Source organism: Brachypodium distachyon, chromosome 2, assembly GCF_000005505.3.
Source record: "Brachypodium distachyon strain Bd21 chromosome 2, Brachypodium_distachyon_v3.0, whole genome shotgun sequence".
NCBI classification, from domain to species: Eukaryota; Viridiplantae; Streptophyta; class Magnoliopsida; order Poales; family Poaceae; genus Brachypodium; species Brachypodium distachyon.
The window spans coordinates 42873316-43009416 of NC_016132.3; the positions used below are offsets into that span (position 1 = coordinate 42873316).

Here is a 136101-nt window from a genome sequence, read left to right on the forward strand (position 1 = left end):
TAGTATATAGATACGTCCATTTTTAGACAAATTTGAGTCACTTAATATGGGACGGAGGGAGTACTATTCTGATTAATCTCATGATGAGCATGTCCCCTTTTTTTGTACTTATAGTTGCTTGCATCTGGAATCAAATTTCAATTGCTTGCTATATATTTGATAGAATTCCCAGACATTCCCCCAGCTTCTGAAGGAGATGCTCTGCTGCACCGCTGCAGATCGTTCCCCTGCTCCCCTGCTATTTGGATTTGGCCATGGTCGCCATGACCCGTGAGTAAATAATCAAAGGTGCACCATCCTTTCCCCATATTCTTTATTTTTACTGCTTTAGTGGAATGATCGTTCCAAAATTGCCACTCTTCATTCGCTGCTGACTGGCCAAAGCTAAATATGGTATGTTGTTGAAACTACATGTGCTACCTTCAAAACTCCCACAACTCTGCCTGTCAACTTCTAGTGCAAATGTTGTATGAATCGCAGATTACAACCGTTTCACCCTTGATTGCTTTCCTTTGTGTACCTGGTGGAATGTTGTCATCTCCCAGTGAGGATCCCCTTAAAGTTTTTGTTTATATTATGAGTTCTAACTGAAACCATGTCCTTGCCTCTCTCTTTGATCCTTGAAAATCACCAACTTTAATTGATTTTCCTGTGACACTGCTACTTAACTGCTGCTTCCATAATTCCATAGTAACATTCCCTCATCAAATTTTTAAAAGTTCCAGTTTGTTCTGAATATATTGCATCCCCTCCTTTTTGTCCATATTGACTACAACACGCCACTTTCACAAAACGATTCCTTCAGTAGCTCTCAGCCTCCCACACATTTATATTCACATTCAGTTGTGTAAAATTCTAGCATTATGTTAAGGTTGTGACCAAAAGTTCTGTACCTTTTACATTTTAATTTGTATTCAGATTTCAGTGGAGTACTATCTTAAGTATCATTGTATAAATCTAGTCATTCCCTTGTTAATTTGTATGGGCCCAACATCTTTAGTTGAAGCTCTTACGTATATTGATCTTCTTTTCACCCTGAAATTATGTCTCAGTTATAGGTTATCGATACTTTACCTGTCTACCAAAATCACATGTTTTGGATACTTTTTTTGCTGGCTACTAGTCTGTAGCTGAGCAACGTGCAGGGTATCATTAAGTAAATGCAAAGTGCAGACAAAAAAGTCACTTCCCCCCTTCCATAATTCTTGTCGAAATATTACATGTATCTAGACATTTTTTAGAATGGATACATCCATTTTGGGGCAAATTTGAGACGAGAATTATGGAACGGAGGGAGCCGGGAGTACAAGACACAGTTACCTTGATAGCAATGCCGCCAATCTCGAGCATGTCGAGCTGGAGATCCAAGAAGCCGAGCACCTCCAGCCTAGGCGCATGGACAATCTTGATGGGCCTCTGGTCGGAAACGGTGTTGACGACCATGCGCTTCAGGCAGGGAGCATCGTCAATGACAACTTCTTTGATGCTAGATACCCACTCTGCCACGACCCTGAGACCGTGGGACGTGATGTGGAGTCGCGATGGGCAGTAGTACGCCATGGCGAGGAAGAGGATCTCCAGATTCGGGCAATGCGCGAGTAAGGCGTCGAAGTTCCTGTCCTCAATGATGGTGTGGAAAAGGCCGAGCTCGCGGAGATTGGGGAAGGCGGGCGGGCGGGCGGCAGTTTCCGGGAAGCGCCAGACCCCGAGGTAAAGGCGGTTGAGGGAGGTACAGCTGAGGATGTCGTCGGGGAGCGGCATGTCCAACGGCCAAGGGCGGTTGAAGAGGATGAGGTCCTGGACTTTCTTCGCGGCGAGGCTTGCGACGAGGCACCGGAGCGCGTACTCTTGCTCGTAGAAGGAGACGCGGGTGATGCGCACGCTGCGGACGGGGCCCGGGTGAGCGGCCACGCAGCGCGAGATGGCGCGTACGACGGAGATCTCTTTGTACCCGCCAGCTCCCCTGAGGTGGGCATCGTCGACGAGGAGCGGGGTCGCCGCCCAAACGCCGCGCCAGCGCGTGGAGAGGGCCATGGAGCGAGCGGCTTCCTCCGTGGGGAGGCGGGAAATGATGTCGGAGAGCAGATCGTCCGGGAGGCAGCTGATGTGGTCCTCCCCGTCATCCCACGCCGCCGGAAAATAAGTGGACCGATCCGCGGTGTCCTCTTCGGCCTCGGAGTCGGAGGAGGTGAGAGAGAAGTGGTCGTCATCGGAGTCGGAGGCGTCGTTGGCCTCCGGTGAGGGGACGAGGGGTGGCGGGAGGAGGGAGATGAGGAAGGGGACGATGGTATCGATGCGGTCCTGTGCGGACGGGCCCTCCAGAGAGTTGAAGTAGTCCGCGATATCCTGGTAGGTTGCAAATCCTTCGCCGGCGGCGGCCATGGCGGATAGGCGGCGGCGGCGGCGGCGGCGTTGGGGTTTGAGGAGGGGAGGTCTGGTGGATCGGATGGTGAACTGCTGGGAGCCTGGGTTGGACCGTGGGAGGCTGAGGTGAGGGTCAGTTCTGTCAAGTTGCTTAAAAGTGCAACCCATGCATCTCACTGTATCACTATCATGACATGAATTTTCAAATTCAAGACTAATTTGCACACTGAGTTGAAAGAAAGGTACTCGTAAATTTTATTGTGAATACTGAGAGGAGAGAAGAAGATGAATGTCGATTGCATGATAAATTGTTTTACAGTATAGCTATTGGTAAGACAAAGAAATTTTTTCTTTATTTATCAACTTGGAGCCTACGGTGGTAGCAAACTAGCACCGCAATATTAGGTAAGGTTTCAACTTTCCTCGTGAACTCGTGAGGCGTCGTGAATTGCCATAAAAAACCTTCAGATCCATTTGATTTTGTAGCACGAGTAATGTCGTGGTGGTGTCACGGCAGATGCCATAAAATGACTTAACTTGAGGCCGATAGACGAAAGAGGAACCGAAAGAGGGAGAACGTGAAGGGAAACACGCACAGATGCTCAAGCACACACAGATTTACCCAGGTTCGGAGCCCTCTTGCCGAGGTAAGACTCCTACTCCTGCTTTGTTGTATTAGCCGAGATAGGCAAACTCTTACAATAACGCTCCTTGAGCTGTATTCTTGAGGAAGAAGAAGAAGGGGAAAACCCTAAATGCCTAAGTGCTCGCTCCTCTCCAGGGAGGGGTAGTGCTCTATTTATAGGCCGCCCATGTCACACTGACATGCGGGCCGAGTACTAACGTCATCTTCCTTGGGCGTCGCCGGGCACGCGGCTTGGTTCCCTCCGGGTGGTACCGCAGGGGACAAGACAACTTAACTTTCCCTAGCACCCTGCAACAAGTACTGCTATCCTCTGCCGGCTCTCGTCAAAGATTCTCTTTCGGTGCTTCTTTTGTGCAGTCGCCTGGCACCGCTACGTAAGCGGTGACTGCTTTTCCCGTGGTAATGATAACGCTGCTTTACTTTGTGCCACGCGGTCAGGATAAGAACGTTGAGGGATCTCGGCTCTGGCCGATATCAAGGGGCTCGTCCTTATCCTGCAAACTCATAAGATAAGATAGTCGCGCCGGCATACACCCGGTATACCGGCTTAGCGTTAGTTTGGCTTTACGATGCCAGCATACTTGACCATGCCGGCTTGCCCTCGTCATCTCAGCTGGAGCGTGTCGTCATGACCCTACCGGGGGCCATCCCCCCGACACTAGTCCCCGAAGCTGTTGCGGTCCGACAGGGAAGAATGTCGGACCGCGACAGTTTCCCATAGACAAACCATCGAAGCTTACAAGGGCATAGCCGGAAAAGAAGCCGAGATGACCTCGAGTTCTCTTAGTCGAGACCAAGTTATTCTGACATATCGGGTCGGCGCGCTTATTCAGCCCCTGTGCGTGTTCTTCCCGTTGGCCACAGGGATCGTGCGTGCCCCATTACTGCGCCATGGGTATAAGTAAAGGGGGAGGGCGAGGGTAAAAAATCCTTCGCACTCCTCGTCCTCCTCGCCTTCCTTCGCCCCTTTGCTCTCTACACACCTCACCATTGCCGCCAGCTCGAAGCTGTTCCGCCGACGTGGTCCCTAGCTCTCCGCCACCAAGCTTGCCGCCGCAAGCTCTCTCGCGCTCACCATTGTCGCACTTCCTTGCTCGCCCGAGCCTCGCGCGAGCACCTTCTCACCGAAAACACAAACCCTAGATCTGCTCCCAATCCATGGCTTCTTCTTCCCGCAACCCCGCCGTCAACCCTGCTTCTCAGCAGGTCGAAGAGAGGACCGGTTCGGAGGGAGCCGGCTGGGAGGTCTCCGATGTCTCTCCGGCGGACATCGCGTGGCTCCGCCGCTCCTGGCAGATTCCAGAGGACGTGCAGTGCCGGATTCCCAGCGACGAGACTGTGCCGACTCCGGAGCTTGGTGAGCATGTAGTATTCCTTGCTCATTTCGAACGCGGCTTTTCTCTCCCGGCCAGCGACTTCCTTAGGAATTTCTTAGATTTTTTTCGGCCTTCAGCCACACCATCTTCCGGCGAATGCCATCCTCACACTCTCGGCATTCGTCACCTGATGCGAGGGCTATCTCAGCCTCTGGCCTTCCATTAACTTGTGGGCCAGGTACTTCATGTTCCGGCCCCAAGTTCACCCCGACAAAGAGAATCCCGGCGCCGCCACTGTAGTTCCTCGCCTGGGTTCAGTGTTTTCCCGGATTCAAGGTTTTGAGTCCTGTAAAAAGTGGCTCAAGACCTTTTTCTATGTCAAGAACTCCTCCGAAGCCGACAAGATCAACTTGCCGGGATTCGAAGTCGGCCCACCGGAGGAGAAGAGGAACTGGACATACGATCCCAAGGAAACCATCTCGGAGATCAACGAAATCCACGCCGGCATCCTCAAACTCAAGGAGAACAGGATGACAGCTGACGATTTGTTGGCCACCTTTGAATACCGGCGGCTGTGTCCGCTCCAACATCGGGTACACAAGATGTGTTTCTACGGCGGTCAGTTTGACCCGGACCGGGTGTCCACTTTCCGGCTCAACCATGCTAAAGTTCGGCGCCGGGTCAAGGCGATCGCAAAGACGAGCATGCCAGAGCGCTGGACATGGGGCATGCCGGCATACTGCCGAGAACGCCGTGCTCCTCCTGTAAGTTTTTGTTTTCACCTATTTCCTATTCATATCCGACACATGGTTATACCTTCATTTATCCGACAGAGGCTTATCTCAGCACAACCTAGTTTCTTTGTGCAGAGGTTCGCTCTTCAGCGCAACGAGGATGGGAGTTCCCCGGACAAACGCTTCGTGGCCCCGCACAGGACCATCGACGATGAAGATCCGGATTCAGAGGATCACATGCCGATAGCCCATGCCGGCCCTCGTCGTGTCGAATGTATGGATCTCCGACATCTTCTCGTAGTCCTTAGAACATTCATCATCAAGATACTTACACTTGCTCTACCCCGGAAACAGTCGAATCGGACGAGCCTGCTGCTGCCGAGACGTTGGGTACGGCCGCTGCTGAAGCGTCAGGCCGAGAGAGACGCGCCGTCCCGAAGCGCACCACCGAGAAGGATCTTCCGCAGACTGTTAAGCGGAAGTAGACTGCCTGCCATGGACCCAAGCCGAAGCCCTTGATCGCCGGGTAAGGCTAACACTATTTCAATCCTTGACGTCGGTTTTCTTCTTTATTGTCATGACAACGACTAACTTTTATTTCTGCAGGGCGGCTCTGACGGCCACGCAATCTCAGACGTGTATCGCGTCTGAGATCTCGACGGCTCCATCTCCCCGTGCCGAGACTGCGACTCAAGCAAGGGGTGAGACCGAGTCTGCCGTGGACCCGACATCCTCTGTCTGGGATGTCGGCCCGAGCGTCGGCGCTTCGAGCGTCGCCTCAGCCAGGATATCTGCAGCCGGGACCTCGGCTACCGGGACTGCTCCTTCCTCGGCGGCAGCCGAGACATTGATGCAGCCGCAGGCCACGGAGACTCTGCAGCAGCCAGCAACGGGGCCCCAAGAACCCCAAGGACCGCAGCCGACTCTGACAGCTCCATCGTCACCACCGCAGCCGCAAGCCACTCAGCTTGCTCCTGCAAAAACCAAGAAGGCTAAGAGCTCTGCTAACCCGGCAGGATCAGCGCCTCCGAATTCTTCTGGCTCGCAGCCTTCCCGAAGGCACCAGGGAGTTCCCCTCAGGACGGCCAGTGGGCACAGCTGGGGGTCGCTGGGCCAGTTCGTAATGGACTGGAACAGCGCCGACAACTATGAGGTGACCTCCAGCACCCTCCAGTCGGCGCGGCAAAGCCCCCTGCGGCGACTCCAGCGTCGGTGTCGGCTCGGATGTATCAAGCAAGGGTGGCCTTGTTTGAGACTAGCCGAGCTGCAGAGGTACGAAGAATTCCTTAAAAGATTTTTACTTCTAATCCAGTACAGTATCCATACTCCTAGTCCCCGAGGTTTAGGGCGAGTAAGAATTAGTCGGCCTGAAGCTTATCTTACAAAACTTCAAACATTCTGCAACACTTAGAAACCTCAAACACTTATTCCCCAAGATTCAGGCCGGGTTTAGAATAGTCGTCCTGAAGCTTTAGAAACTTCAAACACTTATTCCCCTAGATTCAGGTCGGGTTTAGAATAGTCAGCCTAAAGCTTTGAAACTTCAAACACTTATTCCCCAAGATTCAGGTCGGGTTTAGAATAGTCGGCCTGAAGCTTTAGAAACTTCAAACACTTATTCCCCGAGATTCAGGTCGAGTTTAGAATAGTCGGCCTAAACCTTTGAAACTTCAAACACTTATTCCCCGAGATTCAGGCCGGGTTTAGAATAGTCGGCCTAAACCTTTGAAACTTCAAACACTTATTCCCCGAGATTCAGGCCGGGTTTAGAATAATCAGCCTGAAGCTTTAGAAACTTCAAACACTTAATCCCCGAGATTCAGGTCGGGTTTAGAATAGTCGGCCTGAAGCTTTGAAACTTCAAACACTTATTCCCCGAGATTCAGGCCGGGTTTAGAATAGTCGGCCTGAAGCTTATAGCTGTTGACCTCTTACTTCAATAAACTTATCGGTGAATCATCGTTTTGCAGTCCTGCATGAATAAGCGCACCGCCACCTTCAAGACTTTGCTAGCAAAGTACAAGAAGTTGGAGGTCGAGCACGAGGCTTTGATAGCCGATTGGCAGAGCCAGAGTAAGTATATTTTACTGTCACAGAAACTTTTTCTGAGTATTGATGTGCTGCGAAAGCTAATACGTGCTCTTGTTCACAGCCTGAAGCGACCGCCCCCGTACACGGGTTCGATCTCTGTGCTTTAGTGCTAGTCCCTGAATCGACTCACTAGCACACACAGTTTCAAGATGTAATATCATAAAACAAAAGTCTCAACATTACAACGTATCATCCAGAACTTAAAAGTATTTACAACTCGCATAACCCCACGGGTTAGCTGGAAATAAAACAACTGTTTAGCAACGGAAAGCGAAAGATACAAGGGCACATCAACACCACGGTGAGAGCGTGTTGGAATGTAGGCCCGTAACCCAAACAAGCAGTACGCACATCTTACTCTTCATCGGACTTCCTGCATCATTAAACGATGCAGCCACTAGGGTCAATACATTGAATGTATTGGCAAGATTCACTAGGAGTTATATCAGAACCTACCAAGTATATGCATAATGTGGCAAAGTGGGGTTCAAGGCTATTTGCATAAAAGCTTAGTTGTTTAATCCTATCTTTTCATCAAATAGGATTTTGTCACTATTGGACATGGGGTAGACACACCCATGCTCCTATTAAACTAAGTACATTGAGTAGACACATCAATGCTCCAAAACCCAGTTCAAACCATTCATTTTATTAAGAAATTAGAATCGGTGAGACTTTCCTAAACCTAGTTCAAGCCTTGTCCAGAGTTGTCGTGGTTTTCACACTCTTCGCAACAACAGGGATTACACTCCACACAATCTAAATAAAACAAAGCATACACACAATAAATACAACATTCAATACAAAAACATGCGATGATGCATATGCGATGATGAACCATTGGTTACTTCTAATGTAACAAGTTTCGTTTCTGTTTTGAAAAGTTTTTCAAATGATTTGGACAGATTATACAACATCAAAGAAGTAATTAATATGCATGAACAAGGATAGGTTTTAATTAAAAGATTATATGATTTTTGCAAACATATAGCAATATTTAAACTCATAGGGTCATGCCATTCATAAAATAATTTTCTCTTCTGGTCCTAATGGACAAAACAAGCTTAAATAATTTTACAGCAAGCTAACATGCTCAAAACCATTTTGAAATAATTCATTTGAAATTTAAACCAAACTCAACGATTCTGTATTTTACTTCTGGAAAAATAATTCAAAACTGAAATTGGACTATGCCAAAATATTCTACAAGTTGTGACGATTCCAGAAAGGTGCAGATCATAATTTTTGGACAAGCGGTTTAAAAGTTATGACGCTTTGAAGTTATAGGGACTTTTCTACAAAAGTGCAATTTTAATTTCGGCCGAAAATTAAATTGAAAAGATTTTCCACGTGGCGACTCAGGGTTGGTCGGTCGGGTCGGGTTAGGGTTTGTCGAGGCTCACCGGGGCGGGTGGCCGGCGCTGAGGAAGACGGGCGGTGGCGGCGGGGTCGGAGCTCGGGGGCAGAGGCGGCGGACGGGCGGTGTGGCTCGGCTCATGCTCGGGCTCGGGCGTGGACGGCGCGGTCAGCATGGCCGGCGCGGACGGAGCTCAGACGGCGGATGGCCGACGGCATGGGCGAGCGGCGGCAGCGCTGTGGTCGACCAAAAAACAAATGCGGTCGCGTCAAAAACTGCGGAACGGAGAGGGGAGCAAGCGAAGGGCGGCCGAAGGGCGAAGAACTCACCGGGGCGGCGGCGAATCGCGAAGAACGGCGGCGACCGTAACATACTCCTGCGAGCAATTAATCTCTAAATGAAGTGAAATTGGGCGTGAGGCTTGGGGGAAAAGATAAGAGGAGGCCGAGAGCTTCAAAGTGACGCGCGGGGTTTTGGATATGGTGGTTCGTGCGCGACGGAATCGCGAGAGGAGTCGTGGGGTGGTTTTCGGGCGTGCGTGGTGTGAAAACCGGATGGCAGTTGGGGAAGAAGACACGTGGGGTCCACCTGGCATTGACCGCGGGCTGCTCGAGCGCTGGCTGGGCCGGTCGGTTCGTCCCGGTTCGGTCCGGTTTGGCCGGTTCGGCTCGGTTTTTCTTTTCTTTATTCTATTTTCTGTTTTTGAACCTCAAAATTGATTCAAATCTCCAAATCACTCCAAATAAATTACAACAAACTTGTAAAATCATATCTTCATATGACCTAACTTTTGGAACAAGAATTTTCTCAAAATAAAATATTTAAAAATACTTTTGCATATAGAATAGCCTTTAGGGCCTTATAGAATATCAAAATAAATTGTTTTTCGAAATAATTTCAAAAGCCAACATTTGGGAAAGCTATATATATGCACTAAATCCCTTTTTATGCTAAAACCCTCATGGGTTAAAATGCAAATTATTCAAAAGCAAGATCAAAGCCCAATTTCAAATAAAGGCATTTTTCCAAAAGGGTTTTCTGAGTAAATTTTAGGGTTTTAAAATGTGATCAAATGCAAGGGTGACATGATGCTTATGAAATGCAATGCATATGAAGGGTTTTGAAAATTGGGATGTTACACATCCGGGGATAACGCTCAAGTGGCGGAGCTCCTGAAACGCGTCGCCGAAGTCCAAGGTATCATCTCATCCCTATTTCGAGTTTCGTCCAACTTAAACTCCAGCCTCTGTAATATATGTCTGCCAAACAGATGAGAAGACTCGGCTAGCGGAGTAGCACCGAGAGGACGTGGCTCGGCTGTAGGCGCAAATCGCAGCGCAAGCGGAGGCGAATAAGACCGAGGTGGGTCAACTCACCTCGGCCCTCTCTACCCAGGCCGATGAGAAGATCCGTCTGGAGAGCGAGGTGTAGTAATGCAAGGGTCTGGTTGCCGAGATTGAGACCCGCGCCATTGCCGCCCAAAAGGAGGATGCCGAGAAGACCCGGCTGTTTAAGGTTGTCCGGCATGAGCTCGTCAAGATCGACACCATGCTGACTAGTAAGCTGCCTTGACACAAATTTCTTCATCTGATCACTTGTCCGAGTAATAGTAACAGGATGCCGAGACTCATTACTATCTTCTGTGCTTTTGTCAGAATTTTTTCTAGAATCGATCGAGACCGCCCAAGCTGCCGTGCTCAAGGCGCGCAGGAAGAGGCATCCAGCCGGAACAACCCCCTTCGAATATGACTTAGTGGATTATCTGGTCAGCATTGCTAGCCGGGTAAAGCCTCTAAAGTCGTTCGGGGTTAACATACTGAATGCCGGCATCCGAGCCTTCTGAGCTCTATGGCCAGGAGAAGAGGCTCCGACCGGCATCCCAGAACTGGCAACGCGCCTACTGGAGGTGGAGGATCGCCTCAACGAGTGGCGGGAATCGGCCGTATGTGTCGGCGCCGACGAGGCCTTGTCGTTCATACTGTCTTGGTACGACGGCATCAACCTCGACGTGTTGCAGTCGATGCGTGCCGGCTCCCCCTGCCTCTCGGACCCGGAGCTGATTGCCAAGCGCCAGGAGCGAGCTTACTCCTTCATACAATATGCCGATGTGCATAAGTTTGTGGAGGGCCCGGCATCCGAGGAAAAGGCCGAGATGGCCGACGAAGACGAAGAAGATGCAGTTGACGAGGAAATTGTCGTCGAGTCGGCGTCCACCGCCACGGACGCTCCGAGTTCTGGCGCCAACAACCCCTCTGTTTCTTCTTAGTGATGTTGGAAAAAAGGAACTTTAGAATTATCAGATCCCCGGGATGCCGGGTGCATATGTAACCGGGATAACATACTTTTGTTTGTAAGACATGATGTTCTTAACTTATCTAAGTCTTTTGCTTATCGAATTCCCGATCGAATCCCCGAGTCCATTTTTCCTTTTAGTGAAATTTTATGACCTCGGCTCTTTTGTCTGCATTATCGGCGTTCGACGTATGAATCGCAAAGTCATAGAACCACCTTTTCGGAAAAATAAACTCGACAAATTCGCTTGGCAATACCCGAGTTAAGAAATAAATGCAGGGTTAAGACAATGCGCATCTCGGGTCGCTTCTTTGTTTGTTTCCACAATCGCTTTTCATGTGTTTGGTTATCTCGTACCTGTCTCTAGCTTGCCTTGAAGCCGGGTTGCGGACAGCAGCAAAGTCATAGAGGGGATTTTCAATACCGACACACTACTAAACCGACATAACATTACACAAATAAGCCATGCCAACATACAAAAGATAATTGCAATGCATCACTTAAATAACATGGAAGTCCTCGAGTTCCTTTTGAGAACCCGGCGGATAATTTCATTGTCTCAAAACATTCAACATAAGGAGAAAACGATACAAATACTCATCTCTCAAGTATAGAACGGACGAAGCAAAGCTACATTCCATGGCCTCTTGGTCTCCTCGCCTCACCGGTCCATCCAGTTCGTCTTGGGATCTTGCGCATCTATAAGATAGTAGGAATCGTTGTGAAGCGCTTTGCTCACAATGAAGGGTTCTTCCCATGGGGGTGACAGTTTGTGCATGCCGGATGTGCGCTGCACAAGCCGGAGAACGAGGTCTCCTTATCGAAATAGTCGTGGGTTGACCTTTCGGCTATGATAATGTCTTAGGTGCTGTTGATAGATGGCCGACCGAGATAGAGCTAACTCCCATGCTTCTTCGAGCAGGCCGGCATCATTTTCTCGGGCCTCTTTTACCTCGGCTTCGGTATACATGGTCACTCGCGGGGAGTCATGTTCAATGTCGGCTGGTAAGACGGCTTCCACCCCGTATACGAGGAAGAATGGCGTATAGCCTGTAGAGCGATTGGGAGTCGTCCTGAGACTCCATAGCACAGCTGGGAGTTCGTCCAGCCAGCATCCCGGAGTACGTTCCAAAGGTTCAATCAGTCGAGGTTTTATGCCGGCTAAAACCATACCGTTTGCCCTTTCAACTTGTCCGTTGGACTGAGGGTGTGCTACAGAAGCGTCATCTAGACGGATCTTCTTTTCCGCGCAAAATCGCACGAAAGGTGCCTCCGCAAAGTTCGTTCCATTATCCGTGATAACACTATGCGCGTACCCATATCTCAAGATGATGTCCTTCAGGAATGACACCGCGGTCTTGCCGTCACACTTTCGTATCGGCTTACCTAAATCCATTTGGTGAACTTGTCGACCATGACCAAGATATGTGTCATGCCTCCTTGCGCCCGCTTGAAAGGTCCCACCATATCCAAACACCAAATGGCAAACGGCCAAGTGATTGGAATAGTCTTGAGCTCGGATGCCGGCATATGAATTTTGCTGGCATATCTCTGGCAGCCCTTACACTTCCTGACTATGTCTTCTGCTTCCTGTAGTGCACTCGGTCAGTAGAAACCATGCTGGAATGCCTTGCCCACTAGCGTTCTTGAAGATGCATGATGGCCGCACTCTCCCTGATGAATATCCCGGAGTATCTCTTGCCCTTCTTCCGGCTCGATGCATCGCTGTAGGAGATTAGTGACACTCATCTTGTATAGCTCGCCATTGATGATGGTGTACGCCTTCGCCCTTTTCTGAATTTGCCTTGCCGACACCTCCTCTTCCGGGAGACTCCCGTCTTTGAGGTAGGACATTATCGGTTGTGCCCAAGCCGGCACGGGATGAGTGGTAAAAATCGGTTCATCTGGTACGTCTATCTCCATTGGTTCAACCGTCATCGCTTCTACCGAGTCAAGGCGCTCGGTCCTCGGGTTGCCGGAACCACTGCCACTGTCAATGTCCATGGGGGTGACGTCGGCTTCTGAGCTCGCCGGGATAAAGATCGACTCCGATTCTGGTGATGGCTTGATGGATGGTTTGCGCAAATGCTCCAATGCCACACCAGCTGGAATGGCCTGTCATGTTGAGCCGAGTTTTGACAATGTGTGGGCTGCCTCGTTCTCCGCCCGCAGTACATGGTGAAATTCGCACCCTTCAAAATGGCCACTAATTTTCTGAACATGGAACCGGTATAGCGCCATATTGGCATCCAATGCATCCCAATTGCCGGAAGCTTGCTGGACTACCAGATCAGAATCACCAAAGCATTGAATCTGGCGAACTCCAATTTCTTTCGCCATTTTCAGTCCGTGCACAAGCACCTCATACTCGGCAACATTGTTGGATGCTACAAAGTGAATTTGCAACACGTACTTAAGTTGGTCGCGCTTTGGCGAAGTCAGAACTATGCCGGCACCAAGCCCACTTTTCATCTTAGAGCCGTCAAAGTGCATCTTCCAATAATTAGTTTCTGGGGCGGTGGTTCATACTCCATCTCGGCCCAATCCACCAAGAAATCCGCCAGAGCTCGAGATTTCACGGCATCCCGTCTGTCGTACTGCAGCACATAGGGTGCTAACTCGATAGCCCATTTTGCTATCCGGCCGCTCACGTCTTTGTTATTCATGATTTCCGAGACGGGCGCCTCACATATAACTCGGATCTGATGTGCATCAAAGTAATGCTTCAATTTCTTTGCCGCCATGTAAACGTCGTATGCCATTTCTGGTAGTGGGGATAATTCTGCTTAGACGACAATAACACCTCGCTCAGGTAATATACCGGCCTTTGCACCGATTTGCCGTCTTCATCTCTTTCTACCACGATGACGGCACTGACGACTCGGTTTGTGGCTGCTATGTATAAGAACATCGGTTCTTTCTTCATTGGCGAGGTTAATATCGGTGCCGTAGCAATCATCTTCTATAGCTCTTGAAAAGCCACGTTTGCCTGTTGCATCCACACAAATTTGTCGGTTTTCTTCATCAGCTGGTATAACGACTTAGTGATGCTAGGCATCCAGTGAATTTTTGCACATCTTTGAGGCATTTTGGCAATTTCATTCTTTCTATGGCGGCAATTTTCACATGATTCGTTTCGATACCTCGGCTTGATAGTAGGAACCCAAGCAACTTCCCTGTCGGCACACCGAATGTGCATTTGGCCGGGTTGAGCTTCATCTGAAATCTCCTCAGATTTGCGAATGTTTCCCGGATATCATACAGGAGCGTGGCGCTTTCCTTGGTTTTTATGACGACATCATCAACATATACTTGCACATTTTTGCCGAGTTGGTCGTGCATTCATTTCTGCATGCATCTTTGATAAGTAGCCCCTGCATTTCTCAAACCAAACGGCATAATGTGCTAGCAATAAGCCCCAAACGGGGTGATAAATGATGTCTTTATTTGATCATTAGGGCTCAGCGCTATCTGGTGAAAACCAGAGTACGCGTCTACAAAGGACAGCAACTCACACCCGGCTATGGAATCGATCACTTGATCAATCCGAGGTAACGGAAAAGGATCTTTGGGACATGCCTTGTTTAGGCTGGTGTAGTCGATACACATGCGCCATACCTTGGCAGCAGTTGGGTCGTCTTTCTTCTTATCAACCATGACCAGGTTTGCCAGCCATTCAGGATGCAACACTTCCATGATAAAGCCCGCAGCTAGAAGCCGGGATATCTCTTCCGATATGATTTTCCTTCTATCGTCAGCGAAGCGTTGAAGGGGTTGCTTCACCGGTCTTGTGTCTGGTCTGACATGTAATTAGTGCTCAGCCAGCTCCCTCGGCACACCCGGCAGGTCCTGATTCGACCATGCGAAGATGTCCCGATGCTCACGGAGGAAGCTGGTGAGCTCGCCTTCCTATTTCTCACCCAGGCCGGCACCAATAATGACGGTGCGGTCCGGCAACTCGCTGTCAACTTGTATCATCTTCGTCTCCTTGGCTACTTGGAAAGCAACACTTCCATGGGGATTTGTCATAGCCGGCAGACCAATCTGTGCCGCCTGAGCCATCGCGACAGCCTCCTGTAACTTCTTCTTCTCGCCAGCAATGACTAGTGACTCGGCCAAAGCAGATCCTGCCGCCGCACACTCTATTGAACATTTGTAGTTACCAGTGATGGTGATGGTACCATTTGGTCCCGGCATCTTCATCTTCAGATAGACAATGTGAGTAGTCGCCATGAACTTGGCGAGTGCCGGTCTGCCAAGCAGCGCGTGGTACGGACTGCTAACGTCCACCACCTCGAACACTAGGTTCTCGGTCCGACAGTTCTCCCTGGTGTCGAATAAGATGTCGACTCGGATCTTGCCTATCGGGGCACAAGACACTTCCGGCACAATACCGTGAAAGGTAGTCCGGCCAGGCTCAAGCATGTTATCAGTAATGCCGAGCTTAAGCATCGTGTCCCGGTACAAGATATTTATGCTGCTCCCATTATCAATGAGGACCCGAGTGAATTTGACGTTAATGTCGGACCCGATGAGTGTCGGGTCAACCACTAGAGCATATCCACCAGGGTTGGGCATAACCTTAGGATGGTCTACCCGGTTCAATTTGATCTCCTGCTCCGACCAGTACATGAACTTCAGAACAGCCGGCATTACAGCATTGACCTCCATCTCTTGCCTGCGCTGACTTTGCTTGTTAGTCGACTCACTGATGAAGATCATGTAGCTTTGGTGATGCTCGTTGTATTCATTTCTTACGGCATATCCCGGGATATCTTGGTCTTCCACCTGGTTGACAGCATTGTTTGCCTGAGGGGGTCCCTGGATCTGTGCGTTAGCACCTATAAGCGGTGGAGGAGGAGGTAACCGACTTCAGCTGCATTGCCGCGTTGTGTGATTCGCCGGCTTGTTGGGGTTAGTCGTGTGAAAACGACAAGGCTGATCCAACATCACCTCGAACGTATACTTCGGTTTATCTTGCCAGGGCTTCTTTTGTTCTCCCTTCTTAACCCACTGCTGATTTTCTGTTTTCTGACGTTGGCTGGAGCCGGCATCAGGTTGATCCTGAATACCGGCGACATGGGCTGACCCATATCGGTAATCCGGCCTGTCATCCCTTCTCTTGTTCCGGTGATTTTGATGATCATTCCTTCGGAATGCCCCGGCAGGATTCTATGTCAGCTGCTCCCTTTATGGTTCTGCTAGCATCAGCGATGGCTGAGTCGGATCGTCAAGCGCATACATGTCGGCGATCCTGATCATCTCAGATAGAGTAGCTGGCATCTCTCTTTGCAGCTTTTGCCACAACATGCTGCCGTGCCGGCATCCTTGGGCAAACCATGCTATGGCTTGCGATTCCACTATGCCTTCACAGGAATTGCGGAGATTGTTCCATCTTGTCAGGTAATCCCGGTCATTCTCGTTATCTCTTTGCTTGCACATGGACAACTGCTGAGGGCGATTTGGCCTCTTGTAAGTGCTAGTGAAATTGCTAACAAAAACTTCTTCAAAGTCTATCCAGCAATTAATGCTGCCTTCCGACAAATTGTTCAGCCAGATCCTCGCCGGTCCCACCAGCATTTGGGGTACATAACGTACCGCCCATCTGCGGTTCCCGCCTGCCACGCTTACTGCAGTGACATAATCTTCCAGCTAATCTTCCGGCTTAGTACTGCCGTCATATGTTCTAGTATCCCTGGGCAGCTGGAAACCCGAGGCTGGTCTCTCCCTCATGATCCGATGCGCAAAACAACGCGGTCCCGGAGGGCCGTGTTCCTCCAAAAGCTCAGACAGATGAATTATGTCAAGCCGATGTCGGGCATCCAGGGGCGACACTTGCCTGTTCCCAACTCGGGGTCCGAGCGGGCCGAGATTATCACGCTTTCGCCTGATATAACCCTCGTCACCCATGGCCGAGTATCCATCATCGTAACGGTCATACCGGCGATCTTCACCTCGATACAGGGGGTTGCGCCCGACACCCTGCTGATCTGCAGTAGTATTGGGTGCCAGACCCCGAGGTCGGTGTCCATGATCAAACGAGTAACGTTCTTGCTGGTCTCCGCGATTGTCGCTGGGATGCAGACCACTCTGGCTGTCATCAACCCTCCTGACCATCTGTTTCTTGGCCAAGGCCGGGTCATAATGCTCTAGTTGCTTATCCCGGCCAGAGTTGACACTCTTGTCTCGCTTGCCACCAGGCGAAGATGCTTGTCTGTCAACTCGGCCACCAGCATCTGCTGCCGAGTGAATAACTTGAGAAGCACCGGGCTTGCCGTGCATTCTCATGTACGCCTCATTCTGCTCATTAGCTGTGCGGAGCAGCTCTTTCACGCGCAGCTGCTTCTGCCGGAGTGCCTCTCCTGTAAGATTCGGCAACTCTTCGGCCGCAGCCTCAGCGGCTCTGAGATTCTTGACAGGGGTATTGTATTTCGGCTTCAGTGCCGAGGCAAAACTTGGCAACACTGCTGGCACACCCCTGCCATCTCTAGTCATCTCGGCATTCAAGTTCTTGCCACGGTTAAGCACCTCCCCTACTCGGCTAGGGTTAGTAAACGCAGTAGAACTAAAACCATGGGCTTTGTTATACTCACGGACCGAAATATCAAGTTGTTGCCGAGCGTAAGCGACTCCAACAGCTTCCTTCAGCAGTTTTTGTCGCTCCAAGTCCAACTCCTCCTGCAGCTGGGCTGGGTTAGCATTCGATGCCACCGGCGCAGTCAGCCGTTCGATGGACGCCTGAAGCTGAGTCGGCTTCGGCGGCAGGGCCTATGTGCCGGTTTGAGCAGCGATGTTTTTCGGCTTCTCCAAAGGGAGTTTCGCTGTTCAGCCGGACTTGGTGGGAACCACGCCACTTCCCGCAGCGTCCCTTCCAGCATCGGCACCATGAGCCGTCACCATGACCTCCACACGGTCAGCCGGGCAGTCGACATGCCGGCCGCGAACCGTGCAGACGGCGGGGGGGTCTTCGCCCACCACCACCTACTCTGGGTACCTGCAAGGGCTGTCGGTAGCAACATAAACCTCATGCATCCCGAAGTTGATGAAGCGGCCCGCGTAGGGAAGCGGTGCGTCGTTGAAGCAGCCCGCGTTGTTGTCGATGAAGCCCAGAGAGCCGAATCTCTGGACCAAACCGGAGACCACGCGCTCTCCGGTGGCGAGAAAGTTTCCCGTCCGAATGAAAACTCCAGCCGGCACCGCTGCTGGCCCCACGATGGGCGCCAACTGCGTGGGAGTGTCACGGCAGATGCCATAGGATAGCTTAACTTGTGGCCGATGGACGAAGGAGGAACCGGAGGAGGGAGGACGTGAAGGAAAACACGCACAGATGCTCAAGCACACATAGATTTACCCAGGTTCGGAGCCCTCTTGCCGAGGTAAGACTCCTACTCCTGCTTTGTTGTATTAGCCGAGATAGGCAAGCTCTTACAATGGCGCTCCTTGAGCTGTATTCTTGAGGAAGAAGAAGAAGGGGAAAACCCTAAATGCCTAAGTGCTCTCTCCTCTCCAGGGAGGGGTAGTGCTCTATTTATAAGCCGCCCATGTCACACTGACATGCGGGCCGAGTACTTACGTCACCTTCCTTGGGCGCCACAGGGCACGCGGCTTGGTTCCCTCCGGGTGGCACCGCAGAGGACAAGACAACTTTACTTTCCCTAGCACCCTGCAACAAGTACTGCTATTCTCTGCTGGCTCTCGTCAAAGATTCTCTTTCGGTGCTTCTTTTGTGCAGTCGCCTGGCACCGCTACGTAAGCCGCGACTGCTTTTCTCGTGGTAATGATAGCGCTGCTTTACTTTGCGCCGCGCGGTCAGGATAAGACCGTTGACGGATCTCGGCTCTGGCCGATATCAAAGGGCTCATCCTTATCCTGCAAACTCATAAGATAAGATAGTCGCGCCGGCATACACCCGGTATGCTGGCTTAGCGTTAGTTTGGCTTTACGATGCCGGCATACTTGACCATGCCGGCTTTGCCCTCGTCATCTCGGCTGGAGCGTGTCGTCATGACCCTACCGGGGGCCATCCCCCCGACACTAGTCCGCGAAGCTGTTGCGGTCCGGCAGGGAAGAATGTCGGACCGTGACAGTTTCCCATAGACAAACCATCGAAGCTTACAAGGGCATAGCCGGAAAAGAAGCCGAGATAACCCCGAGTTCTATTAGTCGAGACCAAGTTATTCCGACATATCGGGTCGGCACGCTTAATCAGCCCCTGGCCGAGATTCTTTTCTCCTCCGTGACCGATAGTAGAAAACATACTTCTGGCAACATTGATGCCACCTGTTGCTTGTATTCTGCACTCTTCTAAAATAACGGGAGGATAAGACCCGAGTTATGCCGGTGTGCTTTTTGAGGCGAGCGCGCCGTCCCGTCGGACAGTAAAGCCGACATAGCCATTAAGAGGGGAAGTTCTGTAACATCCCAAAAATTTCAAACTTTTACATGAGCATTACATCCATAAGCATCATGCCACAATTGCATATTTGAATTCAAATTTGAATCTCAAAAGGGCTTTGGAAAGATTTTTGTTTCATTTTAAACCCTAGGGTTTACACCCATTTGAACTTTGGATCTTCAGACCATTAAGGTTTAAGTGTAAAAGGGGTTTATTGCATATAAGCTATCCCATAATTTTTGGTTAATTATTTGGAGTTGAAAAAGTACTATATTCAAATAGATAATAGTCCTAAAGGCATTTATAGGGCAAGTGTATTTTTATATATTTTATTTTGAGGGGAAACTACTCCCAAAAGTTGTATCATGGTAGGACATGATTTTACAAATTTTCTGGTTTTTATTTGGACCAATTTGGAGTTCAAACTCAAAAGATATCAAAGAAATAAGAAAAGCAGAAAAAGAAAAGGCAAAAAGAAAAAAAAAGGGGGTAAACCGGACCGGCCCGGCCACTTTGGGCCGAACCGGCCCAGTCCGACCGCGCCCGACCGCACGCGCCCGGCCCGCACCTGCTGACAGGTGGGGCCCACCTGTCAGGGGGGCTTCGTCATCGCGGGGAAAGCTCCCGCAATCCTCCGCCTGCCATGGACGCCGCCGCGCGCAATCTCCGCCGCCCCGTCTGCTCGGACCTTCCCGAAGTGCTCCTCTCGCGTCCCTTTAGAGCTCTCGCCTCCGCGCTCCTTTCCCCTCTGCTCGCCCCTGCTCGCACGCCGCCAGGCCGCCAGAATCGCTCGCCGGAGTAGCTCCGCGCCAGCCGCCGTCCCGAGCTCGCCGTCACCTGCACGGTACGCCAAGAACGACCGGACCTCCCCCATATTCTTTCTCTCCTCCTCGCGGTTCGTTTGACGCGCTCCTTCTCCATCTTTGTGCCCTGCAGCGCCACCTGAACCGCCGCCCGAAGCTTCGCCGGACCCGCGACCGTGCCGCCGCATCTTCTTCGACCTAGGCGACAACCCGCGCCGCCCGAGCCCCCGCCGACCCCGTCACCGAGCGCGCCGTGCCGCGCCGCGCCTCCCCGTGACTTCCCCGAGCTGCCCGCGACGCCGGAGCACCCCGCGCCGCCCCACCCGTGCCCGCGCCGCCATCTCCTCCAACTCCGGCAGCCCGCGCCGCCCGGTAAAACCCTAGAACTCCCCTCGTCCGTCCGATCTAGATCGATGGCTAGGATTAGATCACTTATAAAACGAACCGGTACGCACTGTGGAGCGTCCGATCTTTATAAGTTAGATCTAACGGCTCGGATTTATTTATAAACCGAACCGGTACCGTCCAATAATAATGCGCCACGTGGCACCTGGTTTTATAAAATAAAAATCTATTTTTAATCCCCCGGAATTAATAAAAGGCACTTTTGCAGATAGGCCCCTGTAACTTCAAATGATCATAACATTAAATCTGTTTGGCCAAATTTAATGATCCACACCTTTTTGGAATCCTTAGGAAGTGTAGAATCTTTTGGCACTGTCCAAATTCAATTTTGAATATTTGAATCACATTCAAATTACAGATTACAGTTTTATGCCATTTCAATCATAACTATTTAACTAGAAGTCCTTTTTGAATGAAACCAGTGCCGAAAATTTTGTTTTATTGTCCTATGTCCAATGGGACAGATAAATAAATATTTTGAATTAAATATTTTGCATATGCAAATAAAACCTCATTTTAGGGTTTAAATCCTAACTTTTGCTTCTTGTTGTTTAAAACTCTAATTGCATGTGCTTAAATTATTTATGCTTTGGATCAGTAGATCACCCAAACAAAATAAACCAAACTCATGTCACATGTTCTGCAATGCATCATGGCATACATAATCTTTTGCTTGTATGGTGTGTTTTATGTATGTGTATGTTTGCTTGATTGTATAGTTTTCTCGGAGAGCGAACTGTGTGACTGTGAAGAGTGTCTGAATACCAACTACTATCAAGGCAAGTTCACTTTGATCATTTACCCATTATTTTATTATGCACTAGATTTTAGTAGTTGCATTGTTAGGATTATTATTATATCTATGCTAGCTATGATCTGTCCTAGTAGTATATGATACCTTTGTCATGACCTTCACCACCAATTGCCATCGTAATAGTAAGATGCTATGCTATGATAATATACGAGGGTGGTATTACTACAATGTGATACTATTGAATTACAAACAGAGTTTTCCTAGTGTATGGCAAAACAAGTAATTCAATGAACCGTCCTGAGTGGGCTGCTTTGAGTATTCGGATGTCGTGACGTTAGGTCCATTTCTATGGGTCCCTCTGAGTCGAGTTCCTGTGGATTCAGGAATGGATCATCCATGGACGTCTCTCCCGTGGATTCGGAGAGCGCCTTCCTCACAATGTGGGATGCCACCCGGGATAACCAGAGACTGGACTAATTTCCTGTTTACTAGCTTCCAGTACAACCACATGGTAATATGGGCTCTGCCTGGATGGAGTAAGAAATGTTTACCCAGATCCGAGGGATTGTACTGAGGTAGGTGGGAGCGCGGGTCCCTCAGGTGGTTTGGGTGAACATGTTCTAAAAATTCTTGAAATCGATGCCGTTGCTACTCCACCCGGAGAACAGCAAGGGATTAACACGTCGAATTCTTGTGGGGAATGTGTACAACCTCTCGAGAGTGTCAAACTAAGTACTTAGCCGTGTCCCCGGTTACGGACAATTATGAGCAACTGGATATTGGGGCTGTAAGGAAAGTCTCACTCATTCTAATTTCCTAATAAAATGAATGGTTTGAACTGGGTAGGAGCATTGATGGTTCTACTCAATGTGCCTAGGTTAATAGGAGCATGGGTGTTTCTACCCCGTGTCCCATAGAATTCAAAACTATTTGTCTAAAAATGATACGATTTGAATAATGATGCTTTTATACAAAATAGCCAAACCCCCTTAGCCAAACTATGCATGTACTTGATAGGTCCTTTATAACTCTAGTGAGCTTGCCAATACATTCAAATGTATTGATCCCGTAGTGGCTGCAATTAACAATGCTGGTGGATCCGACGATGAGTGAGGTTCGTCGTTTTGTCATGGGTCATGTGCTTACATTCCAACATGCTCTCACCTTGGAGTACTGTGGCCCTTATGTTCTACCCTTTTCCGCTGTAGTATTTTGAAACATTGTTTTATGATGTTGAAACAGTACTGTTTTTATGCTGGCCCCAGAGGTCATGCGAGGTTGTAAGTACTATTTAAATTCTGGATGATGCGATGTAATAAAATATTTTTGACCTTTGTTTCTGTATACTTCATCATGAAAGTGTGTGTGCTAGTGAGTCGATCCAGGGACTAGCACAGTAAGCACAGAGATCGAACCCTTGGTGAAGGGGGATTGCTTCAAGTTCGGTTCGCATGTAGACACTTATCTTCCCGGATCTTCTAGGATTCTCGGCGCCACGCCGCGCGGTAACCGAGCGCGTGCGCTTTAATGGGGTTAACGGCCCCAAAATCGTGCGCGTTCTTCCCGTTGGCCACAGGGATGGTGGGCGCGGAGGATCCGCGCCCCATTACTGCGCCACGGGTATAAGTAAAGGGGGAGTGCAAGGGTAAAAAATCCTTCGCACTCCTCGTCCTCCTCGCCTTCCTCTTCCCCTTTGCTCTCTGCGCACCTCGCCCTTTGCCCTCGTCATCTCGGCTGGAGCGTGTTGTCATGACCCTATCCGGGGTCATCCCCCGACAAGGAACAAATTAAAGAGACAATTCAATGACCATAAGTGAATTACAGTGACCAAGTTGGTGTGTGAATACGACCCATTTCCAAGTTGGGGTGTGAATACGACGCGTTTCACGATTCAATACATTTCTTGTCCCTTCTTTTTTTAGTTTTCATGATATGACGCCACTCTAATCCCATCCCATAGGACAATCTATATACACCATGTGAGATTAGCAAGTGAAAGGACAGCTCAAACTTGTGAAGCTAAGAGTTAAATAGTGACTCAAACTTGTGGGCAGTCCATAGGCTAACATTTGTTGTAGATATGATACACAAAGTGAAATAAACGAAATTGGTTGCACAACAAAGTAAAAAAACACATGCGATGTGTGAAAACAGAAATTATGCATGCTTTTTACCCCTTCCTTTGTCATAATGAATATAATAATATTGACTTGACACTACAGTTATTGAAATTATTTGTCTCAACTTATCAAACTTTAGAAAAATATATTTTTGGATGAAAAGATAAGTCTTCTATTTTGCAACGAATGAAGTAGTGCCCACCCAATCCTGGCACCCTTACAAAGAGATACCGACATGCATAATCTCTTTTGATAATGTGGCATATGATAAATGAGGAGACGGAGAAAGGTTAAATGAAAATTAACCAACAAATCATACGCAATCTATAAGATTAGAAAAGTTAGGAAACATTTATTATACTCTTTCTTCTTCTAATTAACGAGTAGATACATCCAATTGAAATAGTGTACTTCCTCCGTCCAACAAAAGATGTCTAAAATTTGAATGTATCTATACATTAAGTCATCAGAAATGCATTTTGGCCAGTACAGTCACTGGCCTGTACTGTACCCGCCGTCCTATTTACAATGTTTGCATCAAGATCCGGGCAGAAATGCACAACAGAAGCAAGAATCAAGCCACGCGCGTAGGGACGTGTATTGAAGTGACGTCTGAAAACCCGCGTCCGCACGTTGCGCATGTCACCCCTGTCTCATCCCCAAATCCCGAATTAGATTCCCCATCCCAGTTCTCATTTCTCGTACCGAGCTAGCCCTTAATCGTTCCTCTTTGCCACCGTAGTCTTCAGTCATGGAATCTGCCAGCCGGAAGCAGACCCCCGGCGGATCCGCCTGCAGATCCAGATCCACCGGCATTGACGACACGCTCACGCCACCGGAGCTTCTCTGCGGCTGCGGGGTACCGGCTTGCAAGATGAATCGCGACTTCTTCTCTTGCGGATCTAAGGTTTCCACGATTCTGTTAACTTTTATGCCCCCCCCCCCCTCTCCTGAATAGATCCGTCGCTCCATGCCTGGGTCTTCTTATTTTTTTTGTTTCTTGATGAAGCAGTGGAGTTGCAAGACCTGGATTTGGGCGGATCTCGTGATGGACTACGTTGATGCAATGGTGGAGTATTGCAGCAGGCCCGTACGCGAGCAGTGGTTGGAGTCACTCGCATCGGCGGAAAGGATGGTCGCCGCAAGGGAACAAGACCTCGAGCGCTTGTCGTTCGAATTGGGCGAGCTCCAGCGCCGGTACGCTCACCAAAAGCTAACTAACAAGCACAGGCAGGTGCGACTGGTGCAGGATCTGCGCAGGAGCAAGAAGATGCGCCAGCTCGCGTTGTTTCTCATTTTGTTGTTGTTAGTCACCCCTGACAGCGTCGTCGCCGGCATCGCGGGGCTGTTGTTTGTTGTAGTAGCAGCGTCCATGTACTTTTCGTGAGGGGCTTGTCCCCCGTTCCCAGGAGGATTAATCCAGATCTCTATTTGCCTTGCATTTAGATTGCTGAAGTCGCCCTGTTTTGATGCGGTGGGAAAGTAGTCATAATCTTCGATTGTCCTGAGGGAGCCACCGCCGGAACGGCCTTGACGACGGCGTTCGCGCCCAGCCACTCGCCTGTTGCGTGACGTGTGTTGGGCGAAGGACACGGAACTTGACGCCCATCACCGCGCAAGTCCCTATCGGACCCACAAGAAAAGTAGGTATGCGACTTTTCTTTGCTGCACGACTCTGTACACGCAACCTCTCCTGGATTCCCAGCGGCAGCTCTGCTTTGGAGGGGTGATAGCTAGCAGCTCAGCGAGTCAGTGACTCGCACCCACCCCCCCTTTATCCTTCAGGTTTGCTTGGACTCTGAGCTCGCCCTCCCCCCAGACGCGCTTCACAAACCTTGCTCTGCCCCTCAACCGGCGCCATGGAGCCTGAAGATGGCGGAGCCGGAAGCACTGTAAGATGTTCTTATCCCTTCCCTTAGGGATGTGTTTCATTTCACTGTAGGATGCGTAGATCCGCCCCACGTTTTGTCCTCACTTTTGGCTTCGGACCTCATCTGTGAACGCTGCTCCCACACGCAGGCACCACGCCGTCCGCCAACCCGGACGTGCCGCTCCATGGCCAGGAGGAAGGCCGTGGCGACGGAAGCTAGCGGCGACAGATCGGGCAGGACGACGGATGCAAGTCGTGACGGCGAGGAGACCGAGCATTCAGGCAGAGGGAAGGGGCGCAAGGCACGCGCACTGCGCGTAGCTCAGCGCGGCATGTCGCAGAAATCATAAACAAGTTTTGCGAGAGGAAGAGAAAGGCCGTCTTGGACATCGGTTTTGGTGGCTGCCTCCATACTCCCAGGATCAATAGGGTAAACCATAGGTACACCGTAGCCGTTCTAAGCAGGATAGATGTGAAGAGCCGGTCCATGAAGATTGGACCGGACGGCTGCATTCACATGCGGGCCGAGCACATCGGCCTGCTGATCAGGGTCCCATCCACCGACAGAACAGTTTGTGGATTCGAACCAGACACCAACGAAGAGAAGACCGACTTCGTCAGGCATGCTATGGATTCTCAGCAATACTGCTCCAACGGCCTCAAGGCAACCGAAGTTGTTGTTCAGAAGGAATGGGGCGAAGGGATCACCACCGAAACCATAGAGGAGTTCCAAATTGCATCCGTGGTGTGGTATGTCGGACGCTTCCTGGCACCGACGGGTAAGCATGGACATGGATCAACCGAGTTCTGGGGTGCATAGTACAAGGCAAGTAAGATAAAGGAGTTCAATTGGGGCCTGTATGTGCTGGAACACATAATTGATGCAGCGTCCAGGGTGCAAGCAGACATCCAGAAAGGCACGATGACGAAATCCGTCACGGGATGCCCGCTCCTTGCGCAGGCACTACACCCCCCCCCCCCCAATCCCCCAAGCAGGAATACTGCCCATTTTTTTCAAACAAAGAGAACAAGTGTCGAAACCTGACCCTCATTGCCATTTTTGATGCAGGTGTACTATCTCGCTAACATCAAGTTGGGCCCCTTGCTGATGCCACACACGGTCTTCCCCCGCATACGGGATTATGCGGACGAGACAACCATCAATAAGATGATCCAGGCCGACAGCAAGGGCGATGCTGGGTACGGAGCCCTCCAGGTTAAAGCTTATGAACATGGAACAGTGTTTCTTGACAGGACTCTATTTTCTGCTTTTATTCGTTTGTTTTCAGGACCTACCTTCTGAAACCAAATCGGCCCTTCATGTACAATGCAGGCCTTGCCATAGGACCAGTCTTGCTACATGTCGTTCGAGCCAAGGATTGAATGTACACCGAGGCAACAAAGCACGCAAAGGGCGCCACTGCCTGCGATCCGCCGCTAGTTCCGAGGTAAGCCAGTTGTGCAGCAGCCAGCTACAACCTCACCTCTCGCTCAAGGGGGCGCTTGCCTCACCTTCCGCGGCAACGAGCTGACTATGTTTCTCAAGGAAAACTATCCAGGGATGTTGGGTCTAGACATCGTCGACGCGCTGAAGTACCACAATGCTCGGTGCATCATGCTGACCCAGATTTTTCAAAACAGAAATAATCGGGGAAAACATGAGGCTCGCTGCAAAACTACTGGACAAGGAGATCCAGCGTGGGGGCTATGCGCCAACACCTAAGCGTGGCCCTGAAGATTTCCTTAGCGGCGGTGAGTCCAAAACCGAAGAGAGACCAAGGAGTTCCAGAAGGGTCGGCTGGAGGCAGCCACAACTGCCTCCCCCGGTCACATTGGACACACAGAATACTCCGGTGGCGACTCAACCAACCCAGGCTGGGGGGAGCAGCAGCATGCAAGGTAACCTTTCGTCATCTTTCAGCCGTTGTACATCTATATAGCCCTGAACACATCCTCCAATGCCTGGAACACCAGACGCCCTCTCATCTTTGCATCTGCCTTTTTCCTGTCGAATTAAGTGTGCAATATGGAGGCCGATGGCACCAGTCCATGCCAACCACTAAGCAAGGAGGGGCCCACCTGCCGATGATGAAGGATCCTTTCACAACTCCTGCCACGAAGACCAGCATCACCGGTAACCCATTCGCTGTGCTCAATACACCTTGCCTACCAACAGCCTGACCAGACGTTGACAAGGATTTGGTTTTGCAGGTGAAGGGCCAACTCCCCAACATGCAGCGTATCAGTTTGTATCGGCACCAAGCAGCGGACATACAGCAGGCAAAACACCATGTAATGTTACACCAAGGGGGACCACAGGTTAGTAATAACATTTTCTGGTCATCGAGCTCAAAAACTAGCATTTTCCGGTGTACCCGCAGTTTTCCTTTAAGCACTAACACACATGGAGACACACAGGCAACCCACTGATCGACAATTGCCCGACATTTGATCTTGTCATAGAGTCACCGGTGAAGGAGGACTATGTCGTGACGAACACCCCCGAGATGCCTGCCTGCCCAAGTGAGGACCACCCACAAAACCCCCCACCCGGGAAGCCAGGGAATGTCACACCCCATTCGCCGCACACGGAAATACAATTTACTCTGAATGTGCTTTAGCTCTGAGGTTGGATCTATCACCAGGGTTCCTCGAGCGGAGCGGCAGGAACTTGGCAGAAGAGTACAGCGACTCTCGGATAGTCAAGCAAGCAGTCAGGCCCGGCCAGTTTGCCAAGTCACCTTGGGCAATCGGATTTTCACATCCAGATAGGGACACGGACACAACCCGAAGCCTAATGGACTGGCTTGCTAGCACCACCTCACCAGAACTAAAAAGGTTAGTGGTGGCCACTCCCCGTCGCACATGCAAAAGCACACTAGCGCCCCAATTCGACTGCGCCTCCTTTATTATTTTTTCCCGTCTTTTTGTTTGTAATTGTGGGTGCTGCCAACCAATCCAGGGCATGGGTGTTCCATGACCACCCGAGGTATATTGAGGTCGATGGACTTACAATTAAATGGGTAATAACGGGTCAAGCTGCCACGGGTAATAACGACGCATAAAGCAGCTCGACAACAAGATGTACCCAAACAGGCTAAGACACATCCGGTGGCGCCACATATTCGAGTCTGACTTCTCGGTACACCCTCCTTGCCGGACCTGACTCCCTGTCATTTTTCTTGCATCTTGTTTGTTGGACTAACGCCAGTTACGTTTATTATTCTCGTGTGAAAAAAAAACAGATTCACGTCATGGCCAATGCATACCCATCTCACAATGTTGCAGTGCGGGACCAGCTCACAGGCCGCTCGGTGAACTATGAGCTGCAGAACGGTCTGAACTACCATCTTGGTCGATGGACACCTCACGATCAGCGCCTGCACCTGTTCATTTCCGCTTTATGCTCAAGATGTTTTGTATGGGAACTCACACCGCAGATCCATTCTGTCAATGCAGGTTGTCCTTCCATTGTTGGCAGCCAGATCATGGTGCGCGTATGCATGGGACATCAAGCGCCGCCACACGACCATCATCGACCCTGCATCTGGCACAAGGACAGCAGGGGATATTCTGAAGGCGCACCGGTCCATCGTTGATAAGCTACAGGCAGCGCTTGCAAGAAGTGTTGGCCTCTTCTTCAATGGCTGGACCCCGGATTGGAATGGGTGGGACGTCTCTGTACTAAGCAACCCCAACCTAACAGCCGAACCGTAAGCACAAAGTCGCCCAGAACACATTTCTTAACTTCTCCTTCGTCACCACAAGACATGACAACTGCATCTCATGTGTTCTTCATCAGGATGAGTTCTGGGATTTACACCCTATTTAGCATCGTCAACTTCGATGGCCACACCCTAGCATCCAAACCAACACCGGTAAGACCGATCAGGACCGTCCTTTTGTCAATTTTATGTTTTCGACAAACAGTTGGTTAACATCAGAAAACAAATTACAGGATGCAATCGATTCCTTCAAGGAGAAGTTTCTGTACGAGGTACTGTCAATGGACGAGAACAAAGGGCAACTGCCTTCCATCTTCGCCCAAACAATAGACGATGACTAGACAGATACCGTGCGAAGGGACTTCGGGAGTGCAACTACCCCCACGCAACACTTGCTTTTCTTCTACATGTCCCAACGCTGTATGAACTTGTCCATTTTGCAACAAACACTTCCGGCCTTGTTAATCACATAGACTACCTCGCAACCTATATAAGTACTCATTCTTAGATGTTGAGCGACATGTATAAGTCTTCTTTCCTAGATGTTGTCCAGCCATGGCGCCAGCTAAACCACGGCAAGCTGGCCTGTCTTAATTTACATGAGAGTTCAAGCATGGCCCCACAGGACATAGTACTACGCACCCCCCGTCCCTTCATCGGCCACAGGCCGAAGTACTACGCACCACCCGTCGCTTTAGTTTGCGGCGCGAGACAGCACCGAATCAATCGAGGCGATCCGGTTTTTTGGCACCTGGACGATGGCGTCACAGTTCGCCCACCCTGGTATGGCTATACTGGCACACCCAGCGGCAGCAGTGAAAGGCAGGACCAGCATGCCGGCTACTGGCCACATGGGCTGCTAGTGCCCACGGGGAGGGGGGGGATATGAAAACGTGTTCCAATTGGGCCCAAGTTTTTGGAAACTGCAAGCGTTCCCCGCGCACCCATCCCGATCCATCCTTTTTAGATCAGAGTCCCGCGACAATTCTCTGAGAGCAAGACTGGCGACACACCCAACACATTCCTACAAGCATCTGCCGCTTACTATGAGTCAGAAAAAAGGATCTGAAGGAGATAACATGCGAAAGATTAACGAGAAGCATCGACAGCATCAAATGTTCAGGACGAACTAACATACTAAAGCTCAAGAGGAGCAACGACAGCATGAAATGCTCTAACAAATTCATCATGCGCCTAGCAAACAAGGTCAACGCACAGCATAGTCGCAAAAATAAACACCAATTGTACTGGTCCCACGCCCATTGGCGAACACGAACATGATGAAATGAATGTTCATGAAGCACCATTCTGCGATCCCCTCAAAAGAGAACTGATGTCGTGCCAGGAAGCCTTGCCCCCGCAACGTACTCCTAGCTTGGGTAGTGTGGTAGGCAGTGTGACAAGAACTCAGGCACATCCCCCTTGTTGTCATCCATCACAAGCATCTGGTACAGCATGTCGGCCCTGGCCAATGCCGTATCATTCTTTGTCCCAACAAAAGCAAAGACTAAGCACTCGATCAAGCACAGACATTCACAGGATGAGGCAAAAAGTTGTCAACAAACCTCAGCCGTAGCATCCGTGAGCTCATCACCATCAAAGTAACGTGCGTAATGCATCGCGTGGACACCCGAGTCGCTTCGCCTGCATAGTTGCAGTCATCATGATTAGCCTGGGAGGGTTGTGCCAAAAAGCAATCGATGGCCCCGATTTGTCGAGCCGAGACACTCTGTGATTTTGTATGAAGAGAATTACATGTGTCAACGCGCCCCCAGCATAATGTGGTGCACATAAGTCCAGCTCAATGGAGCATGCTCCCAGCCCCTGAAGAAGTTGTCTATGCACTCGAACAAGGTGGTGTGCAGAGCTTGCATGGTGTCGTCGTGTGTCCACTGGCTCTGAGTAATAGTTGTGTTCTGCATGGCCAGGTCCATCACGCCCACTTCCCTGCAGAGAAAGTCCCACGTATACACCACCCAGCTCCCATTTTTAGGGAAAGGGGCCAGGAACTTCACGGCCGAAGTTTTGTATCTCGTTATCAGTCCACGACGACACAAAGGTTACAAGGTGAATAAACCAAAAGCTGGATGTAAATTGCGCAACACATGCTCACCATCCTGCAGTTCTCCACGTCGTATCCCAGGTGGTCTCCAATAAACATGTCCTTGAATTTCGCTGAGCCGCGATCCTCGCCATTAACGACACCAACCTGCGAGCACAGAGAGGATCACAGGAGACCATATTCTCCAATAAACATGGTCAGGCAATAGAGGTACACAAACCGCGAACGAAGCTGGGAGGAAGTGCCTCCAGATGTTATCAGGTACACCCACTTCCAGGTACATGTCCCTATCCAGCGCCGTGAAGAGCCTAGACAGAGCATCGACTACATCCACAGAAAACTCGCCGTGCCTCCTGAAGGCAGCATACAACTGGCCTGCTTCAAGCACCAACACATCTGGGGTGTTCTGAACAAACCATGTACTGGAACAACAGACAAGTAGTGTCCAAGAAGCTTCAGTATGACACGACGGAAGAAAAACAGAGCCCAGAAGATAACAAGTTTCGTCGCGCGGCTCACCTATCATGGGCGTACGAGTGCTTCTGCTCTAGAAGTTTCAGTACAGCACGACAAGTTGGCCCCAGCGTGTGTTTGTGCTTCATGCCTGCAGAGAACGGGGTCACCCCAAACCGGGAATGTTCATCCACCATCTTGACATCTGCACCAGGCGGCATTTCTTGGTTGGCTTGGGCATAATGAGCATCCCCAGCATCCAGGCTTCCAAACACAAATGTGGCAGCAGGTCCCGGTGGTACTGTACGGCAGAAGGACAAACATTTTCTAGATAGGTGTCAACAAGAATTGGAGGAATGCGAAAGCCTGGGATCCTCGTACCAAGGGTGGAGTCAAAAATGGGCTCGTCGTCCTCACCCATCACCACTATTGGATCGCCAGGAGTACCAGACGAATCAAACTCCTGCAGAGGAATGCTGTCCGCGACCCCCGGAGGTGTTGTTTGTCCTCCATCTTCGGTTCGAACCGCAGCATCACGACGTGCCGACCATTGCTGGACTCCTCGCCATCGTCGAGCACCTCGTGTTGTGCCTCCGCACCGGCCTGCAGCATCGCCGTGTTGTCTGCTACCTCCTCCTCCGGGCCAGCAGCACCACCAGCGCCCAGGACCTGCGTTACTGAATGCGTTGAGGGCGTCAAAACAAATGAAGGACGATGCTACTACTGGTCAGATAACCGGAAATTAGGAACTAACCAGATCGAGTACCCAGACCTTCGGCCGTCGCCTCTTCTTCTCCCAGACCTTCGGCGTCACTGTCCGCACCGCCACCAAAACCGACGCTTTCCTCACCATCGCCGTCGTAGCCGTTGTCACTGACGCTCGCCTGCACAGAAGTAGCTTCATTAACGCGAATTTCGTTGTTGAATCGACGGTGACTCATGATGCTTTCTTTTCACTGCAGGAAGGCCAACCGGAGCTATCTCGATGGTAGTCTCCGAGACACTAATGACCGAGTCCTGCGACAGGCAGGAGACGGCCGCTTCCGACTCGCCGGAAGCAACGAAATCAGACATTGTGTTTTTGCGATCTAGTTCTCTGCACTCAAGCTACCTCGCCGCTGGCGTCGTTTGGAGGAAGACGATCTCTTATATGCAAGCCATCTGCCCTCCTGTCCAGCACACGACCAACCCGGTGCGGTCGCCCGTTTTTTGAAAATTTGAAATCGAGATGCGGGCCCCAGACGGGTCCTACCGTGCCAGGCTCTCGCTATGTGCTACCACGATATCTTGAACCGAGGTGTGAGGCCCAGCGGACTCCACGCTGGCGCACGACGGGACGGTATGGTTGCTACCCCCTGGCACCGCAAGATCGACACTGCTACATTTCCGGCAAATCACGGCACGCCCTCACCGGCAGAAAGAGATACGATGATTCAGAGTACAGCGGGTGATCAGTTAGACGCATGCTTAGCGATCACAGGACCAAATATGAACGAGAAAAGCCAACACAGGCGGCGTTCCTTCATTGGGACTGCTTCCAAGGAACACAACATGCAGATCGTCTACAAATAAGAAGGTCATTGCCAAAAATACAGGTCAGGCCTTGGGCGGCACCTTAATCTCTCACACAGAGTAATGCTTCGAAGCACATGCCTTACATTTGGTTTTCCACCTGCCAGAAACACTTCACTCTCACAGCACAGGTGGCTGCATTATGCCCCAGCCCTTTGCACCTGCCGCATCTGTTCTGCCGCCGTGCTTTCTTAACGGGGCCACCTTCTGGCTGCTGAGATTCCCGTGCATCGCCTCGACAGGTCGCCGCATTGTGCCCCGGCTTCCTGCACTTCCTGCAGAAAACTGTTTGCTTCGATAGCCCTTCCAGCCGATCAGCTGCAGCAACATTGGCGCAGGTCTTCCTTGGTGCACTGTCGAGGCAAGACTTGTACCTATTTCCCTTGGGCCGACCTCGACGCCTGTTGACCAGCGGCTCCCTGATCGCAACCCCATCGTCCGTGAATGGTCCATGCTCAGCCAGTCCTTTCACCGGGTCGAGTGGCCGTGACATAGGTCTTCTCGATTTCACGCCATCTTCGCACTCACTCGAGTAGTACACGGGTGGCGTCTCCATCTCGGTATTCCTCAATTCACATTTTGCAGCCGTCACGTGTTTCATGACAATACGGGACGCCTCGTCACTTTTGTTTCCCATCTTCAACAGCTCTAAGACAATAACCCGCATCAGATTCTGCATTAAAGATCTCGGAAGGACAGGCCGCAGGTCACCACTGCCGCCATCGAAAAGCACATCCGGCAGGTCCCTTTCATTCTTTGTCCACCTCTTCATGATGTGGCAGTCAGGGACCCTCCTCACACCAAGATGTATCATGAGCTTTTCATAGACATGAAAAGTATACACACAGTCAACGCACGTTCAGTCCCTCATGACATGCAAAAAACAGGTCTTCAATATTGGAAGAAAGTCTTACCCGAATGACATGGCCACAGAGCATACCCGCGTGGGGATACAATCCACACTCGCAATGGTAATGTTCATCGTCCTCAATCCTGACAATAAATGACGAGCGAGACCAGGAGGGCTTATGCTCCGCATACGCGTGCTGAAGATCATAGAGTTTGCCGGCCTCAAGCTCTTTCGGAATGAACGACTGGCCTTTCACAAGCTCATCCTTGAAATGCCTCATAACAGCCCTTGTGTAAATCTTTGATGCATGCCTCTCGATAGGCCACCCTCCCCTAGCGCATCCGGTAGCCTACAAAGACAAACTTGGCAGCGTCAAATTCATTGTGTACTGGTTTAAACCAGCTCCTAGTTAAAAACAGCCCCTGTGTAAAAACACCAGCAGAATAGGACGCCCAGAACCTGATTGTTCATGTGCTCTTATGAATCTTCTGCCTCGTTCCTGTCCTTACGGAGCTTGTCATACTGTGACACAAACTTGTTCATTGATGAGTGCTTTGGCACGTACACCTTCAGCATGTGGTTGGCGCTCTCCACTCGCTGGGTGGAGGTCATCCTCCCGCAATACTTGTCCTTGAAGAATGGCTTCGCCCACTTCTATAGTGCCTCGAAAGCCCTTATCATAAAACTTTTATCCGTGAGGTCGTATGCCTCAACCAGCTCACCCCATGCTTTCTCGAACTCATCTACTCTCAGCATCTCATTTATGGCATTGTTGAACGCCTGCTTGAACCCATTTTTCTTGCTGTCGATCCCGCCAAGCTCCTCTTTCGCCTTGCGAAAGACATGCCATTTGCACCATCGATGTCTCATCCCAGGGAGTGTCATTCCAATCGCTACCTCCATCGCACGGCATTGATCTGCACAAAATAAGGTAGTACCGAATAACTGCACAGGTACAAAATAACGAATTCGAGAGAATCAGATAACAATGGTGCACAAATGTAACCTGTCAGCATTGTCACAGGTGGTTTGCCTCCCATCAGAGAAACGAATTCAGCAAACGCCCAATTGAAACCTTCGATCGTCTCTTCACGCATAAGTATGCCCGCAAAGATAACCGTCTGGTAGTGAATTTTCACGCCCACGAAGAGACCAAATGGCATCGTGTACCGGTTGGTGGTGTAGGTTGTATCAAAAATAACAACATCCCCAAAGCAGCTATACTGGCGCCGGCTGCGTCCACTTGTCCAGATAAGGTTAACAACCCTCCCCTCCTGGTCCAGCTGGAGCCTGAAGGCAAAGTCCGGGTCGGCATCATGCATCTTCCGGAATAGATCAGTCGTCTTCTTCATGTCATCGTCCCTTTGCTCTCTGTTTACTTTCTGGCAGACTATGTGCGGCGCCTTCTTCGTGAATGGAAGAGTATCCATCGACCCGTTCATGCTCCCCAAAATATAGTGCCCTTTGCTAAGGCTGATGTTGTTCTCCATGAAATGCTTCACAGTGTCCTTGGTTGCCTGATCAATCCTCCTAAGGGAATTCCAGTGCATCTTCTCCCCGCAGGTCCCTGACAGGTGGTGGTTGTGGTCAGCTCGGTGCAGCACGACGGACCACCCGTGATCGTCAGACCAATGCATGCGCATGATGGCCGGGCAGGCACACCTAGAGCCCTCGCCCCTTGACTTCTGCGGCGAGCCTTAAGTACTCTCATTCACAGATCAGCAGAAAAGTTGTAAAGATCAGTTATTTTTGTCAGACGTGCCGCCATATATGAAAATTGGCAAGAACAAGAGACCGTACTAACCGCTCACTGGCACACCAGATCTTGCGACGTGTGATAGCCATGCCTATTCGTGTTGTTGTTGCCATACCGAATACCAAAACCGACCTCCCATGAATAGAGATTGTAGAAATCGTATGCCTCGGCCAACGAATCGAACACTGTCCCGATCACAGGCTCGAAAATGTGCTTGCCCAGCCCTATAGCAGGCGCGTTCCTCGAGGCGTTCTCGACCGCTCCAATTTCACGCGGCGATCCAACGCAAGAGTCTGGTCCAGAACGCCCCCTCACCCTGCGTAAAACAGCATTGCCAGGCAGATCAACACAGACTGCCAAAAAAATTCAGAACCTGCATCGTGCACCCACCCCAAAAACCACTGATTTCAGGGCGCAAGAAAAAGGGGATGACAGCAGCAGGTCCATGAAATCAGAACTAGCGTTGTCTAAAACAACTTGCAAGTACACTAAGACGACACCCCCAGTGGGATCATCTGATACTCGTCAAGAATCCGAGCCAAGGAAACATACCTCGCGGCGTATGCCGGGGGCAGCATCGTTGAGCCACCCTCGCCGTCTCCTCCCGTCTGAAATGACCCAGCTCCGTCCCCGGCAACTGTCTCGCACAACGGTCCTTGCTCGTTGCCCACCCTAGAATTCACCAGAACGTCCGCGCCTAAATCGCGCGCCGCTGGTCCAGACGCCGCACCTGCCCCGACAATCTCCACTACCTCGACGCCTAAATCTGGCGCCTCCGGTTCAGACCATGCACCCGTCTCCCAGCCACCGCAACGTCAACTCCGAAATCTGGCGCCGCTGGTCCAGCCCCCGCACCACGGACATCAACCTGTGTATTTTTCCAAAAACATAAATGAGAAGGCGCTCGCGTCGTTGGGGGGACCTCGCAACCGCACGGACATGGTCCGGAACATGAGCATCCATACCTGCTGCATCTCTCTCGGAGTTGCAGCGTAGGGCGGAGAGGAACTACGGCCAGATGCTGGCGAAAGAGAAGCCGTTGTGACAGAAGGGCGGAGAGCGTTGTCGAAAACAGGGGGAAGATGTGGCGCAGAACAGAGCCAGCGTCGTGGAGGGGGACGGCGGCTACTGCTGGATAGTACAGGCCAATGGGTGTACAGGCCAAAAATCCACTCTCATTAAGTGATACATCCAAATTTTGATAAATTTAAGACATATTTTTGTTGAACGGAGGAAGTATTATAGATTGTAAACAGATGAACAACTTTTCTCTTAATATGCAAATTGTTGTCCAAATGAGGTTCAGCAGGGTTTTCTTTCAGGCATGGCGGAAAAAAAATTATTTTCGAAAGTGAACTGTTGGTGGGATACTGTTTGCATCTCTAGTCTCAGTTGTATCGTGTGTTCTTTTTTTCAGTTTCCCAGTAACCACGTGGACGTCCGCTGCCAAGCCAGATGACGTTTAACTGAAACATAGCGTGTTAGCGTAACAAAGTAGATTCCGGACGGTTTAAACGTTGCCTGCGCACCAGATCACACACGCCCGAGCGGCGATGCACCGACGGCACACGGGAAACGTGTCCACACCAGCTGGTCGTCGTAAAGTCAAACAAAACCAGCGTCCCAACATCTATTCCTCTCTCACCGCCACCCCGAGGAGGAGGAGCACCGCCGCTAGCTGCCAGCCAAAACATACCCCCTGGTCCCTGACGTCTGCGCGGAGAACCATGTCATTGATTACCCTGACCGTCCTCTGATCCCCCGATAATTTCCCGTCATCCTCTAATCGAGATTTAAACCTACTCTCCTGGAATAATGACTCGCCCCACCCACTCCCCTTCTTATACCACCGCAGCGCTTCGCAGTGCAGCACCGCCCCCCACTTCACGCCTCCTCACATGGCCATGGCGCCCCCGTCACCCTTGGTCTCCCTATCCGCGCTTCTCCTCCTGCTCGCCGCCGCTGCCTCCAGTGCCACCGCCAAGCCCGTCCAGACCCAGTCCCTCCTTGTCACCCCTCTCTCGCCCACACCTTTTTCTGCCTCATCGGAATTAGCTCGCGGCGACGATAAGGACGTCTTCGCCGGGAACCTCGCCGCTGCCGAGGATGCCACCCCTTCGACGGTCCAATTCAGCGTGGTCCACCGGGATGACTTCGTGGTAAATGCCACCGCGGCCGAGCTGCTCGGGCACCGGCTGCAGCGGGACGGGAAGAGGGCGGCCCGGATCTCGGCGGCAGCGGGCGCGGCCAACGGGACGCGTCGCACCGGCAGCGGGGTCGTGGCCCCCGTGGTGTCCGGGCTGGCCCAGGGGAGCGGGGAGTACTTCACCAAGATCGGGGTCGGGACGCCCGCCACCCCCGCGCTCATGGTGCTCGACACCGGCAGCGACGTCGTGTGGCTGCAGTGCGCCCCGTGCAGGCGCTGCTACGACCAGTCGGGCCAGGTGTTCGACCCGCGCCGCTCGCGCTCCTACGGCGCCGTCGGCTGCTCCGCGCCGCTCTGCCGCAGGCTCGACTCTGGGGGCTGCGACCTGCGCCGCAAGGCGTGCCTCTACCAGGTCGCCTACGGCGACGGCTCCGTCACCGCCGGGGACTTCGCCACCGAGACCCTCACCTTCGCTGGCGGCGCCCGCGTGGCGCGCATCGCACTGGGATGCGGGCACGACAACGAGGGCCTCTTCGTCGCGGCGGCGGGGCTCCTCGGGCTCGGCCGCGGCAGCCTTTCCTTCCCCGCCCAGATCTCCCGCCGCTACGGGCGGAGCTTCTCCTACTGCCTCGTGGACCGTACCTCGTCGGCCAACCCGGCCTCCCACTCCTCCACCGTGACCTTCGGCTCCGGCGCCGTAGGCTCCACGGTGGCCGCGTCCTTCACCCCGATGGTGAAGAACCCTCGGATGGAAACGTTCTACTACGTGCAGCTCGTCGGCATCAGCGTGGGCGGCGCGCGCGTCTCTGGCGTGGCCGACTCCGACCTCCGCCTCGACCCGTCCTCCGGCCGCGGCGGCGTCATCGTGGACTCCGGCACGTCCGTGACCCGCCTGGCGCGCCCGGCCTACTCCGCGCTGCGCGACGCCTTCCGCGCGGCCGCCGCGGGCCTCCGCCTCTCCCCGGGCGGGTTCTCCCTGTTCGACACGTGCTACGACCTGAGCGGGCGCAAGGTGGTGAAGGTGCCGACGGTGTCGATGCACTTTGCTGGCGGCGCGGAAGCCGCGCTGCCACCGGAGAACTACCTGATCCCGGTGGACTCCAAGGGGACCTTCTGCTTCGCCTTCGCCGGCACGGACGGTGGCGTCTCCATCATCGGCAACATACAGCAGCAGGGCTTCCGCGTCGTGTTCGACGGCGACGGCCAGCGCGTCGGCTTCGTGCCCAAGGGCTGTTAATTTGAGCAGTAGTAGAAGTTATGAGCAGCAACCCTTAATTAGCGGATATGAGTGCGTCTTTGTTAGTAGTCGTAATTTGATTACGAGGGGTTTAATTATGGTGGGGAGCATGCCTTTGGATGCTGTAAAGCCCTGGCGGTGCGCAGAGCTGTCGGGTGTGTGTGCTTTGGGAGAGAGGATAAGGTGGTTTGTTGAAGGCTGTAAAAGTGTTGTGTTAAAAAAATGTCACTGCAACGAGCCCTTGGCGATTCTTATGTGTTGCTGTATTTTTAACTGCTCTAAACATGTGACCCTGGCCTGGGGCTTGTTTTTGCATGCCGTGTTAGTTTTATCGTACTTTGCTTTTCGTTTACGGCGTCAATTGGAAGTTCTCTAACGGTCCCAAGGAGCAAGAGAGACGTTGTCAGTGGCACTACTCCTGCGTGTGGTCCCTCGTGTCGAGATTTTTACAAATATCTCGGCCGAGAAATGCATCATGGGACCGAGGAGAGGCCAGCGTAGAAGAGATTGGCTCGAAACACGGGAAGGACGGTTTGTTCGCTCTGCGGGTGCTGAACGCCGAACGGAGCGGAGGAGAACGTTGGTGCTTTGCTTTTTCCTTTGCTTTGCCGCTCTTTCGCCCCCCCGGCCCCCTCTTCCTTGCCTGCCTCGGGCACTGTGCCCTCTTTTTTGGCTGCGTCTGTCGCAGTCCGCCCTCCTGCCACCAACCCATGCATCCCAGATTTCTTTTCAGCACTGCAACTGTGGCTGGCCCCGTCAGTTACTGCTGCTGACGGCCAGTACTCGGCCCACCCCCCTCCAGTTCAGGCAGGGTCATGCTTCAGTGTACACTGGTGGCCGACCGGTTTCGCACTTTCGCGAGAGGTGTAAAGAATGGCACATGGCGAAACATAGCCGTTCCACGAGGCCGCAATGCATTGCGCTTGTGCTCAACGGTGAACTGTGTGTGCCGTGTAAGAGCATCTTCAGCAGGCAAAGGTGAAGCCTTCAACAGGGTTCTTATTTGAGCCCCTAAAAGGAAGGCCCCTGGAATGCCTCTTCAAGCCCCCATTCTCACCTGTCCATGCCACGTCAACATCTTCACGCACAACACCATCTCCCACGCACAGATCATCTCTTTGCCGGCCGACCTGCCGTCCACGGCCGGCCCGCAGACGCATCCTCGCTGCCTGTCCAAGGCCGAGCCGGTCCGAGGCCGAGCATCTCTTCGCGCATCGCCGATCCAAGGCCGAGCCGCTGCTGGTCTACCTCCTCACTCCGCCTGTCCGCCGTTGCGCCTCCCTCCTAGCTCTCGTGCACCGCCGCCCTGCGCCACCCCGCGACCCGTAGCCATGCGAAGCTGTTCCGCCACCGCCCTACGCGGCCCCACGACGCCCTGCGCCGAGGCAGGAAAAAATTATAGGAAGGGCCAGAATAGAATGAATTATTTATGAGGGGGTCAAAACAGAAAAATATGAAGCTCATACGATTAAATCGCAAAATTATGCAGGGACCCAAGTAAAAATTCGAAATCTTAGGGGGGGGGCAGGGCCAGGGCTGGCCTGGTCCCTGCCTCCGCCCCTGGCCCCACGCCCCGTGACCCGCAGCCACACGACGCCCTACTCTGCCCCGCGGCAACCATGATTGGGACAGAGAAGCTCGTTGAGGAAGGGAATTTCGGTTGAGAAGAAGCGAGAAAAAAAAGAAATGGAAAAAAGAAAAGGTCTGTCAATGACAAGTAGGGCCCACATGTCATACAGAAAAAAGGGGCTATGGAATAGAGGCTACTGTTGAAGCTGTATGATTTTTTTGAGACCCTATAATTTGAGGGGAGCCACTAAAAGCTATTTTGGGGCCTTCTTTTAGGGGCTGCTGTTGAAGATGCTCTAAAAACGAAGCGGCTGGTTTTCGTGAGGAACTACACATCGCATGACGCATCGAACTGTGACGAAGCTCCCATTTTAGAAACGAAGGAGGACCGTGTTTTGATCCCAATTCTAGTTTGTAACTTGTCATGACAAACACTTTGTTATTTTTTAAAGTAGAGGCGAAGTCAGAGTGAGTTCGACGGTTGTTCACTAGCTAGAGGACATGGATTTCACCGGTCGTTGCATCCTGAGACGCAAATGCGCAGTATATAGGCTAAAGCAGGGCATGGCTATATTTTTGGATCAGCCTCTTCAAAAGTTGAAAGAATTAGACGAAGGCAAGCCATCCTTGCGGTTACGGGCGGTTGATAGTTTACACTCAAAAGCCTGAAAAATTCACTCAAAAAACTTGAGTTAATTTGGAGTAAAAGATGTGTCTGGACGATCGAATTTAAACTTGAATTACGCTACGTACGGAGGGAGTATTTGAGAAAAAAATTACGGACAACTTTCTGTCCCCGAAAGCAAGACGTCGCTGCAACCCGTCAAACGTCGCCTCCTCACACGAAACTTGACGCTGTTTATTGTGAGTGTGATGCATCAAAGACGACCGTGGTTCGATGATGGATCGTCCGCCGCCCATAATTCCCGCCTGCATTTCGCTCATCCATCGTGCATGTCGCCGTCGTCGGACGGCATTTTTGTTACGACAAAAGAGCGCCGATGCCTCTACGTGGTTGCCATATCTACATATGACCCTACACGCAGTATTTCGCGGTCATCCAGAACTGGGCAGACCACCCACCTCTACGCGACGCTGCAGCACTTACCGTTTGCATCAACTCGCTACCATGAGTACCACAGTCAGTAGTACTACAGCATGGGCCACCAGCTCAGCTGCGCCTGAATTTCGACAAAATTAAACCAAAAAACACACAAAAAATTGAAATATGGACTCCCGGCCAAACTATTTCACAAACCTGACCCTTCCGGGTAGCGTCCGCATACTGGGCATTAGCCCTACGCTATAACGCCTTGTGTCCAGGCGTTAAACCGGTACCAGCGTGGCGTGCTTGTCCAGCGTGGTGATGCCGGGGACCCACGGCAAGCCACTATAGCGTCTCGTCCACGGGTGCTATACGAGTAGTTTAGCGCCTCCTCACCCGACGCTATACCCCCGTACCCTAAAGCAGCCGAACCGCTCGGGCCAGAGGCTCACGCACACAAGCACACAAGGTTCGGCCCTTTTTCTTTCCCGTTAGAACGCAGCGGCGGCGGCGGTTCCTCCCCTCCAAATCTCTCCCCCGATTCGTCGATTTATTCGTGGATTCCGGTCGCATTTGCTCCCCCCAGGTATTCTCCTCCGATCCCCTCAGTTTGGTCCTCATTTTGCTCGAGAAATTTCTGTACATTTAGGGTTCGAGGGTTAGGATCCGGCTAGAATCACAATCTTCAACAAAATGACATATTAGGATCTGGCTAGAAATGTTAAGCTGTTCAAAGTTATCACTTAAACATAGTCATACATGCGCCACTTGTTCCACTTCTCATTTGTGGCATTCAAATAAAATCCAGCACCTACTCATGAACAGTCAAGATAAGAGAATTGTTGTTTTGTGGACTGTGGCCGGCTAAGAACAAAGCTAGGTTTTTTTGGAATGTGGCCGGCCGGTAGTTGCTAGTTTTGTATGAAGAAAAAACTTATTGCTCAAATACCTTGATATGTTATACAAAGTTGTATTGTTGGGGATAACAAGACCTCAGAAAGTATGCTCTTTTCCATGCATGTGGGATGGCTGTTATAATCAATTCTTTTGTGTTAATTGTTACAACTATTTCTTAGGCATGGCTGGTTTGGATTGTTCCTTGGATCGTTGTCTTCAATTCACAAGATGGATTTGTAGGAAAGGCTTGCTTTGTTGATATAGTTCGGAGTACAGGTGTCCCATTCGTTTGTTAATATGTCTTAATTGGAACATGTAGGATGGCGCTCCTAATGGATCACTACGACATGGCTCACCGTGGGCGTTTGAGGACAGGGCTCCTTCCGTTCATCCATATGGTGACCCGGTCGACACCTTGGATGAACGCTTGTGCAATCACCGCGCTTGTCCACCGGTGGAGGCCTGAGACCCACACTTTTCACCTCCGGACCGGTGAGATGACTGTGACTCTTCAGGACTTGTCCATGATCCTGGCACTCCCCATCGGCGGGGAACCGGTATGTATCAATACGGCCTCTTCGGGATGGCGCCAGCAGATGGCGGATCTTATTGGTAGGGCACCGGAGGTCCCTGAGGACCCCGCTAACGACAGAGTGCCAGCGGGCGCAACATACACTTGGATAGTTGAAAACTTCTCCGAGTGCCGCGAGGATGCTGCCATCGAGGTGGTTGAGCAGTACGCACGAGTATACGTGTGGTATGTCATCACACGCACTCTGTTTGCTGACGGGGATGGCAGGGCAGCTCAATGGCATTGTCTGAAGGCCTTGACCGTATGGGACTCCAATTGGAGCTGGGGCACAGCTGCACTTGCCTACCTTTACCGGCAGGTAATTAATATTTCATTGTTGTTACTATGTGCAATGACCTGTGATGACATGTCTTAATTTATTTCCTGATTGCCTTTTGTTTTAGTTGGACGATGCTTGTCGTCGGAGCAAACCAGACAGCGGCATAGGTGGTCCACTGCTTCTACTGTCTGTTTGGAGCTGGGAACGCTTCCCCGTTGGACGTCCGAAAACGTTGGCATTCAATGATTGGGACGATCACGAAGATCCACTGCGGAGACCCACTTGGGCTTACAAGTGGGACCGTACGAGAGATAACTGGAACAACAGTAAACTTCTGTACAAGCAGTACACGAACGAGTTCGACACTTTAACCCCTGAGCAGGTAAATATTGTTATTGCGGAAAATTATTATGATTTCCGTGCTCTATGGTAACTGAACATTGCGATGCTTGTGATATATTTAAGGTGGAATGGCAGCCATATGGTAGTGGGGACGATTTCGGAGTCCCATTCGATTATGAGCTAAACCCGAAGTGCTTGGAAGAAAGACATCTGTGGTTGATGCGATGTCCAATGATATGCTTGTGGGCGGTTGAACTTCATAACCGCATCGTGTGATGCAACAGTTTGGGTTGTTGCAGACCAATCCCCCAAAGTAGAAGGACACAAACATACATCTTCACGAGTAAGTTTTTGTTGTTCCCATTAAGTTTTCCGGTGTTACCTTTTTACCGCAATAATATGGTGCCTTCCAAATATTTGTAGACTTGATAGGAAAAAATAGAAGAGCAAATAAAATTGGCCTAAGGAACATAAGGTGCATGTGGACAAGTTCAAAAGGTGCTTGGCCAAGATGGAGAATGGTGAAGGAACCCCCCAACGGCCGGCAAATCTTGATGCATTTAACAACTACCTTCGTTGGTATCATGAGAACACCAGAGCGGAGATTTGCCGGCCCGCATACAACCATGAAATTTTGGAAGATGACAACCTATTCGACGAGGCTGCAAACGTGGAGTACAACAGGCTTGTAAAGGATGGGAGGCAAATATCATATGCTAATGTCTTGCACTTTGTGGTAACGGTGTTATGCTTCTCCAGTCTTTTGTGCCTTTTGAATATTCTGTTGTTATACAATATTTTCCTCATTTCAGCGTGATGAGATCAGGAAGGACGCCGACAGAACCGAGATAGTTTTCGATGAAACTCCTCACGGGAAAAAGGGGGAGAATACACTAAGGAAGTTTATGAAGGTGCGTGCTTGGATGTCTTGTATTTGCATATATGTGAACCGATAAATCAATTTTTCATTTCTGAACAATACAGCGGCAAGGCAATAGGATACGGCGGTTAGCCAACCTAATAGGAGGTTGCCGTGACCCCGAGATGTCATCATCAGTACTGTCTAGTTCGTCTTCACCCACCGATGTTGATGAAGATCTTCAAGATGATTTGTCCAATGAGGTTTGAATTGTGCTTACATTAATGCAATTGTCATGTCATGTTAAATCCATGACAAGGTATAGCGCCGGGTGAGGAGGCGCTAAACTACTCGTATAGCGTCCGTGTACAAAGCGTTATAATGGCTTGCGTGGGTCCCGGCATCGTCACTCTGGACAAGCACGCCACGCTGGCATCGGTTTAACGCCCGGCCACAATGCGTTATAGGGTAAGGCTAACGTCTAGTATGCGGGCGCTACACGGAAGGATCAGATTTGTGAAATAGTTTCGTCAAGAGTTTATATTTCAAATTTCTTTGTGTTTTGAATCAATTTTGTCGAAATTCAGAAGCTGCGCCCATCATCTCGCGACGGTGAGTACAGTACTAAGGTCGACATGATGAGCCACCACAGCGGTGTCGCCGGGTAACGTGCGCACACGCAGGCACATAGGCGGGCTACCGGCTGCCTTGGTACGTGGCGCTGATCGGCGATGTCGCGACGCAGGCTGGGTCGTCATTCGTCAACTCGGGAGTCGGGACACGATGATTAGCACGGCCCGCGTAGTGCGGCGCGATGACGCCCGTGGTGTGTAAGGAGGCATCGAACCTGCCGGTGAGAGCATGTGGGGAACGAGATGCCTCTTCGTTATCGTGTTTCGTTCATGCCAGCAGGAGTGAAACCGACGCCAAGCAAAACCGTCCCGAGATGCCTTTTTCTACTGGTTTTTTCTTGTGACCGCGAACTCGGTGGGTCTTGGGCTCTTGGCGCGTAGTACTCGGCTACTCGCAGCAGCGCACTAGCGCAGGCATGTGCGCGGCCTCCTTAATTCGTACGGGGAGCGGTACGTCTCTGGGAGTTACTGTGTCCCGCGTCGATGGATTCGCCGACCCGGTTTAGCAATCTGAAAAGTTGACTTCCAGTGTACTATACACGTCTACACCAAACGACTGGAGTAATAACATAATGAATTAATGACAGTAATTCCCCCGTCCCGCGGGTGCTGTATTTTCTTTTCTTTTTTGTTACGGAGGACACGTACACGATACTTTGCATTCGTTTACTTCCTCCCGTGAGGCTCTTCGTGCAGGCTTCGATGCTTGCGCCGATCGCCGCCTCGTGGCTCATCTGTCGTGCCCTGCTGCAGAGTGTATCTGACAACTCCAAAATAAAATAAGAATAGGTGCAAAGTGTACGTGGTAAAATCTTGGTCGAACCGGGCTATAAAATTAAGTGCCGAAAGAAGGGATAAAGTTCGCAATCTCCCAAATTTGTCTTTCCCTTTCACCAAATCCTTTTCCCTTCGTTCGCGATATACTAAGCTCATCCCGCTCTTTACTTTCTTTTCATTGTATAGGCTAGCTTTCGGCCAGCCACGCTTTGCTTTCCGTCCCCATGGAGGAAAAGAGAAGAGAGGAAGCTTGCAAGCCTCTTGATCGCGATCCCGTGACCGCTTGTGATCGCCGGGGAACTCACGCTATCAACAATGGTGTCCGTGTGCGCAGAATCCATTCCCATTTGGACGGACGCGGCTCATGCACCACAATGGCGTCGCGCGGCGTGGTCAAGGCAGTCAACTCGGCTACGAAATGTCTGTGTACACCGGCCCAGCGACGCGGGACAGGGTGAGGACGCGTGTGTGTGAACGCTGTCGAAGGCATCGCCGCCTGGCCCCTGGCCATACGGATTTAGGCATTTGTGCTTATGATTATTTCGGCGTCCCATGCGAATACAGCTGAGCGACGCTCTTGCCCTCGCAAAGTGGCAAATTACAGTATAAACAAAGAAGTGTGCTTTTTCCTTGTCCTTGTCGGCGTCATCGCAAAGTTCGGCGCTTTATTACTAGCAAAGCATGCATGTGCGTCCTGTTGTACGGTAGTACGGCGTGCGTCTGCGTTTTGTACCGACGGCTACGTTTTCTTCGATTGCGGCCCAGCCAACCAAAAATATGCCTCTCCTCTCTCGCAGAATGTCTTGGCAAAAAGCCTCCGCGGCCTCATGCTTGCTCATTAGTCATTACTCCGCTACTGGCTAGGCTCTCGCAAGTAACGAATCGAGACGAACACTGTCCTTCGCCCTCTGCTCATGTGTAGGCTATCTTAACTACTAGATTGAAAGTTGAAACAACATTTAAATCTAATTTAGTTAAATTCAATGAATTTTGGTTGAGGTAATATCTTTTCTCTAGGAAACTAAACGCATGGTGTACCTTGGCAAACATTGGGTGCATGATAAGAACATCAGTTTAGTTCTTTTGGGACCATGATATGACTTTAATTATTTACGAAGAAAATACTCCCTCCGATCCATAATCTTAGACACTTAGGACATCTTCAATAAGCCATTACTTAACCCGTTACGAAAAGGGGAGAGAATGTGCCAACTCGTACAAAGTAACGCCCCCTCCAATGGACTATTTTTAAGCTTGGTACTATAATCTCCTCGGACTATTTAATTGCTGCACTTGTGGTTGTCATAGTGTGATTTGCCATGGACTTTAACATTGTGGCCCGGCCTACCCATGCATATCTAAATCAAAGCCTACATATGTGGGAGCGTATCTGGTGAAAACAGTTGCCTGGTGAAAATCTGAAAATTCTGATTCTGTAGCGTCCGATCATAAACACGCGTATGCGATGAGATGTGGGATGGCACACGAGTTAAGTGAGACAACTTTTCAGATTACCCCCGCACCCACAAACCAACCCACAAGTCCTCAAATCCTCCCCATCCCCCGTTCGTTTATGTCCTCCTGAGATGACGCCAAGATCGACGTCGGCGGCTCGCTCGATCTGTTTCTGCTCCGCGGCCGTCGTCCCTCCTCCGACCACCTCCACGCGCGCTGCAAGTTTGACCTCCTACCGTCCGAGCAGCAGCCTCCCCGCCCGATACTCCCTTACCAGATGCCAGCGGCGAGGATGCTCGACCCGGCACCGAATGCGGAGACGAGGCCATTCTCCTCAAGTGCGAGCAGCCCTAGCGCCGCCTGGAGCTCCCTTCGCGACAGCAGCAACCGAGAAGGCTGCGCAACCCGGCACCTGATGCGGACACGAGGGTGTCCTCCTCCTGTACGAGCAGCCGCAGTCTCCTGTACCTGTACAAGCAGGAGCAGCCGCAGCCTCCTATACGAGCAAGCTATCTAGAGGTTGCCTATCTAGAGGTCAAATCCATCCATTTTTTACAGCTGGACTCGTTCTGTAATCCAATAAGGTTGCCTATCTACAGGTCAACTCAAATCCATTCATTTTTACAAGAGAAGAAAATGAGTTAAGCAAACTACCAACGATTGATTTGGTGCTTTATCAGAAGTTGCTGGATTAATAACCAAACAAGGGACGACCTCGCTGCCACCGGTCATGGGCCGTGACCTGGAGTGCCGCTCGAAAATGCTAGGAAATTGGGGAGCAGCCGAGCAGTGACAACATCACAGGACAACAACAGGGTGTTTGCTCTGTCGTGCAAGGAGAGACAGGAGCCGTGAGAGATATCGCACGAGAGTATTGGCGGCGTCACATCCGGCGAGTTGGGCATGAGAACCGGTGGCGTCTCGCCGGAGGTCAGGCAGTTGAAAGGACAACAGCGCCATGGTCGAATCGGTATCAGAAGGCTAGGCGGTTGGTTCGTGGGTGCCGGGGGTTATCTGAAAAAGTTGTTTCACTTAACACTTCTGCCATCCCACCTCTCGTCGCATCCGTTTGGTTTCGATCTAACGCTTCGAAATCAGAGTTTTCGTATTTTCACCAGGCATATGTTTTCACCTGATACGCTCCCTGCATATATATCACAAAATCGAAAATATTCTTTTCACTTTGTTCAAACAACTTTATAAATTTGGGCAAACATGCATGTGGGAGGTAAATGCTACAACACTCCAGCAAACAGATTGAACACAACAAATCTTCCGCAAAGATGAAGAGAAGAAAAATCAGGATACATCAATATCAGCAACAAATTAAACATATCAAAATTTCCCAATATCCATGGCTGATAGTGATAGAAACGGAGGGAGCTAGATGACACAGGCCTTAATCGATGGGAGAGAAGACAGAAGAGGCCCTGGCATGGATGAATGGACACCGGCCGCAGAGCAGAAGACCACGTCCTCCGCGGGAGACGGCGAGACAAAGCATGGACGGAGAGAAGCCGGCCGCAAACGGACTGATAAATCAGCCCACCGATAGATCTGGCTCACATATAGATTAGCAGAGGTGGAGCCTCGCCGTGTGGAGAAGACCAATGGGCAGAACCAAATGCTCCACCCGTCACCCGTGACCTGCGGAGGAGTCGGCGCGGTGGTGTACTGCGGGGAAGGGGACGGCGCGGCGGTGTACTGCGGCGCGACGTCCCTAGGGTGCTGCGGCGGAGGCGGCCCGACGGTGGGCTGCGGGGGGCATCGCCCATGCTGCTTCCTCGTCCCCTCACGACTGCTCTTGCCGCGAGCCATGGTGGTGCCGACCGGCTGGGAATCGACTCCGGCGGCAGTTCGTCAGGGATTTTGGTCTGTGGAGGGAACTGTGGAGAGGACGAGGCTGTGGAGAGGACGATGCGCAAAAAGATCCGGCTGTTTTGGTGGATCCCATCTGAAGTAACGAGCAGGCCTCCAACAATATTTTAGATTGGTACTACAGCCTTGGTACGTGCTCGTACCACCGGTTCATGTGTTTTCATCTGTTCTTTCTTGCCCGTAAGCCATTTGCTGATGTGTCTACTATAGCACTTGTTGAGATGTATTGTTGGAGATGCCCTTTTTACAACAAGTTCAAAATCTGAAACACTTATTTGGATCGGAAAGAGTATAATATATCGACAATACATAAATAAAACAAAGCTTATTGATAGAGCTAAAAGTTGCATCATAGTACTCCCCAAGTCAATTTTTCTTGATCTATACCGCACATCTTGACATGCTTGCACAAGTTTAACAAACCTCATATGTTTTGAAAAATCACATGCCATGTGAGACAATTGGAAGTTAAGATTATTTAACATAGTATGGCCGGAAGACATCCTTTGCAAGATAAATTGTGAAACCGTTTGCTCCATCAGTGAATCGAAAAGGAATAACACCAAAAGGAACCATTGGCTCCATGCACTAGGCTGCAACGGCTTCACCAGGATGAGAAATGGAGCCCACACACCAATCTTCTAAACGCCATAATGTCCATCGCCAAGATGCCACCGCTAAAAACATACAAACCTAACAAAAAAGTTGCTCCCTCCGATCCATAATAAGTGTCGTTGATATAGTACAACTTTGTAATAAATCAATGGCACTTATGGATCCGAGAGAGTAGTAAAACTAGATTTCATATGTTGATCCATGGTTGCTCTTGATTCTCAACACCAGGTCGGTTGTCAGAGACGAGAGGGAACAACCCAAAGATTGTGGCTCCGTCCAAAGCACATGATTAGGGTTTTTCCATGGTTCACGACAAAAACGCGATCGACTCTTAATTGACTCTTATTTAAAGTTTGCTTATGTGGAGGGGAAAAACAGGAGAGGAAAAGAACCGATTCTTCGTGAAAAGTCAAACTCTTAATCAAGAGTAAGTTTTTTATCATTGTACATCTCACATTTAATGTATCAAATCATGTAGACCTATTCAAAAGACACAAAGAACTCTTTGTGTTATTTTACCGCCGACTCTAAATGACGGGGAGAGTCAATAGCAGCTCTACCATTGTTGAAGCTCTTAGTTCAGTTTTCTTTTCTTTTCAGAATCAACTGTAATTTTATTCAAACTCGACATCCATTAATATATTTCCTCTGTCACAAAATAAGTGACGTCGATTTGCATAAGAATATATAAAATTCCAAAAAGTTACGAAGTTACGAAGTAAATCATATAACTGAGAACTAGATTGAAGTCTTTCAGAGAAATCTTCTACATGTTATCAATGTTCGCAGCACGAAGGCTTCGATAAAGGTATTGCAATAAGATTGCAGCAATGACACCACTACTCGAACGCCTCCATAAACTTACTGCTTTTTTAGATTTCAGAAAGCCCCTTAAACCACCCATGCAGAAAGAGGCACGACCCACAAACGTTGAACATGCTTGGCCCCTTAGTTCTGTCCTTTTATTTTTTGAGAGGAAACCATTATAGTTCAGTCGATGTCTGCGATTCCGCATTCGTGTGTTTTGGCAGCCCAGGATTCAGTGGGAAGCAGACTTGCAGCCCATCATGCAGTCGGTTCGCATATATCCAGCCCCAAGCCAGCCTAGGCCTCAATTTGAAACGAGAACGAGAGGCTAGGCCCATGCCCGTGCATTTCTCCCGTCCTCGAACACACACACGACACAGACGCCGAACGCAGGCACGCATGCATGCCAATGCCGTCGCCGCGCGCATCGACGATCATCACCTGCCCACTGCGCAGCAGGCGCGCACTCGGTCGCCTCCTAAGTTGCCGCTCCATCACTTGCTGCACCCCCCAGCCGTTGTTCCTGCGCGCCCTCTCCATCCCTCCTTCCTTCCTTTCCCTCCCGCGTTTGCGTTCCCGATCGGTTCATCGGCCCCCGCCGCGCCCCGGACCCCGGTCCGGCCTTGCTAAGCAACACGTCCACGGCGTGCCGGCGCCGCGCTCCTACGTGTGGTGTGGGAGCAGGAACAGTAGGACCGACAAGGATCGAGGTCCCGTCGATTCGTGATCACCGCGGCGTGGTGCATGCATGAGCAGGAAGAGGAGAGAAGGCGGCGGAGGAGGAAAAGGCGGTGGGGGAGGAGGAGGGGATCATCAGCAGAAGCAGCAGCACAAGGGAAGCGGCGGCCCGGCGGCGGCGGTGACGGATGCGCTGTCCATGGACGGCGGCCTCCGCGAGGTGTCGGTCTCGGTCGTCTTCTCCGTCTGGTGCATCCTCTTCCTCCTCCGCTCCCAGTTCCTGCACAGCCAGACCGACCCTTCAGGTTCGGTACCAAACCAACCTGATCGAACGATCATGCATTTCCAAGAAGCTAGCGTTTGCTTCTCAAAAAAGGAAGAAGAAAATGCTAGCGCGATTGTCCTTGTTCATCGGTCTCGATCCGTATTTTACTCTGCTTTTGCCTTGCTAATCGATATGGATGGATCGGCCGGCGCAGATTTCGACGGCGAGCACGGAAAGCGCGACAACCACTGCAAGGTGATGCCGCTGGAGGCTTACATTTTCCCCGCCGATAACGTCTCCTCCCCAACCTGCCAATCCTCCTCCTCGCCGCACCACCACCAGGAAGTACCACCGTCCAACGCCACCGGCAGCAACTCGTCGTCAGAGGCAGCCTTCGTCGAGCTCGACGAGTTCCGCATCCTAGAAGGCAAGGCCGACAATGACACCGCTCGGCACCACCAACGCGTCGCCGTCAGCGGCGGCGCTAGCGTCACGCACCGGCTCGAGCCCAGCGGTGCCGAGTACAACTACGCGGCGGCCTCCAAGGGCGCCAAGGTGCTGGCCCACAACAAGGAGGCCAAGGGCGCCGCTAACATCCTGGTCGGCGACAAGGACCGGTACCTCCGCAACCCGTGCTCGGCCAATAACAAGTTCGTGGTGGTGGAGCTCTCGGAGGAGACGCTCGTCCACACCATCGCGCTCGCCAACCTGGAGCACTACTCCTCCAACTTTAAGGACCTGGAGCTCTACGGCAGCCTCAGCTACCCGGCGGAGTCGTGGGAGCTGCTGGGCCGCTTCGCCGCCGAGAACGCCAAGCATGCACAGCGGTTCGTGCTGCCGGAGCCCCGGTGGACGCGCTACCTCCGCCTGCGCCTCGTCAGCCACTACGGCTCCGGGTTCTACTGCATCCTCAGCTACTTCCAGGTGTACGGCGTCGACGCCGTGGAGCAGATGCTGCAGGACTTCATCGCCAATCATAGTTCCGAGGGTGTGGACGCTCCGAACGCCGACGCCCGTAAGGACAACAACGGCCGCAACGACACCGCCGTGGGCACCCCGGTGGACGCCAAGGTGGACAGCGGCACCAGGCGGAACGACAGCACCAGCACCGACGTCGTCAAGAACAATGCGTCCAAGGGAGGCGGCGCTGTCGACACAAAGCCACCGCCGCAGGGCAAGGAGCAGGGGAAGCAGGCGTCCTCGTCGACAGGGCGGATCCACAGCGACGCCGTGATCAAGATCCTGATGCAGAAGATGAGGTCCCTGGAGCAGGGGCTGTTGACGCTGGAGGATTACACCAAGGTGATCAGCCATAGGTATGGCGCCAAGCTGCCGGACCTTCACAACGGGCTCTCCCAGACGACGAAGGCACTGGACAAGATGAAGGCCGACGTCAAGGATCTTGTCGAGTGGAAGAACAACGTGGTACATGCCCATCTCACCACTTTTCAATCCTCCACTCCTCGCACGGGTTGATGTAGCTGAAATTTGTAAAAACGGGTTGCAATATACACTTTATTTTCTCTCGCGCGTTCAGGCTAGGGATCTGGGCGAACTCAAGGACTGGAAATCAAGCGTCACGGGGAAGCTAGACGATCTGATTAGGGAGAACTCTGCAATGAGGCAAGTTCTAGCTCTAGCTCTCTGATTCGCGGCTGGAGCAGGATGTTTAAATTAACACCAACGGCGCCGGCTGGGCGTGTATGCAGGTCGGACGTGGAGGAGATGAGGAGCATCCAGGAGACGCTGCAGAACAAAGAGCTGGCTGTACTGTCCATAAGCCTCTTCTTCGCGTGCCTGGCACTCTTCAAGCTGGCCTGCGACCGGGTGCTGCTGCTCTTCTCTAGCAAGGAGGACGCCGCGGAGGAGAGGGCTGGGAGAGGGTGGATGCTCGTGCTGGCCGCCAGCGGCCTCACCACCCTCATCGTGCTGCTCTACAACTGAACGGCCTTAATCGGCCAGGGATAATAATGACTATTGGAGCCAGTGTTATTGCCTCTACAACTGGAAAAGAAAAGCCTTAAATTGGCTTGCAGCCTTCTGATGTTAAATTGTGCTGGTTAGGTTATTAGGTCTGCTAATTATGTCGAGTAGACTGGCCTTTTGTAGCACTTGGGACTAGGTAGTGCATTTGCTGATAAATTACCCGTGCTCAGCACAACGGTTTCATCACCTATTACTTGAGTGATGTTCGTTATTCTAGCAGAGCGATTATAGATTATGTTATACTTCCAGTATTCCAGAGTGAAACTTCTAATGTAAAATAATACTCCCAGGACGCTATGAAAGGTAATAAGACAGAGCCATACCCATTCAACTTCCATGGACAATGCGAGATGGGTTCATCTGACAGCTGAGCGCACATTAAACAAATAAGTTTGCAGTGGTGGAAGAGCAAGTTACAGAACACCAAAATGGACAACTGAGCGAGCAAATTATTAAGTCATTGTCGCAATGGCGTGCTCGTCTTGCTGGCATTCAGCACTAGAAAACTTTTCAGAAACAAAATTGTGAAAGAAGACAGGCATCTTTGTCATTTCGACAAGCTAAAGGTATATTATAACAGGTCTCAGCCATGAGAACTAATTCAGACCTTATAGCCGGTTAAGGTGAATCCTCTGCCAGCAATCTCACCTACGCAGAACCATGCATAAAGCTCAACTCCGAACAATGTCGCAATTCCAAGATCCTCCACTTTGATCTCCTTCCTGTTCTTCCATATCTGCTTGACACCATCAAGCTCCTTCCAGAATGCTTCATAGCGGCCTGGTAAACTGAAAAAAAAAACAGCAATACATACAAGCTATTGATCAGACTCCAAAGTAATAAAAGCTATCAAAAAGGAATGATTTGAACAACAAAAAACAAAACATCAAAACAATAGCACTATGGGGAGGAATAACACAAGATGTGTGTAATCAATGTGACCCATTAGAAGTATATAAAGTAGACTTGCGGGAAACTACCTCCGTGGCTTTGAATTAAGTGCGAAGAGTGAGCGCCTGCGTAGGACAGGCCTCGAACACAGGTGGGCTGGGCGTGCACTCACACCACTAACTGAGCAACATTCTGTTCATAACATATTTAGTCTTCTCCAACAAAGTGCAGACTTGATGCATGTTTTGCTTCTTCCTATCAACATGAACTAATCACTACAACTTCCCTTCCGATACTTGGCCATCACTAAGGAGAATATATAACCATGACACTGTTGGCCACAAAACTAGGATAGACCTTGCAAGTTGGAGAACAATGCATTGAAGGATCCCCAAAATAATCTTGATTAATCAGAAAACATTGCTAAAGGCGGGTATGAATATATGATCATGATTCAACTGGCTTTGCAGCTTGCTTCAAACTGAAGTCAGCTGGTTAGCTGATTCAACAAAAAAAAAATACAGGCTTGCGACCAGGCCACATGCTCATCCCATCCAATATGTAAGAATAACAGAGTTAAATCTCTATATTTCATTCAACGCATGGAATGATCTAGATTTTATCCAAACTCTAACCAAAAAAATAATCAAAATATGGATACACCTGATCAGGTTTGCACACTTTCCACGGACAGTGTGAAGACCAAAGAGAAAAAATACACACAAGTTTTTATGAGTCAAGAAAAAAGGTACTCAAGGTTTCACTATGTCAGCCAACCTACCTATATATACAAGGTCTCCTACAATGCACCAGCAATCATTCAGATCAGCATGATAGTTTACTGAATGTTTTCCGTAACAATCGAATCAATTTCATTTCAAATGTCAGAACAAATTGCAAAAAAAAAACATATTGGATGTAGAAAAATGCACCAGTAATCATTCAGATCAGCATGATAGTTTACTGAATGTTTTCCATAACAGTCGAATCAATTTCATTTCAAATGTCAGAACAAATTGCAAAAAAAAAAAACAGAGACTAGACATTTACTAAAATACATTTCTTAAATCATACAAAGTATCCTTCCTTTCGTCTCAGGATATATCAGCTTCACGAGATACTATGCCAGCCTGCCAAGACATTCAGTTCTAAAGCTTTCACATGTTTGATGTGTCCATGCAACATGGGAACAAGAAAAGTACAGAAATATAGCAAGGAGCCAAGGAATACACAGTTCCATGGCAAATGTTGTTTTCAGTATGAAATCTCAAAGTCATGTATGTATCTGCATGACTAGTTGAAACGTACCATACAGGTGCCATAATTTTTTTAAGTAGCCCGCTTTTCATCGATTACCATTGCATATTTGAGTAGATTGAAGGAAGTGGCAGTTATTATTTCAAGCATCACGTGGAGCATTTCCATAAACAGAAAAGGTTTAGCAACCACAAATAACATTCTAGAAAGTGTCTGCACACCTAGACGCCGCCTAACTGAATTACAGGCTTGGTACTGACATTCTACAGGAGGAACCCCTGACCGCTTGGTGAACACTCTAAATTTAAGCTACATTCTGGATAACACATACAGATAAGCAATCCCCAATGCTCCTATATGCTACAAAGTTTCGATTCATACATAGTGCAGCACGCAAAGAACTGTGCAGGCTTAGTCACCTTACACCTATACAGCTCATCGTCAATTAAACCCCTAAAACTGTCTGCAAGAGCCAATTACAGAGCTCAATACCAATTGCATATGTACATATAGCATAGAACACTCACCTAGCAGCCCATATTGCGAGCCGCGAATGGGTCACGTCTTACTATGCTCACGATCAGATAGGCTAATTAAAGGCACGCACACATCAGAAATAGAGACGATAGGCAGTTACGGGGAAAACCTCAACCAGACCATGTTATACCGACCGAATGCAGCCTAACGACCCCCATTGCGAATCACGAGCAGACCGAAACACACATGTACAGACGGTTGGCCACTTCGTTGGTCAGGAGGGGAATCACCTCGCGAGGCGCGTGTAGAAGAGCTGCTTGGAGAGCTCCTGGCACTTCTCCACGGTGGGGGGCTGCACGACGTACTGCTTGTTCTTCTCCATGGCCTCCTTGTAGTAGGCGCCGCCGTGCTTCGACGCGAACTCCGCCGCCTGTGCCGCCTTGGTCCGCAACTGCGCGAGCCTCGCCGCCATCGCCGCCGCCGGAACCTACGATGCACAGGCGAAAAGTGGTCAAATCGACGGAGGGGGCAGATCTGGTTGCGCGAATCTAGAGCTGACTGGAGGGCATGGTGGATCTGGGGGGAGGGGGGGCTAGGGTTTTGGATTGGTAGATAGTACCTTGGCGAAACCTCGGGAAGAGGCGAGGAGGAGGATGCGACGTGGGTGGAGATCGAGAGGGAGGGGAAGGGGAGGAGGACGGCGGCGAGATGGTGGGGTGTCTGGGTGCGGAAGATTGCGAGGGGAAAACGGTGGGTGGGCGAATGGAGGGTAGTATTGTCAGTTCTCTTGTTCTGGGCACGACACTGGAGCCCGTTTGGTTCAGGCGCCCAGGGCCGACCCCGATCCCGATGGGCTGCATCCACATCCAACATCCACGGTGCTTCAAGCAGCACAGCCAATAGCTGAAAATAATCCTTGTGTCCAAAAAAAAATCCCTCATACAGCAGGGTAACAAAAAAACGAAATTCAAGCTGTAAAAGAACACGAGAAGTCTTAGGCCCAAGATCCGATTGACAATCAAACAAATTCAGTAGTACCAATTCTGAGTTAACATTCTTTGTGCTACTATTTGGCACTATTGCATAGAATTTTAGTATTCTTCCTTATTGATTTGAAATTTCTGGAATGGTAAAACGGAACGCATTGACATCACGAGAGCGAAGAAATTGAGGAAGTGACATTGTAACGCGATCGGCATGGTATCTTCGGAGTGCTTTAAGATGCAAAATTTTGAGATTTGCAATGTTTTGGGTTGTTTTTGTTTCAGCTTATCGATGTTGTATTGTCTTTATTTGATTAAAAGGCATTTTGTTAATCTTTATTTGATTAAAAGGCATGATATTAGATGGCTCCAATCTGTCCAAATCCAACTATCGTGCTTGAATATGTGCTTCTCGAGCATGGTCACCCGCACAACAAGAGCTAACAATCTCATGAAACATGACAGCTGATCTCAGAGCATTTCGGAAAGGGGAAAGATCTCAAATATAACTCCATATATGTTTCCTCCAATCCTGCACACTGGGCCAATTGCCAAAGAAGAAGCACAAGTAGGAGATGAAGTAGCCATAACACAAAAATAAAACTTTTATTGACCACATGTGCGGTCTCTCGAGAAAGAATTGCACGATTCACATGGCAAAGGCGTTCAACCTTGTCCTCTCATCCTCTCTTCATGTGTGGCCAGCCAAGTTGGCGCAGCATGCTGCATGCAAACCAAAAAGAAACGAAGTTCAAAAGAAAAGAAGAGGAGATCAGTGATGATGAAAAGATTTCCCCTTCTTAGCAAGGGCTATACTGTTCCAAATTTTGAATGAACTATATTCTAAACATGTTTTTATTCTCTTATCCTAAAGGTAGGGATGTTGATGAGGGTGTGCGAGATGAGCACCACACAGGCTCCAAAAAAATTTGAGGCTCAAGTTACACTCATGTATCATTGACAACAGTTTTAATTAGATAAAAAATAAAAGGCCCAACCCATGTCCCTATCCAAGCCTCCTGTACTCATCTTGTTGGGCCGTGCACAACGTGTAGCCTCCGGACTCCATCGATCCAGTGAGTGTATTGATCGATTTGTATTCTATCGCATCTATCGTTTCCCATGAATCCTATGCGAGACTTGTACTGCTCGTCGACTCATCTTTCGAAAGTCTATTTTATCATCTCGTGATCTCCGTCGTTGTTTGACTAAATGCGATTGCCTCGTCTGTCGTTCACTCGGGTCGTCCGACTCCGAAGTCATAAGCCATTGCTACATCATGCCATCGACTATTGATTATGCAATGAAAGTACACTTTAGCCATTGTGATCATATAGAACCTTCAAAATTTCAGATCCTATTTTACATTTCATTCCAGGCCCTAAACTCCCGGAGACATTTTGTGGGCCCTATAAGAGGACTTTGAGGGCCGTTGTGAAATATGAAATAGGGCCCTAGGTAACTAAATACAAAAATATTTTTTATCATAAGATCAATTGATATTATACAGAAGCTACATTTTGCTTGAAAAATATTGAAAACATTAATTTAACATCTTTGTTCAATTAAAACATGCCATCCTTATAATACCTTGTTTTTTATCAGGGATTATAATATTCCTTAATACAAATCTTCATAAAGCACCCTTCCTCAAAACGTTGTTTTCAAATGCTACGATAATCAATGTAGGAAAAGGTTCACGAAGAATTCAAATAGGCTTAAAAAGTGAGTAGACAACTTCTCTCACACAATAGCATAAATCTGTATAATAATTTTGCATTAATGAAAGATTTTGTGTTTTATAGTATATTTTTGGAAGCAACGTATTATAGTATTTATAGATGACATGGAAAAACACCATGTTGATGCATAGCATAAATAGGAAAATAGAAACAAAATAAAAAAATCATATTAAAAACTCAAGAATATGCATGGGGATGAAATAACTTTAACAAGGAAGTGAAGTTGCGCTGGATGGTCGAAGACATACAAAAATTACTCACGCTGAGGAGCGTGGGGATGTTGTGCCGAGGTGAAATAAGTAATTCAAATATTAGTACTCCATCCGATCCATATTACTTGTCTCAAATTTGTTCAAATATGGATGTATCTATGTTTAAAAAGCGTCTAGATACATGTAATATTTCGACGACTAATATGGACGAGTGAGTACACAGTGACCAGGAAAATCCTCGTGCCGTTGATCACTCCGCACATGCTTGGCCCTGTTTGCCGTTTCCTCATTGTATTCATAATCAAAGTAGAGCACGTTCTATTTGAAGTAGGCTCAAGTTCAGATGCGGCAAAGATCTCCGGTTCTATTTATTTCATGCAAATAGGCATACATAAGACGTGACCAAATGGATCAACCCAATCAATCAGACCATGGCTAAAAAAGCAAGACAACCCATCCAGTCATTTATCACTGTAATTATGGAATAAAATATCCACTCCTCTGTCCCGATCCCCCTTGATGCTCGTCCAAGTGAACAAACCCGAAGATTAATCCCGTCGGTCTCATTGTGAGTGGGCACTTAATTACATGTAAATGTTTAATGAATCAGATAGGCTGATAAATACTCCCTCCCATTCTTAATTTTTGTCTTAAATTTGTCTAAATATGGATGTATTTATTATTAAAAACGTCTAGATACATGTAATATTTCGATAACAATTTAAGATCGGAAGCAATATTGATTAAGGTTAAGCTTAAATAAATTTGCGGACAAGTGAAACCTAGGTCGATCTCTACAGACAAGAGGCCTTCATCCAAAAGAAGTGGTCCATGGTAAAAGAGCTCATCGGTGTTATGTTAGTTCCTCCTTGTCAAAACGTTGTTATCTTAGCCCTCGTCACATCACAGGATACGTGTATATGGTAATAATAACGTAATCGGAGACAGCTGTAACCTACCTGCAAACCATGCATGCTTAACAGCCAAATGCTTTTAAAAAGGAAGCTATACAAAGCATGACATCGGATCGTGACAGACTGACAGGCGAAGACGTACAAACGTTTCCTCAGCGCATAAAGCTCTAGCTAGCTTAGGACATGTATCACATGAGATAAAATCTGATGTGGAAGAGAGAGAAACGAAAAAAAACCACAAGCCTTCTCTTGATTAAGATTGATCTCTTCACAAAAATGATAAGGCAAATTTCCCATTTACTAGATTTCACATTTTCTTAGCATTTATTTAGTTAATTTTATTCATCTAATCATTAATTTTAAGATATAACATTAAGAGATAACCCATTGTACAACATGTTTTGTTATCTTTTCTAAATGACGTGGAACACCTAAGATAAGACAGTCTTATCAACCATTGTACATACTCTTAGCTCGATCACTTCACCGGAGGAAGAAGAATACAATAACGGGATTAGGCATCTCCAAGGAAAACCCACAAATTCTCACCATTTATCCAAATCTGTCCATATGGGGGTCCATAAGCAAAACACACAACCCAATGGAAACCCATATTTGTCTAAAAATGGTCTACACTCTTCATTTCTTCCCCAAATTTGGGAAAAATATGGGGAGTCTCCATTTGTGCAAAACTCATCCAAATTTTATCCACTTGTCTTCTTGGACCGCATGTCAAAACTCATGAAGAGATAAATAGGGGTTACTATTGAACAACTTCATATTTTGCTCACACCCATTTGTCCAGTGAGGCTCACCGGCTCACCCTTGAGTCCAAAGACCCTTTAAATGGACAAATGAAAAGGATGAATAGGACTCACCGGCTCACCCTTGGAGATGCCCTTGGATAAGCACCCCACGGATCCTCATCATGCGTGCCGTCACCCGTTCACCAGCTACTGCTGCGCGACAATCGTTCTCACGAGTCCGTTTCGTCATGTTCCCATCCACGGGTCCATCGCCTTCACTGAACCGCGGGGCGGGGGCGGAGCACGCGATGACGCCAAACATGGTGGCTGGCTGCATAAACTGAGCGGAAAAAGGGAAAACACAATAAATTCCATTTCCTTTGGTTCCTTGCCTTCTCGGCTCGGCTGTCGTATCCGGACCCCCCGCGCCCCCACCACCTGCCCCCCACCCCCATCTCCCTTTCTTATTGGCCATTTTCTTCCGCCCATGAAACCCCAAACCCTCGCCGGCCTCGCCGCACCCGTGTAGCAGCGTCGCCCCTCCCCCTCGCCGGCGAACCGCGCCACCCGATCCCGCCCTGCCCTCGCCTCGCCCCGCTCGACACCCCGCCCCAACGACGCATCCGATCCCGCCGGAGACGATGAACGGGGCAGCGACTCCCGAGCCCAAGGCGGCCTCCACCAGCCCGACCCCCCAGGTGCCGCTCGAGTGGAGGTTCTCGCAGGTCTTCGGCGAGCGCGGAGCCGGCGAGGACGTCCAGGACGGTACCGATCGATCCCTCTAATCTCCTGTTGTCGTGCTACTTCGTCCCTCGCTGGTACCAGCTGGATCTTAGTGGCTTCTGTGCTCCCGAGCTGGACCTGAGGTTCGGCGCCGTCAATGGATGCTGACTTTGTGAGGATTAGGGGGTTCCTGTGTGGATCGACCCACGAATTTGCGGCTGTGGAGGTGTTTTCGGATGGGTGGCGCCAAAGCTTGATGCTTTGATACTGGGGATGTTGGATTTGTTGTGCTTCATCTCCTCCAGATCAGTGATGCATCCTGTTGTTCATGCTGTGCAGGGATTTTTGACTGGTAGATGTGTATCACTGAGCCATTCGGTGGAGCAGTCAAGGTCTTTCCATGGGTGGCAGGCGGGTACAGTGTGGCCTATAGGAGTCTAGCTGAATGTCAGAGTTGGAATATATAGTATGTAACCACAGTTACACATTTAGGTTGGCGGTGCGCTGGCAGGACAATGCATGTTGTCGTGAAGCGAGCGTGAAACAAATATGATGGTGTATTCTTGTACCTCTGTAAGCTTGGTGCTATGAAATGAGGGAACAAACTAGAGCTTGGGTGTGGGCGTACGCATGTTGGTGCTAGTCGACAATTTCCTGAAATGCCATGTGGCTGATAAAAATGCCCAACATGGGACACGGCGGAGATGCCTTGGATCCATCGATACCAATTGAGACGCGTGCCGCTGCTTTGCTGATGTTTTGTCAAATGCCCAATGTGTTTCCACCTGTCTGATAGCTGATGGAATCTTCAGTGAAAGATGGATGTGCCTTGGATCATACGTGAATGGATTTTATTCTTCTCATCTGCATTTTACTAGTCATTATTGTTTGTTGGCCTCAATTTAGCTTGCTGCAGTTTCACTAGGCAGAAACATAAGATGTCAAACTTTTGATAGAACCAGATGTGCTCTGCAAATGTGTGACATCATATATGTTTCGTTGTTCTTGATTGCCAATTTCACCCTCTGCTTCTGATATTCATATTTGTGAATCACATGAATTTTCAAACGCTTGCTGTGGGAAGTTTTAATTTTCTATGTTCTTTTATGTTGGTCTGTAGAAGTTTGGTTAATGTTGAACCTCAGTTTTATTATCCTTTTGCTCTGCAGAATTTAACTTCTTATTAATACATCGGTAACTATTTGATGAGCCTTTTCCTCCTGTTATATCTTAGCTTCTTAGGCTTTTAAGCTTGTTTTAAACTTTTTATATGTGCTTGTAGTGAAATAAGTATGGATGAGTACCTGCTGTTATACATGTTTTTCCTCCAATGTAGCATGGCTGCATACTGATTTAGTCTCGTTGTTTTTTTGTATTGTTCTCTGCAGTTGACATCATCTCGACAATAGAATTCAATAAATCAGGACATCATCTTGCCACTGGGGACAGAGGGGGACGAGTTGTTTTATTTGAAAGAACAGATGCTAAAGATGTGTGTATATAGAATTGACTATCGTGTTTCCTTATTAAAACTTTCAAGGGCTCACCTACTTCTGTGATTTCTGTCTCTGTTTTTCTTCAGGACGCCCCTAGGAAAGAGGCTGAGAAAGCTGATTATTCTATCAGCAGGCATCCTGAATTTCGCTACAAAACAGAGTTTCAAAGCCATGAACCAGAGGTATACCTTTATGTGAATTGTTAAGTGGCAGCATTAGTTTTATGAAGTACCTGTAATTTGACCAAGTGGTGTTATGGGAATAGTTCGATTATCTTAAAAGCTTGGAAATTGAAGAGAAGATTAACAAGATAAAGTGGTGCCAAGGAACGAATGGTGCATCATTTCTGCTGTCAACAAATGACAAGACAATAAAATTTTGGAAGGTATGCTTCATCAATCAACAACTATGGACATATCCTGTTAAAGACAACTGTTCCATGCCTTCTGGCTTGCAATCTCTTGAAAACCCTTTATAAGCAATGTGGTATTATAAAGGAATCCTTCTATGATAGTTTTTAACTGAACTTCTTGAGGTACATCTTTGCTTCATGTACATATGTTTGTACAACTTGCTGTTCATTTTAATATTTTTTTATGTTCAAATTTTATGCACTTCTCTGGTTGAATACCTTTTGGGGTTACTCTGTTTACCTACCCCTTTCAAGGTCTATATTTGCTATCATGAGTAAGGTGCAACTGACAGTGAATTAGTTTGTGCTTAAATGAGCTACTTCGTATAGGTTCAAGAAAAGAAGGTTAAGAAGATATGTGAGATGAATTTGGACCCTTCAAATGCTCCTGCTAATGGTAGCCCTGCTGGCAATAATATGGTTGGTCCAAGCACGCGCATACCAAATGGTGGATTTTTAAGGCCTGGTGGACCTCCTTTACTCCGCCTGCCTGTGGTAGTTGTACTCGACTCATATGTGAAGAAATATACTTTAAATTTGTCAGACACTACCATTGTGCTAATTCCTTGTATTCCCATCGAGCTGAACATGATTAAAGATAATTTATATTCTCATATCAGAAACCACTGTTTATGCTGGTTTTACCTTTATCTTTGTGATTTGTTACATTTACCTAACCTTTCCAATACATCAGGTTACAAGCCAAGAAATAAGTCTCGCTGCTAATTGCCGTAGAGTCTATGCTCATGCACATGACTACCATATCAATTCCATTTCCAATAACAGGTCTTGTACATTACTCACATTTTGCAGTTTTACCATAGATGACATTATGAAGTTGACTTGCAACCTTACATTATCATGATCCTAACATCTATAGAACGTGACTTCTTTTTGGGCAAAGTTCACCTAAGTTGTTCTGCATAACTGTAGAACTTATGTGTAATTGAGCTGTATGAACGCAGCTACCCCATTATACTTCAGATATTTTAATGAGTGGATTTTGTACACACAAGGGTGTGTGCATCAGTTAAGCTTTATGTACTTGTTCATGTTAAAAAGATCAAATCATAGATGTACATCATGTTACAGCATGTGCACATGCAAAATATCATGCAGAAATATGATCAAACGTGTGTAGTACAAAATTATGACCAAATTGTACAGCACAAGTTTTTTTTTCTTCATATTTTTGCATGATTTTTTGCAGGTGCACATGTTCTAACATGATGCATATCTTTGTTGTTTTTTAGATTTTTTTTAGATTTACTAGTGCAAAACCTCAAGTCACCCATCCTTGCAAATACAAAGACAATACCCTATTTTAATACACGATCTACCACCTTCAAGCTAATTACTAGGAGTATATATTTTGCTGATGTGCACCTTATATACATTCAGCTTTTCTATAACCTGTCCATTTTTATGTAGTGACACATATTGACTCATGTTGTTTTGTTCACAGTGATGGCGAGACATTCATATCAGCAGATGATTTGCGGATAAACCTTTGGAATTTGGAAATTAGCAATCAAAGTTTTAATATTATCGATGTTAAACCAACGAACATGGAGGATCTCACTGGTATAACTTCCATATCTGTAAACTCTTAGCTGTGCTTAGTGCTCACTAGAAGCATGCTTTTTATATCTATATAGGTTTGAGAACAAAAACATTTACAGCCTCAATTCACTTGAAAAAGATAACCTCCTATACAGCTACAGGAAGTGAAGTAATGCACATATGATTCATGAGTAGTCTAGTCCTTTTGAGACATATTGTATCCACACGTGTTTAGTCAGTTCTGCATTATGGTACTCCCTCCGGCCGGAATTACTTGTCGAAATATTACATGTATCTAGACGCTTTTTACACATAGATTTATCCGTATTTGGGCAAATTTGAGACAAGTAATACCGGTCAGAGGGAGTAACATTATTTCCTTTCATGTAAATAACAAAATATTGGACTAAAGTTGGTTTTGGTGAAATGGATATCTGGTTTTTACTTCAAGCACGTGTTGGTTGTTGTTCAGGTGTATCCTAACTGATCTTTGTTTCCTTTCATGTTCTTTGAGTTTTTGAGGTCACATCTGTTTGCGTCCCAGGTTTGCTTACAGTTACATTTTTATTCTATGATCTGCAGAGGTGATAACATGTGCGGAGTTCCACCCTTCTCACTGTAATACATTGGCATATAGTAGCTCAAAGGGCTCCATTCGACTTGTTGACCTGCGGCAATCAGCTCTTTGTGATACTCATTCCCAACTGTGAGTTTTCATTTGATACTTGCTGCTTCCAATATTTCAACGTACAGCAACATGTTTAGAATAACAAACCGTGGTCATTGATTTGTCAGCTATGTTTTGAATTGATCATCTTAAATTTCGTTGTACTACTTTTTATAGATACTGCTGTTTTATCTTGTAGCTTTGAGCAACATGAGGCCCCAGGTTCAAGATCATTTTTTACTGAGATTATAGCCTCAATTTCGGACATAAAGTTCTCCAAGGATGGGAGACATATTCTGAGTCGTGACTACATGACTCTGAAGGTCTGTTTCTGATACTTCTGACGTGCAACTGCTTTAAGTTTCATAATATGTTACTCCTCCTGTTCTGTTGTTTCCTTGATCTGTGTGAAGATTAGTTGATTACATTGTAATATCCAATACAAATAGAGCTAATTGAACATGGCTACTGTAGAGATATTTTTCTTGTCTTTATTTGCTGATGTTCAGTAGATCCAAACTTCAATTCTGTTTGAGGTGAACCCTTGTACATATTTGCATTGCACCATGCACTTTGCTAGATGTGATTCATTCCTCACAAATCAATTGTACTCCTATGATGACCAATACATCACCACGTTGTCTATTTCTTTGTAATACTACCACCTCATTGTGGGTTTATAAGACCTGCACATATTTCTATCATCAATTGATCAACTAAATATGTATTATGTTGCATAAAAGTATACCAGTAGATTCATAACCGAAAGAACTTTTTAGTGATATAGTTTTTGTCATATAACTTATATTTTATCAGTTAAATTGGTGATCTGGGAACACACACAGGCCTTATAAACCCGGACGGAGGGTGTAATTCTTTCTTGTAATTTTTTTTTCATCTTGGAAGCTGCTGCTTTGTAAACTTATAGTTTATTGCTGCGTTTTAGCTATGTAATTGTTATCTGTCTCAGTAAGCCAGTAGCAATCACATGGCAAATAGTTATATTTTGGTGCTTTTCCATTATTAGATGTTTTTTTATCTGGTGTTACAGCTTTGGGATGTTAATATGGATTCTGGTCCAGTTGCGACGTTCCAGGTTCACGAGTATCTAAGGCCTAAGGTAATTCCTTCCATGTTAAGATAAATGATTGATAGTTCTTTGAGGAAAATGAGTAACAAACATATTTCCTTGGGAAACCCTAATTCTTGTGTTTCTTTCTGAAACTGCAGTTATGTGATTTATATGAAAATGACTCAATTTTTGACAAATTTGAGTGTTGTCAAAGTGGAGATGGGTTGCAAGTAGCAACTGGTTCTTACAGGTAGTTTGGTATCCTAAGCTGTGGCACATCTTGGTTTTGTTTATGGAACTAATGGTTTGTTGATCTTTGTCCCTTCAGCAATATTTTCCGTGTGTTCAATTGTGGCGCTGGTGGCAGTGAGGTAACAACGCTTGAAGCAACTCGTAACCCTACAAGGTAATTCTTCTTTTTTTCAAAGAAATGGTGGAAGCAAAGTAAGGTATACTGTAGCAAATGAAATCGGTATATATTAGCTGCTACTCCCTCCGATCCATAATAAGTGTCTCAGATTTAGTACAACTCTGTACTAAGTTAGTAAAACTCTGTACTAAGTTAGTACAAAATCTGAGGCACTTATTATAGATCGGAGGAAGTACTTTATTTGCCAGTAATATTGATTGTTACAATGTTTATCCAATGCTCCGATGCAATCCCATTCACTCAAATGTGGTACTGTGGTGCCAACTGTCACTTGTGCAGGAGGCAGATCCAGAATCCTGCACGGCCTGCAAGATCTCTAAGTAGCCTGACAAGGGTTGTAAGACGAGGTTAGCTTCATGCTTGAGATGCTAAATATTTAAGCTATCGAGGCGTTGCAGGTACTTATATTATACACCTTACACAGGTGCTGAGAACACCGGAATAGATGCCAATGGAAATTCGTACGACTTGAGCACAAAACTGCTCCATTTGGCATGGCACCCAGACGAAAATTTAATTGCCTGTGCTGCAGCCAATAGCTTGTACATGTACTATGCGTAAACACTGGGAAGAGACAGTGGGACAGTTTTTTTTTGTTTAGCTGCTCCCGGTGAGAAGAGTGTCATCCCTGGTGCGGCAAGCCAGGGAATCGCTGGAGATGGTGTATTTTGGGGCAGTCAGATGCTGTTCTTTTGAGTTCAATATAGAGCTGTCCAAGAGTCCAAGAGGAAGTGACTGGATCATTCCCGGGAAGCAGCTTGATTCTGATTAATTTTTTTCAGGGGGAAGACATGTCTTTCCCCTATAGGTGCGTTTAGATTTAAAGATAAGATTCTAGTCAACATTTGGAAGGAACAAAAACTATTGGGCATCTCCAGTAGATGATAAGGGGATGATCTGCCGTTGTATTCATGTTGGAATCATGGGGCTTGTAACTTCAGGACATGGGTGTTGGTGTTTTTGATAATTTTATCTTTCAAAATGATATTTCTCATTTTCCACCTAGTGCCAGCCTGCCAGGACAGTTCGTCATGCTATGTGCAAAACCGTCAGCCTAGTGCCATCGGCTCTACAATTTCCATTATGTGTACATTTTAATTTTTAAGATGACAAAACTCTTATTTGTTCGGATAACACATTGAACTTCTGTTTTCCAAACCATATCAGTTCGCTCCCGATCCGTCTCGTCACGGGATTACAACCTCACCTTGTTTTTATTTTGAGGGATACAACCTCACCTTGTTTGTACTGTGTGGGTGTCTAACACACTCATGTTTATATCGTTCTCCACACTTGTATGATACCGGAGTACTAACTAGGAAGAAAACCTTGATGTACTGGTGGACTGAAATAACATATAGATTGGCTAGTGCCTTTAAATTGGCTATAAATGATTTGCTGGCATTAATGCAATGTTGTACAAGGGTGAAATAGTTACCACATATAACTCTTAGCTAAATCTTGTGGATTTTGTCTTGAGAGTAACTATTTCTCTTTCCTCCACATTAATAAATTCTAAATAAGAGTCAGTTACGAGTCAGATTTAAAGATGCCCACGTGGAGTCAATCCTAACTCTACTATTGTGGATGCCCCAATTACATTTTGAATTGAAGTGCTGCTTAGTGTATCCACAAATTGATGGTATTTGGCTACTTGCATAATCGGAGTGTTTTAGCAAAGAAATTTTATGTGGTCAACATTCACATCTCAATTTCGACGGTCCCTAGATAGGACGCCTTTAAAACTCAAGGACTAACATACATCAACAATGACCATTTTATTCGGGGACGCCAATTAAAAATGTAGATACACACACCAACACAGACACGCATTCACACAACACATACATAAAACCGCAATGACATGTTGAGATTGAAAAAGTCACTTGCTCACCACCACACGCACCCGTAGGCGTGCCTACGGAAACGGAAGAACGGATACGTCGGCTACAACGGAAAGAAATCCACATGTAGTGAGAAAGATCATCCAACGAATGGTTTATTCTCATCGACTAAATTTTGTGTAGTTAAATTTGTATGTAAGATATATTTCTTACAAATATTAAAACCAAAGTTAGGGTTTGATTTAAGTAATCTAAACCTTTTCTATTTTTGAGAACAAGGAAATTCCTAGCTTACGTCAGCCAGAGGGCATCTAAAAAAAGATGTCTCACTGGGCCTCTAAGCTAACTGAAGGCCAGCCCAGCCCAGCCATCCGCCTCCATGGCCCATCTCTGCCATTGACCACTTGGCCCCAGTAGTCAGTGTAATCCCGTCCCCTCCCTGGCTCCCTCCCATCTTCAAAACCCTCACGGCCCCGACCATCTGGATTCTGGAGCTCCCCCGCAACCAAACTCAAAGTCTCAAACCCCCAACCAATCCTCCCCGAAACCTCACTCCCCTTCTCACCTCCATCCCAGACCTAGGGTTAGGGTTTCAACTCCGCCCGCTGCTCTCCCGCTCCAATTCGAACGAATCCAGCCATGGCCGCCGGCATCCTGGTGGACTTCCCCTCCATGGGCTCCGCATGCTTCTTCCCCAGCCTCGAGTCCCTCCTCCGCGACTCCACCTCCCGCTTCCTCGCCGCCGTCTCCGCCGCCCCCGACCCGGACCTCACCAACTTCCGCTCCCTCTTCTCCCGAGTCCTCAACACCTACACGGACCCGCCCCTGGAGGCCGTCTGGTTCTTCTCCGCCCTCAACTTCCACGACGCCCCCGACGACCTTCGCCCCATCCTCCACCTCCTCTCCGCCTTCGCTTCCTCCTCCCCTTCCGCCGCCAAGCCCCTTGCGCTCCTCGCCCCCATCGTCTCCGAGCTCTTCCACTCCTCCAAGCCCCGTAGGGAGATTGAGGCGCTCGTCGAGGCTGTCCTCGGTTACATCAGCATGTGCAGCAGCCGCTCCGCCGGTGGTGAGGTCAACGCCGACACTGAGAGGCTGCTGCCAGGGTTTGGGGAGCTGGTCAAGGTTTGGAGCGTGCGCCGCTCGAAGGACCGGTGCCCGTTTCAAGTGCTTTTCCCGTTAGTCGGGGAGGAGGCCAGGCGGGAGCTCATGAAGGAAGGCTGCAGCGTCACTTACCTCGCCGGGGTAGTGGTGGCCGAGGCGTTCCTGCTCAGGCTCTGCCTGAAGGTGCAAGGTGCAGCAGGGACACCACGCTCTGACCTGCAGAAGGAGCTAAGGATCTGGGCAGTTAGCTCTATCTCTGTCTTCCAGAACAAGCAATTCTTCGGTGAGTTGATGCTGGCCAATTGGTCATGTCCTTATTGGTTCTCTTAGCTTGAGGTGCCTTGGCAATGACCGTTTTGCTGATGGATTTACAGGAGTCCTGCTGAACATGCTCGTGAACCCTCCGCTGCCTGTTTATTCACTATTGGTACGTGCTCCTTTACTTGAGACCTGTCTGGGGATACAGTTCTTATTATGTATGTGTAGGCTTGTAAACTAGGAGTAGTATACATCAGCAGCTTACAAGCTTATTGGCCATCAGCATCATAATCCATTCTGAATGTAATATACTCCCTCCGTTCCTAAATACTTGTTGCACTAAAACAGCGACAAGTATTTAGGAACGGAGGGAGTAGTATTTTTGGAGTATTTTTCATTAACTCATTGTTGTAGGGATCATATATATCTACTCCCTCCGATCCATAAAAAGTGTTGCCCACTTAGTACAAAATTTGTACTAACTTGGTACAAATTGGGCGACACTTTTTATGGATCTGAGGGAATAGGAGTTAGCAATGAACTTTACAGGCCCATTTCTTCAAATAAGGAATGGGAGGGCTGCTTAGGCTTTGTCATGATCTGTTATATGAGTTAGTTAATTACCATACATTACCTTTGTGAGATAAGAACTGTGCAACTTGTTCCTTTGTACTTCAATTGTGCTTGCACTCAGGGGTCTTTCTTAACTTGTGGATACTAAAGAGGAGAACAGTACTAGGACTATTAAGTTTCACAAAGATGGTGTTACTATACCCTGTTTGCTGTCAATGTATCCGAAGGAGTGTTACTTGAGATGGAGTTGAATATCATCTTTGCTATACGCAAACAGGTTGAAGTCTGATGTGTGGGTGATCTTCTTATGCTCTTTTATTTCGAATCATAATCACTATATACGAGATTGCTGTGTAGTATTAAACTCAGTAAACTTTGGTTGGTCTGATGTAATACCTATTGTATTGTGTTTACTTATTTAAGAACTACAAACTGCTGTGCAGGCAATGCTAGCTAATGAATTAAGTTTGCGAGCAATTATTACAGTATTATTGAATTAACGCTCGTTTCTTGCTGAACAATTGACTTACTTCAGACTTATTGAATTAATAAGTATACTTAATACTCCCTCCGATCCATAATAAGTGTCTCAGATTTTGTACTAACTTGGTACAAAGTTGTACCAAGTCTGAGACACTTATTACGGATCGGAGGTAGTACTTGCTTCTCGCTGACCAGTTGACTCTTGCCCAGTTTCTTCCATTTACTCTGCCATTTCATGCTGCTACTCTGCTAATTCATGCAATTTGAGCTGTGATGATGACCTTAGTAGCTATTCCTGACATCGTACTGATGCTGCATTTTGTAATCTGTTGCATAACTCAAGAGTGCTGAGGATGAAATATTGGTGAGAGACGTCCTTTATGATGCTCTGGTCTTGGTGGATTATTCTTTCCTTAACCATGGAGTTGAAGTTGATCAAGCTGATAGTTCCCTTCTGCCTATTGTTGTGTCAAAATTGGTTATCACTCTTGATGCCATCAATGACGCGAGGTGATAAATTGTTGCTTTTACTGACTTAGATTAGATGGTGATTGAAAAATTCTTCTAATTTTGTTTCTACTGATAGGAGCAAAGGAGATCAAGGGAGAGCAATGTCTTTTATCAATGTTTTCTCTACTTCAAATATTCCCAGCTATCTCGTTAGGTGGGCTGCTCATCAAGCTGGCTCCAACCAACTTGGCAAACCAATTGCTAGCACGCCTCAAGCTTTTCTCAGTATGTACATATATGACATGATCTTGTCAATTTAAGAGCTGCGTTTGCTGTGTTTTTTTTTATAGAAGAGTACTGAAGTTCTAAATGTTTGCTTTTCACAGAGTGGCTTGTAGATCTTGAAGATAAGGGGCTCAAAGTGTTTGCAGAGAACTGTTCAAGGATTAGGGAGAGGCTGATGTATGATGAGGTCAAGAATGGTTATCAAAGCAGGATGATTCATTCAGATGCTGACCTTTTCTTCATAGATAAGCATAGTGGTCAGGATGGTATGGACACAAAAGGTGGTGAGAACGAAGAAGCTGTGGAGATGGAGACAGCAGGTAATGCTTTCATGACTGCTGCTCAGTCTATGAAGGTGATGGCTAATGGAATAAGGAAAAGGAAGGATTGTGGAAACGAAGATGCAACAGCGGTGAAGTTTGTGAAATACAAGGCTGAAGACAGCTCTGTTAAGGATTACTTCTTGCCGGCAACTAATGGCATGAGCAGTGGTAGTGAGGTAGAGAATCCACAATCTGATGACGAGATGGAGGATTGATGGAAAGACAGACAACTGCCCACTAATGCTTACTTGGGATTAGTCGTTTTGGAGAGTTCACAGGACAACTGCCTTTCTGGAGTCTGCAAGACTGTTGTTGTTTTGGGTTTCGCTTCTTAATGATGTCAGGAAGTAGTATCTTGTTCGGTTCTTGCTCAATGATGATGAGTTGAAGCGGAGTCCTGGGATAATAATCTGCAACCTGCGGTCCGACTCTAGTCAGGCTTACGGACATAGTAGTAACTGGTAGCTAGCTTGACTCGCGCCTGATGCCATAATCTATATATCGTGTTCCCTTTCTTATGCAATAGAGGCTTCAAGGCGTAGATCTGTTTTAAAGACTTTTGTAATGAGAGAAGAGTACCATTCCTGTTACCCCACGGGACCATCTTGAACTAATGAATCTTGACTTCTGTTAGTACGTATTTGCCATGAATATTGTGCATTTACTTGTTCTGCCAAATGTTGTTCTGCCAAATGGTGATTTTGTTGATATAGGGTGCTGGTTTTTATATCGTAGAAATGACTACAATTTGACTTAAGCTCTAGATGGATCTGAGAATTTTGATCGCTGAAAGATGTAACTGAATTTTGATCACCAAACGATCTGACTGGCAGGTTTGACATGGCCGAAGGTTTTATCTGATGAAGGCGGTTTTCACTTTTACGCTTTCTGGCTGGTGGAAAGTTTCTGTTCACCAGCTGGTTCGTTTCGCTAGGCAGTAGGCGATTGGCTTCTGGGCCTGTTCGTGGTAACCGCGTACTCTTTCGCGTTCTTGCAGGCTTGCAGCAAGTGAGCCAAATCCATGGCTTCGGTCCATTTCTCCCCACTTCTCCACGCCGCTGCCCCCTCATCACCGGCCTCCACCTCTTCATCACCGGCGCTCCTCGGGGCACGCTCTTCTCCTTCCCACGCCAATGCGCGCCTCCACACCGTTGCGCACGCGGAGGAGCTCCGGTTGCACGCCGCGGCGCTGCAGGACTGCGCCGTCCGCCGCACGCTCCGCCGCGGACAGGAGCTCCATGCGCGCCTGCTCCGCTCCGCTCTGCATCCGGACACGTTTCTCCTTGACTCGCTACTCAACATGTACTGCAAATGCGGTCGCCTGGTGGATGCACGAAGGGTGTTCGACGGAATGCCACACCGGGACATTGTCGCCTGGACCGCAATGATATCCGCTCACACTGCCGCTGGAGATTCCGATCAGGCTCTTGATATGTTTGCCCGAATGAACCAAGAAGGAATTGCACCTAACGGTTTCACACTGGCTTCAGTGCTTAAGGCTTGCTCGGGGGGTTCACACTCAAAATTCACACATCAGGTGCACGGTCAGGTGGTTAAGTTGAACGGTTTGGATGATCCCTATGTCGGTTCCTCTCTGGTTGAAGCTTACACGAGCTGTGGGGAGCTGGATGCTGCCGAGACAGTGTTGTTGGGTTTGCCAGAACGAAGTGATGTGTCATGGAATGCTCTGCTAAATGGGTATGCTCGCCATGGTGACTACAGAAGGGTCATGATTATTATCGAGAAACTGGTGGCATCAGGTGATGAGATAAGCAAGTACACTTTACCTACTGTTCTCAAGTGTTGCATGGAACTCGGTCTTGCAAAATATGGTCAATCTGTTCATGCTTCGGTGATCAAGAGAGGGCTGGAAACTGATAATGTACTGAACAGTTGCCTTGTTGAAATGTACTCCAGGTGTCTGTCTGCTGAAGAGGCCTATGAAGTCTTTATCAGGATAGATGAACCTGATGTGGTGCATTGCAGTGCCATGATCTCTTGTTTTGATCGACATGATATGGCTTGGGAAGCATTGGATCTTTTCGTGAAGATGTCCGGCATGGGAGTCAAACCAAACCACTATATATTTGTTGGCATTGCTGGGGTTGCATCAAGAACTGGTGATGCAAACCTTTGTCGCAGCGTTCATGCATATATTGTGAAAAGTGGATTTGCTATGCTAAAAGGAGTAGGTGATGCCATTCTAAATATGTATGTGAAAGTTGGTGCTGTTCAAGATGCTACAGTCACTTTCGATCTTATTCATGAGCCTGACACATTTTCGTGGAACACAATTCTCTCTGCATTTTATAGTGGAAGCAACTGTGAGCAAGGTTTGAGGATTTTCAAGCAGATGGCTTGTGAAGGCTTTTCAGCCAATAAATATACATATGTAAGCGTTTTGAGATGCTGCACTAGCTTGATGAACCTGAGGTTTGGCACTCAGGTTCATGCATGTATTCTGAAAAGTGGGTTGCAAAACGACACTGATGTTTCGAGAATGCTGGTTGACATGTATGCACAATCCGGATGCTTTACAAGTGCGTGCCTGGTATTTGAACAGCTGAAAGAAAGAGATGCTTTCTCATGGACAGTGATTATGTCAGGATATGCTAAAACGGAGGAAGCTGAGAAGGTGGTCGAGTATTTTCGTTCAATGTTGCGAGAAAACATAAGGCCTAGTGATGCCACACTAGCGGTTTCTTTGAGTGTTTGCTCTGACATGGCGTCCTTAGGCAGTGGGCTCCAGCTTCATTCATGGGCCATCAAGTCTGGCTGGAACAGTTCAGTTGTTTCTGGTGCTCTAGTTGACATGTATGTGAAGTGTGGGAACATAGCAGATGCTGAGATGCTATTCCACGAGTCAGAAACACGTGATCAAGTTGCATGGAATACAATCATCTGTGGTTATTCTCAGCATGGTCATGGATACAAGGCACTGGATGCGTTCAAGCAGATGGTTGATGAGGGGAAAAGACCCGATGGTATCACATTTGTAGGTGTTCTCTCAGCATGCAGCCATGCAGGATTGCTCAATGAGGGAAGGAAGTACTTTAAATCGTTGAGTAGTATCTATGGAATTACTCCTACGATGGAGCACTATGCTTGCATGGTTGATATTCTGTCAAAGGCTGGAAGACTAGTTGAGGCTGAATCTCTCATCAATCAGATGCCATTGGCCCCAGATTCATCCATATGGAGGACAATTTTGGGAGCTTGCAGGATACACAGAAACATCGAGATTGCTGAGAGAGCAGCAGAAAGATTGTTTGAGTTAGAGCCACATGATGCATCTTCTTCCATATTATTATCAAACATTTATGCAGATTTAGGAAGGTGGAGTGATGTTACTAGAGTTAGGAATATTCTACTAGATCATGGAGTAAAGAAGGAACCGGGGTGTAGCTGGATTGAAATCAATGGACAGATTCACATGTTCCTGTCGCAAGATGGATGTCCAAAATATTAGAATTTGTTGCCTTGTGTTCCCGCAATCTGGAATCCCACCATGGACCACGCCCATATGGAAATGATGAGACCAGAAGCTGGTTTCAAGTATATGGCTAGTTCTGTATGCTGATAAAAAGTGCTAAGGTAAATATAGATAAGATAACTGAAAAGGCTGCACCTGCATATTAGTTCCCATTATCAGTATTTTACACTGTTGACCGCTTTCTCTCATTTAAGCAGGTGAATACACTGAAATATGCCATTGGAGATACTTGGAGTTGCCTGAAGAGTTAGGTAGTTATACAAGCTTCCAGTCAACTGGCAAATCTCGATTCTTAATTTTAATCGCATGCTATCTTGCAGTCTCATAAGAGACAGAATGTACAGAAAATCCATCAACCAAATCAGTGCAATTTTTATTGACATCACATATTAGGATGAATGTGGAGCGAGGACAGTTCCTTACACGAGGCATATTGAAATAGTCAGGCAATCTGGCCAATAAGTGCGAGCTAAGATATGGTTCAGAATCAATTTGGGACAGGGAGAGTCTGATGGTGACCTACTTCCTTCGATACCGGATTGCTGATCTCGCATTTGTAGTCCACTTGGGTCACCTGTGCGGGTGGGGTGATTAGCTTGTTGACCAACTGAAGAAGGATCCTTTCGAGTCCCTCGCCAGTGTTCCATGCATGAACTTCAGCTTTGAGAAGCTGCTTATTGCTGGTAATGAGATTCCAGAGGGGGTAATTCTCCTTTGGCATGACATAGTCCCCTTCCCTTAGCTTGAGGGAGGGACAGTAGTCTCCCTTCCCATCACCAATGTAGATGAAGTGCTTGTTCTTGGCACTGTCTGTCGCTTGAATCCTTTCGATGATCTTGCCCTGCACATGGTAAGTAAAATTTTAGTTCCTGGGGTACCATGTTGGGCTTTCATTGCTTACACCTGTTTTATACCATGCCTAAAATTCTAAATGCAGAACAATTATATCGAGTCTAGCATATATTGTTTCTCTTTTGTCTCCATCACCCACGTGCACTGAGTGAGGCACTTGACCTGTCAATTTAACACGTGAACTGTCCTGCCATCATCCTATTGTCTGTCCATACCTTGCACATGTTCTCAGGGCACAGGCTGCATCCATGGGGCGAGCTCGCGGGATCATGGAACGGCGAGATCCTCAGCCTCCCGTCGGAGTCCACACGCGCGGGGTTCGTGTTGATCTCGGAGAAGCAGCCCAGGATGCCGTGGTGCTCCAGGACGGTCTCGATGAAGAAGGCGTTGGCGTCGCTCACCACCTTCAAATCACACCTGCGCCCATCACTCCGCCGTCAAGATCCAGAGAGCTCCAAGCACCGCCGTGCAACAAAGCCAAGAAGGCAAGAAGCATCGACAATTAATTGATGGCTGCAGTGGATTTATTTATCGTACCCTAATGCGGACGCCGTCCTGATGGCGGAGATGACGTGGGCGTCGAGAGGCGCGCTTCGGAGGCACTGGCGGATGTCTTCGGCCGACTTCCCCTGCTCGTGGAGCTCCCCCATCATCCGGTCCTGGAGAAGACACCAAGACAGAGTTTTTGGTTCGACGGCATCGCCGGAAGAAACATCATTCTTCAATGTTCCGCGGGTGTATCAACTTCGTACATACATACATACATACCATGAGAGGGGTCCAGCTCATGGTGGGACGCAGGCGGTTGAAGGCGTCGGTGGCGCCGAGCTTGGTGACGACCCAGTTGTCGCTGTCCCACTCGATGATGGTCTTGTCGAAGTCGAACACCACCACCAGGGCGGCGGCCATCTGAAGGTCGGTGGATGCCTGAGGAAGAAACGAGGGACGGTGGTGCCTTTCTCCGAGGTCTGCAATCTGCTTCGACGAGTCTCCGGACTCCGGCGTATGTATATGGCTGCTGCTTTGTTCCTTTCTGGTGGCGTCTCGGTGTCTGGCTTTTATAGCCAGCCAGAGCAGAGCAGCCCTGTGGCGTGCTGGCTGGTGACTTGTGAGGGCTCCACACCGCCTTTTCTCCTGTCTTTCATGTTCCTGTTCCGTTTACCTTTTGCTTGCCGTAGCATAACAGCCGTCCGTAGTCAATTGGCTTTGCCTTTTCATGTTGCTTTGTGTCACGATAAAGGTCAAGGCATAATCTTTCAGTATCATTTTTTGCTTGCCATTAGCAGAGTTGACGGATAGAATTTTGTCCTCACCTCTTCGTAGGGAATTTGATCCTTCGTCCAATTTTTCCTTACAGTTCGATCATCTGCCCTTCTTTTCGTTGCAAAAAAAGATTTTCTTTTGTGCCCCCATCTTGGCTTGCCACGTTCAAGAAAGGGTCAAAGATCACATTCCTCGTTTTCCATGATCATTATCTCGTGGCAATTTTAACCCTGTTTGTTTTTGAATTGGATGACAAGGCTTCCACTTAAGGCCGTGTACAATGGTGTGACGTTAGTGTTCTCTGAAACTCCGAACTAAGTAGGAATAGGGTCAGCGCACTCGTACCAATAACACAGTAGCGTGAGCGCAAGCCCGAAATGTTGAAGGTTCAGAATACAAAAGAGGTCACGAAGCATGCTGAGGAAAGAGTGCATACGTCCGTGAATACGACCACATAGATTGCAAACTTATTGATACGCAAGCAAAACTAAAATTACATCAGCGTCTTGATCTGGGCTTTGGCCATGTGAATGGAGCGATTGCCCAAGTAGTAAAACCCAAAGCGCTAGTGGTACAACACATAAAATGTTTGACGAAAAACGTTACAGCGATGCGAGGATGACTGCCATATCTTCATCCTGCAGGGTTCCAGAACGTCCCCTAAAAAAGTCTCTGATCCGGAACAAGCCCTGGAATTTCTTCAGAGCCGGGCACGCATTGCCGCAACGAGCCTACCGCATCAGCAGCTGATCTCTTCGTCTGCACGGATCAAGGCAAATCAACAATGTCACTCTGCATGTTGAGCTATGAGTCCGATGGTTGGATGTGCTAACCTCACATCTTGCTAGTACAGCGTGCAAAGGGAAACCAAGTGGTAACCTTGAAGGCTTGGCTCCCTATTAGCGTGAAATGAGATATACCTTCCCAGTTTACGCACTGATCATTGTAATAAAGATAAAAGTCAGTATGGCATACATAACGTTTGTAAAATTTTCTTGAACACATCTAAATTGGTGATATCTCATCGTATTAGAGGAAATGTATCGTTGTAGTTTTATATGTTAGGGATAATAAGGACACATGGATCACCTTTATCGTAGACGAGATCAGCGGCTCTGGGGGGCAAGTCGCTCCTCAAGACCCCTTCTCTTACTTTGGCGTGTGTCTGGGCCTCGTGCTGGAACATGGAGACTATCTCCTGGAGCTCCAACTTTTTCACCTCAACCTGCTCATCGCTGATTGGTTTCTCCAGTCCGAAATAGATTATCCCGGCAATGATCAACAGGAACCCTACCAGGAACAGAAGGCCAGAGAACAATGCAAAAGCGTATGGAGTGTTTTCAGCCCCTGGTATCCCGTCGACGTTGATTCCAAAAAGCCCAGTGATGATAGACAAAATGAGACCACACCCTCCAAAAATGGTCAGGTTATGCGTAATGCGAAGGCTCCTATCCTGAGTATCACAATTCACAACAACAGAGTTCAGTACACATACTTGACAACGCCATTTATCGCACTTCAGTTATTCAGTGGCATGTAAGCACATACTAGGATTAATGTCAGACGGTTCGATTCAGAAATTCCAATCAGAACCTTAGAGGATGAGTTTGCCAAAGCATTTACCTGCAACCAGGCACGCACAGTGCTCTGCATCACATCCTGGATGGTGAACAACCGGCCACGCACAGCCTCTTGCTCTTCGATCATTTGCCTTGTATCTTTCCTTATAGCTTCAAGCAAGGATTTTGTGGTGCTGCCCCTCAGATACTTGAGCAGCTCAAATATTATCTCCTCTCTAGCATGCAGTGACCATTTAACTCTGATAACCTAGTTATTAAATCAATTCCACAGTTCAAGTTGATGCATGATATGTACCGTATTTTCTTTCCGATTTTTTTGTCTGAATATACACACACCTGAGTGGCTAATCTTCTAATGTCTTGGTTAAATATTATACAGAGCAGATTTAGGTCTTCTTGGTTTCGCCTGCAAATGCTCATAGTCCTAGCTAAGGAGGAGAGAAATTCAGAGCACTCGAAGGATATGAAACTATATAACTTACCTGTTTACAAACTTAAGTTCAATTTCATCGGCCACACCAAACACGTATTTGCGCCAGAGTCTGCGCCATATAAATACATATAATGGCCCAAACAAGAAAATTCCCAGCAATCATAACAAGAACACTGAGCAGCTTTGTGTACGAAAACATTTAGTTTCACCTGTCGTCCCATCGGGCAAGGCGGGAAGCCAAATGCGCTATAACTTCATTAATACATTTAGGAGCTGTACTTCCACAGGCAGAAAGAAGCTCCTACACACGGCAAGACCACATGACGGTCAAAAGAAAATTGGACGGAATAAAGATGGTTCCTGAATGGAACTGTGTACTGAAAATCTCTACCTGAACCTCAGTAATCCCAATAACATTAATGTTGGGCGCAGAGCCTTTCACATGAAGCGCTGTTATGAGAAAATTCTGAGCTTGCCATGCACGGAGCACAATAGGAATGTCGTCCTCGTCGTTGCCTGGATCCCCGACAGACTGACCCAACAGCTCGAAGAGCAAGCCTCCTGCAACTCTAACCGGGACCTGAAACTCTACGGATAGTTTGTAAGCCGCAATCCCCAGAAATGGACTATATACAGTGATGAGGAAAAACTGTTGACAAACCAATATTCAGGGCATTCTGGACAAGATCAAACCAACAAATGAGTTAACCAGTGAAGTAGCAAAGGCGTGAGTGACGTGACCTCGTAGAGCAGATGCTTCATCTTCTCGCTGATGAGCATGGTCTCGTCCCTGAGCGCGACGCAGATGGCCGGGTGCAGCCACCGGGCCTCGGCGAGCCACGCGTCCACCCCCGGGTGGCCCGCCGTGACGTGGCACCACCACGTAGGGCCCGCCGGCCTCTGCGGGCAGGGCGCCACGACGTCGGCCACCGTGATGCTGTCAGCGTCGCAGCAATGGCCGCCGGCGCCGTCCATGAGGCTCATCATCTGCCCCTGCCCCTGGCCGTCCCCCCACGCCGCCTGAGCGCCGCCCCCATCCACCGTCGTCTCCACCAGCTCCGCTATCCTCCGCCACCCGATCGGCGCCCAGTAGCTCTCCTTCTCCGCCGACGACGCCTTCCCATGACCGTGGCCGTGATGATGCTTGCACGCCGCGGGCCTCGCTTCGCTGCTGCCGCGGACGAACTCGAAGGCGCAAACGAGGCCTCCGTTCCAGAGGTCAGGCCGCGGGGAGCTGGCTTCCTTGCTCGCCGTCAGGCCGTGCCCGTGCGTGAGCTCTCGCCGGCCGTTGGCGCGGAAGATGCCGCCGCTCTCCATCATCGGTCTCGCGGGTCACGCCACGCACGCTTGAGAGCAAATTAAGGCCCGGCAGGGCAGGGGTAGCAGCGCGGGGCGCGCGGCGAGGGGATTTTTTGAAGATGCCGTGTGGGCTCGGCACGTGGTTCCGGGGACCGAGGAAGGCTGGGAAAATTGGCGCCACATGTCCGTGCTTTGCTTTGGGGGTGCGCGTGTCGGAGGAAGTGGAGGCGGCGAGCGTTGCGCTGACGTGACACGTGTGGCGTCAGCAGCACCGCCGCTGTTCCCAGCTTGTTCGGTGGCGACGACAGGAGATGGACATGGAGCGCGACTGTTCCCGTATCTCCGTGGGTCCCCCTCCCTGACCGTGCTGCCAGGGGCTGCAGCGTCAATAATTACTGTTGGTTTTGGTACGTTTAATTTTCAGTTAGAGATGAATCGAAAGATTTGATTTGTGTTTTTCATAATATTTTCTCAAATTTGCTAAAAAATAGATGTATCTATTCTTAAAAAATGTCTAGATAGTAAATAAATGTAATATTTTGACAAGAATTATGGAACGAAGAGAATAAGATTTAAGATTGATGATGAAAAATAAAATAAAATGAGATCTAGATACTATTTCAACGGATCTGATTCGTCAACTTAAGTTTAAACTTTTTCCTTGAAAGTCAGGCAAGTTACATATATCCACACCTTTATAGCTTTCGACATGACGTTTTTTAAAGTTCACACAAAATAGGCCAAAGTTTACCAAAAGAAATCTAAAATTCCTGCGAGTAATTTTGTTTGAAAGTCTTACGGTAATTTTTTGTAAGTTCACCAAAAAACTAAATTCTGAGGCCCTGCTAGGATTGGAAGGGTAGGCACCTCTTGATTGGGGGAAGGGAGGGGGGTGGGGGTGGGGGTGGTATCTTGTGCTCGTCAACTGAGTTCTCAATAGGATGATCATTTTAGAGTTCACAAAACCACAATTCTTGGAGATAGGGTTTCATCGGTCCACAGTTATCACTGATAATCTGACAGAACAACACTTCTTGATTGGCTGCTGCCGGGCACAGACAGGCGAGGGTCTCGGCAACGGGTGGCGGGGTGAAGTGGTTCTCCTGGTGGTGCGCATGGACGGAGGCGTGGACCGAATGGAGCTTGCGAGCGGTGATGTAGCTCGACGGGAGCTTTCTAGAGGGCTCGGAACCTGTAGTAGGTTGGGGGGGGGGGGGAATGTTCAGGGGGTCAGTGCAGTGCTCGAGGAGGAGCTAATTGAAGGAGGGAGGCTCGGGGTGGGTGCAATCAGCAGCAAGAGGAGGGGCAGCGGACCAGCTTCAGAGGCAGGAGTAGCTAGTTTCTTCTGTTCGAATGTTGAAGAAAGATACGACGAGTGGGCCTCTCACTGGTTGGGGAGGATAGAGAGAGTTAATGGGTCGGGTTTGATGCTGACGTGGCAAGTGAAATGTGTCCAACCTGTCAGAAATAACATCAAACGCCCTTTCTACCCGATTTGGGTTCTGTGAGACAGTCTGCCCCGAAAACTATGGTTTTGTGAGACTATTAGTGATAACTGTGGTCCGATAAAATCCTAGCCCAAGAAGTGTGGTTTTGTGAAATTTACTCTCATTTTTATGACATCTTTCTTTGAGATTTCACATGGAGTCATCAAGAGCTTGAGATTCCACATTAATCGGGACAAGTTCAGTTTACTGGAGAGAAAAACGACGGGGAGCCGTTGATTGTGCTGCAGCAAGATGACCTTTTATCTCCAGTAAACTGAAATTGTTCGGATTAATGTGTGACATTGCTATCCTACCTCCCACGTACTGTATTGACTAAAAAGCTTAGGACTCCTTCCGTCCAACAATAAGGGGCATATTAGGGTTCGGTTGACCAAGCCTTTGACCACAAATTACTTCATGAATATGTGACTAATATGATCAAAATCATAACCATAATAAAATATCCTTGAGTAGGAATATAGTAGATATTAATCTATGTCATATAATTATATATTAATAGAGTAATTAGTGGTCAAAGTAGCGGTCAAAGGAAAGCTAATACGGCCCCTATTGTTGGACGGAGGGAGTACTGTAGAAGTTATCACTGAATTTCACGTGATATGTCACCGAAGTGTCTTTAGCCCACGTTTTTTAGCATACTAGATCATGATGGCACACGTTGCCACACCCATCAGTTTCGACAACCAAATGATAAAAAGATATAAATATATATAAGAACGGAAAATGAAAGTTAATTAGATAATAGTGAAAAACATGAATTTTAATGGTTTCTGAAAATATATCGAACGCCACTTTCCTGATAAACTCGTAGAATCTGTAGCATCGAGCTGGTTATACTCGACGACCAAGAATGGTTTAAATGGTCGAACGGCTTAGGAGAGTGAATCTGTTAGAACTCCTACAGTGTCCAGCTATGTAAATTTAAATGTTTTTGAAGATATTTGTGCCATGTTTGCGATAAATTCATACCATCGTTCCATTAGGTAGGTTTTCGACTTGTAAAATAACTACATGAACGAAAACATAGGTATAATGTATTACTGTAGCCCAAAATATATCATATATTTCTTATATAGCAGAGTTATAGCTGAAAAAACATGATAGGTGTACCATGCATGCACAGGTTCTCATTTCCTTGATTCTATTAAAATCATAGGTCACAATAATATTACTGCCAAGTTCCAACAGATAGCTTGAACACGATTCATAATGCAATTGGCAACCCAATACAGCAATGAAAATTTCAAATGTAGAAACGGTAAACCAGGAACATAGATTCCAGTGCACTAATTATGTAAACTTATTATTGGAGTTGACAACTGGAAGGAGGGCTTGGATGTCGGTGGAGGCGTCATCGAAGGTCCAGAGCCAGCCAACAAAGCATTTGTTGCACAGCCTTTGTCCACCGCACCTGGCCATCCAATGAGCGCGCCGAGTCACAACTACAAGCATGAGGCCTAGACAAACGCCTGGAGATCATTAGCAGCAAATTATCTAGCTCTAGACCTTTAGAACCGCTAGTCTTGCCCTGGAGAACATATATCAGAATCGTCACATCAGTGGAGAATAATGTGCATATGTTTTGCAAAGTGCATTTTCCATGGGCCTAATCTCAGAAAAATAATATGATGAGGAAAATTATAACTTGCAGATGTATGTGTTCTATGTAAAGTGTAAACTATGAAGATCCGAAGGAAAATAACATATATAGCAGCAGCACATCATGATGTTTGATGCATCTATCATCATGCAAATCGCCCACGTAAAATAACACCAAATATCAAAGCTCTGAACCACCCACAAATCTGCAGTGAGGAAATTATGAAAATAAGATTAAGCACTTCATAGCATTGAAACAAACCAATGAACACATAATTTTTTCTAACAGTACATAATAGCAAAGATCCAATGTAAAAACGCATTTCCTGTTTCAATCTGTTGGAATCTGTCGTGCTAAGTGCTAACTGTGCATGTGTAACTATCAGAAAACGGTAGTAGGTCATGGTGTTGAACATGATTAATGTATGTAATCAGCATCGTGCTAGAACAATGTACTCTTAATAGAAAATTGCATTCTGATAATGAGCATGAACCAAGTTCAGAACTGTGGCCACTGAGTAGTAAGCCGCCAATGAACTGTGGCACGAGTACATCATTGGATAAGATTCATAAATGACAACAATCAGATAAGATGCTTACATTACTAAAATACCTAATATACTCAGGAGTGCCCAACTCAACTATGCTGCTTTACTAAATTAGCAATAGTGCCCAGACAGGAGGACAAAAAGTGCAATCCAGCGACAAACCTATACTCATCCGCAGCTTGAGGTAAATCTCATCAGTTTGGCTTCTCGTGGATCCGCTGGACGCCCCGTGATAGCTGCATCTATTGCCAGAGCGCACCTGCACATGTCAATACGACCAGAAAGGGACACTAAAGTCAGCACACCGACCGACGTCTCCATTGAAAATCTGGCTAATCAAGGGGAAATCTCACTCACTTGCAGGTGCCGGATGTGATTTGTTGTCAATCTGCAGGATTATGGTCTTGGTGCTAAGGTCCTGTTTGTTTGAGCTTCAGCTTCAGCTTTTGGTGCTTCTAGCAATCTCAAAAGCACTTCTCTCCCATTTACACATGAAGCTGAGAAGGCCCTGTTTGTTTGGGCTTCAGCTTCAGCTTTTGGTGCTTCTAGCAATCTCAAAAGCACTTGTCCCATTTACACATGAAGCTGAGAAGCACCTTCGGACGTGCTTCTCAGCTAGAAGCACCAAAAGCACATCCGGAGGTGCTTCTCAGCTTCATGTGTAAAAAGACGAAGTGCTTTTAAGATTGCTAAAAGCACCAAAAGCTGAAGCCGAAACCCAAACAAACAGGGCCTAACGGCCGGATCGGTCGACAACTATGGGCACCCGCATTGCCCCATTCTCCACCATCGTCTGCACCACACCAACCACCAGGTCCACCACATACACAAACGAATGCCCAAAGCAGAAGACATTGAGCTAAACCCGAAGCACTCAGCAGCAAGGGGTGGCCGATGAGGCTGTTCAGCATGCGGAGCTAGCCCCTTTAAAATATCAAAGATTATACAGGAACCAATAAACCACAACTTTCCAAGTCTACTTGATCTTAGACAGCTAATGAGGACATGAGATCTTAGTACCATAGTTCACTGGGTACAAATCTATGGACTGAGACCATCCACGAAGGAGCGAGACTGTCCAGACCTGCACAATCCATTTCCACAGAAAGCTGCCCGCACCCCCGCGAACCATGGCGCCACCCGCATTGCCAGAAAAATTATATGGATTTAAATTTTATTTACACATGAAAACCCTTCATTAAAGCTATCTTTGATTCAGATTGTTTAGGGAATTATATTCAAATTGCTAAATAAAGAATTCTGTGAAATTGTAAAAATACCACAACCTAGTCATCTAAATCAAACACCAATCACTAATCTATAAACTCTATAAAGTTGAAACCCACTAAGTACAGTTAATTTAGCAAGCTGCACATGCAGCCTATCCACGTCATCTGCCACGTCATCACTTATGCCACCGCATTGTTCCTGCACGCACACGCTCCGTTTCCGCGTAGCATCCCACAGCAGCGCCCGTCATCTCCAATATGGGCTCGGCTTCACCTGGGCCTTCGCGGCCCACCACAAAGGGGAAAAAACAGTCCCCACCGATGTGGCTGTGTCCTGTAATTGCCTGCGCGATGCGCCTCTTCGCTACGGCCATGCCCGGCTGCCCGCCGCGGCACCGTCTGCTCTCCCAACCCGAAATTACTTCGCATGCTCCCAACCTGCCCGTCGCCTGCCCTTCCAAGCCATTACCTCTTCCACGTTGAAATCCACCATCTCCACCACCAATGCACATGAAACCGAAGAAGGCAACTCAACATCCTCATCACCACCCAATGAAATTGATGAAGGCTCTGAGCAGCCTTTAAATATTTGGCGTGATTAGCATTGTCCTCCAACACAGCGACACCAATTCTATGAGATTCCCAGCTGTGTTGAGTCCATGGACACCCTAGATATTCAGTTAAGCCTTTTGATTGAACTTTCCACGTCTCATTTTCTGCTCTCGCTGACCATTGATACTTTGATGCAGGCTAATCATCCAACTTGATGAAGCTCGGTGCTCCACGCATAGCGGTCCTAGAATGTGATCACCTGATTTGACGAAGCTTTCGATTCTCCACGCAAAATTGTCCTAGGCTACGGCTTGCTCAAGTTGCTGCATATATGGTTCTTCCTGCTCCCATCGGTATGTAGCTGTATTTGACAGAACAGACTAAAGCGTCCAGCTTTAAGGTGAATTTATTATTTTCATCAGATGAACTCGCATGCATCCAAATGTGAATTTCATTATTTTTTTCGGCTGAAATATACAACGTACCCTTAGTTTGTTCTTCTATATATTGTATAGCACATACGTTTGTTTCATGCAATGTGCAGGATATAATGGAATTGTCCATTACCCAAAACAAGAGCTATCCTGAACCCAAAATGGGTCGATTTGTAATGCATACATATCCGATATACATGAACTCATCTTTGCTCCAGTTTCGTTTGAAAACTTGCTGCAGATCTTGACCTGTATTACCTTTGCATTTGGGTTTTACATGTATTTATTTCCGTTGCACGTAGAAACAGTTTATACCATTTCCCTCTAATTGTGGTTATCATGTTTTATCTTAACTATAGCGTTTTGTTTCATCATTATTTTTTTGACTATCGACCCAAATTGCGTATCACGAGTGCCGCGGCAACGCGCGCGGGGCATCATCTAGTTTAACAGAGCTCAAGAACCGAATGCCATGGTTTACACAAAACATTGTACACGATTTTCCACAGTAGAATGACAAACTTATGCCGTTCACTATCCAAGATGAGGCCAAATACCATTTCAGTAACAGAGATGTTTGTAGGTAAAATAGAAAACCTGAATCTGGACGAGCAGTCCATCGCCTGGAGACCATGCGGGCAGAGGGAATGGTGTGGCTTCGCTGTGCTGCAGTGAATGCCTCCGTTGCTTTGGAGGTCGACTCCACGCCTAGAAGAGCCGCCCCATCTGCTCCCTGAATAGCCTTGGTCGTCTCCTCTCTTCTCCTCCTCACAGTGTCCTCTGTTGCCGGTGACAACTTTATCTGACTTCCACGAAGACGACAAGAAGGTTGTAGGTACGGGGAGGGGGAAGCAGAAACACCATGGGAGAGCCACGGCCGTTGCTGCGTCTAGAGGAGGAAAAGCAAGCTGATAGAGTATCGCGAGCGAGGCGCAATGAGGGAAGAGAGAGAAGGGATGTGAGGATTGGAGCCTCGGAGGAGAGGGGAGAGGCCTGGGGCGTACGGTCGCCGGGGCAGCGGGACATGAGGAACGGCGGCGGTGCCTGCGCACCTAGGGTTCGCCCTCGTCCATTGGAGGGAAATTTGGGGGAAAGGGATCGGGAGGGGCAAACAGTTTCTTTCTTTTTTTCAGCCGATGCAGTGTAACGGGTGTACGGGCCGCAAAATTGGCCCAATCAACCGTAGAACGGGGATTTTTCTCTGGGAATAGCGGCCCGTTAGGACATGCGGCCCAGGCGAGCGTGATCGCAGGATTAGACGGGCCGCAAAACTGGCCCAATCAACCGTGGAACGGGGATTTTTCTCTGGGAATAGCGGCCCGTTAGGACAGGTGGCCCAGGCGGGCGTGATCGCAGGATTAGACGATCAGGAACCATTTGTACCTAGAATCGGACGGCCAAAATCGTTGATGGCCTGAGAGGTCTTCTAGGATGCCCAGTTTTACTGTCCTAAATGTCTTTAGCCCACCTCCACAGAGGAAAAGGGCCGTTCAGACATGGGCTTTGTTGGCCCAAAATACATAAGAAGCCTAGGATGGAGATCTCAGAATGGAGCACGCCGAGCGGCTCCTTGGAAAAAAAAAGAAAAAAAAGAAAAAACACGTCGAACGACAGTGGGGGGGGGGGTGCGAGAATTGGTCGTATCGATCGTTGCACACGGTCGTCCGCCCACTAGACGTGCCCAAGAAATGGTTGAAACTTACAAATAAGTTCACGTGTGTTGAGGAGGCCAAGCATCTGTCAGCCAGAGGCCCTGGTCCCAGTAGGTCTGGCACGCTGTCGCGGAAAAATTTGGTCTTTTATGCGATCTCGTCACATGAAATTGCAGGGAGGCCCTTCACTTGTCTGTCCCCAGAAAGCTACATATATCTGCTGATTGGTACCGTTCAACAGTTTATACTGTGTCATCCATCCGTTCCCCCCGGCTTCACGAATGTACAGTTTACGACGCGCCGTACGTGGTCATTTTCTCTGTTGAAAAATAAAATAAAAACGAGACGCTCTTTGTGCTCACAAGAAGAGAAATAGCAGGTAGCTTCGACCACTTACGATCCTTTTAGTTTTCTTCGACCTCAAGGAAGGGCGATATACGTACAGATCATCGAGACATCTCCAAAGCCGTCGCTATGATCTTTACACGGGTGCGCACACCCTTTGCTTTAATTTACTACTCGGAGTTGCTTTTGTTCACTCATAATGGAGTCGTAAAGCAGCGGAGGAGGATAATGGGGGCACTGGGTAGTCAAGGAAGGGACCCCCCCCCAGCCTATGAAGATTTCTTGGAACAGTTGATCAAACAAAGGTGATCACAATCACTATTTACACGTTCAATTTTCAGACCCAAAAAAAAAACTGGTGCTTTAGACTCAGATTAGCTCGTCTCTTGCCACCAATTTTTTGTTTTTTTCCATGACATTTTCACCCCTTTTTTTTGTGTAACCATGGTGATGAAGATACAGGCCAACAATAACCACCTAACAACCTCGCCAGAGAAAAAATATATCAAAGTAAATAAATGAGTACGGTACTAAATTGCAGTGCTGCTCCAGGCACGGACAGCCGAAAAGAATCAGCAAGTGTGCAGGGCCAGGAAGAGAGCACTTCACCAACCAAGAGACACCTCCTTTGCCTCAAGACACCCAGCCCGCCCCAAGTTGTTGGCTGGCCGCAACCACAACGATCTTGGGAGCACTCGTGGTCACGGGGGCGAATGATCGATTCCGTGGGCGGCGGTGGTGGCGAGGTTTCGGAGGAGGGGTTTGCGGCTCTGGCTCTCGCCTCTATTGCACATTCTTGGCCCGCTTGGTGATGGCCAGGTGAGCACGATGGATAAGATAATAAGTTCTGTAGTTCGACGCTGTGTCTGTGTGGTTTATCTGCATACTGGTGGTGCTTCTGAGAGACTGAGAGTGCCGGATAGTTGTTTGTGTTTTTGCCTTCTAGTTGTTCGTGTGTGGTTTGGTTGGCTCAGATCGACCAGATGCGTCATGCTCATGTGTACTCCCATGGAAGGCATGTAAGCTGTTTGTGTTAATGCCCGGGAGGTAACCTGTGCTAATGCATTCCTTCCAGGCGTTTAGAATTTCTTGCTTCTCTCGGACGAATGTAGCTCATAGCTGAATCCAAACTGCTGGTCTTCATCGTGCCGTATGAACTGGAAGCATGCTTTAATTTGTCCCCATCTCTCTGCTTCTAGTCTGTGCTCTAGTAGTAAGGCCAGCAGAACATGGATACTCTGTTATATCGTGATCATGATATATATAATTATGTGTACTATGCTTGCTATTAGTGTTCTTTGTAATGATCTATCATCTAAATTTGTGGGAACATTATGTACTCAAGCTTGCCGCATCACATGAGTATGCTATGCTTGAGGTTTGGAGGTAATGTAGGTTGGACTCAGAGACCAATTATTTTGCTTTCCAATGAATCAGTCAGTCGACTTGGACTTATTGAATCTGTCAATAATTTTGTATTGTTCTTGTAAATTTGAATAGATTTTCCAGGATGCTGGTCTGGTCTATAAGCTGCACATGACTGTTTGGTTTTCAGTCAGGTAAACTAGTGTTTAATTATTGTTTTAACTTTACAAGCCAAGAAGGTAGAAATTCCTACATGTTCACGTGCTATTTTGTTTACATGTTGATGGACGGGTTGTGTTAGTACTGTATTGAAATTTTATGAAGAGTGCTATTGGCATTTGTTGATTTTCTAGCAACTGGGAGTGATTCTTGTTTTGCTTCATTGGGATAACCGCTTTCTTTTTGTGTGCAAGGATTTATTTTAAGCGCAGCTACCCATTTTCTCCCCTCTTTTGGTAACATGATTGCTGTTTTTGTGCTCTTACCATGTTGTTCTTTTTTCTCTTGATTTCTGTATGCCTAGTCCGGCTACTTCACCGCAGTTCTAGTATTTCTGAAGATGTGCAGCTAGGATGAGGTAATGCTGAAGTGTGTTTTGGTTCTTTCAGGTAAATTAAGATGTCAACCAGTGAAAACTTGCGCACAGAGTTATTGTCCAGGACTCCGCCTTTTGGTTTGAGACTATGGGTTGTGCTTGGCATAAGCATTTGGGCTGCAATTCTGTTTGTCTTAGGCTGCATATGCTTCCTGTTGATATACTGGAGGAAACGAGGGAATCATGGTGACATTGCTGAGCCTGAAATCCCGGATGTAACCAAAGAAATTGCAGTTGATGAAGTGGGCAGCCGAGCTTTTGTAGAGAACATCTGTGTTCAAGAAAGTCACATCTTTCCGGTGAAGGAGAGATGTACTGAGAAAGATTCAGGGAAAAAGTTCACTCACTCTATTACGAGCAAATCAAGTGGTGACTGTAATTTGATTGAGTGCAGCTCAGTACACCAATATGATAGGACTCAGGGGTTTTATTCTGGTGATGAAGGCAGCTCAGCGTATGATAAGAGGGAGTACTCCAAGTGTGCCAGCATGTCTCCCCGGTCTGGTCTCCCAGAGTTATCTCATATGGGTTTGGGTCATTGGTTTACTCTCAGAGATTTGGAGCATGCAACAAATGGGTTCTCTAATGAGTATATCATTGGAGAGGGCGGATATGGTGTTGTTTACCATGGCCATCTTACAAATGGAACTGATGTTGCAATAAAGAAACTTTTTAATAACATGTAAGAGACCTTAAAGTTGGCTCTTCCTAAAAAGGATAAATCAGAGAATGATATGCTATGGCCTATGTGTAATATACTTTTGACTTCCAGAATTTGGTATGCTTTTCAGGGGCCAGGCAGAAAAAGAGTTCAGGGTGGAAGTTGAAGCCATTGGTCATGTTAGGCATAAGAATCTTGTCCGACTTCTTGGCTACTGCATCGAGGGAAGCCACAGGTAAAATTTTGTTTTATCTCTGTTCAGCTTTTTTTCCCTCTTCCAACATCAGCATTCATGGAACTGCAGTACATATATTTTGTCCTGCACAGATGGTTACATCATCATTTATTTTCCAGGATACCCTTCTGTTGCCATTACAGCTCTTTGAATTGATTTTGGAAGTTCTGGTTGAAAAATTAATGGCAAGTTACAACCCAGTCAGATTATCGTAGAGCTGTAGATATAAGTAACTCCTGATGGGTTGACAAGCTTTATCATTTGTAACATGCTCGAATTACCAAAATCTCCAGTCGATCTTAGCCAGACTTTGTGATCTTAAATCTACAGAGATAATATGTAAAAAGAATCTAGTGAGATCTTTTTATTATATAATCTGATAGTGCCATTAGCCCCACAAATATGTAGGGTTTAAATGATTAAAAATAATTTAGACATTTAAGGTTACTTAATACCCAAGACATATAGCACTTTCTTACAGCTAGTTCTTGTGAGATATGCAAAACAGTGTCCATTGCAAAGATTATAAACGTTTTCAGTAGTTTTCTGACTATTAAGTTGTGCAGTTGTCAAATGTTGAACATGAGCATCAAGGCATCATTCAGAATCATTACGCTTTAGTAACTAATAAGAGATGTATGAAAAACAATCAATCCTTTTATATGCAGTAGAGATGTCAATGCTGTTTCATGGAACATTGCTATAATATTATCTTTAGCGGGCTGCACAGATAAACTGTCTGAAGTTTATATATATATGCTTGTTTTAGACGTTCTGAATCACTTCTTGCAAACCTAAAATTTTAAGTTGAGTCTAGGTGATAAGGGACTGTTTCATCCACACTCAACCTTAGATGGGAAATATTTGTTCAGAATAGTTGGCTACCCATGCCCAGTCTGTATTTTGTTATGACTGTTTTTTTTTTCGAGAGGAATATTTTGTTATGACTGTTGGAATGTGTATTGCTGTATTGGAAATTGCTTCTTATCTCCATAAGTTTAAGTCTGTTATCTTACACAAATATAGTGTGTGAAAAGAGTAATGCATATAAACACAAAATCTATTTACCTGAATCAACATATGTATTTTTGTGTACCAATTACGATTACGGAATTTACACCACATTTAAGCCATTCAAATTGCAGGATGCTTGTCTACGAATATATCAGCAATGGTAATTTAGAACAGTGGCTGCATGGAACGATGCGTCAACAAGGTGTTCTTACTTGGGAAGCCCGCATAAAAATTACCCTTGGCATTGCTAAAGCGTAAGAAACTAATGTCCCATTCATGAATTTGATTCTCTTTTCTATATTATATTATTATACCAAGTATGAACATACAGATATTTCTTCTGCACAGACTGGCTTATTTGCACGAAGGGATAGAGCCAAAAGTTATTCACCGTGATATCAAATCAAGTAATATCCTTGTCGATGAAGAATTCAATGGCAAACTTTCTGATTTTGGATTATCTAAGCTCTTGGGTGAAGGGAAGAGCCATATTACTACTCGAGTTATGGGAACTTTTGGGTAAGCTATTGTGATCGCCCTGAGTTAAATTCTCCATGAGGAGTTGACATGGTAACAATAGATTATCCGTTGCTCCCATTATTTTCAGCTATGTAGCCCCTGAATATGTAAATACTGGGCTGCTAAATGAGAAGAGCGATGTGTACAGTTTTGGGGTACTGCTCTTGGAAGCGGTGACTGGAAGGGATCCAGTTAACTATGGCCGGCCTGCTAATGAGGTGAGCATGCACGGGACCCTGTATGTACCATGCATACCTAGTGCTCATTCATTTCTTTCTCTTTCGAGGTTTCCTCTTTTAAATAGGGAAGGTAGCTTGATTCTACAGTTATCTTTTTGTCAACGGCATGCAATTTATGGTCGTAAAAAATTTACTCTGAGCTTTCATGTCTATATGTGAACAGTAAATATGCTGACATGGATACCCTGCAGGTGCATATGGTGGAGTGGCTTAAACTGATGGTTGGCAGCAGGAGAGCCGAGGAGGTTGTCGATCCTGATATTGAGGTTAAGCCAACTAAACAGGCTCTCAAGCGTGCCCTCCTAGTTGCACTCAAGTGTGTCGACCCCATTGCTGACAGGAGACCTACAATGGGTCAGTCCGTCCGCATGCTTGAAGCAGAGGATGTGCCATCACGAGAGGTTTGTACCTTCCGTGCTTTCTTAAGATCAAATGTCAAGTATGAACGTACAGATATTTCTGGTGCAGCCTGAACTCTGAACTTTGTTATCTCACTGAAGGATCGGAGGAGGAGCCGACCGGTGCAGGTCGGTGGTGGGGAAGTCTGATATGAGGCTCTGGTCCAAATCAAGCTCAAGTGTGTTTGAAATTATTTGCAATAGGGAAGGTTCATCTGTGATAAAGCTTTTTCACTTGGAGAAATAGTAATTCAATCAAGCTTCTATTTAAGCTAGTAATGTATGGTAGACTACTAGATATGGTGGTCATCGACATTCCACAAGGCGGTACTTCTCCCAGCCACGACTTCAAATTTCTGACAGCAGCGACTGAAGAGAAGGGAATGGTTTATATTTCAGACTTCAGCACGGCATATGATTTTTTCTGAGTAGACGGCTACTAGGCTGGTAGTGCTGGGTTATGATGACTTGTTTTCCATCACATCTTATTTATCTATTATTTGAACCGAGTTGATCAACGCACTTGCTGTACATACATTAAACAAATTAAGTGCGTAGGCTTTGTATGATTGCATAGTGTTTATGCACACTGCTCGCTGTATCTGTAATGTAAGACTGGAAGCTAAACACAATTAAGTGCATAATCTTTGTACGGTTGCATAGTCTATCCCTAGAAACTGGTCGAGTATGCCATAGATGCCAGGCAGTTGAAAGTTGAAACTACAATAAAGTACAGTTGTACTAAATCAGCGAGTACCACATCCACATATCATGGGTCGGAGCGAGTACCACATATGAAATGGAGGAATTTCATAGCCGTTTATACCTAGGGCCTAGGTGTTAATGTATTTGCAGTCGAATAATTCAGAAAGATCATACTAGAGATAGCCCTGCTGAAACTTCAACTCACAAGCTAAATCGTAAAATTAGCTATAGATAGAACATGCTTCGAAAGCTTACATACTTCAAGGGAAATGGTATGAATGATATGAAACAAATTTTACCAATTCAGCTACTTCCAGCTTCCCAAAAGCAACCATCCACATAAGACATAAAGACTTAACAAACACACATTGTGTGATATAATATCACTGAAAACATGGCCCAGCTTGCTAGAACAACCACATGAAATCCAGTCACATAGGACATGATTAGCTGCTGACAAGTATGACGACAGAATGTCTAGGTAGCAGCTAGACAAGGCTCGGTGCTACTAATTAACCACACTTACAGAGATTCTTCATAGTACATGAGGTCAAAAGGGTCAGCAAACGAAAAATCAGATGCCACTGGGTTGTGAAGTGTAGACCCCCCATCAGTGAGTGGGCTCTTGAAGAGTTGAAGTTTGCAAGCTTTACTGTTCCATTTTGCACTGGTCAGAGGCTTCAGTTTGGCATTCACATCATCCCCTGAAGAGAAATATTTACTGGCCACCACAACCACCATCTTTTCCAGCACCCGAGCTCTCTCAGCAATGAACTTGAGGAAAGCGACCTCGCTTCTTGACCCTCGGAATTCATAGAAAAACACCTTCATGGTCAAGACACATGTAAGGCCACTATCATGCCAGAACTTGAGATTGACCTTGCCAGTGGGCTTCTCATGTTTATCGGACTGCAGAGTAAACCAGCGCATTATATCTTTATCTTTGTACTGCTATAAAAAAGGCAATTCGTGGCGGCGGTCCGTCACTCTCTTCTATGATAAAAACCCCCTCACCATTTTTTAATGTAAACAATAAATCTATTGCAATAGGCTGAGGTGATAATGATGTTTGCCACCAAAGTTGAATAAAACTATCAACAAATGCCATTAATATATAATGATGATTTTTAGTCTAATTTAGCTATAATGACTAATTTGTTTTATCTGTAGCAACGCACTGTTGTCACTAGTATGTATTTAATCCGATTCACATTTTCTGATAATGATGGATATAAAGGTACTGGTGATGCAATATGAGAAGCGTAGTGGAATTAACCAAATTTACCAGGACATGGAGCGTGTGCAGGTTGTGAAAACATCTGAGGAAGCCAGGCACCTTCTTGATAACATTGCGAACTCCGAATTGGACCTCTATGGCCAAGATCTGGACACTGGGGACAATGTTCACCTTGTTACCAGCCTGCAATCCAACAAAGAGGAACTAATTGAGATAACAACATACATTATTAATTGACAGAGGTACACATGTATGCAGATTAGGATCTAGTGAGCTGCGCACCACAATGACGGTGTTGCTAATCTCCATCTCCTGCTCTCCTGGCTGAAGGTATCCCAGCACCCGCAGGTTCGGTGCATGACCAATCTTGATCCTGGAGGATCGGCTCCTGAGCGTAGCCGGGGCGCCAAAAGTCGTCCACTGAAAGAGCCTCTCCAGGCGAGGAGCATCCACCACATCGATGTCCTCCAAGTAGGTATGCCCCAGCTGAACGCACCGCAGGCTGTGGCTGAGGAGGCGAAGACGCACTCCAGTCTGGCTTCCCACGATGGTGAGGAACTCCAAGACGGGGCTTCTTTCCAGCATGAAGGCGAGGTCACGGTCCTCCATGGCAGTGAGGCAGAGGCCGAGCTCCCGGAGGTTGAGGAAGGTAGCGGCGCGCGGGACGGCGGCAGTGTCCGGGAACCTCCAGACGCCAATGTAGAGGCGGGTCAGCGGGTGAGAGAGGCGCAGCTGAAGAGCGTGGCAGGGAGGCGCAGGTCAAGGGGATACGGACGGTTGACAAAGGTGAGGTCTTGGACGCCCTTGGCGGCGAGGAGGACGAGCCAGCGCTCCAGCTCGATCCGGTGCTCGTCCATGTTGCTGCAGGTGAGGTGGACGCAGCGGAAGGGCCCGGGGTGCGCGGCGAGGATGCGGGTTACCGCGGAGGTGACGGCGCGTGGGGAGGGGGCGCCGATGACGAGCGGCCCGGCCGCGCCGCCGTCAGGAAGGAGGTGGCTGTCGCCTGTCGACGAGGGTGAGGGGCACGGAGCGCCAGAGAGGGCGCCAGCGCGAGGCGAGAGCGGCGGTGCGCGCGGCGTCCTTTGCGGGGAGGCGGGAGACGATGTCTCGGAGGAGCGCGTCGGGGAGTCGGCTGATGCGGTCGACGCCGTCGGGCATCCACGACGCGCCGTGGAGCGAGAGAGGACCGGAGTTGGAGACGGGCGGGTCCGGGAGGTAGTGGTGGACCATGTAGAGGAGCATGTTGAGGCTGGTCTCCAGTGCCTCGGGATCCTTTCTGTCATGGTACAAGTGTGCCTGGCTCATCCTGGTGCCGACGATCACTTGCGGATCCATGGCTGCCGGGGAGGAATGGGGGCGACGGCAAGGGTTTTGGTTTTGGTTATAGTGTCGACTGTGGAAGTGTGGAGCGGAGTACTACCGACCAAGTGGTGGGGATGGAGAGAATAGTGTTGTTTAACAAATAACTAGTGTTTTTAATATCCGGCACAACTTAAAGACACACTCGTGCCATGCTCGATCATGCGCGCTTGTGAGTCGTTAGAGCTTGGATGCGGGAGTTCATGATTGGGGAAAGAAGCCAGTGCCTCATTATAATTATAGCAAAATAACGTAAGCCACCACATTCGTCCACATAAGATAAATAAGGCTTTTGCTAATTCTCAGGCGACCTTCTCAACCGTCGGATGAGCTTCAAGATCCGTGCTGTGTGCATGTCTTTTCTTTCCTCAATTTCTGTCCGTGCAAGCGTGTACAGGCCCTTGGGGCTGTGTGTAGGTTTGCTTTAGCAAGCTGACCGCATGTTGTTTCTTTTTCCCTATTTTTAATAAAGCCTGGAGTGTTGCTAGCCGTATGTGCAGCTTCCTTCTTCGTTTAATCAAGTTTCTTTTTATCATGTGTAGGTTTGTGTGTTTATCTGTTTTTTTAGATTTTGCTAAGTATAGATTGTTTGGGAAATAATTAGTGAGATGCCGATTTGAGTTTTTTTAGGCCACTTGCACAAGACTTCTTTTCATGTGCAATTTTGTTTTTTGGGTCGGTTTCTCATACCTCATATTTATGTGTAATTGAGATCGTTTAGCTAGTTGCACATCGTCTCTCTTGATGTGCAACTAAGATTTTTAGAGGATGAATTGCACATAAAGACAATTGATGTGCAATTTATTGCCAAGTGTAAGCTGTTGAAAATGAATTAGTGATACGCCGATTTAACATTTTTATGCCAGTTGCACAAGACTCATTTTTGTGCTGATTTTTTTGGATCAGATACTCATGTCTCTTTTTTATGTGCAACTTAGTTTTTTTTTGTTGGTTGCACATCATCTCCCTTGATGTGCGATTTAATTTATTTTTTTGTGGATGAATTGCACATAAAAACAATTGATGTGCAATTCAATTTTTTTGTGTGATTTGCACACCGCCTCTCTGCGTGTGCAATTTAATATTCTGAGAGTGGGTTGCACATTAAGTGACGTGCAAATGAGTTTTTTTTTGTGATACCAACCCAAGATGTTTAAAATATATAATACATGGTAGTGCAATTGTCTAAAAAAAAGAGGCATCAATTTAATACATCCATCGACTGAGAAATAAGGAATTGGCTATAGGCAGGCCCGATAAATAATCTCCATCTCAATTATTGTGGGTCTGGATTATAATGGTTGAGATCTAAAATACAAAAAATAATAAATAAGGTATTCAGATAGAAGTACACAAATATAACCGTGTACTTGTTACTGAAGGAAGAGGAACCAATACAAAGTTTAAAAGGGATAGAATCAAATTTCACTTCGATTGAACTGTGACAAAAATCAATAGCGAATCTAGCTGCGCAAATATCTAGATAGTTAACGAGTATTTTAGATATCATCTATAAAAATTATATTTGGTAAAACTTACGAGGATTGAATCTTTCGAGAATGAGGATGGTCAAGATATAGGAGTACTTTGGACTTGAGAATATGTCCACTAAATTTTGATTTAGTCAATATATCTTAGGTACATATATTACAAACATAAGCTGTAGTGTAGTTCTGCATCTTATATTTTATGTTTTTGGATCTGCTATGGTTGTCCAAAGATTATGAGTTATAAGTCGATAAAGGTAGGTATCATAAGACCTAGATTTGCACAAAATAATTATATATATGACATAAAATTGGCATAAATTTTGACCAACGCTTACTCAATAAATATATAATTATATACTCCCTCCGTTCCATATAATTACATGTATCTAGATTTGCACAAATATTGTGACGATCAAGTTGAAGGTGGTCCTGTTCGGTCAAGACAACGATAAGGCATGGTCAAGCTAGCCTAGGATTAGCCAGACAAATCAACAGGTCAAGCTATGGCCAATCTGAGCAAAATGACCCAAAATAGGAGAAAATAACTAAATAAGAATAAGAGGCTAGGAGGCCAGAAGGAAACGACTGAACGTGAGGCGAATCGCCCGAATTAACCAATCTACGAAGTTCCTATTTTCATCTTGGCATTTGACTTCAGAGGAAATTATACTGCGGGTCTATGAACTTGGGAGTGATGTTCAGTTTCATCCATTAACTTGAAAACTCCTCAAATAACTCACTAAACTTGACATTTTTGCTCATTTTAGTCCAAATGACTAGATTCGGGCGAAATTCGGTCATGATGGCATGTGACGTGGATCTGGCCATTCGAGTAGCCGCCGCCGAACCCATCGACGGAGCCATTCGCGTGGACGCCGCGTATGTCGGGCCGAAGTGGGTCCACCGACAAGGGCAGCATCTCCCCATAATGGAGATTCGAGGGGGTTAAACAGAAAAAATCCATAACCAAATAATTATGAAAAGCCCCTTCACACGCCGGTCAGGTACATTACGTACACATGCCAGCGTGACCGAATTTCACCTAATTTTGGCCATTTGGACTAAAATGAACAAAACTGCCAAGTTTAGCGAGTCATTTGAACAGTTTTCAAATTAACGAATGAAACTGAACATCGCTGCCAAGTTGATGGACCTGCCGAGTAGTTTCCTCTTGAGTCTTACTTCACCACCGTCACACCTCAAGACCTGGTCGGTAAACTCCATTTGAGCGGCGGTCCACCGTGGTGGAGAACTGGAGAAGTCAAGGTGACCGTCCGGCTTGATCTCATTCTCGCCTATGTATATCAACTTCACAGGCATCTGCTTTAGCAACCACATCAGCCTTCATTAATTCACACCCCCTTGGAATTGGCATTGGAATCATTGGTTCCACTTCCAATGGCAGATAAATATCCAAATCGAATCTGAATGATATACCATCATCATAGGAAATCAGCCATACTGCATATTAGTTCTACTGAACATTCTGCTGACTTAAGGAGGCACATTCAGCACAGCACAAGTTAGTAAATTTGTGCATGCCTGAATCTGAATGATGTCACATAGAGAACCAGGGGAACGAATTATGATCCATCGGGTGCACAAATCTTTGCTCAATAGCAGTTAAACTATAAGAATTACTACTTGGCTAAGTAAATGAACTTAGATGTAATTGAAGGTACATCAATCTATGAGAATTGTGAGATCATATTGCTTGCTTTGGTTCCCAATCTTGCTAATTTTTTTAACAAAATTCAAATGAAAACTGGTTTGAAAACTCCGGTCCCTCAATGGGCGGTGTTTCCCGGTAGCGATGGAACAAGAAGTCACTCAACCCAGCATCGGTAGTATGTACAGATTTTAAATACTGATAGCACGAGAGCAGGAAACGAAAGACAGATCTAGATAAATTAATCAACCTAGCCACACTGCACCAAATCCCTGCATGAAATGGAGGAATTATACATGAATCTTTATCTCGCATCTATGCACAACATAATGGAGCTGCTGTTGATTAAATCAGAAATGCCATACTAGCTAGATAGTCCAGCTGACAGCTGACTTCAAGGAAACAGACTTAAGCGAAAACAGTAAACATGGGTGAAGAAAGAACAGAACAGACTTTCCAGGGGGCATATATCGAAGGAAAATGCATGTGACTGATACAAAACATTGTCATAGCTAATATTGTTTACATTGATGTTACTCCACCAGCATCCAGCCACAAAATACTCGATCAACACAAATTTGGCTAACGCAATACCAATCAATGAAAGCATGCCGCAGCTTGATATAGAAATCACATGAATGCAGGTATTTAGCCCTGCCAAGTTTGATAAAAGAAAATCTGGGTACGAGTAGTCTTCGATGGGCTAGAGGCAAGGTGCTACTGATTAAGTTCAACACTTCCAGAATCTTCCTGATAGTTGACCTGGACAAAAGGGTCAGGACACGAAAAATCAGTTCCTAGTTGGTGCCTAAAACCTGTATCGCCCCCTTCACTAATGGGCTCTTGCAGATTTCAAGTTTACAAACTTTACTGTTCCATTTTGCACTGGTCAGAGGCTTCACTTTGCCATTCACATCTTCCCCTGAAGAGAAACATTCACTGGCCACCAGAATAACCATCCTCTCGAGCACCTGAGCTCTCTCGACGATGAACTTGAGGAAAGCAACCTCGCTTCTCGACCCTCGGAACTCATAGAAAAACATGGTCTGAAGGACACATTTGATTGGACCGCCCTCCTGCCAGAACTTTAAATTGACCTTGCCACTGGGCTCATCATCTTTCCGGGATTGCAAAGGAAATCAATGCATACACAGATAGTTGAGGTAGGTACGAGAACACATCATTCAGCAACAGTTATATATGTGATTCAATTCTGAGTTTCTGAACAATGCAGCTATATAGCTAGTGGCAATAGGACATGGCCAATACAGCAAGTGGGAAGAAGCTAGCCAAATGTACCTGGACATGGAGCGTCTCGAGGTTTGGGAAACATCTGAGGTAGCCAGGCACCTTCTTGAGAGCATTGCGTACTCCAAATCGCACCAGCATGGCCAAGATCTTGACAGAAGGGACAATGTTCTCCTTGGTTCCAGCCTGCAATTAATGCACTCAAAGAGAAGCCAATTGAGATCATTAATTGAAAGAGTTACACATGCAAATTAAGATCTACTTGTGCTGCAAGTCTGGGACGTACCGCCATGACGGTGTTGCTAATCTCAATCTCATTATCTCCTGGCTCAAGGTATCCCAGCAGGCGCAGGTTGGGTGCATGGCCAATCTTGATCCTTGAGCGGCACTTCTTACCCCAAATCATACTAGCGTGATGCTGGCCAACATCCCATGGCAAGAGCCTCTCCAGATGAGGGGCATCCACCACGTTGATGTCCTCCAAGTGGGCAAGGGCCAGCAGGACGCACCGCAGGCTGTGGCTGACGAGGCGGAGGCGCACTCCGCTCTGGTTTCCAGTTCCAATGATGGTGAGGATCTCCAGGACGGGGCTTCTTTCAAGCATGAAGGCGAGATCACGGTCATCCATGATAGTGAAGCAGAGGCCGAGCTCCCGGAGGTTGAGGAAAGTGGCGGCGCGCGGGACGGCGGCAGTGTCCGGGAGCCTCCAGAAGCCGAGGTAGAGGCGTGTGAGAGAGGCGCAGCTGAAGAGCGTGGCAGGGAGGCGCAGGTCAATTGGCAACGGGCGGTTAAGAAAGATGAGCTCTTGGACGCCCTTGGCGGCGAGGAGGACGAACCAGCGCTCCAGCTTGTTCCGGTGCTCGTCCATGTTGCTGCAGGCGAGGTGGACGTAGCGGAAGGGGCCCGGATGCGCGGCGAGGACGCGGGACACGGTGGCGGTGACTGCGCGTGGAGAGGCGGCAGGAAGCAAGTGACCGTCGACGAGGACGAGGGGCGCCGAGCCCCAGAGGGGGCGCCAGCGGGAGGAGATAACGGCAGTGCGCGTGGCGTCCTTGGTGGGCAGGCGGGAGACGATGTTGACGAGGAGTCGAGGACCACATCGGGGAGGCGGCTGATGCGGTCGACGCCGTCGGGGACCCACGACGCGCCGGAGAGAGCAAGAGGGGCGGCGAGGGATACGGGCGGCGTTGGGATGTACTCGTGCGCGGCGTGGATAAACAGATTGACGCTGTGGTCCGGCATCTGAGCATCCACGCCGCTGCGCGCCATGAGCGACCGCGCAGTCCTCATGCTGACGCCGAGGTCGTTGTTCTCCATGAAGGCCTGCAGAAGGTTCATGCCGGCGCCGAGTAACGCTTCCCTGTCCATGGCCGCGGCGCTCGGTGGAGGGGAGGAAGGAACGAGGAAGGGGGGCGACGGTGAGGGTTTTGATTTGGAGTGGGTGGAGGACTGGAGGGAGGCTGTGCTCTGTTCGGTGTTGGGCCAAATGTCGGAAGCAGGTGACCGTGGGCTCGTGAAACAGCTCCACCTGAGGCCTTGAGCTCCAGTACTTGGCCCCTAAGAAAAAAAAAACCAGTGCTTGGAGGTTAAAGTCGGTTTACCGTCTCCTCGGTCTATCTTTTGGTATAAAATCAACCCCTGATCTAATTTAGCCGTAGTTACTTTGCCCCTATAAGCATGATTAAACCTCAGTTTAGCTGATGTGGACCGGTTCAATTAATGTTTTTTCTTAGCCGGACGAAGACGTGGTTAATGAGATTGATCCACTGGCCATCTTCTCCTTCCTCTCACGACGCCCGCTCCTCTGTCCCTTTCTGTATCAGGCGGCGGCATAGGTGACGATAGCGTGACTGCGTGGTGAAAACCGGCCGCGATACGAATCGGCCGCATCGTTCTGGTATGTATCCGTTGCCGCTGTTGCCCATATAGTTATTTCGTAGGAAGGATCTCGTTTGAGTTGTCATGGAGTCGGAGTCCCAGCCCGATCTCTTTTGAAAGATCCGTAATTATTTTGTTACTGCTTTCTTCTTCTCTCTTACTTTGATACACATACATGTAACATACAGAAGAGTCTATGTGATGATAACTATACATACAGGAGTTCAGTCAAAAACTACAGGAGGCAAACAGAACAGTTTGTGTAGCATGATCGATCTAATATAACAAGGAGAATCAAGCAACCTTGCCTATACCATTGTGTTCGATTTCCAACTGTTATTGATACTGCTGTAATAGTAATAGCACATGACATATAGTAGATACTTGATCCTACACCCTTTTTGTTATTTAGTAGCTGTACTATTAAGGTCAAGTATATACGACTATTACCAGATAAACGGCTCATGGAAGCCGGACGGTTCATATGACATGTAATATGCTCTATTTTTTCTTTTTCTTTTCTGAAAAGAAGGGCATTTCATGGCATTTGCATTGGTCGATGCACACAAACATATGTAGTCTCTTTGTGACATTTTTTTGAGGAAAATGGCAGGAGCTTTGCCGTCCAATTAAGAAGAAAAGTACATCTAGCTTTTGTTAAACGGGTCAAAGCTAGGAAAAAAACCACACACAACAACGGACTACTCACGCAAATTTTGAACACCTACAACTGATCGATGGCCTCATGGCCATCCCGAACGGCTGAAACTCCTCGTTATTGGTATAATTAATTAGACTTACTTGTTGTTTATGACAATATCTAAGCCTCTGCAAAAAAAATGATTAATTAGCATGGTCACCAAACAAGCTGGTGCCTACTGTAGCCTACTGAAACCATGTCAAACTAGTCAAGTATTTCCTTCTATACCAATTGGGTAATAAGAGATTAATCCTTTGATTTTGTTTTTCTTATGTGTTTGCAGCATGATAGGGTTTTTCGTGTTCCTTCAATTTTGATTTGCAACTGAACCTGCAGACATGGTTAGGGTTAGAGGTGCAAAAAGGTTACCATTAGGATGCCCTCTAACCCTCTTTAGTTCAAACAAATAGACTAGTTTTTCAAAAAGTGATGTGATTTTAAAATTTTAGTTGAACTAAGGAGGGTCAAATGAGGGCCACTTCCTTGGTGATCGAATTTGTCGGTGAGAACAGCCATATGCAGCAGGTGGGAGGTAGGACGGCAATGTCACACATTGCTTGTGGCAAGTTCAGTTTGCTGGAGATAAAGGGTCCCCTAGCTGATCACATCATGGTATTGGATAGATGGAGGTTTCATTGGCTGTACCCAAAACTTCAGAGTTCACAACACAGCTCATCCATGGCATATGTGCCATCTCATTTTGTCATCACAATCAGAGCTGCAAAAGATAAAGTAGTTGCTAAAAACTGAGAGGACTGAAGAGGACAGAAGCTACAAAATATAATCACTGTGTTGTTTAGAGAACTTTCGTTTTGTTGTGCTACATAGATGTGCATGTTAGCTATTAAGTTTTTTTAAATAAAAAACTTGACCTGCAAAAGAGTAAACCACCCCCAAGGCATCGCCCCACCCATACACAGCGACACCGAATCCCGTGTGAGACCGGACGGGCCTTAGGTCTGTGCTCAAGACATGGGACACACGAGAAGATTTTTTAACACCAGCCTGACATTCGCTCTCACGCTTAGCTATTAAGTCATGTTGGATAGGTATAAGTCATGAGAAGCTAAAATTATTTTAGCATGTTGGTTCTTGGCAGAAGTAACTCTGGACGTTACTCCCTCCGTTCCTAAATAGTTATCGCTGTTAGTGCGCTCTGAGTATAGACACGTTATTCATGATTCTCTGAATATATGAACATTATTTCTGAATATTTTAATACATATAAATATTACGTTTTTTTCTTTACCATCTGTTCTACATAGCAGAATGGTATACACATAAGAAAAAAAGGTAGAGTTGCATTCTCGTTCACATGTACCAATCCTGATAGTGTACTCTCTGAATAACGCACACAACATTTAATCTCTGAATATACACTGCATGGTATACACAACATTTAATCTCTGGATATGCACTGCATGGTATGGTACTATAGGCCATTTGATTCAGTTATTCTATAGTTCCATTTCATAGTCAATTAGACAAACAGATACATCTTCAAGCCTTACTGGCACAGCACCATACACACAGTCTTACATCATCACAAAATAACTTACTGACAACGTACAAGCCGACTTGACTTCACTTGACTAATACCACTTCAGTATAGCGCTTTGGATCCCAATGTTGTCATTCATGGGCAGAGCACTTTGGATCCCAATCTTGTCATTCATTAACAAAATTCAAAACTAAAATTAGTTTGAAAAACACCGGTCACTCAATGGGTGTTGTTTACCGGTAGCCATGGTAATACGCACAGTTTTAAAATACTGATAGTTCCCTGCATGAAATGGAGGAATTATACATGAATATGTACCTTGGATCTATGCATCGCAAAATTAATCTTGCTAACTTCAACAGCTTGACAAAAATAATGGAGCTCCTGTTGATTAAATCAGAAATACCATACCAGCAAGGTAGCCCTGCTGACAATTGAGTTGCAAAGAAATAGACTTAAGGTAAAACGTAAAAATAAGTAAAGATAGAATAGAACAGACTTTCCAAGGGGCATATATTCAAGGAAAATGCATGGCATGAATGATAAAAATTGTCATTCTAATTTTGTCTACAATGCTGTTACTCCACCCGCATCCAGCCAAAATAATGCTTAATTCAACACAAATTTGGCTAACGCAATACCCGAAAGCATGCCACAGCTTGCTTGAGAAAAACACATAAAATGCAGGTATTTAGCCCTGCCAAGTCTGACAAAAGAAACTCCGGTTACAAGTAGTCTTTGATGGGCCAGAGGCACGGTGCTACCGATTAAGTTCAACACTTACAGAGTCTACCTGATAGTTGGGTCAGGACACGAAAAATCAGTTGCTAGTCGGTGGCTGAAATATGGATCTCCCCCTTCAATGAATGGGCTCTGGAAGAGTTCAACCTTACAAACTTTACTGTTCCATTTTGCACTAGTCAGAGGCTTCAGTTTGGCCTTCACATCAACCCTGGAAGAGAAACATCCACTGGCCACCAAAATCACCATCTTCTCCAGCACCTTAGCTTTCTCGGCAACGAACTTGAGGAAAGCAACCTTGCTTCTCGACCCTCGGAACTCATGGAAAAACACCTTCTTCATGGTCTGCAGGACACATTTGATTGGATCGCCCTCCTGCCAGAACTTGAAATTGACCTTGCCAGCGGGCTCAACATCTCTCCGGGACTGCAAAGGAAATCAATGCATACATAGTTATTGAGGTAGGTACGAGAACACGTCATACAGAACCAGCTATCTACTATGTGATTCTGAGTTTCTGAACAATGTAGATATATAGCTAGTGGCAATAGGAAATGCCCAATGCAGCAAGTGGAGTGAAGCTAGCCAGATGTACCTGGACATGGAGTGTCTCGAGGTTTGGAAAACATCTGAGGTAGCCAGGCACCTTCTTGAGAGCATTGCGGACTCCAAATTGTACCTGTATGGCCATGATCTTGACAGAAGGGACAATGTTCTCCTTGGTCCCAGCCTGCAATTTATGCACTCAAAGAGAACCCAATTGATATCATTAACTGACAGAGGCACGCATGCAAATTAAGATATAAATGTGCTGCAAGACTGCGACGTACCACGATGACGGAGTGTCTAATCTCAATCTCATTATCTCCTGGTTCAAGGTACCCAAGCAGGCGCAGGTTGGGTGCATTACCAATCTTGATCCTTGAGCTGGGCTTCTTGCCCCGATTTTTGCTTACGTGATGCTGGCCAACATCCCACTGCAAGAGCCTCTCCAGACGAGGGGCATCCACCACGTCGATGTCCTCCAAGCGGGTAATGCCCAGCTGGACGCACCTCAGGCTGTGGCTGACGAGGCGGAGGCGCACTCCGCTCTGGCTTCCAATGATGGTGAGGATCTCCAGGACGGGGCTTCTTTCAAGCATGAACGCGAGATCACGTTCTTCCATGACATCGAAGCAGAGGCCGAGCTCCCGGAGGTTGAGGAAGATGGCGGAGCGCGGGACGGCGGCAGTGTCCGGGAGCCTCCAGACGCCGAGGTAGAGGCGGGTGAGAGAGGCGCAGCTGAAGAGCGTGGCGGGGAGGCGCAGGTTAATCGGCCACCGGTGGTTGAGAAAGGTGAGCTCTTGAATGCCCTTGGCGGCGAGCAGGAGGAGCCAGAGCTCCAGCTCGTTCCGGTGCTCGTCCATGTTGCTGCAGGTTAGGTGGACGCAGCGGAAGGGCCCCGGGTGTGCCGCGAGGATGCGGGTTACCACGGCGGTGACGGCGCGTGGGGCGGCACTCGCGCGACCTTGAAGAAGCAAGAGACTGACGACGAGGACGAGGGGCGCCGAGCGCCAGAGGGGGCGCCAGCGGGAGGCGATAGCGGCAGTGCGCGCGGCGTCCTTGGGTGGGAGGCGGGAGATGATGTTGCAGAGGACGTCGTCGGGGAGGCGGCTGATTCGGTCGATGCCGTCGGGGACCCAGGACGCGCCGGAGAAAGCAAGAGGGGCGGCGAAGGATACGGGCGGAGTTGGGATATAGTGGTGCACGGCGTAGATAAACACGCTGACGTCCAGCATCTCGGCATCCACGCCGCTCGCCGCGAGCGACCACAGAGCGCTGTTGCGGATGCCGGGATCGCTGTCCTCCTTAAAGGCCTGCAAAAGGCTCTTGCCGGCGCGGAGTAACGCTTGTCTGAGTTGTCTCTGCGGGTCCATGGCTGAGGTTGACCGGTTCAATGGTTTTTCTTAGCCCCTGGGGCTGGGGTGAAGACGTACTTGGTTAATGAGATTGAATGATTGATCCGCCGATCCTGGCCATCTTCTCCTTCCTCTCACGACGCCCTCTGGCGGCTCTGGCGATCTCTGTGTGCCCTCTTTTCTGTATCAGTACATGTAACATGCAGAAGTGTCTATGTGATAGTAACGATACAGGACAGGAGGCATGCAAAACAGTTTGTGTAGCGTGATCGGTCTAATATAGCAAGGAGAATAAAGCCAGTTTGCCTATACCATTGTGCTCGATTCCCAAATATTGTTGATACGAGAAACACTCGGGGATCTACTGGCTAGCACCACGGTTGGTGGGTTTGAGTTCGAATTCTCACACTGCCATATTACTTGGTTGGCTACTTCCTCCTAGCCAGCCCATTCATTCATTTATCCATTTCAATAAAATAAAATATTGTTGATACTGTCGTGTGGTAGTAATGTATTCCCTCTTATCCGAATTTGTTGACGCAGCTACTTCACAAAAACTTCCTACCTCCCTCCGACTGTCGCGTCAAGTTTTTCGGATAGGAGGGATCAGAGTACATGACATATAGATGTTAGATACATGATTCTACCATTTTTGTTATTTCTTCCGTTCAGAAATAAGTGAGTTGGATTTGTATAGATTTTTATAAAAATCTCAGGACAGAGGGAGTACTTTTTTAGGAAAAATACTTGTATTTAGTAAGCTGTACTATTAAGGTCAAGTATATACCACTGCTAGCAGATAAGCAGCTGTTGGAAGCCGTCCACTTCATAGGATATGCAGTCTGTTAGTCTCTCCGTCCCATATTAAGTGACTTTCTATTACATGTATCTAAACGTCTTTTAAGCATAGATACATCCATATTTAGACTAATTTGAGTCACTTAATATGGGACAGAGAGAGTATATGTTTTTCTTTGCATAGTGTAAACTTCAGGACTTATTTGAACCAATGATACCTCTTTGTGACATTTTTTTTTACCGATCGAAGGGCGATTTTTTTTTAATATGGGTGTAATCAGTTTTACCTTGTTGTTTATGCACATCTCTATGCTTCTGTAAAAATGATTAATTAAGATGGTCACCAAACAAGCTGGTGCCGACTGAGATCATGTCAAAATGTTCAAGTAATTCCTTCTATACTAATTGGGTAATAAAAGATTAATCCTTTGATTGGGTTTCTTATGTGTTTGCAGCAGGATAGAGTTTTCAGTGTTCCTTGAAAAAAAATTGAGGGGCAAAGATGCCATATATTAATAATTATAAAAGTAACTGTACAAGAAAGAAAAAAAGACTAATCATCTAAAGTTGGCTAGCCATGCCCCAAATTCAGAGTATTTCTTTCTCTTAGCCCTGTGCCAAACAAGATTAAGTTCCTCAATGAAACCTTTCTGCATCGGTAGATTAAGTTCCTTCAACTTTGATTTGCAATGGAACCTGCTGACATGGTTAGGGTGAGGGGAATCTTCTTTCCTTATTACGACTCCTGTGCTTAGATAAAACACGACGTTTGAGTTTGGACATAGCCAATTGCTACTTACGGTGCTAGGCCTTCTCAAGCAATGGAAGGCAGACTTGAATGCCAATCAGACATCGCCAGAAGCTTAGATAATATCACTAGTTTCTCTTTTTTATCACTTAATAAATAGTCTTATTTGTCCCTGAGTACGTACTCACCTCACTAAACTTAGGAAGAACTAATTCAAGTAGAATTACAAATAGCGAGAAGTGGATGAAAAAGGGATCGAGCCTAGCTCGAAAACTGCTGCTCTCCTTCCCTCTTTCTTGCTTCCACTTTAATGGTGAATTTCTCGGTGAGAGCCCCAATATGCAATACGTGGTAGGTAGGATGGCAATGTCACGTATTGATCGGGACAAGTTCAGTTTGCCAGAGATAAAGGGATCACCTAGCTGATCACATCACTGTATTGGATAAATGGCTGATCACATCACTGATCGGGCAAGTTCAGTTTCCATTGGCTGTATCCAAAACTTGAGGGCTCACAACAAAGCTACTGCTCCCTCGGTCACATATTAAGTGACTCAAATTTGTCTAAATATGAACGTATGTATATACTAAAATACGTCTAGATACATATAATAAAAAGTCACTTAGAGCCTGTTTGGGAGGGCTTCACTTCACAGTTTCAGCAGTGGAGCAGGTGAAGTTGTCCCAAACACTCTAGACTTCACGTGTTAGCTGAAGTGAAACCATATACCTTTCTAGTTCATTTTACTGGAACCAAGAAAAAGATGCTTCACCTGCTCCACTTCACCTAAAGTTGGAATAATTTACCCACCAATGCCATTAGTGAACCGAACCGTTATCTTCTATCCCATGAGCCCCAGGCCCGACTCCTCGTCTGCCTCCAATCGCCATCGACAGGCGACAGAAACAGAGACGGGCGGAGGCCATGGCGGCTCATCTGCAGCCCTAGCAGAGCCGGTCGCGCTCCATCTCCGGTGCTCCCGCCGGGATCCTTCTCCGGCAATCCCGCCCTCGTTCTCCCGCGATCCCGCCCTCGAGCCCGCCCTCCAAGTGATTCGCCGCCGCCAAGGGGATTCGCCGCCACGGAAGAGGTAACAACTTCGCCGTCCCCCTCCAAAAGCACCTAGTCGCCGTTCCCACTTCTAGGTCCCCTGACCGGAGCTATTCCCTTTTTTTTTGTGACAAAGAGAGGCCGCGTCCTCTCCGATTTCCATTAACAGAAACCGAATGTGCTAATTCTGCAGGGCATTGCCGCCTCTGAACCAAGGTCTTCTTCTCTCTTATTCCTCTTCTCCATCAATTTATTTGTTTCTCTCATCCTCTCATTTATCTTACCAAATTGTTCATATATCATAAATTGAAATATGTTACCAAATTGTTGTATGACCAGATTTATGTTCATATATCAGAAATAGAAATATGTTACTCCCTCCGGCCGGAATTTCTTGTCGAAATTAGATGTACCTAGACGCATTTTACACATTAATACATCCATATTTGGGCAAATTTGAGACAAGTAATACCGATCGGAGGGAGTACCAAATTGTTGTATGCCCAGATTGGTAATACACACACATATATTATATATGTTCATTTTTTTACCCATTATGTACGGAGGGAGTACAAGGGAAGGCATATGCGCCATCTCATGGTGTCATAGGAAATGGAGCTGCAAAAGAATTTGGAACAAAGGGAGTAGTTGCTAAAAACTGAGAGGACAGAAGCTACACTGTCGAGTTGAGAGAAATTTCATTTTGTAGCGCTACATAGCTGGGCATGTCAGCTATTAAGATAAGTTGGATAGCTATAAGACATGGAAGCTACAATTATTTTGGCATGTTGGTTCTTGGCAGAAGTAACTCTGAATGTTACCTTTTTATCCCTGAAAAAAATGTTAACTCTGAACGCCATTTCCAAATGTGCACTGTTGCCTTTGAATCTCTGACTATATGCACTGTATTACGGTATATACTTAAAAAAAGGTAAAGTTGCATTCTTATTCACATGTACCGATCCTGATAGTGTACCCTCTTAATAACATACACAACATTTAATATCAGAAGATACACTGCATGGTATACAGAACATTTAATATCTGAAGATACACTGCATGGTGTGCTACTGAAGGCCATTTGATTCAACTATTCTATAATTGCAATTCATAGTCAATTAGACAAACATATACACCTTCAAGCCTTGCTGGCACAGCACAATACGCACATTCTTACATCGTCACAAAATAACTAACTGACACAGTACAGTTCACCAAAGTCCTGCATGAAATGGAGGAATTATACATGAATCTGTATCTCAGATCTATGCATCTTAAAATTAATCATGTTAACTTCAACAACTGCACAACATATGGAGCTCCTGTTGATTAAATCAGAAATACGGAGTACCATACTAGCTAGATAGCCCTGCTGACAATTGAATTGCAAGGAAACAAACTCAAGGTAAAACGTAAGGTAGTTAGGTACAGATAGAATAGAACAGACTTTCCAAGGGTCACATATTGCATTAATGATATGAAACATTGTCATAGCTAATTTTGTCTGCAATGCTGTTACTCCACCAGCATCCAGCCAAAAAATACTTAATTCAACAAAAATTTGACCAGCACAATACCAATCAATGAAAGCATGCCACGGCTTGCTTGAGAAAACACATAAAAGGCAGGTATTTAGCCCTGCCAAGACTGACAAAAGAAAGTCTGGTTACAAGTAGTCTTCGACAAGCTAGAGGCACGGTGCTACTGATTAAGTTCAACACTTACAGAGGTTCCTGATAATTGACCTGGCCAAAAGGGTCAGGACACGACAAATCAGTTGCCAGCCAGTGGCTGAACCCTGGATCTCCCCCTTCACTGAATGGGCTCCTGCAGAGTTTAACTTTGCAAACTTTACTGATCCATTTTGAACTGACCAGGGGCCTCAGTTTGGGGGACACATCATCCCCGGAAGAGAAACATTCACTGGCCACCATAATAACCATCTTCTCCAGCACCTGAGCTCTCTCGGCGATGAACTTGAGGAAAGCAACCTCGCTTCTCGACCCTCGGAACTCATAGAAAAACACCTTCTTCATGGTCTGCAGGACACATTTGATTGGACCGCCCTCCTGCCAGAACTTGAAATTGACCTTGCCAGTGGTCTCAACATGTTTATGGGACTGCGAAGGAAATCAATCCATAAACAGATAGTTGAGGTAGGTACGAGAACACGTGATTCAGCAGCAGTTATATATCTGATTCTTTTTCTTTGACGGAAAAGACAGGTGTTCTGTCATTGCATTAAGAAGGGGGAATTGTTTACAGAATTACAAAAAATAAAAATTCTAAGCTGCCAAGGAGCAGCTCAGCTGTACAAAAATCTATCTATCTCCCAAAAGCATTCTCGAACTGAGCCACATCTTCTCTGATCATGGAAACCAGAACCTGCGTTGATTTGCTTTTTCCTTCGAAAATTCTTCTATTGCGTTCTTTCCAAATGTTCCAAACAACGTAGCAGGCAAGAGTTATTTCTTTCTTTGCCTCATTGTCTCGCTGTTGTGCTTGTCTTATCCTGAACCACCATTTCTTGACTGTTGCTGCTGCCGCCGCCTCTGAGATTCTTGTGCTGTTTGTGCCAATGAGCTGCCAGACTTCTTTGGCAAAAATGCAGTCAACAATCAAGTGTTTCGCCGATTCGATTCTCTGATCACAGAGGGAGCAAGCATCCTGATGAGGCCAGCCCCTAAAGTCAATCTATCTGCCGTCCACAGCCGGTTCCGGAGCAACAGCCAGAAGAAGAACCTTATTTTTCCTTCAACTCTAGCTCTCCATACCTCCTCCAGATGAGGTTGAGGAATTCTGGTTATGAATTGGTCCTCATACGCAGATTTTGCAGAGTATACCAGGTCCTTCGACATATTCCATGAGATAGAATCCGGCAAATTTGTGAGGTGAACAGCCTGCAATTTGTCCCATAATTTGACAAAAGCCTCGATTAGATCTTCAGTGTTTATTCTCTGCAGCCCCATCATCCATTTTCCTCTCTCCATTGCCTGACTAACAGTGAGGTTCTTTCTTCTGGCAAGCTTGAACAGACCGGGCGCAAATTCTCCAGGAGCCTCCCCATCCAGCCATCGATCCGTCCAGAATTTTGCCTTTTTACCATTGCCAATTTTGATCGAACAGCATGCCCGGAACAAAGCCATATCAGACTGATCGCAAGGGATGGTTGTGCCTTTCCAAGGTCGATCAGCCGGCATCCATTCAAACCAGGGCCATCTAAGACGCAGTGCTCTACTAAAGCAGTCCAGGTTTTTTATTCCCAGGCCACCATATTTCTTTGGTGCACATATTGTTTGCCAATTAACCAAACATTTGCCCCCGTGTGCTTCGTCATCTCCACTCCACAGGAAATTCCGTTGAAGCTTGTCGATCCTTTTAACTGTCCATTTGCTAGCAGAGAAGGAGGTGAGAAAATAAGTCGCTGAAGATGTGATCACCGAGTTAATGAGAACAAGCCTGCCAGCTCTTGAAAGCAACCGGCCTTTCCAATTCTTGAGCCTGCTTGCGATCTTATCAATCAAAGGTTGAACTTCAATTCTCTTTGGTTTCCTGAATCCCAAGGGGAGCCCAAGATATCTGCAAGGGAGGCTTCCCCTAACTCCAGCAAAATCATGTAAGATGTCATCCATGTCCAGATTTTCACAACTCACCGCATAAGCCGCACACTTGTCAAAATTAATTCGAAGGCCTGAGATTTGCCCAAAAACATCAAGCAGTAGATGAACCGCATAGATTTCACTCTTAACCGGGTTAATAAAGAGGGTAGCATCGTCCGCATATAAGCTGGTTCTCATTCTCGCTGACCTGTTGGTGAGAGCTGAAAGAATATTTGCTTCAGTTGCCTTCTCTAAAAAACGGTGCAACGGCTCCATAGCCAAGATGAACAACATGGGGGACAGAGGGTCCCCCTGTCTTAGTCCCCTGCGACGAGGGAAAGGTGTCCCAGGTATGCCGTTCAATAAAACTCTGGATGAAGAAGAGGCAAGCAGCAAGGAAATCAGATTTCTCCATCTCTGCCCAAAACCAAACTGGTTAAGAATTTCTAGGATGTAGCCCCAGTTAACCGACTCAAACGCCTTAGCAATGTCAAGTTTCAGAAAAACAAGAGGATTCTTCTTCGACTGAGCTTATTTGATAACAGCCTGGACATACATGAAATTATCTTGGATGCATCTCCCTTTGATGAAGGCACTCTGCGTTGGGGAAATTAAATTACTAAGCTCCGGTGCGAGCCTTGTTGCTAGCATCTTGCAAAGAATCTTTGACACGCTGTGCATCAGGCTAACAGGTCTGAAATCGTTTGCGGTCATGGCATTGTCCTTCTTAGGAAGCAACACAATGTGGGCAGTGTTCAATAGCTTCCAATGCCAGGCTCTGAGATCATGGAACTGATTGCAGGCAAGGAGCAGATCATCCTTAATAATCACCCAACATTTCTTGAAAAATGCTCCCGTGAAGCCATCCGGCCTAGGCGCCTTCTCGGCGTGAAGATCTTTCACCGCCCTCTCTAGCTCATCAGCAATGAAAGGGACCTCCAGATGTTGAAGGTCAGTAGCACCCAATCCTAAAGCTTGCCAATTGAAAGATATGGTCCTAGGACTATTAGTTCCAAGCAAGCCCTTGAAATGGTCAAGCAAAATCTGCGCCTTGGATTTGTGATCAGACACCTGCCCCGACTGTCCCTGTAAGACCGGGATGTGATTCTTCCGTCTCCGGCCATTAGCCCGGAGATGAAACAGCCTTGTGTTCGCATCTCCCTCTCTTATCAACGATAACCTGGAACGTTGCCGCCATTTGATTCTATCAATTGCCGCGAGCCCTAACAATTTGGATTTTAGAAGTTTTCTGAACCCTCTCTCAGCTGTATTCAGTTCCCTTTCTTCTTGAGCCGGATCCAGCTGAAAAATAATTTCGGTGGCAATTTCTTCAGAGAGCTTGCTCTTTCTTTTTAATTCGTTGTGCCATTTTATTAGGGCACGCGCAGATCTGGAACGCTTTATATGCAACCTTCGAATAGCATCTCTAGAGATGACATTTTTGCTCCAGGCTGCTTTTACGATATCCTCGAACCCCGGCACCCCAATCCAGAATTGCTCAAATCTGAATCCCTTAAAATGTTGTGTTTGCATTTTCTTGAGAATGAGAGGATAGTGATCTGAGACCGTTGTAGACGCTGGCCTGAGTTGATATTGAGGGAATGAGAGTTTCCAATCTTTAGTCACCAGAATTCGGTCGATCTTGGTATGCACAGTGTTCTGCTTTTCACTTGACCAAGTAAACTTCCTACCAACTAAAGGAATTTCCAGTAACTCGAGATCATCGATTACACTCCGAAAACGTCCCATCATTCTTAGGTTCACATTGGTACTGCTTTTCTCATCCACCCGGCGGGTAAGCCATCTGGACTAAACAACGGTCTGAATTTGTCAAAGCTCTTGCAAGAAAAGAATCTTTTCTCCTTCTTCATGTGGTCCGTAAACCCCCAATATCGACCAGTCTTCATTATTGGATTTGTCCCTAATTGTTCCGGTGATCGAGTAAGAGCCAACCGCATTCGGCTCATTGGTGATGTCGAAGTCGCTCTTGCAAGCCAGCAGAATGCCTCCTTTAGTTCCATCAGCAGGCAGAAAAATGAAGCTATCACCAAAGCTTCCCCCCAGGATTTCACGCACCAGGGAAGATTTAACATGGATGAGCTTGGTTTCTTGTAAGCACACAACATTGCAACGAAACTCCTGGACAGCTTTTTGGACAGCCCTTCTTTTAGCTGGGTTGTTTAGACCCCTTACATTCCATGATAGGATGGCTAGATCCATAAAAACCAAATGGGAACTCGAGTAATGTCCGCCTCCCACCGTCTCAACATACGGACCCGATTCCCAATTCAGCAAGCTGAACAACATATTGGGCATACCATCTCATAGGGCACTGGCACTTCCTAACAAGACACTGAACAATCTGGACACTGAATTCTCCTAACAGGATACTGAACAAAATAACAAGCTCCTTCACAGACACAGAGGACAGACAACATGACATGTTGTGATACATTGGATAACCTTTGGCACACCGACGAAGCAACCAAGAGAGGTCCGGTCATGCCGCCGCCAGCGGCTCCGCCGCCGCAAGGGCAGGGTTAGTCATCCTTGAAACCACAGATGCGCCAGCTGGGTGGGCGGAGCCGACCAGCTCGGTGACAGCATCAATGAAGCTCAGAGGCAGCGGCTTGGAGAAGAGTTGCCGAAATTTGGCGAGCTCGGCGGCCCCCGGGGTCTCGTCGTTGGTGACGATCCCCCCTTTCTTCAGCAGGACGAGGCGTGCCTTTTCGAAGGAGGAAAGGCCGCTCGTCGACTTCGCCGCCAAGCGGCCGCTCTGTCGCACCTCCGACCCAGATCTGTCTCTTTGTGGAGTTCTATATTCCTTCTCAATCTCCGGCGACGGTGGAGGAAGAATGGCAGGGCGGACAGGGGAAGTTAGACCTGCAACAAAAGAAGTCAATGTCTCATCCTGATCGTCCTCATTTACAGTGCGCGTTGGATCCATCTTTTCTGTCTCCACAGGTATGTGATTCTCAACATGGGCCCAGGAGAGAAGCAAGCCGTCGGTCTCTGTAGCTGCTTTTGTGACTACCAATCCAAGTCCGAGGCCCATTCGGCAATTGGATCCGTGGGCCCCAAAGGCTCAGCCACCAGTGGTCCCATGAACTGACCAGTACCAGCAAATGGGTCAACATTACAAATCGCCTTCCCTGGCTGCTGATGGGCTTGGCCCAAACCTTGGTCGAAGGTGTCCAGCCCCAGGAAATCAGTGACCCCTCCCAATTTCTCGTTGTCCTCTGTCATCTTCCTTGTCGTCATGTTGTTGTCTCCCTCTTCGATCATAGAAACAGATCCGGCGCCTTCAATGCATAGATCTTCAGCCCCACCTTTATTGCCTTGTCCCATCAGCAGCATCTCTTCTATCATAGGGTCAGGCACCATCTCCAGCTCCTCCGAGCCCGCTTGGTTATCAAGGAAAAGGAATTCTGAACCGCCGGCAGGATGGAAAGAAGCTCTGGGAACTTCCTTATGAGCAGTCAAACCTGAGCCATTTTCAAACTCCTGTAGCGTGGAGCCCTCCTTTTCTGCCTGTGGTGTACCTCCTCCAGTTTCCTGTCTCACGTGCATCCCCGACAGCTCCTCCTCTGTCAGCGAAGCATGAGTGCCAGCTTGTCTGTTCCTGCCACCTCCGCCAAAGAACTGCAAAAATTCCGTACGTCCACAATCTCCATTGCTGGAATGCATGTCTGGCCCTTGGTCCCAACCTGAAGACCATCGGGAATGATCATCAGAGCTGCTGCTTCCACCCCCTCCTCCATCAGGATCTCGCCGTCCCGGAAACCTCAGCCTCGAGTGCACAGGGACCCGCGGTGGTGGCGGCGGAAAAATTCCATCCTCGGAGTGAAGGTACCACCGGTAGTACCATTTCTTCGGCCTATGGCTATGAACACTGGAGTTGCGGGAGCCGGAGTAGTCGTGGACACAGTCCAGGTGAAGCAACACATCAAAACTGAGCAAGTTCAGCGGGGCTGTTCTTGGAGACGCGTCCTCGAAGATCCCAATCTGAGGGATTCTCATTCCCGGGGAGCTTCTTTCCTCAAGCTCTTCAAGCTTGAGCTTGCCTTTTTTTGGTCCTGTTTGGTTTGGCTTTTTATTGGCTTTCTCAGCTTTTAAGCCAACAACCCAACCAAATGGGTGGCTTTCCCACAGGCTTTCTCAAAGCACGGTTCCTTTTTTGCACTGGGAAGGCAAAGCACATCCTGAGGTGCTTTTGTGGCTTTGAACAAATCCCACGCCCTTATACCCCTGCCAGTTTAAACGAAATTATGAGAAAACTGCCACTCCTTATAAACACAACCATCTCCTCCCGAACCAGCCATCTCCTCCATTCCCCTCCACTCGAACAGAGGAGTGGCAGTCGGATAGGGTTCTGGCCGAGCGGGGAGCCCCATCTCCCACCTCGTTGCCGGCCGCCGGAGGGAGACGCACCGCCGGCCGCCTCCAACCTCTAGCGCCTCCTCTCGGGCCACCCCCTCCCTAGCTGCCTCCTTCTCCCACCTTGTTGCTGCCGCCGGAGGGAGACGCACCGCCGGCCGCCTCCAACCTCCAGCGCCTCCTCCCGGCCCGCCCCCTCCCTGGCCGCCTCCTTCTCCCACCTTGTTGTTGCCGCCGGAGGGAGACGCACCGCCGGCCGTCGGAGGGAGACGAACCGTCGGCCGCCTCCAACCTCCAGCGCCTCCTCCCGGACCGCCCCCTCCCAGGCCGCCTCCTCTCGGCCCTCATCCGCCTAGTCTGATGTCAACGGTAAGAACCCTTGTGCTTGTATGTTGCTTCCATGCATGATGCTTTTGCATATGCTGCTGCCTGCTACCATGTGTTTATTTCTGCCACACTCCAAAATGCCATGTACTGTTGTAGTTAATGTATGGACATTGTATTGGATGCAATAGATGGAGAAGGCAAATTGGAATGCAGAATACACTAGAATTTTTTGTGAGATATGCAAAGAGGAGACAGAAGCAAACAATAGACCATTGGGATGTTTGGATAGAAAAGGTTACAAGAACCTTGAGGAGAAGTTTTTTAAACAATCTGGTCAGAAGCTGGTGAAGAAGCAACTAAAAAATAAATGGGATTTACTAAAGAAAGAGTACACTGAGTTCATGGTGTTGAAAAATGCTGCATCTGGACTTGGGTGGAATGATGCGATGTCTACAATTGTAGCTGATGATGACCGGTGGAATAATCATCTTCAAGTGGTGATGTTTTCTTATTTGTTTAAAATAATTTTACTCGACCTGTATATGCTTGTGTGCTTAATTTTGTTGTACTAATCAGAAATATCCAAAGCATGCAAAGTGGAGGACAAGGGGGCCAGCCAACTTGAAGGAGATGGATGTCATGTTTGACAAGGCTCATGTGACAGGGGCAACAACCTCTATCCCTGGAGAGTTGTCAAGAAGCGATGAAGATGTGCAAGTGACCACAAAGAAAGGAAAAAGGTTGGGTAAGCGCCAGGACAAGTCCACTTTATTAGAAGACACAACAAAGGAGGATAGAAACCCATTTCTGCGTGAGTACAAGAAAACCATGGGTAATATAAATTCAAGGATATCAAGTGTTGAGGAATCATCCAGCTCTGTCTGTGACAATTCCCCTAGCATGGCTGAGGTCCTTAAGTTGATGGTAGAGTGTGGAGCTGCTGAAGGGACTCCATTATTTCACACGGCAACCAAAATTGTCATGAAACCTGAGTACCTTGAGTTATTCATGCTGATTCAAACCAAGGAGGGCAGGTTAAATTGGCTAGAAAGAGAGCATGCAGACATGACCAAAACCTTATATCCTTTTCACTGATGTGTATTGTTGTTTGAGGTGTATTAGCTGAGCACTGTTGTTTGAGTTGTATTAGTTGAGCACTGTTGTTTGAGTCTGTAAGACTTCTATTTTGTCATCTGTTTTCATGCTGCCATGTATGTGTTGACATGGATGCATGTGTAAGTGCTCATGTATGCCTCTAGTACTTGTTGCCATGTTTGGCGTGTATTTGAAGACCCTTTTAGAAGTATTGTTTGTTGTACTGGATGTATTTGAAGACCCTTTTGAAAGTATTGTTTGTTGTACTTGATGTATTTAATTAATTTTGTTGTCTTTTATGTAGACGAATCAAATTGTTTTGCAACCTGATAAGGCTGCAAAGAGAAGGAAGTTGCTTCAGGAGTATGCAACTTTGGCATATGAAGTTTCTATGATGGGAGAAATTGGTTACAAGTACAGTTATATTTACCTCAACAAAGCACCTTATAGGGTTCCTCAACAATCAGGATATGAATGGGTCATGGAATGTCTTGGTCATAAAAAGAGCTGCTACAAGATATTTAGGATGAATCCTGATGTCTTGCATTCATTGCATAATCTGCTAGTGTGTGATTGTGGATTGGAATCAACCAGAGACATGACTTCCATAGAATCACTGGCTATTTTTTTGTGGATTGTTGGGGCTCCACAAACATTCTCGCAAGCTGAAAATCGGTTTGCAAGATCAACCGAGACGATCCATAGGAAGTTCAAGCAAGTGCTGTCATGTTTGTGCAAGTTAGCATACAATAACATAAGTCCTACAGATTATGCTTTCACTACTCCACATGCAAAAATTAAGGATCCTCGATTATGGCCTCATTTCGATGGTGCCATCGGCGCAATAGATGGCTCACATATTCTAGTCATTGTTCCAGCATCAGAGTGTGTGAACCACATCTGTCGACATGGGTACACATCTCAAAATGTAATGGCAATTTGTGATTTCGATATGAGGTTTACATTTATTGTTGTTGGCTGGTCGGGCTCCGCGCATGACACAAGGATTTTGAATCATAGCTTGGTGGAGCATGCTCACAGATTTCCCGTACCTCTTGAAGGTATTACTATTACCCCCATGTTCTCTAAAGTGCAGCATACATGTTTGTCTTAATTAATTTGCTTGTAGGAAAATACTACCTTGTAGATTCTTTTTATACTTGTGTCATGCGCATTCTTCATCTAAAGGAAAGTACAGCATACATCTTTTTATAATTAATGTTCTCTAAAGTGCAGCATACATCCTTTTATACTTGTAGGAAAGTACTACCTTGTAGATTCCGGCTATCCAAATAGGAAAGGATATCTTGCTCCATACAAAGGCCAAACATATCACCTACCAGAATTTCGTCGTGGACAACCACCCACAGGGAAGTACGAGATATACAATCATGCACATTCTTCACTTCGCAATGTGATAGAGCGCTCCTTTGGTGTTCTCAAGGAAAAGTGGCGTATTTTGAAGGCTATCCCGCATTACAGTCCTCGTAGGCAGAAGAAAAGATGAGAACTATATGACAGGGGAGGTTGCAGGTTCCATACCATTGCAGGGGGATACGGTCTCATCCTCACTTGATGGGTTCAACATGAACACCTTTCGCGATGCAATTGCAAACTCTATAATGAGTGCGAGAGAAGTATAGTTTTATTTGTTAAATGTAGGAAATGTCTCAACAAGTGATGTCCTTTTGTGAATGTCTAATTACTGGACATGTAATGACTATGTGCGATGATGTCCTTTTGTGAGTGTCTAATTATTGGACATCTAATGACCTTGTACGGACAACTAATGTGTATGATGCCTTTTGTTAGTTCCGTCACTTTTGTATAAGTTATCAATCATTTTGTTCAATGCAACACTATTTATTGGTTACGAGTCAATTTTTATCTAGGTGGAAAATAATGTCAGGTATATTTTCATCCTACCAGAATAATTAATGCCACATACATTCTCACTTCTTCACCAAAAATTATTTTCAACGGTATTATCAGAAAATTAGCACATATTATCAGGATCTCGCTTCCTAAGGGTATTCCAGACATTTTACTCCACAGCCACAACTGCACAGCTAGTTTGCCAAACAGCTTTACAGCTTTTTCACAGCAGAAAACCCACGGCTGCTTTTTCACAGCAGACAGTCCACATCTGCTTTTAGATAAGCCACGGCCCAACCAAACAGGGCCTTTGCCAGCATGTTGACGTCTTCCATCCACACCCACAGCTTCATGCAGGCAGTTTCTTCAGGGGAATTGCAACTGTCATCTATTCCTTCAATGAGCATTGATCTGTCGAAGAGCTGCGCCACCGACAGAATGTCCCATGCATGTTTCGGCACACCATCAAGGCACACCCTCACCCTGTACAGTAGCTTGGCCGCGGAGGCACGTCGAAACCTCGTCCATGGCGAGAGCATGAACGACACATTGCCCAGCATCAATGCACCCGACACAGACAAAGCTTCATTTCTGGAACGTACCTCGGAGAAGAGCACAAGAAACTCGCGAGGGGCCAACATAGATACCTTCAGCGAGTCAGCATCCACCTGGAAATGGTTGGCGAAACCCTGTGCGATGTCGCTAAGCTCCATGGCCGGCTGGAACCCGACGACGACGGCGACCACCCCCCGGCTGCTGTAGAGGCGCTCAGCGCAAGCCATAGACGCGGAGCGGGGAGCCGCCGCCAGCACCAACTCCCTCCTGAGGGACGCGTCACTCCCCGGCGCTTCCATGGACGGTGTCGGAGAAGCACGAGTTCGCGCCGGAGCAGCAACCACTGGAGCTGACGTGCGGCAAGCCGGAGCAGGACAGGACGGCGCCGGAGTAGAAACCGCCCAAGTTACCGCACGAGCGGCCGAAGGTGGTGGAGCCCGCGCAGCGAAGCCTTCCGCCAGAGCAGCCCAAGGAGCCGACGATCTCGATGAAGACGGGGCCGGCGGCAACCGTGAGGATCCTCCTCGACACCTCCTGGCCTTGTGACCAAAACCACCGCAGAGCAGACACGTCGCGGCATTGCGGCAGTCAGCGATGCGGTGAGTTGAAGAGAGGCAATTGAAACAACGTCCCCATGCCTTCCTTAAGAGCAGCTCCTTAAACCGGGAGTTAATGCTTCTCCCGTTGCCATTGGCCGCAGCTCTGGAGTTATTGCTCTTCCCTCCACCCACCGTCTGCCAACCCTCGCCATCAATTCCCTCCTCCCCTGTTTGGTCGTTGTCGCCGCCTGCGGGGCGCGGTTGAATGACCGACGAGCAAAAGGGCGGAGAAATGACAGACATCAAGCGCGGACGAGGACGAGCCCCTCCATCAACCTGCCGGGCAGGATGGGCTTCCGGGGACAGGCCCTCCATTAACGCCTCCCTGAACGAACCAGCGCCCCTCGAGCCCCCTGTCGCAGCGTTACTGAGCGGTCCTGCCATCAAGCGGATGGAAGGAGCAGAGATGCGCAGAAGAGTTGGAAAGCAGGCGCCGCCGCCGCCGAGGTGGCGGCGAAGGTTCGGAGCGGAGCGGTGGGTTAGCGATCTTTAGAACTTCTCACGGCTCAGTTTCATGAACAATGTAGATATATAGCTAGTAGCAATAGGAAATAGCCAATGCAGCAAGTATGAATCTAACCAAATGCACCTGGACATGGAGCGTCTCGAGGTTTGGAAAACATCTGAGGTAGCCAGGCACCTTCTTGAGAGCATTGCGGACTCCAAATTTTACCCGTATGGCCAATATCTTGATAGAAGGGACAATGTTCTCCCTGGTCCCAGCCTGCGATGCACCCAAAGTTTAACTAATTGAAAATTAAAATCATTAATTGACAGAAGTACACGTGCAAATTAAGATGTACTTGTGCTGCAGCCTGCAACGTACCACGATGACAGTGTTGCTAATCTCTATCTCATCATCTCCTGGCTCAAGGTATCCCAGCAGGCGCAGCTTGGGTGCATGTCCAATCTTGATCCTTGAGCGGCCCTTCTTGCACAAAATACTACTAACGTGGTGCTTGCCAACAGCATTCCACTGCAAGAGCCTCTCCAGATTAGGGGTATCCATCACGTGGATCTCCTCCAAGCGGGTAAGGCCCAGCTGGACGCACCGCAGGCTGTGGCTGACGAGGCGGAGGCGTGCGGGTTCTCCGCTCTGGCCTCCGACGACGGTGAGGATCTCCAGGACGGGGCTTCTTTCAAGCATGAAGGCGAGATCACGGTCTGACATGACACTGAAGGAGAGGAGGAGCTCCCGGAGGTTGAGGAAGGTGGCGGCGCGCGGGACGGCGGCAGTGTCCGGGAGCCTCCAGATGCCAAGGCAGAGGCGGGTGAGAGAGGCGGAGCTGAATAGCGTGGCAGGGAGGCACAGGTCCACCGGCCACGGGCTGTTGACAAAGATGAGTTCTTGGACGCCCTTGGCGGCGAGGAGGACGAGCCAGCGCTCCAGCTCGTTCCGATGCTCGTCCATTTTGCTGCAGGAGAGGTGGACGCAGCGGAAGGGCCCCAGGTGCGCCGCGAGGACGCGGGAAACGGTGGAGGTGATGTTCCACTCGCCACTGTCCGGAAGCAAGTGATCGTCGACGAGGGTGAGGGGCGCCGAGAGCCAGAGGGGGCGCCAGCGCGAGGCGAGAGCGGCCGTGCGCGCGGCGTCCTTGGCGGGGAGGCGGGATACGATGTTGTGGAGGACCACGTCGGGGAGGCGGCTGATGCGGTCGACGCCGTCGGGGACCCAGGACGCGCCGGAGAGAGCGAGAGGGGCGGCGGGGGAGACGAGCGGCTTTGGGACGTGGTCATGCAGGTCGTAGTGAGACAGGCTGCCGCCGAGGTCCACCGTCTGGGCATCCACTCCGCTGCTCGCCATGAGGGCCTGGGGCCTGTCAGGGTGGGTGGGGGGGGGGGGGGGGGGGGGGAGGCGACGATGAGGGTTTTGGTTTGGAGTGGGGAGTGGAGGCTGTGTCGGTGTGGGCCAAATTTCGGATGCAGGTTTGCCCGCGGGCCCGTGAAACCGTCCAACTTTGAAGTCTTGAACACCAACCAGTGCTTGACGCTCTTGCTTTGGCCAAGGAAACTCTACATTGCATCAGCTGCTCTTATAGTGCAATTCTGCGAGAGATTGCCGTCCGAAGCAGGGAGTTTCAGGATGTTATTTTCATGCATGAAGGGAGGGCTTCTAATGGTGATTGCATAGCTTAGTGAAGAGTGTTTTGTCTTTAACACATGGTAGCTTCCTCTGATTGTCTAGGCCTTGGAATGATACTTCTGTACCCTTGATTATTAATCAATAAAGCCATGAGTTCGTTAAAAAAAAAACACTAGTGCTTGACTCCTCTCAAAAAAAAAAACAGGTGAAAAACGGTGAGTCGAATATGTTCATTGCCTCCCGCGTTCTCAACATTAGTTTTTCTCAGGTCCAACCATCTAAGGAGTATTATTTTAGTTTGAAGTTGTCATAGGAAACGCATAAGGTAAAAACATTTACTCCCTCCAATCCATAATAATTTACTCCCTCCAATCCATAATACTAAGTGTCTTGTATCTAGTACTTCCTCCATTTCAATAAGGTTGGCGTATTTTGTTTCATTAAGACAAGTCTTTGACCGATGAAAACTATATTGATATTTGTTTTTTCATACATGAAATTTATAACAATGGATTCGTCTTTAAAAATTCCTGCTAATGATCATGGTTTCGTATCATATAACTTACATATTCATAGAGTAATTCTTGGTCAAATGCTTGTCTTAACGAAACAAAATACACCAACCTTTATGAAAATGAGGGAGTACAACTTTATTCAAGACACTTATTATGGATCTAAGGGAGTATTGTTCAGCAAAAATCTAAAAACTTTCATTCCTAACCTTTAGATATTAAATAAATGGATTAGGTGAAAGATGGAAAAGTCTAAGGAGGTTTTCATAAAATACGTTGGTTTCCACTTCTCATATCATCCATTTATTTTAGATCAAATGGTTAGGATTGAGGTTTCACTGAACCGAGGTTTTCACTTAATACATCGCCTTTGTTATATTTCAAAATAATTAACTTGAATTGTTCTCATGTATAGTATTTTAGTTCAACAAGAGTTGTAAAAGATGAATATCAAATGTGGGATCCACGACCTCGTCATGCTTGCCATCGACCACGCTGCCAACACCGAGTCCAAGATCGACAACCTCGCCCCCGGGGAAGAAGAAGCTGCAAAGTCCTCATTGTCCTTTGCCATCAAAGCGGAGCGCACGCAGTTCAACCACTGCGTGGAGCAGTATCGCTGACCTGCTCCGTGACGCATTGGACAACCTGCATACCAAGATCTACGAACTAACCACGTACTCGACTCGAGTATACCTGTCATGGCCTAGCTGAGGGCCCATGAGTGAGCCTATTACGATTTCAGGAGTCCATATGTCCAATCTTGCGACTCAAGAGAAAGAAGCTTCATCCTAGTATGTCTTTACAATGTAATCGAGTTGGACTCCACCCGAGACCCAAGGTCACCGAATCTCGCATAGAAGCGGCCTAGACGCATTCGTCAGATCCCATCTAAGCATACGCCTCGACGGCACCCTTGTTATTGACTCATCAATACAAAACCAAACAAGTAGGACATAGGGGTGTTACCTTCCGAGTGTCCCGAACCTGGTTAAATCTTTGACTCCCCTTGCTTGTATGCCGACGGGTTCGACAACATACACACGTAGCTTTCCTAGATAAAGGTCCATCGATATGGACATTGTTGATGTCGCACCAGTGGTCCACGGGGTTCCACTGATGCTGGACGTGTGGGTCGCAGCGGTCAAGATCCCGCGAGGTCGCTTCCGGCAAGACCATCACATTGGAGGTTCAGAGTTTCAACACCATTGACAATGTCAAGGCCAAGATTCAGAGTAGGGAGGATACCCTCCTACAACGGCATCCCGGGAAGCGTCGTCTCGGAAAGGTCAAGACATGCTACCCCCCAACGTCCCTGGCACGAGTACTGGAGCGCCTCCCGGCAGCCCGCGCCCGGGCTTATAGGTGGGGTCAGTGGAATAGTGGAGACAAGGCATTAAATGCTCTGACAGAGGCTATAGCGGCGGGTCTAGTCTTACACAGTAAGGCTACGGCGGTTACCCTATGAGTCATTTTATTCACTGTGAGCAGTGGTCTAGGCATTGCATGAAGCCCGGCATGGATCAACAGTGAAGCACTGCTCGTTACATTGACACACGTTTAGCTAATGAATATCAACTGCCCTCCAACATTTTAACTTTATACCACCTTTGTTTCTTTTTTCTTACATGCTTATTTTTCTACAAGAACATGATGTTTCACGATCTACCTGATGGTAATAAATAGGACCAAGCAAACAAATTTACGTAATTCTGGTAAGTGTATACATGCATGAGAATGCATCCTGCCTTTGATTTGTGCTTATGCTTGCATATTTCTGCCAATTGTAGCCTGTTTGCATAGCAATTGCTAGTAAATATAACACTTCTAAAAATTTATGTCAAGCAATATTTTACTCCATTCCAAAACACAACTCATATAAATTTTTTTCATTTGTTTCACAATACACCTCATTTTTCTCTTGAAACCCGCACCCGGCTAATAACTACTCACATCCATTTACTATTAATCCAATATGAGTGGTGAGACATTAGAAATGAGAGCTGTCTTGATCCTAATGCACAAATCTATATGAGTTGTGTTTTGAAACGGAAGAAGTACTATAAAGTGTGTGTTTCTTCGTTTTGGCTATCCTAATAACAACGTTCTTTGTTCTGGCCCTCCATATGAGTGTTTTCTGGCTCCGCCTCTGAAAGCAAAGGAATACTTCTGTTAGCTTTTCATATACATAGCAGTTTCTTTCGACGTATTTCCGCAGCAACGCACAGGTTATCCACTAGTTAAGTTATACGCTTAACTCCCAAATCCTGCTTAAAAAAAAAGCTTAACTCCCAAATCCCAATACGCAAATGTGCTCTTCCCTAAAGAAATGTGCTCTTCCGCGGATGCTCGTACGGTGTAGGCACCGATGACAACAGGTGTGCATTTTCAGGGCAGTCCCAGTGCTCCACCGTGAACCATATCTAAATTGGACACGTCAGATTTTTTGCTTAGGTGGAGTACTAATTAAGAGGGAAAAGAAGAAAACGGTATCTTGTTTAAGATACAGTCTCTCGTGGTTTGTAACGGATGCAAAGTAATTAATGCGCCAATCACGTACGCACCTCTCTCCTCGTTTACTGCTGGGGAAAGAAAAGTCAATAATTACCGGGCCCATTACATGATACGCTGCACTGTACACCTTGTATCTTCTTTTCTCCAGGTTGGCCTCCATTTCATAAAGGTTGACGTACTTTGTTTCGTTAAGACAAAAATTTGACCAAAACTTACACTATTAATATGTACATATATGATACAAAATCATGATTATTAGAAAGAACTTTTAAAGACGAATCTATTGATATAAATTTCATGTATGTAAAAACACATATTAATAAAGTTATCATTGATCAAAGTCTTATCTTGCCGAAACAACCTTTATGAAACGGAGAATTTTTACAAACTGACGTGGTCAGGTTTAAGATACGCTAAAATCGTTTCGCACTGTGACCGCCCTCACACGCTTTGCAACCGGACTAGAATAAAGACTGACTCTACTCCACATTCCAATTGCAGACAGCAAACAGCCCCCACCCCGCACCCTTGGAATCATATCGCTAGCTAATATTGACAGCTCGCATCTCATTCCATGCTGCATACTACCGACTGCATGTAGTACAAATTTGACATCCCAGATCCCGACGGCACAAGTGCACGTGCTACACGCATTACTAGTTGACAGGCAGTCTCAAGACAAAACTTGATAAATTAATCAACCCAGAACTCTGAAGATGGACAACGTCGGCGATGTAAGGTGTTTAAATACGGCTAGTACAGAACTAGATAAATTAATCAACCCAGTTACATATAGTAAGACTGGAATGAATGGTAAGCAAAGCATAACAGTTGGCCTAGTGTTTAAGCCACAGTGCTTTCTGCATATGCCTAACAAAAGACTGGAAGCACTCCAACCAAAAATTCTTCACCTTAAACTGGCCAAACACTCCATGAATGTCTGGCAGTTGGAACTTCATAGAGAAAATGTTGAAGTAGCAGGCTTACCATGGCAACATTAAGGGCCTGCAATACCTATCTCTCTCTCTCTCTTTTTCTTTTTGAGTGAAAACTGCAATACTTATCTCAGACCTATGCATGACACAATCATGCTAACTTCAACAAATGCGGAACATAATGGAGCTGCAGTTGATTAAATCTAGAAAACCATACTAGATAGCCCTGCTGAGTGTTGACAACAGACTTGCAGGGTAAAAATGGTAAAGATATATATTCCAGCAGACCTTCCAAGGCACATAATTAAGGAAATCGATCGGTACAAATGATACCAAACATTTAAATAGGCAACACGTGGAGGTGTTTTAATACTGCTAGTAAAAGAACAAAGACAGCTAGATAAACTAATGAAATCAGCTACATAAAGTAAGGCTGGAATAAGTAATTAAGTAATCCCACACTTCTTTCATTATTTGTTTAAGACAAGACATGCATGGCGCAAATCATAAGATCATACCAACACAGGGGGAAAGAAAACCAAACTAAAAGTAGAAGCCAACCCTAGCCAAACTAACAGCAAACAAAACTAAGCTAAAACAGGAACAATGAAGACGGGAAAAAAAGAGGGCAAAACTGGGCACCTTGATGTCTAGGTGCCCGAACTGTTGGGATGCCTAGCATTCTAAGACGAGACTGGAAAGGAAACATATACACAAGCAATAATTCTTCACCTAGAAACTCAACAGGTGTGCCATGCATTACATGTCAACATTAAGGCCCTGCAGTATGAAATGGAGAAAATCCACAGGAACTTCAGAGGAGCTGCATCTAGGACCTAATGCATGGCAAATTAATCATGCTAAATTCAACAACTGCACACCATAATGGAGTTAGAGTTGATTAATCAGAAAAGCCATGCTGACAATTGACTTGCAAGGTAGTAAAACATACTATAAGGTAACGATAGAGCAGACATTCCAATGAACATAAGCAAATGGGTACAAATAATATGGAATATCGTCTTCGATAATTTAAAAATCTAATTATGATAGTCCCACCAGCATCCAGCACATAAGATTTAATTAGCACAAAAGTTGTGATGTAATATCAACTTGCTAGAGAATGCAGATATTTAGCTGCTTCCATGTCTGACAGCAGAAAGCCTAGGTGGCTAGGTAGCTGCAAGTCTTCTACAAGCTAGAGACGCATGGTGCTACTAAGCTTCAAGACTTACAGAGATTCTTGATAGTAAATTAGGTCAAAAGGGTCAGCAATCGAAAACTCAGATGCTAGTCGGTGGCTGAAAACTGGAACTCCCCCCTCTTTGCGTGGGCTCTTGAAGAGTTGAAGTTTACAAGCTTTACTGTTCCATTTTGCACTGGTCAGAGGCTTCAGTTTGGCATTCACATCACCCCCTGAAGAGAAACATTCACTGGCCACCACAACCACCATCTTCTCCAGCACCCGACCTCTCTCGGCGATGAACTTGAGGAAAGCAACCTCACTTCTCAACCCCCGAAACTCATAGAAAAACACCTTCTTCATTGCCTGCAGTACACATTTAATTGGACCCCCCTCCTCCCAGAATTTGAGATTGACCTTGCCAGTGGGCTCAGCATTTTTCTTGGACTGCAAATGAAATCAATGCATACAGTTTAGGTAGCTATGAGGACAGATCATGCTGCCGCAATTAAGTACTCCCTCCGATCCATAAAAAGTGTCGTCCACTTAGTACAAAATGGGCGACACTTTTTATGGATCGGAGGGAGTACCTAATTAGTAAGATGCGTCCTTTTGGCATGACCGTCGCAACATCACACAGCACTGGCACAAACAAGAATGGACTTTTTAGCCATCTCCTTTGGAAAAAAAGAATCATCAATCAGAGATGCTCTCAATTAACGGAGAAGCCTGGCTAATGGACATGGCAGCAGAGGCTCTGTGTAAGGATCACCTGCCACAGCTAGCACTGCTCGTTTCTCTCATCAACCAGGTCACCTAACTTATGAGCAGGATGAAGTAACTTGGCACCTCACTGCCTCCAGTCACTCTGCAGGATAAGTGAATATGCTACGGTTCATTGGGGCGGCTTAAACAAATTTTACTGGCCTGCTCTGCAAAAACAGGGCGACAATCAAATGCAAATTTTTCATCTAGAGACGCCTACTTCAGTGTATACTAACCGCAGACAGCGCTCTGGCAATGGCAACTACTTCTGCCCCCTCTGCACGTGGAACCTTGAGAGTGGAGACGGACAGCAAACTATTTGCCAAGTGGCATGGGCAAAGAACATTTGGAAATGCCTAGCTGTAACTTGCAGTACTAGAGGGTTTAGTTTGGAGCCCTACAGTTAACAAAAAATACTGGTTCGCAAGACTGATCAATGCTGGATCCAGCCAAGAAAGACGTGGCCAGCGTTCTATACCGATTCTAGCATGTTGGGAGATTTGAAAAGAACAAACAAGAGGATCTTCAACAAGAAAGAGATGACCAGCTCGACATTCATCACATTAATTAAGGAGGAAGCACACGTTTATTAGCAGGAGCACCGACCCTATGGAAGCACTATCAGGAGGAGCCTCTTTGGTCTGGGCTCATTTGGAGTTTTGGACACAATTTTATTTAGCAGGCCGGGCAGACATAGGCACGTGCCTTTTTCTTCTCCTCCACCCAAACATTATGTTTCTAAAGCAATTCTCCCCTAATCAATGAGTATGGCAGTTCTCCTACTGTTATTCAAAAACGAAAAAATTAATCTGATTCAGAGTTTCTGCCATGCTACAGACTGTATATAGCTACCAGTGATGCAAAATGCCCAATGCAGAAAGTTTACAGGGGGAGTTACGTTAACCAATTTTACCTTTTGTCTATAAAAAATAGGCCAAATTTACCTGGACATGGAGGGTCTCAAGGTTTGGAAAGCATCTGAGGGAGCAAGGCATCTTCTTGATAGCATTGCGGACGCCGAATTGCACCTCGTAGGCCAAGGTCTTGACACTAGGGACAATGTTCTCCTTGGTCCCAGCCTGCAATGCACCCAAAGAGAACCTAATTGAGATCGTTAATGGACACATGTACACATGCAAATTAGGATCTAGTGTGTTGCATACGTACCACGATGACTGTGTTGCTAATCTCCATCTCATTATCTCCTGGGTCAAGGTATCCCAGCAGGCCCAGGTTGGGTGCATGGCCAATCTTGATCCTGGAGCGGCGCTTCCTGCCAGTACTGCTGTGCTGGCCCAAAGTTGTCCACTGAAAGAGCCTCTCCAGACGAGGAGCATCCACCACGTCGATGTCCTCCAAGTGGGAATAGCTCAGCTGAACGCACCTCAGGCTGTGGCTGACGAGGCGGAGGCGCACTCCGCTCTGGCTTCCCATGATGGTGAGGATCTCCAGGACGGGGCTTCTTTCAAGCATGAAGGCGAGATCGCGGTCCTCCATGACAGTGAAGCAGAGGCCGAGCTCCCGGAGGTTTGGGAAGGCAGCGCGGCGTGGGACGGCGCCGGTGTCCGGGAGCCTCCAGACGCCGAGGTAGAGACGGGTGAGAGAGGCGCAACTGAAAAGCGTGGTTGGAAGGCGCAGGTCCATCGGCCACGGGCGATTGACGAAGATGAGCTCTTGGACACCCTTGGCGGCGAGGACGTCGAGCCAGCGCGCCATCTCGCCCCGGTGCTCATCCATGGTGCTGCAGGTGAGGTGGACGCAGCGGAAGGGGCCCGGATGTGACGCGAGGGCGCGGGTCACGGCGGCAGTGACCTCGCGTGGCGAGGGGGCGCCGATGACGAGCGGCCCTCTCGCGCCGCCGTCTGGAAGGAAGTGGGCGTCGACGACGGCGAGAGGCGCCGAGTGCCAGAGTGAGCGCCAGCGCGAGGCGAGAGCGGCAGTGCGCGCGGCCTCCTTGGCGGGGAGGCGGGAGACGATGTTGGCGAGGGCGGCGTCGGGGAGGGTGCTGATGCGGTCGACGCCGTCGGGGGCAGAGGAAGGGCCGGAGAGAGGGAGAGGAGCGGCGGGGGAGACGGGCGGCTTGGGGATGTAGTCGTACACGAGGTAGAGAAGCATGTTGAAGCCGAGGTCGAGCGTCCCGCGATCCATGCCGCCTCGCTCCATGGTGGCCTGCATATCGCTCATGCTGATGCCGATTAATGGTTGGGGCGGGTCCATGGCCGCCGGTGGAGGGGAGAAAAGGGGGCGACGGCGAGGGTTTTGGTTTGGCATTCGGGGAATTGGGGAGTGGAGGCGGTGCTATTTGTAGGCAGGTGACTGATGTTGGTAGGGTTCGGCATGCAATAGTTGTTGGGCCAAATGTCGGAAGCAGTTGCTCGGCGGGGGCCCGTGTGCCTTCAACTGTCTGCAAGCAAGCGGGCACACAGGGGCTAGCAAGCTTGGGTAAGGTCTCCGTTCGTTAATCTGGGATCGTTAACGATCTGAGACTGAGACCATTGTTCCGTTCGGTTGTTCGCGAGCGCTTCTTAAGCTCGTTAAGATAAATAAATGGCATGCTGATCAATTTTTTTTTGCATGGCCTGTTTGCTTGGGATAAATTTTGACAGCAAACAAGATATATCCGAAACTGAACAGGGTTAATAAGATTGGAAATAACACAATAAAAGAGAAATAACGACACAAATCAAGCAGCAAAATAAGTTCCAATGGTCACTCACAAGTGATGTACGAGACGAGCTTGTTAAAAAGCTTAACGAGCGCTCGCCGAGCTCGCTCGTCAAGAGGCTTAACGATCTGAAAAGAAAGTTTGGTTTAGTTCTTTAGTTAACGAACCGAGTTAACGAACGTTCAATAAGATTGTCGAACTTCGATCTTTTCACCTCGTCCCGCTGTTCCGCCGAGCCTCCTTCTTGACCAACAAGAAGCGGTTCCTTAAAAAAAACGGTTTATAACAATGGCAAGTTTGACAAAGTTCTGCATTTTATCTACTCCGTTGTTTCTTTTAAGGGAGCATGCTCTGGTAGCAGAGTAGATGAGTTTTTTATTGTTGCACCTGAATTATTGACTGGGGTTGTCCAGTGCGAGTCTTTTCATACTCCTGTTTAACAAAGTAGTGTTTTAAGCTAAAAAAAAGTTTCTTTGACTTTCACAAATCTAACAGGGTGTGCCGCGCAATTATATTTTACTTTTAAGTTATTAATTGCTTTTAATTTTCAACTATAAATTACCCAAAACATTATATCATTTTATTTAGGTGCGTACCATTTGTACGTGGTATTATATTAGTATAGGAATTTAGAACTTAGGTTACGGGAAGGCTGAATTTTATTAAAGGCGGTTTATGATGTTTGATGTGATTTTAGAATAATAAACAAAGATGAAGTTTGGATCAAGAACGTGATCGTTGTTAGGAATGCGGGATTTAATCTACAACAGTAGCCTTCGAAGTTTAGAAGCATTCCTTTTTTTCGTGTGTTTCAGATAGTAATTCACAATTAATGTTTACAGCTCGAGATGACCGGTTGATCAATGTTTTTTATCGGATTGACTGATCGTTTCATGTGATATTAGTTTTGTATCTGGGCTTTCATTAAATTTTGACCATTTGATATAAGATTTGGTGGTCAAAAATAATCCAGATAACGTGAATCAACGTGCTGTTTCCTTTTGGTCACCCTCATTTTGCATTTAGTATATATAATTGATAAAGCTGGACTTGCTCATGATTCTTGAAAAAAAAACATAAAATAAAGTTGGAGGTCGTAACTTGTTGATCACTTAACGAAGTATGTTAGGTTTCACATCGTTAAAAGAAATACTAACTTAATACTAACCGTAGCATATTGGGTTTAGCCGGCCCTTAAACCAATTTTGATGGATCGTGCTAGCCAACAATATGCTTCATTAAATCATTTTTTTAAACGGCCACACGACCAGATTCCACTATCAGAAGATAACGGAACAAGGTTGTTTACACCACCCACATAGTTTTGCACACACTTGTCGTCCATGGACGATCAAGAACACACCCAAAACAGACATATAACAGGGTGTAACATCCCAATTTTCAAAATTCTTCATATGCATTGCAGATCATAAGCATCATGTCACCCTTGCATTTGATCACTTTCAAAACCTTAAAATTTGCCCAGAAAACCCTTTTGCACAGATGCCTTTATTTGATTTTGGGTTTTGATTTTGCTCTCAAGTATTTGCATTTTTAACCCATGAGGGTATTGTGCTAAAAAGGGATTTAATGCATATATAGAGCTATCCCATAAATTGGCTTTTGAAAATATTTTGAAAAATAATTTGTTTCGATAGGCTAAGAGCCCTAAAAG

The 136101-nt window shown here is 47.4% G+C and overlaps 19 protein-coding genes and 1 long non-coding RNA gene across 28 annotated transcripts in view; 7 read left to right on the top strand and 13 right to left on the bottom strand.

The window, feature by feature from the left end:
- The window catches only part of LOC100836336 (putative FBD-associated F-box protein At5g56700), a 4564-nt gene extending 2066 nt beyond the window's left edge, over positions 1–2498 (bottom strand). Inside the window, exon 1 of the mRNA XM_010233680.3 lies at positions 1321–2498. Within this exon, the coding sequence (XP_010231982.1) occupies positions 1321–2382 (1062 nt within the window). The 5' untranslated portion in view covers positions 2383–2498. The remainder of the gene's footprint in view (positions 1–1320) is intronic.
- A 27524-nt stretch (positions 2499–30022) lies between these two features.
- Positions 30023–31863, bottom strand: LOC112271035. The gene is made up of 7 exons (XM_024459926.1): positions 31769–31863; positions 31454–31688; positions 31155–31356; positions 30986–31081; positions 30628–30881; positions 30438–30516; positions 30023–30356 (listed from the first exon to the last, which is right to left on the bottom strand). The coding sequence occupies exons 1-5, from the start codon at positions 31806–31808 to the stop codon at positions 30633–30635; spliced, it is 822 nt and encodes a 273-aa protein (XP_024315694.1). The 5' UTR covers positions 31809–31863; the 3' UTR covers positions 30023–30356; positions 30438–30516; positions 30628–30632.
- A 1178-nt stretch (positions 31864–33041) lies between these two features.
- On the bottom strand, positions 33042–34421 carry LOC104583290 (protein FAR-RED ELONGATED HYPOCOTYL 3-like). Its single transcript, XM_010235140.1, has 3 exons — positions 34302–34421; positions 33874–34158; positions 33042–33776 (listed from the first exon to the last, which is right to left on the bottom strand). Exons 1-3 carry the CDS (start codon positions 34419–34421, stop codon positions 33042–33044), a joined length of 1140 nt encoding a protein of 379 aa, XP_010233442.1.
- A 42-nt stretch (positions 34422–34463) lies between these two features.
- Positions 34464–35452, bottom strand: LOC104583291 (protein FAR1-RELATED SEQUENCE 5-like). Its single transcript, XM_010235141.1, has 2 exons — positions 34816–35452; positions 34464–34726 (listed from the first exon to the last, which is right to left on the bottom strand). Exons 1-2 carry the CDS (start codon positions 35450–35452, stop codon positions 34464–34466), a joined length of 900 nt encoding a protein of 299 aa, XP_010233443.1.
- Positions 35453–37394: 1942 nt separating this feature from the next.
- Positions 37395–39259, top strand: LOC100836642 (aspartyl protease family protein 2). Its single transcript, XM_003569255.4, has one exon. The coding sequence runs from the start codon at positions 37464–37466 to the stop codon at positions 38946–38948; it is 1485 nt and encodes a 494-aa protein (XP_003569303.1). The 5' UTR covers positions 37395–37463; the 3' UTR covers positions 38949–39259.
- A 3697-nt stretch (positions 39260–42956) lies between these two features.
- LOC112270753 (protein MAIN-LIKE 1-like) lies at positions 42957–43928 on the top strand. The gene is made up of 3 exons (XM_024458844.1): positions 42957–43349; positions 43435–43692; positions 43776–43928. The coding sequence occupies exons 1-3, from the start codon at positions 42957–42959 to the stop codon at positions 43926–43928; spliced, it is 804 nt and encodes a 267-aa protein (XP_024314612.1).
- A 7313-nt stretch (positions 43929–51241) lies between these two features.
- LOC100836954 (SUN domain-containing protein 5) lies at positions 51242–54126 on the top strand. The gene is made up of 4 exons (XM_003569256.3): positions 51242–51658; positions 51833–53043; positions 53156–53241; positions 53328–54126. The coding sequence occupies exons 1-4, from the start codon at positions 51424–51426 to the stop codon at positions 53560–53562; spliced, it is 1767 nt and encodes a 588-aa protein (XP_003569304.1). The 5' UTR covers positions 51242–51423; the 3' UTR covers positions 53563–54126.
- Positions 54018–57011, bottom strand: LOC100837484. The gene is made up of 3 exons (XM_003569258.4): positions 56849–57011; positions 56520–56716; positions 54018–54392 (listed from the first exon to the last, which is right to left on the bottom strand). Exons 2-3 carry the CDS (start codon positions 56699–56701, stop codon positions 54206–54208), a joined length of 369 nt encoding a protein of 122 aa, XP_003569306.1. The 5' UTR covers positions 56702–56716; positions 56849–57011; the 3' UTR covers positions 54018–54205.
- Positions 57012–61277: 4266 nt separating this feature from the next.
- LOC100837992 (serine/threonine protein phosphatase 2A 55 kDa regulatory subunit B alpha isoform) lies at positions 61278–68194 on the top strand. Of its 3 annotated transcripts, none has more exons than XM_010233682.3 (14): positions 61278–61591; positions 62938–63041; positions 63132–63227; positions 63311–63430; positions 63788–63955; positions 64152–64243; positions 64923–65041; positions 65603–65726; positions 65887–66010; positions 66739–66807; positions 66918–67009; positions 67088–67165; positions 67469–67536; positions 67614–68194. In XM_010233682.3, the coding sequence occupies exons 1-14, from the start codon at positions 61468–61470 to the stop codon at positions 67748–67750; spliced, it is 1515 nt and encodes a 504-aa protein (XP_010231984.1). In that variant the 5' UTR covers positions 61278–61467; the 3' UTR covers positions 67751–68194. The 3 variants fall into 3 exon arrangements, with proteins under 3 accessions (XP_010231984.1, XP_003569307.1, XP_024315072.1); XM_003569259.4 differs by having other exon boundaries at positions 63788–63952; XM_024459304.1 differs by lacking the exon at positions 63788–63955.
- Positions 68195–69509: 1315 nt separating this feature from the next.
- Positions 69510–73157, top strand: LOC100838291. Its single transcript, XM_003569260.4, has 5 exons — positions 69510–70417; positions 70509–70561; positions 71792–71958; positions 72035–72183; positions 72285–73157. Exons 1-5 carry the CDS (start codon positions 69673–69675, stop codon positions 72719–72721), a joined length of 1551 nt encoding a protein of 516 aa, XP_003569308.1. The 5' UTR covers positions 69510–69672; the 3' UTR covers positions 72722–73157.
- A 105-nt stretch (positions 73158–73262) lies between these two features.
- LOC100827058 (pentatricopeptide repeat-containing protein At4g13650) lies at positions 73263–76384 on the top strand. Of its 2 annotated transcripts, none has more exons than XM_024459303.1 (2): positions 73263–76100; positions 76194–76384. In XM_024459303.1, exon 1 carries the CDS (start codon positions 73528–73530, stop codon positions 75973–75975), a length of 2448 nt encoding a protein of 815 aa, XP_024315071.1. In that variant the 5' UTR covers positions 73263–73527; the 3' UTR covers positions 75976–76100; positions 76194–76384. The 2 variants fall into 2 exon arrangements, with proteins under 2 accessions (XP_024315071.1, XP_003566841.1); XM_003566793.4 differs by having other exon boundaries at positions 76197–76384.
- On the bottom strand, positions 76352–77872 carry LOC100838589 (thiamine phosphate phosphatase-like protein). The gene is made up of 4 exons (XM_003569261.4): positions 77620–77872; positions 77389–77510; positions 77067–77268; positions 76352–76840 (listed from the first exon to the last, which is right to left on the bottom strand). Exons 1-4 carry the CDS (start codon positions 77758–77760, stop codon positions 76487–76489), a joined length of 819 nt encoding a protein of 272 aa, XP_003569309.1. The 5' UTR covers positions 77761–77872; the 3' UTR covers positions 76352–76486.
- Positions 77873–78569: 697 nt separating this feature from the next.
- LOC100827368 lies at positions 78570–81444 on the bottom strand. The gene is made up of 9 exons (XM_010233685.2): positions 80869–81444; positions 80519–80707; positions 80337–80428; positions 80177–80236; positions 80031–80100; positions 79738–79941; positions 79204–79567; positions 78994–79050; positions 78570–78873 (listed from the first exon to the last, which is right to left on the bottom strand). The coding sequence occupies exons 1-9, from the start codon at positions 81442–81444 to the stop codon at positions 78854–78856; spliced, it is 1632 nt and encodes a 543-aa protein (XP_010231987.2). The 3' UTR covers positions 78570–78853.
- A 2574-nt stretch (positions 81445–84018) lies between these two features.
- On the bottom strand, positions 84019–85503 carry LOC112270864. The gene is made up of 2 exons (XR_002963393.1): positions 85439–85503; positions 84019–85340 (listed from the first exon to the last, which is right to left on the bottom strand). It is a non-coding gene; the product is annotated as an uncharacterized LOC112270864 (long non-coding RNA).
- A 4338-nt stretch (positions 85504–89841) lies between these two features.
- Positions 89842–94981, top strand: LOC100827668 (probable receptor-like protein kinase At2g42960). Of its 3 annotated transcripts, none has more exons than XM_024459305.1 (9): positions 89842–90112; positions 90794–90852; positions 91267–91935; positions 92045–92149; positions 93280–93417; positions 93512–93682; positions 93771–93900; positions 94113–94322; positions 94422–94981. In XM_024459305.1, the coding sequence occupies exons 3-9, from the start codon at positions 91277–91279 to the stop codon at positions 94467–94469; spliced, it is 1461 nt and encodes a 486-aa protein (XP_024315073.1). In that variant the 5' UTR covers positions 89842–90112; positions 90794–90852; positions 91267–91276; the 3' UTR covers positions 94470–94981. The 3 variants fall into 3 exon arrangements, with proteins under 3 accessions (XP_024315073.1, XP_024315074.1, XP_014754439.1); XM_014898953.2 differs by having other exon boundaries at positions 89843–90112; positions 93295–93417; XM_024459306.1 differs by lacking the exon at positions 90794–90852.
- A 252-nt stretch (positions 94982–95233) lies between these two features.
- On the bottom strand, positions 95234–97215 carry LOC100827978. Its single transcript, XM_024459307.1, has 3 exons — positions 96544–97215; positions 96310–96444; positions 95234–95933 (listed from the first exon to the last, which is right to left on the bottom strand). The coding sequence occupies exons 1-3, from the start codon at positions 96868–96870 to the stop codon at positions 95547–95549; spliced, it is 849 nt and encodes a 282-aa protein (XP_024315075.1). The 5' UTR covers positions 96871–97215; the 3' UTR covers positions 95234–95546.
- A 3702-nt stretch (positions 97216–100917) lies between these two features.
- Positions 100918–103490, bottom strand: LOC100828282. 4 transcript variants are annotated; one of them, XM_024459311.1, is made up of 3 exons: positions 102314–103490; positions 102079–102213; positions 100918–101051 (listed from the first exon to the last, which is right to left on the bottom strand). In XM_024459311.1, exons 1-3 carry the CDS (start codon positions 102893–102895, stop codon positions 101025–101027), a joined length of 744 nt encoding a protein of 247 aa, XP_024315079.1. In that variant the 5' UTR covers positions 102896–103490; the 3' UTR covers positions 100918–101024. The 4 variants fall into 4 exon arrangements, with proteins under 4 accessions (XP_024315079.1, XP_024315077.1, XP_024315076.1 ...); XM_024459309.1 differs by lacking the exon at positions 100918–101051 and adding an exon at positions 101212–101541 and having other exon boundaries at positions 102314–103489; XM_024459308.1 differs by lacking the exon at positions 100918–101051 and adding an exon at positions 101212–101906 and having other exon boundaries at positions 102314–103487.
- Positions 103491–106118: 2628 nt separating this feature from the next.
- On the bottom strand, positions 106119–108647 carry LOC100828587 (FBD-associated F-box protein At5g60610). Its single transcript, XM_003566798.3, has 4 exons — positions 107678–108647; positions 107443–107577; positions 106900–107273; positions 106119–106388 (listed from the first exon to the last, which is right to left on the bottom strand). The coding sequence occupies exons 1-4, from the start codon at positions 108623–108625 to the stop codon at positions 106370–106372; spliced, it is 1476 nt and encodes a 491-aa protein (XP_003566846.3). The 5' UTR covers positions 108626–108647; the 3' UTR covers positions 106119–106369.
- A 3762-nt stretch (positions 108648–112409) lies between these two features.
- LOC100828885 (putative F-box/FBD/LRR-repeat protein At5g44950) lies at positions 112410–125577 on the bottom strand. Its single transcript, XM_010235144.2, has 5 exons — positions 124596–125577; positions 124359–124493; positions 113217–113462; positions 112551–112564; positions 112410–112437 (listed from the first exon to the last, which is right to left on the bottom strand). The coding sequence occupies exons 1-5, from the start codon at positions 125571–125573 to the stop codon at positions 112410–112412; spliced, it is 1401 nt and encodes a 466-aa protein (XP_010233446.2). The 5' UTR covers positions 125574–125577.
- A 5242-nt stretch (positions 125578–130819) lies between these two features.
- On the bottom strand, positions 130820–134050 carry LOC100829183 (F-box/FBD/LRR-repeat protein At1g13570). The gene is made up of 3 exons (XM_010233686.3): positions 132929–134050; positions 132706–132840; positions 130820–131443 (listed from the first exon to the last, which is right to left on the bottom strand). The coding sequence occupies exons 1-3, from the start codon at positions 134030–134032 to the stop codon at positions 131045–131047; spliced, it is 1638 nt and encodes a 545-aa protein (XP_010231988.2). The 5' UTR covers positions 134033–134050; the 3' UTR covers positions 130820–131044.
- Positions 134051–136101: the final 2051 nt, after the last annotated feature.

Coding starts and splice junctions, on each gene's coding strand:
- LOC112271035 (XM_024459926.1), bottom strand. CDS start 31,808: ATGGGTGAGGACGACGAGCCCATTTTTGACTCCACCCTTG. Junction 31,357..31,453: donor CACTCGTACGCCCATGATAG/GTGAGCCGCGCG, acceptor CTGTTGTTCCAG/TACATGGTTTGTTCAGAACA. Junction 31,082..31,154: donor TCCTCCCAGCTTCGTTCGCG/GTTTGTGTACCT, acceptor CTGTGCTCGCAG/GTTGGTGTCGTTAATGGCGA.
- LOC104583290 (XM_010235140.1), bottom strand. CDS start 34,421: ATGACCTCCACCCAGCGAGTGGAGAGCGCCAACCACATGCTGAAGGTG. Junction 34,159..34,301: donor TCCGTAAGGACAGGAACGAG/GCAGAAGATTCA, acceptor TTGTCTTTGTAG/GCTACCGGATGCGCTAGGGG. Junction 33,777..33,873: donor TCTGTGGCCATGTCATTCGG/GTAAGACTTTCT, acceptor GTCTATGAAAAG/CTCATGATACATCTTGGTGT.
- LOC104583291 (XM_010235141.1), bottom strand. CDS start 35,452: ATGCGCATGCATTGGTCTGACGATCACGGGTGGTCCGTCGTGCTGCAC. Junction 34,727..34,815: donor ACCTGTGACAATGCTGACAG/GTTACATTTGTG, acceptor TATTTTGTGCAG/ATCAATGCCGTGCGATGGAG.
- LOC100836642 (XM_003569255.4), top strand. CDS start 37,464: ATGGCCATGGCGCCCCCGTCACCCTTGGTCTCCCTATCCGCGCTTCTC.
- LOC112270753 (XM_024458844.1), top strand. CDS start 42,957: ATGACTGTGACTCTTCAGGACTTGTCCATGATCCTGGCACTCCCCATC. Junction 43,350..43,434: donor TTGCCTACCTTTACCGGCAG/GTAATTAATATT, acceptor CTTTTGTTTTAG/TTGGACGATGCTTGTCGTCG. Junction 43,693..43,775: donor ACACTTTAACCCCTGAGCAG/GTAAATATTGTT, acceptor GATATATTTAAG/GTGGAATGGCAGCCATATGG.
- LOC100836954 (XM_003569256.3), top strand. CDS start 51,424: ATGAGCAGGAAGAGGAGAGAAGGCGGCGGAGGAGGAAAAGGCGGTGGG. Junction 51,659..51,832: donor CAGCCAGACCGACCCTTCAG/GTTCGGTACCAA, acceptor CGGCCGGCGCAG/ATTTCGACGGCGAGCACGGA. Junction 53,242..53,327: donor AGGGAGAACTCTGCAATGAG/GCAAGTTCTAGC, acceptor GCGTGTATGCAG/GTCGGACGTGGAGGAGATGA.
- LOC100837484 (XM_003569258.4), bottom strand. CDS start 56,701: ATGGCGGCGAGGCTCGCGCAGTTGCGGACCAAGGCGGCACAGGCGGCG. Junction 54,393..56,519: donor TTCTACACGCGCCTCGCGAG/GTGATTCCCCTC, acceptor TTTTTTTTTCAG/TTTACCAGGCCGCTATGAAG.
- LOC100837992 (XM_010233682.3), top strand. CDS start 61,468: ATGAACGGGGCAGCGACTCCCGAGCCCAAGGCGGCCTCCACCAGCCCG. Junction 61,592..62,937: donor CGGCGAGGACGTCCAGGACG/GTACCGATCGAT, acceptor TGTTCTCTGCAG/TTGACATCATCTCGACAATA. Junction 66,011..66,738: donor GTGACTACATGACTCTGAAG/GTCTGTTTCTGA, acceptor CTGGTGTTACAG/CTTTGGGATGTTAATATGGA.
- LOC100838291 (XM_003569260.4), top strand. CDS start 69,673: ATGGCCGCCGGCATCCTGGTGGACTTCCCCTCCATGGGCTCCGCATGC. Junction 70,562..71,791: donor TGCCTGTTTATTCACTATTG/GTACGTGCTCCT, acceptor GCATAACTCAAG/AGTGCTGAGGATGAAATATT. Junction 72,184..72,284: donor CACGCCTCAAGCTTTTCTCA/GTATGTACATAT, acceptor TGCTTTTCACAG/AGTGGCTTGTAGATCTTGAA.
- LOC100827058 (XM_024459303.1), top strand. CDS start 73,528: ATGGCTTCGGTCCATTTCTCCCCACTTCTCCACGCCGCTGCCCCCTCA.
- LOC100838589 (XM_003569261.4), bottom strand. CDS start 77,760: ATGGCCGCCGCCCTGGTGGTGGTGTTCGACTTCGACAAGACCATCATC. Junction 77,511..77,619: donor TGAGCTGGACCCCTCTCATG/GTATGTATGTAT, acceptor TGTCTTCTCCAG/GACCGGATGATGGGGGAGCT. Junction 77,269..77,388: donor AGGACGGCGTCCGCATTAGG/GTACGATAAATA, acceptor TGATGGGCGCAG/GTGTGATTTGAAGGTGGTGA.
- LOC100827368 (XM_010233685.2), bottom strand. CDS start 81,444: ATGGAGAGCGGCGGCATCTTCCGCGCCAACGGCCGGCGAGAGCTCACG. Junction 80,429..80,518: donor TTGGGATTACTGAGGTTCAG/GTAGAGATTTTC, acceptor TGCCGTGTGTAG/GAGCTTCTTTCTGCCTGTGG. Junction 79,942..80,030: donor TTAGAAGATTAGCCACTCAG/GTGTGTGTATAT, acceptor TTTAATAACTAG/GTTATCAGAGTTAAATGGTC.
- LOC100827668 (XM_024459305.1), top strand. CDS start 91,277: ATGTCAACCAGTGAAAACTTGCGCACAGAGTTATTGTCCAGGACTCCG. Junction 91,936..92,044: donor AAGAAACTTTTTAATAACAT/GTAAGAGACCTT, acceptor TATGCTTTTCAG/GGGCCAGGCAGAAAAAGAGT. Junction 92,150..93,279: donor TGCATCGAGGGAAGCCACAG/GTAAAATTTTGT, acceptor ACCACATTTAAG/CCATTCAAATTGCAGGATGC.
- LOC100827978 (XM_024459307.1), bottom strand. CDS start 96,870: ATGGAGGACCGTGACCTCGCCTTCATGCTGGAAAGAAGCCCCGTCTTG. Junction 96,445..96,543: donor TTAGCAACACCGTCATTGTG/GTGCGCAGCTCA, acceptor GTTGGATTGCAG/GCTGGTAACAAGGTGAACAT. Junction 95,934..96,309: donor TGCACACGCTCCATGTCCTG/GTAAATTTGGTT, acceptor TTTACTCTGCAG/TCCGATAAACATGAGAAGCC.
- LOC100828282 (XM_024459308.1), bottom strand. CDS start 102,895: ATGGACGAGCACCGGAACAAGCTGGAGCGCTGGTTCGTCCTCCTCGCC. Junction 102,214..102,313: donor TTAGCAACACCGTCATGGCG/GTACGTCCCAGA, acceptor CATTAATTGCAG/GCTGGAACCAAGGAGAACAT. Junction 101,907..102,078: donor TCGAGACGCTCCATGTCCAG/GTACATTTGGCT, acceptor TTTCCTTTGCAA/TCCCGGAAAGATGATGAGCC.
- LOC100828587 (XM_003566798.3), bottom strand. CDS start 108,625: ATGCTGGACGTCAGCGTGTTTATCTACGCCGTGCACCACTATATCCCA. Junction 107,578..107,677: donor TTAGACACTCCGTCATCGTG/GTACGTCGCAGT, acceptor CATAAATTGCAG/GCTGGGACCAAGGAGAACAT. Junction 107,274..107,442: donor TCGAGACACTCCATGTCCAG/GTACATCTGGCT, acceptor TTTCCTTTGCAG/TCCCGGAGAGATGTTGAGCC.
- LOC100828885 (XM_010235144.2), bottom strand. CDS start 125,573: ATGGCGAGCAGCGGAGTGGATGCCCAGACGGTGGACCTCGGCGGCAGC. Junction 124,494..124,595: donor TTAGCAACACTGTCATCGTG/GTACGTTGCAGG, acceptor GGTGCATCGCAG/GCTGGGACCAGGGAGAACAT. Junction 113,463..124,358: donor TCGAGACGCTCCATGTCCAG/GTGCATTTGGTT, acceptor TTTCCTTCGCAG/TCCCATAAACATGTTGAGAC.
- LOC100829183 (XM_010233686.3), bottom strand. CDS start 134,032: ATGCCAAACCAAAACCCTCGCCGTCGCCCCCTTTTCTCCCCTCCACCG. Junction 132,841..132,928: donor TTAGCAACACAGTCATCGTG/GTACGTATGCAA, acceptor GGTGCATTGCAG/GCTGGGACCAAGGAGAACAT. Junction 131,444..132,705: donor TTGAGACCCTCCATGTCCAG/GTAAATTTGGCC, acceptor TTTCATTTGCAG/TCCAAGAAAAATGCTGAGCC.